At 37.8% G+C, this 144,179-nt stretch overlaps 1 protein-coding gene, 2 long non-coding RNA genes and 2 other non-coding genes across 5 annotated transcripts; 1 reads left to right on the top strand and 4 right to left on the bottom strand.

Annotated features, from left to right (window-relative positions):
- Positions 1 to 46,020: 46,020 nt before the first annotated feature.
- On the top strand, positions 46,021 to 46,128 carry LOC130950213 (small nucleolar RNA R71). Its single transcript, XR_009073541.1, has one exon. It is a non-coding gene; the product is annotated as a small nucleolar RNA R71 (small nucleolar RNA).
- Positions 46,129 to 76,679: 30,551 nt separating this feature from the next.
- Positions 76,680 to 78,262, bottom strand: LOC130970180 (uncharacterized). The gene is made up of 3 exons (XR_009082028.1): positions 78,026 to 78,262; positions 77,757 to 77,892; positions 76,680 to 77,175 (listed from the first exon to the last, which is right to left on the bottom strand). It is a non-coding gene; the product is annotated as an uncharacterized LOC130970180 (long non-coding RNA).
- Positions 78,263 to 78,662: 400 nt separating this feature from the next.
- LOC130933461 (uncharacterized) lies at positions 78,663 to 80,713 on the bottom strand. Its single transcript, XR_009067739.1, has 4 exons — positions 80,555 to 80,713; positions 80,322 to 80,356; positions 80,033 to 80,137; positions 78,663 to 78,717 (listed from the first exon to the last, which is right to left on the bottom strand). It is a non-coding gene; the product is annotated as an uncharacterized LOC130933461 (long non-coding RNA).
- A 4,012-nt stretch (positions 80,714 to 84,725) lies between these two features.
- LOC130956044 (small nucleolar RNA R71) lies at positions 84,726 to 84,833 on the bottom strand. The gene has a single exon (XR_009076980.1). It is a non-coding gene; the product is annotated as a small nucleolar RNA R71 (small nucleolar RNA).
- A 9,685-nt stretch (positions 84,834 to 94,518) lies between these two features.
- On the bottom strand, positions 94,519 to 129,303 carry LOC130981202 (uncharacterized). Its single transcript, XM_057904815.1, has 10 exons — positions 129,002 to 129,303; positions 128,825 to 128,876; positions 128,660 to 128,687; positions 127,930 to 128,017; positions 127,638 to 127,705; positions 127,373 to 127,442; positions 127,154 to 127,192; positions 95,669 to 95,800; positions 95,034 to 95,179; positions 94,519 to 94,758 (listed from the first exon to the last, which is right to left on the bottom strand). The coding sequence occupies exons 1-10, from the start codon at positions 129,291 to 129,293 to the stop codon at positions 94,519 to 94,521; spliced, it is 1,155 nt and encodes a 384-aa protein (XP_057760798.1). The 5' UTR covers positions 129,294 to 129,303.
- Positions 129,304 to 144,179: the final 14,876 nt, after the last annotated feature.

Genomic DNA, 144,179 nt, shown 5'->3' with positions numbered 1-144,179 from the left:
GGAAGTCAGGTACTGACCGACCTTCCCACACTTAAGGCTTCACACCGTCCTCGGTGCCATCTGTTAGGAACAGTGGTGGGCTGGTGGCAGTATCTCCACAGTCGGGGCCATCATGGCTCCCTGTGCTGGTGAAGGAAATGGAGTCCGGAGTGCCTGGATCGTCATCGGGTCTGTGATTGCCTGTGAGGAGCTCCTTGAGGTAGTTGAAACGTCGTTGGTTGCGGCGCTCTCGGAGCTTGGCTTTCTTTTCGTGTGCTTCCAACCGCTTCAGTATTTGATGCAGCAGCTGACTAGTAGATGAGGGAGGAGCTGCAGCATCCTCTGTGGACTGGCTGGTAGTGGCAAGTTGTGGCCTGAGATATCTCCCGTTAGGGACATACTGATCATCCCGGGGAAGAATGGCTTTGGTGTCTCCAGCTCTATAGGATACTCTGGCTGCTGAGATAAGATCAGAGACTAATGCGGGGAAAGGTAGGTTGCCTGCAATCTGCACATGTTCCATAGCATTCCGGATATGTCTTGGTAAATTAAGAGGCTGGTCTGTGAGGATGCACCATAGTAGAACGGCCATGTCTGCTGTAAAGGAGGACTCATGAGTACTCGGAAAGACGTAATGGGACATAATCTGTGCCCATACGTGAGCCTCTAAGGTGAGTGCAGAAGCCAAGATTCCCTTAGGACGGGAACGATGGTATCCGAAGATCCATTTACTGCCAGGTCGAGCAATAACTCTGAGAACAGCGTCCCAGTCAAAGGTGTATGCCTGGCGCTTGATTGCGGCTTTCTGAAAGGCGTCAAATCCTTCTGGAGCAGGTGGGAGATCTAAGGCTTGCTGTATGGCCTCTTTTGTAATGGGGACTTGCTTCTGGCGTAAATAGATGGACTGCTGAGTCGGCAGGTGGAAGTTGGAGTAGAACTCAACAACTCAAGAAAGATTAACCTGTCGTGGCTGTCTCTGTAAGAATCCCCAATGTCTTTGTGCAATTTGTGGCTCAACAAATTCAGTGATACGAGGCGGAAGGATAAGAAGGTGTTCATTGTTGTAATTTCGAGCTGCCAGAATAGGAAACATCTGCTCACAGTAGCGATTTGGGAATCGTGTAGTGTCCTTGGCTGGAAAGGCTCTCTCCTTTTCATCAACCTTGATAATCCTTTTAATTTTTTTTGTTGAGCGCTTGACTGCAGTTGAAGAAGGTCCTGCCACTAATGCTCTCTTCGTTCCTTTCCTTGCCGTGGGTTTAGGGGTAGCTTTCTCTTTGCCTTTCTTAGTGGCCATTCTGAAAAAGGGAAGAGAAAGTAAGTTAAATCCAAAGAAATAAAGCAAGGAAGGGGATAGAGTGAGTGAAAATCAGTGCACGGTAAAGATGAATGAAATAAACACATGGTCATGACAACATGTGAAAAGATCAAGAAAGGGAATAGAATAAGTGCACGATAGGGAAGTAGACGCAACAAAAGTATAGCTTCTAAACCAACAAAAGTCCTTTCATACAAACGTTTTGGTTGTCACAAGTAACAAACCCCAAAATAAATTGATAACCGAAGTATTTAAACCTCGGGTCGTCTTCTCAAGGAATTGCAGGGAGGTATGTTCTTATTATTGGTTATGAGTTTGTAAATTGGGGGTTTTAAGAATGAGGAACAATTATGATGAATGACAAGTAAAATAAATAATTGACTATAAAATAAACTCTTGGCAAGGTATGAGAATTGGAAGTCCTATCCTAGTTATCCTTATCAATTGTGATGAGAATTAGATTTTTCTCCCACTTTGTTAACCTCTAACTATGAAGGTAAGTCAAGTGAATGAATTAATTCGAATCCTCAAGTGTCAGTCTTTCCTTGGGAAAAGTTAGAGTTATTGGATCTCGAATCAATTCTTGAAGAATTTCAATTTTCAATCAACAATGAATTTGATAACTCAAGAGTCACCAATTAATCAACCAAAGCCAAAAGGTAGAAAAATCTAAATTATTAATGTCATAAATAAAAGAAATAAAGCATAGATCTGAAAATATCTCAAATTATATTTAAATAAGAAAATTAATCCAAACATGGAACATTGAAAATAAATAAATGCAAAGAATATTGAACCTGAGATGCAGAAGAAATATTCATAATCCTAACAAAAATCCTAATCCTAATCCTAAGAGAGAGGAGAGAACCTCTCTCTCTAAAAACTACATCTAATCCTAAAATTATGAATTATCAGAGCATCTTGAGTCTCTGCAAGTTCCCTGACTTTAATATGTGTTTCTGGGCCAAAAACTGGGTTGAAATGCGGCCCAGAATCTCTGCCAACGACTTTTGTAATTCTGCAGATCGCGCACATCACGCGATCGCGTCATCCATGCAGACGCATCATTTGCGTTTTTCCCAGCCACGCGTTCGCGTTGTCCACGCTTCCGTGTCACTTGTGCTTTTCCAATCCGCGCGGTCGCGTGAGCCATGCGGCCGTGTCACTTCGAATTACTTTCTTCCGCGCGGTCGCATCGCTGACGCGTACGCGTCACTTCTTGCTGGTCATCTCCTCAATTTCTTGTGTTCCTTCCATTTTTGCAAGCTTCCTTCCCAATCTCTCACTCATTCATGCCCTATAAAGCCTGAAACACTTAACACATAGATCAAGGCATCGAATGGTAATAAGAGAGGATTAAGATTAGCTAAATTAAGACCAAAGAAGCATGTTTTCAATCATGTAATAATTTTAGGAAGGAAATATAAATGCATGCTAATTATATGAATAAGTGGGTAAAGACCATGATAAAACCACACAATTAAACACATTGTAAACCATAAAATAGTGGTTTATCAACCTCCCCACACTTAAACATTAGCATGTCCTCATGCTAAACTCAAAGAAACCAAATAAATGAGTAGGGAAGGGCAAGACTCATGCAATGCAACCTATGAATGTGAATGCAACTACATGCTAAAATGATTCTACCTACTTGGTAAAAAAGTAAATAAATCTTTCAAGAATAAATATGAACTGGATTTCACTAATTCAAATCACAAAATACAATATAAATAACTTGCAAGAAGAAGATAGCTCATAAAAGCAGGGAACATAGAATTAAGCACTAAACCCTTACTAGTAGTGTATATCATTCTAACTCTCAAGTGTCTAGGGTCAATTCTCTCAATTCTCTACTAATCTTACTTTCTATAGCTTGCTCTTCATCTAACAATCAACAAAAATTTAATGCACCAATACACAAATCAAGAAGTCTTTTAAGGGTTGTAATGGGGTTAGGGTCAAGGTAGGATTGTATTTGGCCAAGTGGACTAAAATTTTGAATCCTTAATTAACATAAACTTTCCACCTAACTTAAGACAATCTATTTAATTAAAATACAAAATCTAACTTCCCATTAACTGTGCTTACTACATATTTATGCATTCTAAGTTTTGAGTACAGCTCATATGCATTGATTTCACTTATTTATTTTGGGGCATTTTGTCCCCTTTTATTAATTGCTCTTTTCTTTTTCTTTTTCACTTTTTTTTTCAATGCATATAATTAAAGTATTGAATGCAATAACATGTGCTCAACCATTATTTTGCACATTTCACTAAAGTATACAACACCCAATTATTCAAACCAAATATTTTCAAACCCAACTTCCCCACACTTAAATCATAAGCACTTTTACTAGTCTAAGCTAACCAAGGATTCAAATTAAGGACATTATTGTTTTCCGCTTAGAGTCAGTAATGAGCTAGAGTAAAGAACAAATGGGTATATTAGGCTCAAATTGGTTTGTAAAGGATAATGAAAGGGTAAGGCCATATGGGTATGTAAGCTTAGTGAAACAAAGGCCTCAATCATATCAGTGCATGCATACATCAAACAATGGAAATATAGAATTAAGCAAGACAAAGATCACAATTTTAGAGAGAAAAACACACCAAAATAAAATATTGGTTGATAAAATGCAACCAATCAAATAGGCTCAAAATCTCACTGGTTTTGTGTGTTCGAGCTCTAAACTATGTTCCAAAATAATATTTCTTCAAACAAGTTTTTCAAAAAGTTTTATTCAAATTAGTGAAATACTATAAAAATTTCTTGAAAAAGAAAATATTACTTTAACCAAGTGGTAAAATATGCACAAAAAACAAACATGCAATCAAACATGCAAATGCAACAATGAAAAACAAAAATTGGTGTTGAGAAAGGACTAACTAACCTGTGGAGATCGGTATCGACCTCTCCACACTTAAAGATTGCACCGTCCTCGGTGCATGCTGAGATGTACAGGTGGGCGTGTGTTGTGGTTCCTCAGCTGTTGCTCATTGTAGAAGCTTTCTCTTTACCCGTTTTGGTGGCCAGCCTGAAAAAGGGAGAAGAGAAATGGACATGAAGTCAAAGGGACAGAGCAAAGAGGAGGGCGGTATGAGTGATAATCATGCCAAGTAAAAAAAATAGTGAATGAAAGACATGGTCGCGAATCCATGTGATCAGTTCATCAATGAAAATATAGCAAGGCATGGGGAGTATTGGATGCAAGATGTTTATTAGCATGCCGACAAGGGCATGAGTAGCATAGATCAAGCATCAAAAGCTTTAATGTATTGTTAGTCATGAGAAACTAACAATAACGTTTGTATTAACAATTATATTTAATTAATAAAATAGTAAAGAAAATTTGTGAAAAGCAAGCATTGAATAGTAGAAGAGAATAATTTAAAATAATGCACAATGGCATACGGGCTTTTTTACAAACACTTGGCATGCATGGTGAATATGTTATTGAAAATATTAATTAGAACATGCAAGCAACCCTTTAAAAAGTAATATATAATTGTCAAATAATCCACAAAAATATAGAAAAAGACAATGACCCAAATAAAATTCCAACACCAATGACAATAATGCAATGAATGAAAGTATGCAATTAAGTAAAAGAAAATGAAAGATAAGAAGAATGAGAAGGGAAAGAAGGGAAGAAGAAGTAAGTAAGAAAGGAGGGAGGAAAAATTAGGATTGGGGAAGAAAAGATAAAATATTTTGGCATATTAGGTTAAGGTGTGCGACCCTGGCGACGCGGTCGCGTGGGTGACGCGGCCGCGTGGTGCGCAATAAGGTCAGGCGTCGCAGACGCGTGGGTCACGCGATCGCATCACTTGATTTGTGCTAGTGGCGCGAGTGCAGCCTTGCATTCGCACAACTCTCTGTTGGAATTGCATTTTGCCAAAAATCTGGGTGACGCGGTCGCGTGAGTGACGCGATCACGTGGATGGCCATTTTTGAAAGAGGACGCGGCCGCGTGGGGTACGCGTTCGCGTGGGAGGGCTTGGGCTTCTAGCACGAGTTCAGCCCAATTCCAGCACAACTTTCGGCCATGCACCTTTTTGACGTCGATTTTCATGGCACGCGGCCGCGTGGGTGACGCGGTCGCGTGGGAGGCCAAAGTTCCACATGACGCGGTCGCGTGAGCGATGCGGTCGCGTGGGGTCAAATTATGCTAATGGCGCACCTCCAGCCACGTTCTCGCGTGACTCTCTGTTCAATTCTTTTCTTCCCAACGCACTAGTGACGCGGACGTGTCAGCGACGCTGTCGTGTCTCGTGCGTGTTTTCGTTTTTTTTTATTATGCAATTATGCAGTATGCAATATGCAGTGTTAATGTAGATGCTATGAAAACTTCCCGGTTCAATGAAAATAAAATAAAATAAAATAAAAAATAAACAACACGAAATAAGATTGAAAAAGAACGATCATACCATGGTGGGTTGTCTCCCACCTAGCACTTTTAGTTAAAGTCCTTAAGTTGGACCTTTGGTGAGCTCCCTGTTATGGTGGTTTATGCTTGTACTGATCCAGGAATCCCCACCAGTGTTTGTACTTCCAGTAGCCTCCGGGGTCCCAAACTAAGCATGTAAAGCCCTTAAGAAGCTTCAAACAGATTCTTAGGCTCCCGGGGTGACAAATGTCAGAACAGATTCCAGGATCCCAAACCTTACTTTTACACCCGTTTTTGTCTCGATCTGCATTTTTCCAGCCAGGTGAAGGGTGATCTGAATTCTCACTGCATCGACTAAATAGCTTCCTACTTAAACTTAAAGCTTCCAACCATAATGAACCTTGCAGGACAATTCTTACCACTGACCATCTTCTTCTTACTTTTAGTGCCACAAAGAGCTCTAAGTTGACCATTCGTCTCCAGTAGCCCGTATTCAAGTGGAATTAGAAAGCTAAGGGATATGAATTTTACCCACTTGAATGTTGTGAAGGATGATGGCAACTTAGGGGGAGATGTTTTTAATGAACGTGCAAGCTCTACTCCCTTGTGCTCTCCTCTGACATCTTCCACCTCTTTGCAAGCTTCTTCAATTTCAACCTCTTCCTCTTGGTAGGTTTCTTCCAATTTAATCTCTTCTTTATTGCGCACCAAGGGCATGGGAGGTTGTGCCTTTTCTTCTTGAATCTCCATCTCTTGATTAACCTCTTCCAAGTCTTCTATTATGACATGCCTTGGAGGTTGTACACCCTCCTCAACATCAATTTCAAATATCTTGGAAGGAGGCTTTATGACTTGAATTTCCCATGGAGGTTCTGCATCTCCTAAGTCTTCAACCGCTTCTTTCTCTTCAACAAATATGGCTTCTTCCACTTGTTCCAGTACAAAGTCATGCTCCTTACTGTCCACTGGAGTTTCTAGTGTCTCCTTCATGCTACGTTCTTCATTAGATTCTCCACATGAAGCCATGGGGGTTCCTTGAGTGTCCGAACGTCTAGAAGGTAATTGATTTATTGCTTGCTCCAATTGATGAAGGGTTGCATGAAATTGATCTACTGTTTCCTTGAGACGATCCCTTGACTCTTGTTCCATTTCAATAGCATAACTGGGATCATCTTGCTCTTGGATTGATGGATGTGGGTGCTCTTCCATGGATGGTGGTGATGGGATGGGTGGTGATGGAATGGGTGGATCATTATATTGTTGAAAAGAAAGTGCACTAGAGCTTGAGGGTTGATTGTTGAAGGTATTCGGTTCGATTTGGGTGACCAGAGCTTGTATAGTAGAGTTTAAATCGGCAAATACTTTCTCCATGGAGGTTTGGGATGGATAGGAGGGTTCATTTTGATAATGATAAGGAGATGGTGTATATTGAGGTGGTGGTTCTATGTATGGTTCATTTGGCTCATAAGGTGGTTGGTATGGTAGATATGGATTAGGGTCATACGAAGGTGTTTGGTGGAAAGGAGCTTGTGAGTATGCTGGTTCAAAATTATATTGAGGAGGAGGGGGTTCATAGGCATATGGTAGGTCTTGTTGGTAGTCAAAAGAGTGCTCGCCATAGCCATTGCCTTGATATGCATCACAGAACGGTTGTTGATAGTCCATTGGAGGTGGTTGTTGCCATGAGGGTTGATCAAACCCTTGTGGCTCCTCCCATCTTTGATTGTTCCAACCATGGTGCATGTTGTCATTATAATCTCCTCTTCCTACAACATAATTATAACCAGACTCATAGCCAAAGGGGTGAGAGTTCATAGTAGTGAGAGATAATAAAAACAAAAACTAACAAAAAAGGAAATTATTTTTTTTTGAAAAATATTTACAATAACCAATAATAAGGCACACGTTTGCAATTCTCCGGCAATGGCGCCAAAAATTGATGCGGCGGAAATTGGTGAATTAAAAATTATTAAAATATATACGTTGCAAGTATAGTTCTTAACTCACCAGAAATCCACTTATCAATTTAGAAAGGTGTCACAGGAATTTAAAATTAAAATACTGGGAGTATGAATCCCAGGTCGTCTCCCAACGAGTTGCAGAAAAGTGTGCTATTTTATTAATCAGATGTTTTCAAAAAGGTTTGAGTTGAGTAAACAGGAAATAAAATTGGAGAATTTGAATAGTGTAAATAAAAGCCTTGACTGGGAGTTGATTAGTTGGAAGCCCCATTATTGTTGGATTACTCTCTAGATTAATTGATAATTAAAGGTTATCCTGTTTAGTTATCTCTTACAAGGTAAGGGAAAGTCAAACAAGTTGGAATGCTATGTCCGTTCACAAGTTGCAACCCACTTAATTAAAAGGGATTGGTGTTAGTGACTAGAGGGCAATCCAACAATAAACCTAATTACAATCTTTCTTTTAAGCCTTCCAACTCAAAGGTTCCTTTCAATCAACTCCCCATCAAGTTAGGGAACTACTCGCTCATTGCGAATGTAAAATTCATAACATATGAAAGGGAATTGAAGAAAGACATTGTAAATAAAGATCAAAATAATCAATTAAAAATAAAAGTAATTCTTGTATTAAATAATCCTAAAAATATTCCAATGGTAAAATTAACAAAGCAAGGGATATGGAAGAGTAAAGCCAAGTAAAGAAAACGAACTAGAATGACGAAGTCTTGATGAGGTAATAACTCTTCTCAGTATCCCAATGCAAAAAGTGGTAGAAAAATAAAATCCTAAGAACTATCAATGTCTCGAGAGAGAAAACCTAGAGGAGGAGTAAAAACTAGATCTAAAAACTAAAACTGTGTAGAATGAATTGTTGTTCTGGTTTCTGCATGTTCTCTGGCTCTAGTCTGCTGTTCTGGGCCAAAAACTGGGTCAAAATAAGGTCCAAAATGGCCCCCAGCGAATTCTGCAGATTATGCAGATCGCGCTCGTCACGCGATCGCGTCATCCATGCGGACGCGTCATTTGTGTTTTTCCCTGCCACGCGGTCGCATCATCCACGCTTCCGCGTCACTTGTGCTTTTCCAATCCGCGCGGTCGCGTGAGCCATGCGGCCGCGTCACTGTGAATTCCTTTCTTCCGCGCGGTCGTGTCGCTGACGCGTACGCGTCACTTCTCGTTGGTCATCTCCTCAATTTCTTGTGTTCCTTCCATTTTTGCAAGCTTCCTTCCCAATCTCTCTCTCATTCATGCCCTATAAAGCCTGAAACACTTAACACACAGATCAAGGCATCGAATGGTAATAAGAGAGGATTAAGATTAGCTAAATTAAGACCAAAGAAGCATGTTTTCAATCATGTAATAATTTTAGGAAGGAAATATAAATGCATGCTAATTATATGAATAAGTGGGTAAAGACCATGATAAAACCACACAATTAAACACATTATAAACCATAAAATAGTGGTTTATCAGCAGGTAGGGGCGGTTTTTGCCTTACCTGACCCTGCCCCGCCCTCCTTGTACCCCACTACTACCCGCCCTGCCCCTACCCGTGGGTAGTAGGCTACTCTACCCTAACCCGCCCCACAGGTACCCGCCCTGCCCCTACCCACCCCTATAAAAAGTAAATGACATTTTAAATTTTACACATTCATATATAAATTAAGATACAAACTTAAAATTCTTAACTAAATTAAAATACAAACATAAGATTCATACAATATCAAATAACTTAAAATTAAAAAAGAGTTCATACAATGTCAAATAACTAAATTAAAATACAAACATAAAGAAATTACATCATTAAAATATAAAAAAGTCTTCAATCCCTTATTCTTGATCACTTTCCACATCTTCATCATCATTAAAGGTTTGAAGATCAAGATTCAAACCTAAAAATCAAAAGAGATAGCAATTAATATATTAATTACTCTCAACTTCAATTTCATTATCGGTCGGAGCAACATTATTGCTTTGTGTATCTTCTCTAGCATTGCTAGCTATAAAATTACCTTAACAAACCTACATTGAAAACACAAAAGCATATAAACTAGAGATATATAAGTGTGGAGAATGAATCATAACAATAAAGTAACAAATTCTTGTCCACAATTCAATAAACCACAAAATTTAAATCACAACAAGAGGAAACAATTAAAAAAACACAAAACAAAATTTAAGAATTGGCAAACTGTCATATGTGTGGATTAAATTATCATAACTCATGACATGATAGGTTAATATGAACATTCTAGCGCTATATAGGTATCTAGTCATTAATCATGTTCATATCACTAAAACATTAAAAATCTGAATCCCTTTGAATAATTTCACTTACGGTTTTTCATTTATCAACCAAATAATTCATCACAAATATCCAAAAATAGTTACAGCTGCTGAATCTTTTTAGGTTCCAGAGCATGTAAAAGGTGCCAAAGAAAAACCTATAATTCCTTCATAGCAACTCTATAATGGAAACAAAGAATGCTATTCAGATTGGTGAGAACAGTATTAAATTGGTGAGAATGTTTAAGAATAGCATAAAACTACTAGGAAAATATAAAAGATATTTGAAGAAAACCAAAAGATATGAAATATATTATTATGTTCAATAATTTCATAAATAAATAACCTTCAGATTGGTACATGGATGCTCCTGAACAAAACTATTATTAATTCCAAACTTAGGAATACAATGATTGAATGAAACCATAAGCATCACCAACGCAATATTCATAAGCATTACCAAACTATTAATTGAATGTTGAAATTAGCTTAAAACGGGCTGGTTATGTTACTTATACAGACATGATGAAACTAATATGGCAATTATTATGATTATTGGCTCACCAAATGAGATATGAACAATCACAAAATCTGAACAATTTCAAATCGATCAAGCACTTACAAGAAAAAATAGAGAGAGCATAATGTGAGATAGAGAAAGGGGGAACTTACCAGTTACTAGAGGAGGAAGACGACGACAAAGAGGGCAGCGCAGTGATGATGAGTAGGTTCGGTAGCGTAAGACGGCAGCGCAGTGACACAGCGAGGGGTTCACTGTTCAGCAGAGGAAGACTCAGTGAGGGGCATGGCACTTCGTCAAGACAGCAGCGACTCGGCGAGGGGCTCGAAGGATGGTAGCGTCGCGACGGTGATAGGCTCGGCGGGAGAGGATGAGGGTTGCGGCTGAAAAGGAAGAGGAAGTGACCTTTTGTTCTCTCTTCTCTGTTAGGGTTGGGGCTCAAGTCTGAAGGAGTGAAGGTAAACTATGCGGCTGTGAGAAACCCCTAAATTTGTAAGTGTGTATATATACTATGCACTCCGGGGCGGGTAGGGGCGGATTTACCCTGACCTCGACCCTGCCCCGCCCCGCTCAGCCACCCGCCCCGGTCGGGTTTAAACACGCCCCGACCGGGTTGGGGCGGGTCGGGTACCCGCGAGTTCGGGTACTCTTGCCACCCGTAATAACAAGCAAAGAAGTGCCCTTAGAGTCGTAGACCATGATGGCAAATTAAAAACTAGGCAATGCTGAATTTTATGTTGGAATAAATTGATTTTATTAACCCAAATCATCCATTGAATCACCAAAAATATATCATAATGCGAAAGCGTACTTTTACTCATAAAAGTTAGAAATTGATGGAATGATTTGGATTTTGTGGTTCTTTCGATCTTTCTCAACCAAAGCCTTCTGTATTCCTAGGTGGCTAAACTGCAACTCTTTTTATGGGAAAAGAGCAACAAAGGCGGTTTTGGTATATTGGGGACTGAAACCCTAAAGGCCTATTTATATTTGAGTATGACACCCATTAAACCCTAAAGTTCAAATAAAATATTATCTAAAGTCCAAAAGATAATATATCTAAAATCCAAAAGATAATTATCTAAGGAACAAAAGATAATATCTGGTTTTATTTTCATTTAATTCCAAATCAAAAGTAATAATGGCTTATTCAATTTAGCATTTATAACAATAAATGAGATCACCATTATATAAGTCATTTAATTTGAAATAGCATAATTTATGATTATAATTAATATATGTATTGCCCACAAATATATTAGAAATTAAAATAATTTTCTAACAATCTCCCACTTGGGCTATACATATATTATTCCTTGACATAATCACATCTTATAAACTTTATGCGCATATCTGAATGCTATTTCTCTCATTACTTTAACAATCTGGTCCGTCTCATACATTAGATATGGAACTACCGCAGCTTTTATCACATTAATGTCATGACTAAACCACGACAATCACTATCCTAATATACTTAACGACATAGATCAAATTTGGATGAGTAATATGGAAATTACATGCCAAGTGATCTCATGCATGTCTATCTCCAGCTGGTCCAACTTTAAGACTTTATTGAGATCAAACAAAATATAAATATTGCAAAATGAACATTTCACATAACATGAAATAAACCATCAACTTAATTCTGAAGAAAAATAACTCAATATCTGTCATAGGACATCACTACAAGAAAAAGGGTCTCTCGGCACACTTTTTTCTTGCCACGCTTTAAAGTAGTCAATGGCCAAGCTTTTGCGAGGATGGCCATTGATTTGTGATTTAGAGGGAAATCGGTACGCTTTTACGAGGGTGGCCACTAATTTGAAATTTAGCCACGCTTTTTTTGCCATGCTTGAAAAGCGTAGCCATAGAGAGAAATTAGCACGCTTTTACGAGAGTAGCTACTAATTTAAATTTTGGCCAAACTTTTTTTTCCAGCACGCTTGAAAAACGTGGCCATAAAGGGATATCGGCACGCTTGAAAAGCGTGGCTAATTTTTTTTTTCAATGGTCACCTTTTTAAAGCGTGCCCATATTCTATGTTTATTTTGGCACCCTACAAAAGTGTGCTAGTAGAATTCCCTCCCTAAAATTTAATTTTCCACCCATTGTTTTCACACTTTACTTTTCTTTTCATTTTTTTTTCTAAGTTTTCAATTTTAAGTTTTTAACCCTAAAATGATAACAAAAGCATACACTAGGTTTTACATTGTTTCCAAATTCACTTTTTAACCCTAAAAAGTAAAGCTGCGCCGTCAACTTCATCTTCACTTTCAAATCCCTCGTAAAAACCTCCACCCGTTCATCTTCATCGCACCCAGCTCGCCTTCATCGTCATCTTCATCACTGCCAATGACCGTCGCACCCAGCTCGGCTTCATGTTCATCAACCCTCGCACCCAACCCTTGCACCATCAACGCAACCCTCGTTGGATTAGGAACCCTCAATCGTTGGCCCTCTATCTGTCGCACCATCAACGCATCGGCGTGGCCTCCTACTCCCTCAGCGGTCTCTCTCTCGCAAACCCTCGTTGGATTCGGAATCCTCAATTGTTGCCGTCTCTCCCTCAATCGGCACTGTAAACACTGGTAAGTATTTCCTCCCTCTGATTCTCTGTTTCTCTGTTCCTCTATTTCTTCTCTATTTTGGAAATTTAGGTAAATTAGTCTGTTTATTCAGGTGGTTATTTTGTTAGTGACATGATGAAACGTTCAGAATCAGCTTCCGCTTCCATTTCCAGGTTCTATTTTGATTGAATATCTGATTAGTGATTACTAATTCATCACCTTTTACTCATTTCGACGTTCTTCAAGTTCTACAGTTCTAGTTTTACATGGATATATGGTTCAATTTGGATCTGTTTAGCATAGCCGACTAACATGGCAAATGATTTCTTTAGAAGAGTTATGGTGGGATAACTTATCTTTACCCGTGTCTGATATAGTTTCGATCTATTATTTCTCGTAGATTAGGGTTTTCAGAAGTTTTTGTGGTGGATTCAGCACTACCAATACGGTGAATGGACCTAAACAGGAGCTCAATGTGGAGATGCAAGTTTTAATCAATGATGGATTGCAAAGCAGATAAAATTATATATGGTGAGTGCTATTCATCAATTATTTCCATTCATCTGAAGCTCACTTAAAGCATCTGTGCACCTTGTTAAGTTGATAGGGAATTTGGGAACGTGAATTAAATTATGTCATTCAATTGAGTTTTGATAGAATTATGAACAATGGCTTGTTGATTTTAGTGAAGCCATAAAAATTTGTTCATTGCAAATGAAGGAGAGTGCTTGACACACGCTTGAATGCTGATGACATGAAGCTTGTTGCCAATGCGTACAGGTTCCTCAAGGATCGGGGTTTCTTGCCCAATTTCTTTCATGTGAATGTTAGCTCTATTTTTTTTAAATTTCTTTTAGCTCTCTAATAAAACTGCATGAGTTAACTCAAGTAAATACTATATAGTTATTACTTGTAAATAATGTTATTTAGCATTAGCAATATAAATTACTCGATGAACCTGAACCTTGTTTCTATATCCACAACAAAGGTAAGTTGAAGAGACTCTCCATCTTATCTTATGAACAACTATGATAAAAGAAGTTGTTAACACTGTAAAGAGACTCTCCATCTTTTGGATTAATTTATTCATTCAAGGTTATTTTTTTTATTAAACAGTACATTAATTAATTGCTTTCAACAGGATTTGCCAATTGTAGTGATGTATTTCCTGTTTATATTGGAGATGATAGAACCGATGAAGATGCATTCAAGGTATCTGACCACCTCTCTTGATTTTTTACTCCATGCTATAATACTACATAGTTAATTACTTAATTATATTGGTTGCCCACAATGTGATGTTTTGGGACAATCTGAACTAAAATGAGAAAACAGAAATTGAGAGACAGAGGACAAGGTCTTGGAATTCTTGTCTCGAAATTTCTGGAAGACACTAATGCATCGTACTATTTAGAGAACCTAATGAGGCAATTATATAATTTTCTCCTTTTTGTGATAAACCCTGGTGTCTTAGCTAGCAAAGGGTCCTACATGTTTTCTTCTTGGACTAATTCAAACAACTTTGTCATTCAGAAACTCATCACATACAAACCAGTCATTCAGAAACTCATCATGTACAAAGCAGCGGCTGCAATAACAGCAGCAGCAACCACAGCTGTGGAAGGATCAAAACAAGAACAAAAGATGCTTTTCAACAACAGTCTCTAAAATAACATATCTTAATTTGTTTTTGGATTTTTTTATTTAGATTAGTTGAATTTTCCCGAGATTTTTGGGAACAAAGAGAGCTATTTGCGGATTGTGATATTGACAGATGGTGAATATAATAACCACTTCAGATGTTCTGTTAGATATGGAATCATGAAGTCCTAGATGAAGTTCTACACTCAGCTGAATAGTGTGATTTAGATGTTGTAAATTTTACTCTGCAAAGTGATGAACTTCGCAGTGAATTTGTTTTCTTTTCTTTTGATTTTTTCAATTTTCTTGTGCCCGTTTATTTTTTGTATTTTTATATAAAGTTTATTTTAATAACATGATTTAGTTTTTGCATAATGATTGGTAATTTAATGTTGATTATGCTGGCTTTCCCAATGTTGAAAGTGGTATGGAGTGGCCTAATGAAGGGTTTATGTAGTTATTGGCACGCTTTATAAGTGTAGTCATTTTCTTGTAGTTATTAATAGCCACGCTTACTAAGCGTAGCCATATATCATGCTATTGGCACGCTTAAAAAGTGTAGCTGTATATTTCTCTATCAGCACGCTTTTGAAGTGTACTGAAAACGAATTTTTTTAGTACACTTCAAAAGCGTGGCAATATGTGAACTTTTCGGTATGCTTTAGCTTTTAAAGCGTACTGATAGGTTAACACCTATGACCACGCTTTTAAGCGTGAGAAAAGTTGAAAGCGTGGTCAAAAATTGACACCTATCCGAGCAGTGTGCTCATGAAAGATTTTAGGGATTAATTCCTTGGTTAATGAGTCTGTTAGCATATACTCTGTTTTTATATGTCTTATGAAAATATGTTTTTCTTAAATTTTCTCCTTGACAACTAAGAACTTAATGTCTGTATGCTTCGATTTTGTCAAGCTCTTATTATTATTGGAGTATAATACTGCTGACTTATTATCATAAAATATCTTTAATGACCTTTTAATGTCATCTACTATACAAAGCTCAGTGATAAAGTTTCGTAACCACATGCCATGAAATTGGAATCAGAGTACCCAACGATCTCGAAATTTTCTGATCTCCGATAAGTAGGCATGTAATCCTTTGTTCTCGTTAGATAACGCATCACGCGTTTAACAGCTATCCAATGATCTATGCTCAGATTGCTCAAGTATCTACCCAATATTCCCACTATAAATGATATATCAGAATGTGTGTAGACTTGAGCATACATTAAATTTCCTAGTGCTGATACATAAGGTTTATCATGCATTGCTGTCCTCTCAATATCATTTTTAGGGCATTGCTTGAGACTGAACTTGTCTCTTTTTGTTACGGATGTGTCCATTGGTCTACAACTTTTCATGCCATATCTACTTAATCTTTTCGATATAGTTCTTTTGTGATAATCCAAGAATACATTGAGAACGATTTCTTAGTATCTCAATTCCTAATACAAAAGAGGCATCACCAAGATCTTTCATTTCGAATTTGTTCGATAAAAATTTCTTAGTTTCATACAACAAGCCTATATCGTTACTGGCAAGTAGAATGTCATCAACATATAAGATCAAAAAGATGTATTTACTCCCACTGAACTTGCGGTATACATACTCATCTATGATATTCACCTCAAAACTGTATGAGGTAATGACTTGATGAAACTTGTGATACCATTGACGGGAAGCTTGTTTGAGACCATAGATGGATTTTCTCTTTTCTCTTATGCATCTTCTTAATGGCACTTCTTGAGATTGTTGAGCTTGTTGTATGGGTTGGGGTTGAGAATGATTCTCATTATTTTTCGGTACTGTAGCAGTATCTTGAGCAACAACAATATTCTCATTATTTTCTTGTACTGTAACTGGATCTACAATAGAATTCTCATTGTGCTCTTGTACTATAACTGTATCTTGAACAATAATAGGCACAAAAACCTGATCATTGTCAGTTACAGAATCCTCATCAAAAGCAATATTCCGAATATTTCCTTTCCCCCCAAACTCAACATCCTCAAGAAATTTTGCATTTTCCGTTTCAAAAATAGACCTTGATGCAGGATTATAAAACTTGTACCCCCGTGAACGCTTAGCGTAACCAACAAAGTTGCAACTAATTGTCCTTGAGTCCAATTTTCTTTTATTCGGCCTATAAGGTCGCACCTCAGCTGGACATTCCCAAATATGCAAATGCTTTATACTGGGTCTTTTCCCAATCCAAATTTCATATGGGGTTTTGTTAATTGCTTTGCTTGGCACCCTATTAAGGATGTACACTGCGGTCTTTAAGGCTTCTCCCCAGAGTGATTCAGGCAAGGAAGAATGACTAATCATGCTTCTCACCATGTCTTTAAGAGTTCGGTTCCTTCGCTCTGCAATACCATTCATGCTAGGTTTGCCTGGCATTGTGTATTGCGGAACAATATCACACTCCTCTAGGAAAAGAGCAAAAGGTTCGGGACGTTGCTCACCTGAACCGTCATATCTTCCGTAGTATTCACCACCACGATCAGACCCAATAGCTTTAATTTTTTTTCAAGTTGAAGTTCAACTTCATCTTTAAAAGACTTGAAAACATCAAAGGTTTGGGACTTTTCATGAATTAAATATAGATACCTGTAACGAGAGTAATCATCTATGAACGTAATAAAGTACCGTTATCCATTCCAAGAGACCGTAGAAAATGGGACACATATATCAGTATGTATCAGTTCTAAGACATCTTTAACTCTATCGGCACCTAACTTCTTTTCGTTTGTCCTTTTCCCCTTTATGCACTCAATGTAGACTTCAAAGTCTGCCAAATTTAGGGGTCCAAGAATTCCATCTGACACGAGCCTCTGAATTCTCTGTTTAGAGATGTGACATAGGCGTTTGTGCCATAATGATGCCGAATTCTCATTTAGTTTTTGTTTTGTACTTGTTTGTAGTATTATTATAGGAATTTAGGTCAAGTTTATATAGATTATCCACCAAATGACCAGAGCAAATATTATTCGAATTATAAAAGAGACTGACTTTATTGTCTCCGAATGAACAAAAATAACTTAATTTGTACAAATGAGAAACAAAAATCAAATTTCGTCTAAATGACGGTACATAAAATGTCTCTAATAAATTCAAGTAAAATCCACTCGTGGAACATAATCTAAAGGTTCCTATAGCTTCGACTGCAACAATATTGCCGTCTGCCACATAGATGTATCTTTCAGCATCACTTGGCAGTCGGCTCCACAGGCAACGGCATAGTAACACTTAGATGAGTAGTAGTAGCAGAATCTACCCACCAAGTATTAACAGGTGCATAACTTAAACTAGTTTAAGAACAAATGAAAGTAAGAATTATATCCTTCTTTACACGCCAGGTGGCATATTTGGTACAATCCTTCATGTGTCCCACATTCTTACAGAAGAAACAGGTTGAAACTTGATCCTGTTTCTTAACATTTTTCTACTGAGAAGGCACATCCGTAGTAGTATCATGCTTTCTTTTATGCTGAGAAGATGATGTCATGTGAGCACTTTCAATCTTATCTTGCTGTAGCCTCTCTTCTTCTTGCACATAGTGAGATATAAGCTCATTTAAGAACCAAGTGTTCTTCAGAGTGTTATAACTCACTTTGAATTGCCCAAAGTGTGCAGGAAAGAAAATCAAATGAAATGCATGAGTAAATCTTCAGACAACTCTAACTTTAGTGCTTTCAATTTTAAAACAAGATGAGACATTTCCATAATATACCCCCTTATGTTTCCTTTACCTTTATACCTCATGGAGACAAGTTTGCTCAAAAGACTACTTGCCTCCGCCTTTTCATTCTTAGTAAAAATTTTTCAACATCCTTTAGAAACTGTTTGGCATCTTTATCCTCAGTAATTGAGCCTCGAAACGCCTCAGGAATTGAGTGTTTCATGATCATAATGCTCATTCGATTGGATCTCTCCCACTTCTCTATTTTAACCTCATTGAGGTTTTCTGGAGTGGAAGTGGGTTTCTCCTCTCGAAGAACTATATCTAGATCCATACAACCAAGGACAATCTCTACGGTATCCTTCCAAACTTTAAAGTTTGAACCATTCAGCATAGAAATACTGCTAATTTGTGCAGAAACATTGGTAGCTAAAGCCATAGTTTCTGAATTAGAACAAAAAGAATATACAGTAAACATTAGTTAAATAATGAGAAAAATCCATACTGAGATATCTAGAACAACATTAATTTTCAATCTTTGGATAGAAAAATTAACTGTAAGTGATACTCTCATTGCAGTAATCAAATATTCTCAAAATTCCTGTCACAGATTAAGCCTTTCTTTGGATCGACTTAATGCGCACATGAAAACTTAAACTTCGCAACCTACTTATTACCGCATATATTTTCTATTAATTGGCCAAACAATAACCTTCCTTTGAGCTGATTATTAATCGCATAATTAATAGAAAATAAACAAAAGTGTGCAATGCTTATTATTTGGCCAAACAATAAACTTTCTTTGGGCCAATTATTATCCGCATAAATGATAAGCATTATTTTATTCTTTATTTGTTACCCAAACATGTATTTACCATTAATATGTGTATGTAATTCGGTCAAATATAGACCTTTCTTTGAGAAGATCAATACTCGCATGAATTACATATCACTATATTCTTAATATTTTAAATAAATTAATTTTCACAAAAAGAGACTACTTTAGCAACATGATGTTTAATCAATTTATTTTAAAATCAAATCTTTATAAAATTAGTGGATACAATAATCCTTATATGCCAAAAAGATAATCCATTAATTTATATACTAAATTAATGGCACACACAATTAAATACCAATTATAATACGGTTACAAAAATATATGGAAATCACATGATAAAAAATATCTATTTGACCGTATATATATATATATATATATATATATATATATATATATATATAACTTTTCCCTGTATATAACATGTAATTATTTTTTAAAGGTTAATGTTGTCTATATATATATATATATATATATATATTATCCAACGAATAATAATATACATATGTGTAGCATGTAATATATATATCAGCTCGAACCAAAACGGCTTAGAGGGAATAATTTCATCAAGCGTGAAACAATATTAGGAGCGTGAAATAATTTCATCAACATATATATATATATATATATATATATATATATATATATATATATATATATATATATATATATTAATATAAAATTGAATATTTTTGATGATTGAATTATGAATGGCTCTGATACCACTTATTGAAAAAGATTAATTTTATTAATCCAAATTATTCAGATTGAATCACCAAAAATATATTATAATGCAGAAGCGTACCTTTACTCATAAAAGTCAGAAATTGATAGAAGGATTTGGATGTTCTTTCGATTTTTCTCGACCAAAATCTTCTGTATTTTTAAGTGGCTGAAATGCAATTCTTTTGATGGGTAAAGAGCAATAAAGGCGGCTTTGGTATATTGGGACCGAAATCCTGAAGGCCTATTTATATTTGAGCATGACATCCATTAAACCCTAAAGTCCAAATAAAATAGTATTTAAAGTCCAAAAGATAATATATCTAAAATCCAAAAGATAATTATCTAAGGAACAAAATATAATATCTGATTTTGTTCTCATTTAATTCCAAATCAAAAGTAATAATAACTTATTCAATTTAACATTTACAACAATAAATAAAATTACCATTATATGAGTTATTTAATTTAAAATAGCATAATTTGTGATTATAATTAATATATATATATTACTCACAAATAAATTAAAAATTAAAATAATTTTCTAACACTTTAACTTCCTTCTCATGCAACAACACTACTTACTTAGCTTGATGCTATATGTCTCCATTTCCAAAACTCTAATTATATATTCTAAGTAAAAAATTCAAGCACAACTTTAACAAACGTAGAAGAAATCTCAAACGCTCCACTCTCTATTCGCCAATAATAATACGAAATGAGCATACACCAAAACCAAGACCAATAATCACAAAATAATATTATTTTTATTGGCAAAAGAAGTTTTCTCTTTTAAAACAAATAATAATAAGAAAAAGTATTATACGAACAATGTTACATGACTATTAAAATTAATTTTTTTTGTTATCACTTAAACAGTAATTATTTACACACAAAAATATATAATTTATATCTATATTTATCAAAATTTATATATATATATAAATTAATATAATTTATATTCACATTTTTTAAGATTTACACACATAATTTTGGGCTAACATTTGATAGTAATAATTTGTATTTATATTTATATGTATTTACACACAAAAAATATATAATTTACATTTATATTTATCAAAGTTTATACATATAAATTAATACAATTTATACCTATATTTTTTAAAATATACAATTTAGTATTTGTGATGGTCAAATAATGGCTAAAATTATTAAAAACTGATGACCTCCTAAAATCTTTCATGTTATTTAGGATATCTACATCTAAAATGTCGTATTTGGATTATGCATGCTCATAAATACATCGTTAACTTTATAAATTAATATTTATTTATTTATTTGGATTAATAGTCAAATTCATTCTTAAAAGATTACTTATTCTTTAAATTAATATCTGAAAGATTAGATTAGTCGTATTAGTTATTGAAAGATAAAACGTAAGTCAAATTATTTCTTCCATTAGTCAGATGATGTCGTGTCACTTAAGTGTCATGTGACATGAAAACGTGGTAAATTAATGTCACGTGTCACGGGATGATTGGTTGACGTATCAAGTCAGTGATACGTGATATTTCACGTGTTATCTGATATATCATAAATTTATTTAGAGTCAAATTAGTCTCTAAAAATATACACGTAAGTCATTTTCATCCCTAAAATTTTAAAAATTAATCAATAGAAGAAGGGACAAAAATATACCTGAAAGTTCACACACTGTACATGACTACACTTGAATCATTTAATAAGTCACGTGTGCACAGTATTTATACACTTCGGCGGACACATTCATCCTTCCGGCCATCGGCGTGTGGCCTTGTTAGTTTGAGTGGACACGTGGGTGCCTTTACTCCTTGCTGGCAACATTAGTTTGAGTGAGGTGTCCCTTTAGTGCAAACTTAGAATAAACCATTTATTTTAATGATTATATTATAAAACAAAATTAATTAGAAACCCTCCATCTCTTTTATCTTCAGAAAGAAAATGCTCTGTGTTTAAAACTTAATGAATAAGTAAGAACATGGGTTCACTACAGAAAAAATTGAGCTCGTTATCCCTAAATTGTGGCAGTGTTGTTGGTGGAAGATCTTCGTTATTGAGGAAGAAGAAGAAGAAGAAGAAGAAGTAGGAGGAGGAGAAGGAGAAGAAGAAGAAATTTAACTACAACAACGGCAAGTGTTTACACGGGATTGAAGCTGTGGTACTGAAGTCTGGAACAGACTGGAATTCAGACAGATTTTGAAATTGCGTTGCTTTTTCTTACTGGCGTTAGGGTTCATCCATTTCTTTCCTTCTTCACCCCTTTCGATTGTTGTGTCAAATTTTCAGAGTGATGAACATCGATGTGAGTATTTTGTTTGGCTGGACAAAGTTAAAGAAAAAAAAACGTGGGAAAAGAAGATGTGCAACAATTACAGAAGACAGTTAATCAGATTAGTGGTGAAATAAAGTGTATTAAGAATACATTTATAGGCATTTGTTTGGGGTTGGAATTTTGTGCATTATGAATTTTTATGATATATGCTCAGAAGTGAGGATCATGTGTAACCATTTTGAAACTTGCATTGAATAAATGAAAAAAAAACACTATTTTCTTGTGAATTCTATATTGTAATTTGTGTAACATCAACTATTGACAACACAAACAAGTGTAAACCTGTGTAATGCAAATTAGGGATAAAACAAGCAATTGTCAACTTTCATACTGACTCTGATTCATAACCAATAATTCATTTTCATTGTAATTACCAATAGTACCCAAAAACTTCTTTAGATGCCTCTGCTTCATTGTAATAACAAAATAGTCATAGTAGTGACATTAATCATTGAGTTTTCAAACGAGACAGAAATACCTAATTGAGAGACAAAGTCATGCTGTGTTTTACATATCACATAGTACCAGACACCAAAAAAAGAAAAGTGTATCATGTTAAATAAAATAGCCTTATCCATAAAGTTGTTCAAATAGCCTAATAACCAAAAAACAAAACATGCACAACAGCCTTCATCTTGGGTGTAACACCCTACCACACGGAGTCTTATACTTAAGCCATAAAATAGAGGTGATGAGGTATTACGACCTCTAAAAGTAAAATAAAATCACACACACACACACACACACACACACACACACACACACACACACACACACACACACACACACATAGTTGAAAAGGAGGTTTATCTAGGAGCCTTGAAGAAAGTCATTGAACGAAATACAAGCAGAATAACGCAACACTCATGATCGAATAAAAGGAGAAAGGTAGATAAGATTGAGCGGAAAAGATAATGTATATATAAGATTAGAGTTCCAAATTACCATTAACAAGCTCTAGGCTTGGCCTGCGAAGCAAAGACCGACCATAGTATACATATACATATATATACACCTCAAAGTAACTCAAAACAGAAAACTGACAACCTGTTTTTCAGAGTCAACCTCTAGGAGGGACAAACATAAAATACAAGGTGGAGAAATCTATATACATAAATAGATATAAATAAAAGATAACCCTGACTCCCAAGAGTTCTTCACTTCCTCAGAGTCTCCAGAATACACAGTGTGGTGCTTCTCAGCCTGCATCTGAAAAATAACAACACATATGGGATGAGAACCGGAGATTTTTAGCATGGTAACGGTGCCCACATAACTAACATATAAGGTCCTGGGAAAGCCAGAGATGATCCTAGAACTTCAACACTCATATTATAATACTTAAAGATTATAAACAAGAACCATAATTAGGGTGATTCTCTAAGGTTCTGAAACTTAACCAAACTCGAACTAAAACCCTTAACTGCTTCCCTTCCTCCATAATCCTCCAAAATAACAGTAGAATCACACAGACAAACAAAGCAGACAAAGCAAACACAAAAAGGATATAGTTACAGTAAGAAAGTGATGAGCGGATATTTTATACGCTTTTTGGGGGTAATTTCATGTAGATTTTAGTATGCTTTAATTAGTTTTTAGTAGAATATTATTAGTTTTTAGGCAAAAATCATATTTCTGGACTTTACTATGAGTTTTTGTGTTTTTCTGTGATTTCAGGTATTTTCTGGCTGAAATTGAGGGAGATGAGCAAAAATCTGAGTTAGGCTGAAAAAGGACTGCTGATTCTGTTGGATCCTGACCTCTCTGCACTCAGAATGGATTTTTTGGAGCTACAGGAATCCAATTGACGCGCTCTTAATTGGGTTGGAAAGTAGACATCCAGGGCTTTCCAGCAATATATAATAGTCCATACTTTGCGCAAAGATAGATGACGTAAACTGGCGTTCAACGCATGTTTTATGTTGCAGTCTGGCGTTCAGCGCCAGAAACAGGTTACAAGTTGGAGTTCAACGCCCAAAACACGTTACAACTTGGCGTTCAACTCCAAAAACAGCCCAAGCACGTGAGAGGCTTAAGTCTCAGTCCCAGCACACACCAAGTGGGCCCCAGAAGTGGATTTCTGCACCAATTATCTTAGTTTACTCATATTCTGTAAACCTAGGTTACTAGCTTACTATTTAAACAACTTTTAGAGACTTATTTTGTACCTCATGACATTTTTCAGATCTGAATTACATACTCTTTGACGGCATGAGTCTCTAACTCCATTGTTGGGGGTGAGGAGCTCTGCAGTATCTCGATGAATTAATGCAATCACTTATATTTCTCCATTCACATATGCGTGTTCCTATCTAAGATGTTCATTCGCGCTTAATTATGGAGAAGGTGATGATCTGTGACACTCATCACCTTCCTCACTCCATGAACGTGTGTCTGACAACCACCTCCGTTCTACATCAGATTGAATGGGCATCTCTTAGATTTCTTAATCAGAATCTTCGTGGTATAAGCTAGATTGATGGCGGCATTCATGAGAATCTAAAAAGCCTAAACCTTGTCTGTGGTATTTCGAGTAGGATTCCGGGATTGAATGACTGTGACGAGCTTCAAACTTCTGAAGGCTGGGCGTTAGTGACAGACGCAAAAGAATCATTAGATTCTATTCCAATCTGATTGAGAACTGACAGATGATTAGCCGTGCTGTGACAGAGCATCTGGACCATTTTCGCTGAGAGGATGGGAATTAGCCATTGACAACGGTGACACCCTACATAGAGCTTGCCATGGAAGGAACTTTGCAATTATGTTATTGAGTTGAATATTACATTGCAGGGATTCAGAGGACAAAGCATCTCCAAAACCCCAACATATTCTCCATTACTGCATTACAAGTAATTAATTCACGCTCTTTTATTTTTCTAATAATTCAGACTGATAATTTTAATTGATATCCTGACTAAGAATAATAAAATAAACATAGCTTGCTTCAAACCAATAATCTCCGTGGGATCGACCCTTACTCACGTAAGGTATTACTTGGACGACCCAATGCACTTGCTGGTTAGTTGTGCGGATTGCAAAAGTGTGATTGAACAACTAAAGGTTTATTTTGTTGCTTAGATTAGGAATAATTTATTTTTGTTGTTATAGAGTCATTGAATTCTGAGTTCTTTATTCCCTTTTCAAAAATTTTTCAAAAATATTATTTTTCTTTATCAATTTCTAGCTTTTTTTCGTGAGTTTAGAGTCTTGTTCTAAGTTTGGTGTCAATTGCATGCTTTTCTTTGTCTCTTAATTTTTCGAATTGCATGTTCTTGTTCTTCCTTGATCTTCAAATTGTTCTTGTCAATTTTTCTTGTTTGATCTTTGGTTTGTTTTGTTTTGTGTATTTTTCGTGTTTTTCTTGTGCTTTTTCAAAATATTAATCTTAAAAAAAAATTTTATTTTTATCCATAAATATAATACATCTTTAAAAACACATAATTTTTATAGCTCAGTTGGCTAGAGCGTTGGCTTATGCTCTGGGCAATTGGGCATCTTCTTTTTTAAAAAACTTTTTCAAAAATAATTTTTCTTGATTGAATCTTGTGCCAAACTTTAAGTTTGGTGTTTTCTTGTTAATCTCTTCATAATTTTCGAAAATTTCATTGTGGTTTTCTAAAAATTTTAAGTTTGGTGTTCTTCCTATTGTTCTTGGTGTTCTTGTGAATCTTCAAAGTGTTCTTGAGTCTTCTTTGTGTTTTGATCTTAAAATTTTTAAGTTTGGTGTTCCTTGGTGTTTTCCCTCCAAAAATTTTCGAAAACAAGGAGTACTATATCTAAAAATTTTTAAGTCTTGTGTCTTTTATGTGTTTTTCTCTTTCATCATAAAATTCAAAATTCAAAAAAAATATCTTTTCTATCTATTCTTAAGCTACTTTTTCGAAATTTTTTTTTATAAAAATTCAGATTTCAATTTTATTTTTTTTCAAATCTTATCCTCCTAAGATTTTCAAAAAAAAAAATTTTTTTTTAATATATATATATTTTATTATCTTTTTCAAAAATATCCTAACCACTTTCTCTTTTTCCTCAAATTTTTCAAAAATCTTCACAAAACATTTTAAATTTCTTGTTTTTATTTTATTTATTTCGTTTTTATTTTATTTTATAAAATAAATTTTTATAAAATAAATAATATCAACATACATATCATCTCCCTTGTTCCATCATGGAATTAAGTGGGAAGGAACAGTCCAGAAGGACTCTGGGGTCATATGCTAACCCCACTACTGCTTCATATGGGAGTAGTATCTGTATACCCTCCATCGGAGTCAGTAACTTTGAGTTGAATCCTCAGCTCATTATCATGGTGCAGCAAAGTTGCCAGTATTTCGGTCTTCCACAAGAAGAACCTACAGAGTTTCTGGCATAATTTTTACAAATTGCTGACACAGTACATGATAAGGAAGTAGATCAGGATGTCTACAGATTATTACTGTTTCCATTTGCTGTAAAGGACCAAGCTAAGGGGTGGTTAAATAACCAACCTAAGAACAGCATAAAGACATGGAAACAGCTGTCAGAAAAATTTCTGAATCATTATTTTCCTCCAAAACGGATGACACAGCTAAGGCTAAGCATCCAAGGCTTCAAACAAGGAGATAATGAATCCCTTTATGATGCCTGGGAGAGATAAAGAGAGATGCTAAGAAAATGCCCCTCTGAAATATTTTCAGAGTGGGTGCAATTAGACATCTTCTATTATGGGCTTACAGAGAAAGCTCAGATTTCTCTAGACCACTCAGCTGGTGGATCTATTCACATGAGAAAAACAATTGAAGAAGCTCAAGAGCTTATTGATACAGTTGCCAGGAATCAGCACTTGTAGCTAAGCAGTGAACTTCCCAAGAAGGAAGAGGCTAAAACAGTAACTGCTGAACTCAGTCCTGCAGACCAAGCTGCTAAATTCAATCAGCAATTAGATTTTCTAACAAAATAGTTAGCCGAATTCAAGGAGATACTACAAGAAACAAGAATGGCTAATAAAAATATGGAAGTACAGTTGAAGCAAACAGAACAGCAGCTATCAAAACAAATAACAGAAGAATGCCAAGCAGTTCAATTAAGAAGTGGGAAAATATTAAATAACTCACTTCAAGGTAGCAGGAAGCCAAGAAACGAGCAAACCACCCAAAATCCATCTGAGGACAGTCAGAGCCCAGAGAAGAATAACTATGGCGCCCAAACGCCAGAAAATGGGTGGAAAGCTGGCGCTGAACGCCCAGACCATGCTCAGTTCTGGCGTTCAACGCCAGAAACAAGCAATGAATCGGCGTTGAATGCCCAAAGGAAGCACAGTTCTGGCGTTCAGATGCCAGAAACAGATAAGGAGCTGGCGTCTAACGCCACTCCTACTTCCACCCCTGGCATTCAAACGCCAGTGGGAGATCAGACACATACAAGTGCTGATAATAACCCCTCTAAAAAGGCTTCTCAACCCACATCTGTAGACAACAAACCTACAGCAACTAAGGTTGAGGAATATAAAGCCAAAATGCCTTATCCTCAGAAACTCCGCCAAGCGGAACAGGATAAGCAATTTACCCGCTTTGCAGACTATCTCAGGACTCTTGAAATAAAGATTCCGTTTGCAGAGGCACTTGAGCAAATACCCTCTTATGCCAAGTTCATGAAAGATATCTTAAGTCATAAGAAGGATTGGAGGGAAACTGAGAAAGTTTACCTCACTGAAGAATGCAGTGCAGTCATTCTGAAAAGCTTACCTGAGAAGGTTAAGGATCCGGGAAGCTTTATGATACCATGCACATTAGAAGGTACTTGTACCAAGCAAGCTCTATGTGATCTTGGGGCAAGTATTAATCTAATACCTGCAGCTACTATCAAAAAGCTTGGGTTGACTGATGAAGTTAAACCAACCCAGATATGTCTTCAACTTGCTGATGGCTCCATTAAATACCCATCAGGCGTGATTGAAGACATGATTGTCAAGGTTGGGCCATTTGCCTTTCCCACTGACTTTGTGGTGCTGGAAATGGAGGAGCACAAGAGTGCAACTCTCATTCTGGGAAGACCTTTCCTAGCAACTGGCCGAACCCTCATTGATGTTCAAAAAAGGGAAGTAACCCTGAGAGTCAATGAGGATGAGTTCAAGTTGAATATTGTCAAAGCCATGCAGCATCCAGACACCCAAAATGACTGCATGAGCGTTGATATTATTGACTCTCTGGTAAAAGAAGTCAATATGGCTGAGAGTCTCGAATCAGAGCTAGAGGATATCTTTAAAGATGTTCAGCCTGATCTGGAGGAACCAGAGAAAATAATAGAACCTCTGAAAATCCCTCAGGAAGAGGAGAAACCTCCCAAACCCGAGCTCAAACCATTACCACCATCCCTGAAATATGCATTTCTGGGAGAAGGTGATACCCTTCCTATAATCATAAGCTCTACCTTAGAGCCACAGGAAGAGGAAGCACTAATTCAAGTGCTAAGGACACACAAGACAGCTCTTGGGTGGTCCATCAGTGATCTCAAGGGCATTAGCCCAGCCAGATGCATGCACAAGATCTTACTGGAGGGTGACGCCAAGCCAGTGGTTCAACCACAAAGGCGGCTGAATCCAGCCATGAAGGAGGTGGTGCAGAAAGAGGTCACCAAGTTACTAGAGGCTGGGATTATTTATCCTATTTCTGATAGCCCCTGGGTAAGCCCTGTCCAAGTCGTCCCTAAGAAAGGTGGCATGACAGTAGTTCATAATGAAAAAAATGAACTGGTTCCTACAAGAACAGTTACAGGGTGGCGTATGTGTATTGATTATAGAAGGCTCAATACAGCTACCAGAAAGGATCATTTTCCTTTACCATTCATAGACCAGATGCTAGAAAGACTAGCAGGTCATGAATACTATGGATATTCAGGTTATAATCAAATTGCAGTAGATCCAAAAGATCAAGAGAAAACGGCATTCACATGTCCATCCGGAGTATTTGCATACAGAAGGATGCCATTTGGCTTGTGCAATGCACCTGCAACCTTTCAAAGGTGCATGCTCTCAATTTTCTCTGATATGGTGGAAAAATTTCTGGAAGTCTTCATGGATGACTTTTCAGTATTTGGAGACTCATTCAGCTCCTGTCTTGACCATCTAGCACTTGTTCTAAAGAGATGCCAAGAGACCAACCTAGTTTTAAACTGGGAAAAATGTCACTTTATGGTGACTGAAGGAATTGTCCTTGGGCACAAAATCTCGTACAAGGGAATAGAGGTGGATCAAACTAAGGTAGATGTAATTGAAAAATTACCACCACCAGCCAATGTTAAGGCAATCAGAAGCTTTCTGGGGCATGCTGGATTCTATAGGAGGTTTATAAAGGATTTTTCAAAAATTGCCAAACCTCTAAGTAATCTGCTAGCTGCTGACACACCATTTATCTTTGATAAGGAGTGTCTGCAGGCGTTTGAGACTCTGAAAGCTAAGCTGGTCACAGCACCAGTCATCTCTGCACCAGACTAGACATTACCATTTGAATTAATGTGTGATGCCAGTGACCATGCCATTGGTGCAGTATTGGGACAGAGACATGACAAACTTCTGCATGTCATTCACTATGCTAGTCGTGTTTTAAATGACGCACAGAAGAATTACACAACCACAGAAAAAGAGCTACTTGCAGTGGTTTATGCCATTGACAAGTTTAGATCCTATTTAGTAGGATCAAAAGTGATTGTGTATACTGATCATGCTGCTCTTAAATATCTACTCACAAAGCAGGATTCAAAACCCAGACTTATCAGATGGGTGTTGCTTCTGCAAGAGTTTGATATAGAAATAAGAGACAGAAAAGGGACAGAAAACCAAGTAGCAGATCACCTGTCCCGAATAGAACCAGTAGAAGGGGCGTCCCTCCCTCTTACTGAGGTCTCTGAAACCTTTCCGGATGAGCAACTCTTTGCCATCCAGGAAGTGCCATGGTTTGCAGACATTGCAAACTACAAGGCAGTAAGGTTCATACCCAAAGAGTATAGTAGGCAGCAATAAAAAAAATTGATCACAGATGCAAAGTACTATCTTTGGGATGAACCATATCTCTTCAAGAGATGTGCAGATGGAGTAATCCGTAGATGTGTGCTTAAAGAAGAAGCACAGAGGATCCTATGGCATTGCCATGGATCATAGTATGGAGGACATTTTGGAAGTGAGCGAACAGCCACAAGAGTCCTCCAATGTGGCTTCTACTGGCCTACTCTCTATAAAGATTCTCGAGTGTTTGTACTTAATTGTGACAGTTGCCAAAGATCTGGCAATCTGCCTCACAGTTATGCCATGCCTCAACAAGGGATCTTGGAGATTGAGTTGTTTGATGTATGGGGTATTGACTTTATGGGGCCTTTCCCACCATCATACTCAAACACTTACATTCTGGTGTCAGTGGATTATGTATCCAAATGGGTAGAAGCTATTGCTACACCTATTAATGACACTAAGACAGTGTTAAAATTCCTCCAGAAACACATCTTCAGCATATTTGGCACCCCTAGAGTACTAATCAGTGATGGGGGCACTCATTTCTGCAATAAACAGCTCTACTCTGCTTTGGTTTGTTATGGAGTTAGCCACAGGGTGGCCACTCTATATCACCCATAGACAAATGGGCAGGCTGAAGTCTCAAATAGAAAACTCAAAAGAATCCTGGAACGGACTGTAATTAACCGTAGAAGGGATTGGGCAAGAAGCTTGGATGATGCTCTGTGGGCATACAGAACAGCATTCAAGACCCCTATAGGGACCTCTCCATACCAGCTTGTGTATGGAAAGGCATGTCACTTGCCAGTGGAACTGGAACATAAAGCCTACTGGGCAACCAGATTCCTGAACCTTGATGCCAAGTTAGTTGGAGAAAAAAGATTGCTCCAGTTAAATGAGCTAGAGGAATTTAGACTCAATGCTTTCGAGAATGCAAAAATATACAAAGAGAAAGCAAAAAGATGGCATGATAAGAAATTGTCATCCAGAGTCTTTGAGCCAGGGCAGAAAGTTCTGCTATTTAATTCTAGGCTCAGATTATTCCCCGGGAAATTGAAGTCCCGGTGGAGAGTTCCATATGTGATCACAAGCGTGTCACCATATGGATACGTAGAGCTTCAGGATAATGATTCTAATAAAAAGTTCATTGTTAATGGATAGAGAGTCAAACATTATCTTGAAGGCAATTTTGAGCAAGAATGCTCAAAACTGAGGCTTGATTAAAAGCTCAGTAATAGTCCAGCTAATGACAATAAAGAAGCGCTTGCTGGGAGGCAACCCAGCTATTTACAAAGTTTATTTTTTTATTAATTGATTTTTACAGGTATATGTCAAGTATCTTCAAGGTAAAATAGCAAATTGCTTGAATTCACAAAGTTACAAGGGAATTTGGAAGCTCACTGGCGTGAAAAAGCCAGTAAGAAACATTTTGGGCGTTGAACGCCCAAAAGAAGCACCCACTGAGCGTTCAACGCCAGTAAGGGTAGCCATCTGGGCGTTAAACGCCAGAAAAGAGCATCTTCTGGGCGTTGAACGCCAGAAAGAAGAACCTTCTGGGCGTTTAACGCCAGATTGACAGTGTCCTGGGCGTTCAGAAAAACGCCCAGTGACAAAGGACTTCCTGGCGTTCAACGCCAGAAAGAAGCAACAGCTGGGCGTTGAACGCCCAGGAGAAGCAGCAATTGGGCGTTAAATGCCCAAAACATGCAGCGTTTGGGCGTTTAACGCCAGAATGGTGGGGAGGAGGTAAAATTCGTTTTTCTTCACAAATCTTCTAATTTTTATGTTTCCATTCATGATTTCTTGCATAAACATATTTCAAAATATCATCCTTCAATGCCAAAAGTTTTAATCCTAATTTCTAAAAATCCTAATTTCAAAAATCCCTTTTTCAAAAATACTAAATGTATCTTAATCTATAAAGGTAAATCTTTTTCCAATCCTAAACATATTTCTTGATTTTTTTTAAACTCATCATATCTTTTGAATTTCGAATTTGCCTCTCCTACTATTCCTCTCCTTTCCTTTATTTTGCTTGAGGACAAGTAAACCTCTAAGTTTGGTGTGATTCGCCATGATCACTGAGCTAAAACTCATTAAGATCATGGCACCTAAAGGAACAGGAAGAGCAAGGATGTGACTTGAAGGAACTAAAGCGTCAGAAATTATCTCTTGAAGGACCAAGCACCCCACAAACTAGAGGAACATCCACTTCCCAAAACAAAGGTCGTTGAGTTCTAATCTTTGCCTTAACTCTGTGATAACTGTTCTTATTAGGAATTTACCTTAGAAGTTATATATTAGTAGTAGTAATTAGTATCTCTACTTTGATTTTAATTCCAATTAAGTTATAATTTATTTTTCTCATCATCATCAAACATAAATAAAATAGTAGATTTTTAGAATAAAGAGGCAATATTTTTTTCGAGTTCTTAATAAGGAAAATTCTAATTATTTATATGTGGTGGCAATACTTTTTGTCTTCTGAATGAATGATTGAACAGTGCATATTTTTTGATCTTGTTGTTTATGAATGTTAAAATTGTTGGCTCTTGAAAGAATGATGAAAAAGAGAAATGTTATTGATGATCTGAAAAAAAAAATTGATTCTTGAAGCAAGAAAAAGCAGTGAAAAAGCAAAAGCCTGTGCGAAAAAAAAAAGAAAAAAAAGCAAGCAAAAAAAGCCAATAGCCCTTAAAACCAAAAGGCAGGGGTAAAAAGGATCCAAGGCTTTGAGCATCAATGGATAGGAGGGCCCAAGGAAATAAATCCAGGCCTAAGCGGCTAAATCAAGCTGTCCCTAACCATGTGCTTGTGGCATGTAGGTCCAAGTGAAGAACTTGAGACTGAGTGGTTAAAGTCATGATCCAAGGCAAAAGAGTGTGCTTAAGAGCTCTGGACACTTCCAATTGGGGACTTTAGCAAAGCTAAGTCACAATCTGAAAAGGTTCACCCATTTATGTGTCTGTGGCATTTATGTATCCGGTGGTAATACTGGAAAACAAAGTGCTTAGGGCCACAGCCAAGACTCATAAAGTAACTGTATTCAAGAATCAACATACTACACTAGGAGAATCAATAATACTATCTGAATTATGAGTTCCTATGGATACCAATCATTCTGAATTTCAAAGGATAAAGTGAGATGCCAAAACTGTTCAGAAACAAAAAGCTACTAGCCCCGCTCATCTAAATTAGAATCTGAGCTTCACTTAAAACTCGGAGATTTTATTGCTCCTTAAATTCTTTTTATCCTATTTTGTTCATCTAGTTGCTTGGGGACAAGCAACAGTTTAAGTTTGGTGTTGTGATGAACGGATATTTTATACGCTTTTTGGGGGTAATTTCATGTAGATTTTAGTATGTTTTAATTAGTTTTTAGTAGAATATTATTAGTTTTTAGGAAAAAATAATATTTCTGGACTTTACTATGAGTTTGTGTGTTTTTCTGTGATTTCAGGTATTTTTTGGCTGAAATTGAGGGAGCTGAGCAAAAATCTGAGTTAGGCTGAAAAAGGACTGCTGATGCTGTTGGATCCTGACCTCCCTTCACTCGGAATAGACTTTTTGGAGCTACAGGAGTCCAATTGACGCGTTCTCAATTGGGTTGGAAAGTAGACATCCAGGGCTTTCCAGCAATATATAATAGTTCATACTTTGCGCAAAGATAGACGATGTAAACTGGCGTTCAACGCTTGTTTCATGTTGCAGTCTGGCGTCCAGCGCCAGAAACAGGTTACAAGTTGGAGTTCAACGCCCAAAACACGTTACAACCTGGTGTTCAACTCCAGAAACAGCCCAAGCACGTGAGAGGCTTAAGTCTCAGCCCCAGCACACACCAAGTGGACCCCAGAAGTGGATTTCTGCACCAATTATCTTTGTTTACTCATATTCTGTAAACCTAGGTTACTAGCTTACTATTTAAACAACTTTTAGAGACTTATTTTGTACCTCGTGACATTTTTCAGATCTGAATTACATACTCTTTGATGGCATGAGTCTCTAAACTCCATTGTTGGGGGTGAGGAGCTCTGCAGCGTCTCGATGAATTAATGCAATCACTTATATTTCTCCATTCACATATGCTTGTTCCTATCTAAGATGTTCATTCGCGCTTAATTATGGAGAAGGTGATGATCCGTGACACTCATCACCTTCCTCACTCCATGAACGTGTGTCTGACAACCACCTCCATTCTACATCAGATTGAATGGGCATCTCTTAGATTCCTTAATCAGAATCTTCGTGGTATAAGCTAGATTGATGGCGGCATTCATGAGAATCTGAAAAGCCTAAACCTTGTCTGTGGTATTCCGAGTAGGATTCCGGGATTGAATGACTGTGACGAGCTTCAAACTCCTGAAGGCTGGGCGTTAGTGACAGACGCAAAAGAATCATTGGATTCTATTCCAACCTGATTGAGAACCGACAGATGATTAGCCGTGCTGTGACAGAGCATCTGGACCATTTTCACTGAGAGGATGGGAAGTAGCCATTGACAACGGTGACACCCTACATAGAGCTTGCCATGGAAGGAACTTTGCAATTATGTTATTGAGTTGAATATTACATTACAGGGATTCAGAGGACAAAGCATCTCCAAAACCCCAACATATTCTCCATTACTGCATTACAAGTAATTAATTCACGCTCTTTTATTTTTCTAATAATTCAAACTGATAATTTTAATTGATATCCTGACTAAGAATAATAAAATAAACATAGCTTGCTTCAAACCAATAATCTCCGTGGGATCGACCATTACTCACGTAAGGTATTACTTAGACGACCCAGTGCATTTGCTGGTTACTTGTGCGGATTGCAAAAGTGTGATTGCAATTCCGTGCACCAGAAAGTCATATAACAAGTAAGAATAGTAATTTCACAAAGGCAATCCCAAACAAATGCACATTCAAACAAAGCGAACATATCTATATGATGTATGACTGCCCAATAGATGATGATATCTGATGAGTCCATATTTGATGATCATTTTTTGCTTGAATTGGACAGATTTCATCACATAAACTCACACTTAATCACCAAAATAGCACACTTTTGTGATTTCTTCCTAAATTGGACCTAAATGTGAAAATATGTGTTTTTGTGCCTAAATTGATCATTTTAATTTCACTTTTATTCCATTCGATGCCGTGATATGTTCATTGAGTGATTTCAGGTCCTAGAGGCAAGAATGGCTAGACAAAAATGGAAGGAAGCATGCAAAAAGGAAGAACACATGAATAAAATAAAGAAAAAGCACACACTGAAGTGTGCGCACGCACAACCTCCTGTGCGTACGCATAAGTGCAGAAATCAGCAATTGTGCGTATGCACAAGTTCCAGCGCGTGACTTCATTAATGAAGCATGTGGCTCGCAAATTTTTGGCTCTCTTGGTCCAATTTTTGGAGTTGCTGAAGCCATTTGGAGTGCTATATCAAAGGGAAATGAACATATATCAAGGGGGCCTCATTACACACATTAGATAAATAATTAGGAGTAGGAGTAGTGTAGAGAGTGTTCTTTCAATTCTCTCTAAGGTTTTCATTTAAGTTTCATTGTAGAATTTTATAATTTTAGTTTTGATCTTGGATTTTGCTTGCTCTTTTGTAAGTGCTCTTTAATTTCTCTTTATTACATCATATTTACTCTTGCTTTCTTATAATAGAAGTTATTTTGTTAGTTTGCTCAATTTTGATTTCTTGAGTCTTTTGTTGATGATTTTGATATTTTATGATTTATATATGTTTGATTGAGTTTCTATTGTTAAATTTATGCATAGTTTGGTTATAGTTTTCATTTTCCTTTGCAATTTGCTATTTTTTGCTTTTATTCCCACCAAGTGTATGTAAAAATGCCACATGGAAATTTTGAGTAGATTTTCACACCTTGACTTGAAAAATGAGTTCCTAGGATACTAGAGTCATAATGTCCAACATTTAGTGGTAATTCTTGGGTTGTTTCCATTGACGCTAGCTTTTTACTAAGTTAATTAGTAAGTTAGCTAGGACTTATGGATTAAGGTCAATTATGCATTCTTGACTTACTCCTCGATATTAGGGGTTGACGAAGTGAGATTAACTCATCATAGTTGCCATAGATATGGTTATGACGATGATAAGATTCCTTAATTCTCATTCCCAAGTTAAGGCTATTTTATGCATTTATCGCATTTTTACTAGTTTTGACCTTATTTTCCTTTAAATTGCATTAATTTCCCTTTTGATCCATTACTAGTTCATTTATTCTTTAGTTCTTTTAATTTTCCATCTCATGCTTGAAAACCCCCGTTTCTTCACAACCAAGAGTGTGACATCTAATTTGCATAGTCCGAGGAAAGACGACCCGGGACTTCAAACTCCCGATTTATATTTGTTTTGGATTGTGACATCTTTATTTTAAACTTTGATCGAGAGTCGATTGTTGGTTCGAAACTATACTTGCAACGAAGAAATTCTTTTATTGAGAATTTCCGAACCAACTTTTAGTTCTCATCAAGTTTTTAGCGCCGTTGCCGGGAACTTGCAATTGGTGTCATTGATAATCCACTATTTTATGATTCATATTGTGTTTATTTGTGTGGTTTTATCAAGTCTTCACCCGCTTATTCATATGATTTGCATGTATTTATAATTCCTTCCTAAAAATATTCTATGATTGAAAACTTGCTTCCCAAAGAACTTTTAGTTGTATATTTTTATTTTCCTTCATACCATTCGATGCCGTGATCTGTGTGTTAAGTGTTTCAGGCTTCATAGGGCAAGGATGGCGTAAGGAATGAAGAGGAAGCATGCAAAAGTAGAAGGAACACAAGGAATTGAGGAGATGACTAGCGAGAAGTCACGCGGTCGCATGGTTCACGCGACCGCGCAAAATGGAAGAAATTACAGTGACGCGCTCGCGTGCCTGACGTGACCGCGCGGATTGGAAGCTGCATGAACGACGCGAATGCGTGGACGACGCGCACGCGTGGTACGAAAAACGCTGAGTGACGTGAACGCGTGGACGACGCGGCCGCGTGACGTGCGCAATCTGCAGAATTACAGAAGTCGCTGGCATAGATTCTGGGCCGCATTTCAACCCAGGTTTCGGCCCAGAAATACAGATTAGAGCCAGGGAACATGCAGAAACAAAGGCAACAATTCATTCCGTACAATTTCAAGTTTTTAGATCGGATACTACTCCTCCCCTAGGTTTCTCTTTTTGACATTCAAGAATTAGGATTTGAAGATTTTTGGCATTAGCTTTTGAGAAGAGTCTACCTCCGCAACTGGTCAATATAGTTTGTTATTTATTTTTCACTTACTCTTCCATATTCTTAATTTGCCCAGAGTTGATATTGGATTATTTCCAGAATTTAGTAATACAAAACTATCTTTACCTTTAATTAATCTCTTTCATTATTGTTTATTATGTCTCTTCTTATTTTCCCCATTAATTTTGTGAAGTCTACATTCATGATGACGGAGTAGTCCTCAACTTGATTGGGAGTTGATTAAAAGGAGAACCTTGAGTTGGAGTATTCAAGAGTTCAATGTAATTGGTTCATTGTTGGTTGGCTTGTTAGTCACTAACTCTAATCCTTCCCAAGGGAGAGGATTAGGACTTGTGAATAGAAGTTGACTTTTAATTTGACTTCATTCGTTGAGGGTTAACTAAATGAAAACAATGACTAATTACTAATTGATCTTGACAAAATTCCAACAAGGATAGAACTTCCGATTAATCTTCTCCCGGTCAAGATTTTATTTAAATCATATAAATTCTCTAATTTAATTTTCTGTGCATCAACTCAAACCCATTTGGAAAACCTCTGATTGATAAAATAGCACATCTTCCTGTAACTCGTTGGGAGACGACCTGAGACTCATACTCCCAGTATTTTATTTCTAAAATTTGTGACAACTTTTTTTAAATTGATAAGTGGATTTTTGCCGGTTAAGAACTGTACTTGCAACGCCATTTCTCTAATTAATTCTTAATCTGCCAACTTCCGCTCACATCAGTCATGTTTTTGGTTGTTGTAAATATATTAATATTGTAAATAGCTACTCTTTTTGGTTATTTGGTTGTTTTTATTAGTAATTAGTATTTTGTTTCTTTTGTTTATTGATGTCTTTTGTTTTAATTTTCTATTTTCTCTATGAGTTATCTCCCTCTTTGCTTGGAGATTGGTTGCGATTATATTGTAGGATATGACAACTCCATCTTTGGATTGCATTATAGAATGGAAGGACTAATTGCGGGAGGAACCGTATGCATATGAGTAACACTCATGGAAACCACCTTCCCTATGTTACAATGTGCCAAACCCTCCCCAATGTGCATACCAAACCCAAAGATATGAACGATACCCCTTACGCAACCCTCAACTACCAAACCTTCAAGCACCACACCATCCACCCCCATGGAATCCGAATGTTTATGCACCTTGCCACCAACCATATGAACTATCACCTCCTTACACACCACCTCAATACACTCACCCACATAAACCACCTTCCAACTATATACCCTTTTTCCCAACCAATGAACCTTCTTTTTTATCTAAATGTGAAGTTCTCCAACCTTTGCCCCAAGAACAACAAGAGTTTCAAGATTTTCTCCAAGAGCAAGAAGAATTCCGAAAGAAGCAAGGGCAATTCATGGCCACCTTAGCCAAAGCGGTGAACCACTTATCCCTACTACTCTCAAGCAATCAAAGCACTCCCCTTGAAGAATGTGGAGGATCAACTAAAGAGTGTAGTGAGGAGGAGAACATGAAGTCTCAAGTAGAAGAAGTGAGGCTTAAGCAAGAATCGCAATAAGAGGAAGAAGGTGAAACAATTGAGCTAGAAGAGGTAAAGAGAGAATTAAGGGAAATTGATCAAGAAGTGGATTCCATCTCTCATGATTTTTTGTCCACCTTGGTCAATCCCCTTGATGATCTTAATGAACCTCCCTTCATTGGATTTGAAAGGGGTGTTGATGTGGACTTCACCCAACCTCCAAAATACGATTTGAGTGATGATAAAGACGACTTAAAGGAGGTCGGCGAGGAAGAGTTAGAGAAGGGTGGTGAGGAAGAGGTAGACACCCAAGAAGTGGAAGCATTCATGCAAGAGTCTAGGAGAGCAATTCAATTCCAAGGGCAATTTGAGTGGGTAACAATTTTCTCAGTGAGTTTCATCGGCCCACACCAATATGCTATCTTAGAAACGGATCATCAACTTAAGGTACTTCTTGGAGTGTTAAATGGTGAAGGATTGGATGTCGGTTACCACAAGAATCTAAGGCTCATCAAAGAAGCCAATCCAAGATTTGGAGTTGAAGGATGGTGCAAAAGTCAAGTAGGAGGATTCCAAGATGTATTTGGGTGCTTCAAAGGAAATTTGGGGATTGCTCATCCAAGTACAAGAGCAAGAATCAACAAGAGAATAACTGGGAGACTAGAGTATGGGATCTGGTGCGCGAAATTGTGAACAATACTTTTTCACAACTCTCATAATCCCCGGTCATGAACTCCAAAATCTTGGTAGTTCAATCCCATGGCATTACACAACTTCGCACAACTAACTAGCAAGTGCACTGGGTCGTCCAAGTAATACCTTACGTGAGTAAGGGTCGATCCCACGGAGATTGTTAGTATTGAAGCAAGCTATGGTCATCTTGTAAATCTTAGTCAGGCAAACTCAGATGTATATGGTGATGAATGAAAATAACATAAAAGATAAAGATAGAGATACTTATGTAATCCATTGGTAGGAACTTCAGATAAGCGCATGAAGATGCCTTCCCTTCCGTCTCTCTGCTTTCCTACTGTCTTCATCCAATCCTTCTTCTTCCTTTCCATGGCAAGCTCGTGTAGGGTTTCACCGTTGTCAATGGCTACCTCCCATCCTCTCAGTGAAAGCGATTGCATATGCTCTGTCACAGCATAGCGGAATTCAGCTGTCGGTTCTCGGTCAGGCCGGAATAATATCCATTGATACTTTTGCGTCTGTCACTAACGCCCCGCCTGCTAGGAGTTTGAAGCACGTCACAGTCATTCAGTCATTGAATCCTACTCAGAATACCACAGACAAGGTTAGACCTTTCGGATTCTCTTGAATGCTGCCATCAGTTCTCGCCTATACCACGAAGACTCTGATCTCACGGAATGGTTGGCTCGTTTGTCAGGCGAGCACTCGGTTGTCAGGCGATCAACCATGCATCGTGCAATCAGGAATCCAAGAGATATTCACTGGAGCCTTGGTTACTTGTAGAACAAGAGTGGTTGTCAGTCATCTTGTTCATAAGTGAGAATGATGATGAGTGTTACGGATCATCACATTCATCAAGTTGAAGAACAAGTGATATCTTAGAACAAGAACAAGCGGAATTGAATGGAAGAACAATAGTAATTGCATTAATACTCGAGGTACAGCAGAGCTCCACACCTTAATCTATGGTGTGTAGAAACTCCACCGTTGAAAATACATAAGCATAAGGTCTAGGCATGGCCGAATGGCCAGCCTCCCAATGATCTAAGATAGCATAAAACGAAGATAGCTACCCAAAAGTCCTCTAATACAATAGTAAAAGGTCCTACTTATAGATAACTAGTAGCCTAAGGTTTACAGAAATGAGTAAATGACATAAAAATCCACTTCCGGGCCCACTTGGTGTGTGCTTGGGCTGAGCAATGAAGCAATTTCGTGTAGAGACTCTTCTTGGAGTTAAACGCCAGCTCTTATGCCAGTTTGGGCGTTTAACTCCCATTTGGGTGCCAGTTCCAGCGTTTAACGCTGGGATTTCTTGAGGTGACTTTGAACGCCGGTTTGGGCCATCAAATCTTGGGCAAAGTATGGACTATCATATATTGCTGGAAAGCCCAGGATGTCTACTTTCCAAAGCCGTTGAGAGCTCGCAAATTGGGCTTCTGTAGCTCCAGAAAATCCACTTCGAGTGCAGGGAGGTCAGAATCCAACAGCATCTGCAGTCCTTTTTAATCTCTGAATCAGATTTTTGCTCAGGTCCCTCAATTTCAGCCAGAAAATACCTGAAATCATAGAAAAACACACAAACTCATAGTAAAGTCCAGAAAAGTGAATTTTAACTAAAAACTAATAAAAATATACTAAAAACTCAACTAAAACTACCAAAAACATACTAAAAACAATGCCAAAAAGTGTATAAATTATCCGCTCATCACAACACCAAACTTAAATTGTTGCTTGTCCTCAAGCAACTGAAAATCAAATAAGATAAAAAGAAGAGAATATGCAATGAATTCCAAAAACATCTATGAAGATCAGTATTAATTAGATGAGCGGGGCTTTTAGCTTTTTGCCTCTGAACAGTTTTGGCATCTCACTCCATCCTTTGAAATTCAGAATGGTTGGCTTCTTTAGGAACTCAGAATCCAGATATTGTTATTGATTCTCCTAGTTAAGTATGATGATTCTTGAACACAGCTACTTTATGAGTCTTGGCCATGGCCCAAAGCACTCTGTCTTCCAGTATTACCACCGGATACATACATGCCACAGACACATAATTGGGTGAACCTTTTCAGATTGTGACTCAGCTTTGCTAAAGTCCCCAATTAGAGGTGTCCAGGGTTCTTAAGCACACACTTTTTGCCTTGGATCACAACTTTATTCTTTCTTTTTCTTTTTCTTTCTTTTTCTCTTCTCTTTTTTTTTTTTCGCTTGCTTTCTCTCTCTTTTTTTTTTGTATTCACTGCTTTTTCTTGCTTCAAGAATCATTTTTAATGATTTTTCAGATCCTCAGTAACATGTCTCCTTTTTCATCATTCTTTCAAGAGCCAACCTTCATGAACCACAAATTCAAGATACATATGCACTGTTTAAGCATACATTCAGAGAACAAGAGTATTGCCACCACATCAAAATAATTAAACTATTATAAAATTCAAAACTCATGCAATTCTTTCCTTTTTTCTCAATTAAGCACGTTTTTATTCAAGAAAGGTGATGGATTCATAGGACATTCATAACTTTAAGGCATAGACACTAAGACACTAATGATCATAAGACACAAACATGGACAAACATAAAGCATAATTTTCGAAAAAAACAGAAGAATAAAGAACAAGGAAATCAAAGAACGGGTCCACCTTAGTGATGGCGGCTCTTTCTTCCTCTTGAAGATCCTATGGAGTGCTTGAGCTCCTCAATGTCTCTTCCTTGTCTTTGTTGCTCCTCCCTCATGATTCTTTGGTCTTCTCTAATTTCATGGAGGATGATGGAGTGTTCTTGGTGCTCCACCCTTAGTTGTCCCATGTTGGAACTCAATTCTCCTAGGGAGGTGTTCAATTGCTCCCAATAGTTGTGTGGAGGAAAGTGCATCCCTTGAGGAATCTCAGGGATCTCATGATGAGTGGGATCTCTTGTGTGCTCCATCCTTTTCTTAGTGATGGGCTTGTCCTCATCCATGGGGGTGTCTCCTTCTATGTCAACTCCAACTGAATAACAGAGGTGACAAATGAGATGAGGAAAGGCTAGCCTTGCCAAGGTGGAAGACTTGTCCGCCACTTTATAGAGTTCTTGGGCTATAACCTCATGAACTTCCACTTCTTCTCCAATCATAATGCTATGAATCATGATGGCCCGGTCTAGAGTAACTTCGGACCGGTTGCTAGTGGGAATGATTGAGCGTTGGATGAACTCCAACCATCCTCTAGCCACGGGTTTGAGGTCATGCCTTCTCAATTGAACCGGCTTGCCTCTTGAATCTCTCTTCCATTGTGCGCCCTCTTCACATATGACTGTGAGGACTTGGTCCAACCTTTGATCAAAGTTGACCCTTCTTGTGTAAGGATGTTCATCTCCTTGCATCATAGGCAAGTTGAACGCTACCCTCACACTTTCCGGACTGAAATCCAAGTATTTCCCCCGAACCATAGTAAGATAATTCTTTGGATTCGGGTTCACACTTTGATCATGGTTCTTTGTGATCCATGCATTGGCATAGAACTCTTGAACCATCAAGATTCCGACTTGTTGAATGGGGTTGGTAAGTACTTCCCAACCTCTTCTTCGGATCTCATGGCGGATCTCCGGATATTCACCCTTTTTGAGTGAAAAGGGGACCTCGGGGATCACCTTCTTCAAGGCCGCAACTTCATAGAAGTGGTCTTGATGCACCCTTGAGATGAATCTATCCATCTCCCATGACTCGGAGGTGGAAGCTTTTGCCTTCCCTTTCCTCTTTCTAGAGGTTTCTCCGGCCTTGGATGCCATAAATGGTTATGGAAAAACAAAAAGCAATGCTTTTACCACACCAAACTTAAAAGGTTTGCTCGTCCTCGAGCAAAAGAAGAAAGAAGAGAGTAGAAGAAGAAGAAATGAGGGAGAAAGGGATGGCTTTGTATTCGGCCAAAGAAGGGGAGAAGTGGTGTTTAGGTTGTGTGAAAATAAAGGAGTGAAGGAGGGTTTATATAGGAGAGGGGGAGAGGGTTGTTCGGCCATTTGAGGGTGGGTTTGGGTGGGAAAGTGGTTTGAATTTGAATGGTGGGGTAAGTGGGGTTTTATGAAGGATGTGAGTGGTGAAGAGAAAGATGGGATTTGATAGGTGAAGGGTTTTTTGGGGAAGAGGTATTGAGGTGATTGGTGAATGGGGGAAGAAGAGAGAGAGTGGTGGTGGGGTAGGTGGGGGTCCTGTGGGGTCCACAGATCCTGTGGTGTCAAGGAAAAGTCATCCCTGCACCAAATGTTGCTCAAAATCACGTTTTGAGCCATTTCTGGCGTTAAACGCCGGGCTGGTGCCCATTCCTGGCGTTTAACGCCAGGTTCTTGCCCTTTTCTGGCGTTTAACGCCAGTCTGGTGCCCCTTTCTGGCGTTAAACGCCCAGAATGGTGCCAGACTGGGCGTTAAACGCCCAACAGCTAACCTCACTGGCGTTTAAACGCCAGCAACATCTTCCTCCAGGGTGTGCTGTTTTTCTTCCTGTTTTTCATTTTGTTTTTGCTTTTTTCATTGATTTTGTGACTTCTCATGATCATCAACCTACAAAAAAGATAAAATAACAAATGAGAATAGTTAATTATAAAACATTGGGTTGCCTCCCAACAAGCGCTTCTTTAATGTCATTAGCTTGACAGAGGACTCTCATGGAGCCTCACAGATTCTCAGAGCCATGTTGGAACCTCCCAACACCAAACTTAGAGTTTGAATGTGGGGGTTCAACACCAAACTTAGAGTTTGGTTGTGGCCTCCCAACACCAAACTTAGAGTTTGACTGTGGGGGCTCTGTTTGACTCTGATTTGAGAGAAGCTCTTCATGCTTCTTCTCCATGGTGACAGAGGGATATCCTTGAGCCTTAAACACCAAGGATTCTTCATTCACTTGAATGATCAGTTCACCTCTATCAACATCAATCACAGCCTTTGCTGTGGCTAGGAAGGGTCTGCCAAGGATGATGGATTCATCCATGCACTTCCCAGTTTCTAGGACTATGAAATCAGTAGGGATGTAATGGTCTTCAACATTTACCAAAACATTCTCTACAAGTCCATGAGCTTATTTTCTTGAGTTGTCTGCCATCTCTAATGAGATTCTTGCAGCTTGTACCTCAAAGATCCCTAGCTTCTCCATTACAGAGAGAGGCATGAGGTTCACACTTGACCCTAAGTCACACAGGGCCTTCTTGAAGGTCATGGTGCCTATGGTACAAGGTATTGAAAACTTCCCAGGATCTTGTCTCTTTTGAGGTAATTTCTGCCTAGACAAGTCATCCAGTTCTTTGGTGAGCAAAGGATGTTCATCTTCCCAAGTCTCATTTCCAAACAACTTGTCATTTAGCTTCATGATTGCTCCAAGGTATTTAGCAACTTGCTCCTCAGTGACATACTCATCCTCTTCAGAGGAAGAATACTCATCAGAGCTCATGAATGGCAGAAGTAATTCCAATGGAATCTCTATGGTCTCATTTTGAGCCTTAGATTCCCATGGTTCCTCATTGGGGAACTCAGAGGAGGTTGGTGCACGCCCATTGAGGTCTTCCTCAGTGGCGTCCACCTCCTCTCTTTCTTCTCCATATTCGGCCATGGTTATGGCCTTGCACTCTCCTTTTGGATTTCTTCTGTGTTGCTTGGGAGAGTACTAGGAGGGAGTTCAGTAATTTTCTTGCTCAGCTGACCCACTTGTCCTTCCAAATTTCTGATGGATGACCTTGTTTCATTCATGAAACTTTGAGTGGTTTTGATTAGATCAGAGACCATTGTTGCTAAGTCAGAGGTATTCTGCTTAGAACTCTCTGTCTGTTGCTGAGAAGATGATGGAAAAGGCTTGCCATTGCTAAACCTGTTTCTTCCACCATTATTGTTATTGAAACCTTGTTGAGGTCTCTCTTGATTCTTCCATGAGAAATTTGGATGATTTCTCCATGAAGAATTATAGGTGTTTCCATAGGGCTCTCCTAGGTAATTCACCTCTTCCATTGAAGGGTTCTCAGGATCATAGGCTTCTTCCTCAGATGAAGCATCCTTAGTACTGCCAGATGTATTTTGCATTCCAGACAGACTTTGAGAAATCAAATTGACTTGTTGAGTCAATATCTTGTTCTGAGCCAGAATGGCATTCAGAGCATCAATCTCAAGAACTCCTTTCTTCTGACTTGTCCCATTGTTCACAGGATTCCTTTCAGAAGTGTACATGAATTGGTTATTTGCAACCATTTCAATGAGTTCCTGAGCCTCTGTAGGCGTCTTCTTCAGATGAAGAGATCCTCCAGCAGAGCTATCCAAAGACATTTTGGATAGTTCAGAGAGACCATCATAGAAAATACCTATGATGCTCCATTCAGAAAGCATGTCTGAGGGACATTTTCTGATTAATTGTTTGTATCTTTCCCAAGCTTCATAGAGGGATTCGCCATCCTTCTGTCTGAAGGTTTGGACTTCCACTCTAAGCTTGCTCCATTTTTGAGGTGGGAAGAACTTTGCCAAAAAGGCATTGACTAGCTTTTCCCAAGAGTCCAGGCTATCTTTAGGTTGTGAATCCAACCATATTCTAGCTCTGTCTCTTACAGCAAAAGGGAATAGCAGTAGTCTGTAGACCTCAGGGTCAACCCCATTAGTCTTGACTGTGTCACAGATTTGCAAGAACTCAGCTAAAAACTGATGAGGATCTTCCATTGGAAGTCCATGGAACTTGCAATTCTGTTGCATTAGAGAAACTAGTTGAGGCTTAAGCTCAAAGTTGTTTGCTCCAATGGCAGGGATAAAGATGCTTCTCCCATAGAAGTCGGGAGTAGGTGCAGTAAAGTCACCCAGCACCTTCCTTGCATTGTTGGCATTGTTGTTGTTTTCGGCTGCCATGTGTTCTTCTTCTTTGAAGAATTCGGTCAGGTCCTCTAAAGAGAGTTGTGCTTTGGCTTCTCTTAGCTTTCTCTTCAAGGTCCTTTCAGGTTCAGGGTCAGCTTCAACAAGAATGCCTTTGTCTCTGCTCCTGCTCATATGAAAGAGAAGAGAACAAGAAGATGTGGAATCCTCTATGTCACAGTATAGAGATTCCTTGAGATGTCAGAGGAAAAGAAAAATAGAAGAAAGAAGGTAGAAGAATTCGAACTTGATGAGATAAAGTTCGAATTGTGCATTAAGAAGGAGTAGTACTCCATAAATAGAAGGATGTGAGGAGGAGGGAAGAGAAGTTTCGAAAATTAATTAGAAAGATGTCAAAAACATTTTAAAAATTGATTGATAATTTTCGAAAATTGAAAGTGGAGAAGAAATCAAGTGATTTTTGAAAAAGATTTTGAAATTAGAAGTTAAAAAGATTTGATTGAAAACTTATTTTGAAAAAGATGTGATTAAAGAGATATGATTGAAAAGATTTGATTTGAAAACAATTTTAAAAGATATGTTTTGAAAACAATTTTTTTTAAAAGATTTGATTTTGAAAATCAATGACTTGTCTAACAAGAAAAGATATGATTCAAACATTAAACCTTCCTCAACAGAAAAGGCAACATATTTGAGATGTTCAATCAAATCATTAATTGTTAGTAAGTATCTTTGAAAAAGGAAAGAAATTGACTTTGAAAACATTTGATTGAAAAGATATGATTTGAAAAAGATTTGATTTTGAAAAACTTTGAAAACTTGAAAAAAATTGATTTGAAAAACAAAATCTTCCCCCTTTGCCATTCTGGCGTTTAACGCCCAAAATGCACCCTTTTTGGGCGTTAAACGTCCAACCAGGTACCCTGGCTGGCGTTTAAACGCCAGTCTGTCCTTCTTCACTGGGCGTTTTGAACGCCCAGCTTTTTCTGTATAATTCCTCTGCAGCATGTTCTGAATCTTCAATTCTTTGTATTATTGACTTGAAAAGACACAAATTAAAAAATATTTTTGGATTTTTAATAATCAAAATGCAACAAGAATGAAATAACAATGCATGCAAGACACCAAACTTAGCAGTTTGTATACTACTGACACTATATGAGACACATAAACACTCAAGCCAAAAGAATTCAAAGATCAGAGTAAGAAATCATCAAGAATTACTTGAAGATCCTTGAGATATATGAATGAATGTATGCAATTGACACCAAACTTAAGATGAGACTAGTGTCTCAACAAGGAACATGACATATTTTTGGTTTTTTATGATCTTTTTGAATTTTTTTTTTGTGTTTTTCGAAAATTAAGTAGAAAAAGGTATCAAAATTCTTAATGAGAATTCCAGGAATCAGTGCAATGCTAGTCTAAGACTCCGGTCCAGGAATTAGACATGGCTTCATAGCCAGCCAAGCTTTCAAAGAAAGCTTCGGTCCAAAACACTAGACATGGCCAAAGGCCAGCCAAGCCTTAGCAGATCACTGCTCCAAAAGCAAGATTGATAAAAATCAACAAGCTCTTGTGATGATAAGTTGAAACCTCGGTCCAATGAAATTAGACATGGCTTCTCAGCCAGCCAGATTTCAACAAATCATCATGAAACTCTAGAATTCATCTTCAAGAATTTCGAAAAAAAAATACCTAATCTAAGCAACAAGATGTACCGTCAGTTGTCCAAACTGAACAATCCCTGGCATTGTTACCAAAAGCTTGCTCAAAACTTGAACAATCCCCGGCAACGGCGCCAAAAACTTGGTGCGCGAAATTGTGAACAATACTTTTTCACAACTCTCATAATCCCCGGTCATGAACTCCAAAATCTTGGTAGTTCAATCCCATGGCATTACACAACTTCGCACAACTAACCAGCAAGTGCACTGGGTCGTCCAAGTAATACCTTACGTGAGTAAGGGTCGATCCCACGGAGATTGTTAGTATTGAAGCAAGCTATGGTCATCTTGTAAATCTTAGTCAGGCAAACTCAGATGTATATGGTGATGAACGAAAATAACATAAAAGATAAAGATAGAGATACTTATGTAATCCATTGGTAGGAACTTCAGATAAGCGCATGAAGATGCCTTCCCTTCCGTCTCTCTGCTTTCCTACTGTCTTCATCCAATCCTTCTTCTTCCTTTCCATGGCAAGCCCGTGTAGGGTTTCACCGTTGTCAATGGCTACCTCCCATCCTCTCAGTGAAAGCGATTGCATATGCTCTGTCACAGCATAGCGGAATTCAGCTGTCGGTTCTCGGTCAGGCCGGAATAATATCCATTGATACTTTTGCGTCTGTCACTAACGCCCCGCCTGCTAGGAGTTTGAAGCACGTCACAGTCATTCAGTCATTGAATCCTACTCAGAATACCACAGACAAGGTTAGACCTTCCGGATTCTCTTGAATGCTGCCATCAGTTCTCGCCTATACCACGAAGACTCTGATCTCACGGAATGGTTGGCTCGTTTGTCAGGCGAGCACTCGGTTGTCAGGCGATCAACCATGCATCGTGCAATCAGGAATCCAAGAGATATTCACTGGAGCCTTGGTTACTTGTAGAACAAGAGTGGTTGTCAGTCATCTTGTTCATAAGTGAGAATGATGATGAGTGTTACGGATCATCACATTCATCAAGTTGAAGAACAAGTGATATCTTAGAACAAGAACAAGCGGAATTGAATGGAAGAACAATAGTAATTGCATTAATACTCGAGGTACAGCAGAGCTCCACACCTTAATCTATGGTGTGTAGAAACTCCACCGTTGAAAATACATAAGCATAAGGTCTAGGCATGGCCGAATGGCCAGCCTCCCAATGATCTAAGATAGCATAAAACGAAGATAGCTACCCAAAAGTCCTCTAATACAATAGTAAAAGGTCCTACTTATAGATAACTAGTAGCCTAAGGTTTACAGAAATGAGTAAATGACATAAAAATCCACTTCCGGGCCCACTTGGTGTGTGCTTGGGCTGAGCAATGAAGCAATTTCGTGTAGAGACTCTTCTTGGAGTTAAACGCCAGCTCTTATGCCAGTTTGGGCGTTTAACTCCCATTTGGGTGCCAGTTCCAGCGTTTAACGCTGGGATTTCTTGAGGTGACTTTGAACGCCGGTTTGGGCCATCAAATCTTGGGCAAAGTATGGACTATCATATATTGCTAGAAAGCCCAGGATGTCTAATTTCCAACGCCGTTGAGAGCGCGCCAATTGGGCTTCTGTAGCTCTAGAAAATCCACTTCGAGTGCAGGGAGGTCAGAATCCAACAGCATCTGCAGTCCTTTTTAGTCTCTGAATCAGATTTTTGCTCAGGTCCCTCAATTTCAGCCAGAAAATACCTGAAATCACAGAAAAACACACAAACTCATAGTAAAGTCCAGAAAAGTGAATTTTAACTAAAAACTAATAAAAATATACTAAAAACTCAACTAAAACTACCAAAAACATACTAAAAACAATGCCAAAAAGTGTATAAATTATCCGCTCATCAGGATCCCGGTATAAGTTCCAATGATCAACAATCTTGGGTCCCAATTGCTTGTTTAAGGTTGCTTGAGAGCTTGATGTACTTTGTTTGGGATCCCGGAAGATTTTGGAAGAGCAAACATAGGTGGAAACTCAAGGATGAGTGGAAACATAAGCCACCTTGACACAAGCTTCACTCAAAAAGTCCAACTTAAGGACTTCAAACCAAAGTGCTAGGTGGGAGACAACCCACCATGGTAATATCCTTCTAACCCTTACCCTCTTTTAGCTTTTGTTTCTTGAATAATTGCTTATCTTGTTTAAGCTTAGTTTAGTGGCATTTTGGTGTTGATTAGGCAGTCTTAGTGGAATAACATGTTTTTGGGGTTATAATATGTTTTGGAGTTGAAAAACCTTTGATTGATATCATGTTTGGTGCCTTAGAACTTTCAAAATTTTTGGAGAAACAGAGTATTGTGCGCACGCACACACTTGTGCATACACACACTTTCCCTAGTTTTTGACATCTTTGCGTACGCACCCACCTATGCGTATGCACACTTGTTTTCACACCCTCTGTTGAGAATGCCCGCACCTACTTGTGCGTTCGCACCCCAACCTTTTCCGTCGTTGTGCATACGCACTCCTGAGTGTGCGTATGCACACATGATCCTTTTGCTAAAAAAAAACTTTATGTGTGCGTATGCACACTCACTATCACCTTTCCTGTCAAGAGCGCTCGCACACTCTTGTGCATCTGCATCCCCTGTATTTTCACCTGTTGTGCATACGTACAGTCCTTTGTGCATATGCGCAGGCGTCGATCTGAGCAGAAATTTAAAATAAAACCCCTATCGCGCCTTACCCAACCACTTACCCCTTTCTTCCTTCTTCATCTCCCTGCACCAACCCAGCCCAACCTAGACCACTACCCACCCACCTCCCCCATCCATCACCGCCAGCAGCACCGCCGTAGCTGCCGCGCCACCCTACCCTTCTTCCTCTTTCTTCTTCTTCTTCTTCTTCTTCTTCTTCTTCTTCTTCTTCTTCTTCTTCTTTCTTCTTCTTCTTCTTCTTCTTCTTCTTCTTCTTCTTCTTCTTCTCTCCTCTTTCTCTTTCACCGGCGTGCTCCCCTGTTTTCCCGACACCTCCAGTTCTGTCTCGGCGAAGACCCACCGCCGTGACCTCGCAGTGGCTGTTACAAGTGCCACTGTTGCCACATCTTCTTCTCTTCCATTCTTCAATTTTTCATTTTTCATGTTTTACTCTTCCTTGTTTTGTTTATTTGCTTGCTTAATTTTCATTTTCTTCATTTAAACTTTGGTAATCTAGGTTAGGTTAGAGGACTTAATTGGTTATTATTGAATTGCAAGTGTTCAATTTCTGATTTATAGGTTGTTGATGCTTGAATTTTGGCTTGAAATTATTGAATTTGTGCTCTGCATACCATGTATTTGATATAATCCCTGAATGAACCTTTAGTTTAATGCATGTGTTGTAGCTACCATATGTGTTAGGCTATATCCTTGTTTGGCATTCGATTCAAGAATGGTGCACTTTTGTATGATGATGCTATTTTGGATTGAAATTTCAATAATGTACTTGTTTATAGCTTTGAGTTACGAGCACCAAATTGATATGAAAAATAACATTTGATTTCATATTTGGTAAAATTTTTAACAAGTACATATTGAATTTAGTGAATTAAATTAAATTACTTGTTTATCGTGATTTTCAAATCAATATAATCACATAACACAGTACTTGTTTCTTGTCAATGCTTTGCATTTGTTTGAGTTGACTTAACTTGATTCTTATCAAGCTTGTCACTTTTTGTAACAAGCACCCTATCCATGTGATCATTTCATTATTCTTGAGGATGAATAAGTAGTCTTCTTTTTATCATTGAATTGGTTATTGTTTGTTGTGCTATTTTATATTAATCTTGCGCTTTCACTTGCACAATTTCCATATTCAATATTTCCTATATTCAATTCACTCTTGTTGTAATTGCCTAAGCTTGCTTGTCTTTAATTGATGCTCATTCATTGCTTGCATCTTAGGCCGTTTGATTGGGGAACTCATGCTTACTTCTTGATTGTGGTGGATGCCGTTTTAACTGGCCGTTGTGTGTGTTTTAACGGTGCGCATAATTGGAATACGCACTCGGCTTGTTTTTATAATACCACACCACTATACAAACTTTCTCAATTAGATGCTTGTTTGTTCTCTTTTGGTTCCAAGTATACACTGTATTTGCTTCCTACTTTGCCTTTTTGTGCCACTTGCCTTATGATTCTTAATTATACTCTATTCATTCTTTTTTAGGATGAGCCGTAAAGTCAAGGAAACGGTAGGGGAAGAGGACGCCGAGTATAGAGATGATGATCCTGCATTAGACTTGGCAATTTTTCAGCCACCCGAGCCCCCACATCCGCCAGCTGAAGGTGGAGTACTTTAAAGCCATTCTCCCCGGATTGTGTCCATGCACGGAGGACCGTGCAACACTTAAGTGTGGGGGAGGATTTGCGATTTTTTGGGTGTAAATTTTCTTTTTCGAACACTTTGTACTTTATTTTTATTTTTTATTATGTTTCTTGTAGGTATTTGGAGTACTTTTGACTATTGCATTGCATTTTTTTCTAGTACATATATCATAGATTATTCATAGTTTATTTCTAGCTAGTGCATTTGGCATTTTTGCTTTTGCATGGTACATAGTTTATAGATAGAAGTTGTGATTGGATGTTGTGAATAGTATAGTACCTAGTTCAATTTTGTCCTAATTGTTCATGATGATTTTTGGATAGTGAAAATTAGGAAAAGAACTAGAAATTTTTTGAATTGCATCCATCACATTATATATACATATATAGGAAATAATTTTGGTGAAAAAAACAAAAATTTCTAAGAGATCTCTTTTAGGGCATACCATTGATTTGATTCGGAAAATTATTTTTAAGACTTGCTTGAATGATTCTTGTGGAACAAACATAGATAGAACAAACAACCTTGTGAGTTGTTGAGCTTATAATGTGTGGTTGCACATTTCAATCACAATTTTATTCTGTATGTTTTACTCCTTCTATGATTGTAATCTTTGGTTTATTTAATGCTATATGTCCATTATTCGATGTATATACATGCATTTATGTGATTGAGGCCATCACTTTATTTATAGCTCACTTGACCCAAAAAGTCTACCATTTCATTTATCTTTGTTTACCACTTTAGGCCTATTAATTCCCCTTTTGTTCTTGATTGAGCACATCACTAGCTATAAGCAGAAAAATAATAATGTCCCTAATTTGAATATTTGATTAGTTTAAGTTAGTGAGATTGTGTAATTTTAAGTGTGGGGGAAGTCGGGAAACATGGGTATATGGAAATGTGTGTTTTAATTATTTGTTGAATATGTTAAAAATTTGGGTACACACTCATGCAATATTATGTGAACCATATGAATTAATATTTTTAATATATTATGCTACAAAAAAAAGAAGGGGGAAACAAAATTATATGATAATTTCAATAATAATTAATGCATATGTAATTGAATTAGATTGGATACACGAGTGTGTATATGTAAAAGTGAGGTCATGGGTAGCTAAGTTTGATATTAGAAGTGTATATAGGTTGTATATGAGTTGGGTGAGAACTTAGGTTAATCAAAGATTCAAATATAAGCTCACTTAGCCATATATATATATATATATATATATATATATATATATATATATATGCATCCTTACCTTTATCCCTTAGCCCCATTATAATCTTGAAAAGTCCTCATGATATTTGCATATATACATTAAACATTTTGTTGATTGATTAGATGAAGAACAAACTTTGGAAAGCATAATTAAAGGAGAGTTGAGTGAATTGACCATAAACACTTGAGCGATTAGAGCGCATATACACATCTGGTGAGGGTTCAATTACTCAATTCTATGTCTCCACCTCTCTTATTATGTATTCTTGCAAGTTGCTTCATTTTTATGAGTTTAATCAATTCTTTAGATTGTGATTGCATTGAATTATTTCTTTGTTTAGCCCTATATGTCTATATGTTTTCCTGGAAATTTGTTTGTTTATTTTCTCTAATTCAATAGGAAACTATAGTATAGATAGAAATAGATAGCATTTAATATACTTTCATGCATATAAATAGTTGCATTCAATAAGTTTACCCTTTGATCATTCTCCTTGTTTGCGTTTAGTATGAGGACATGCTATTGTTTAAGTGTGGGAGGATTGATGAGTCCATATTTGATGATAATTTTTGGCTTGAATGGGATGGATTTCATCACATAAACTCACACTTAATAACCAAAATAGCATACTTTTGTGGTTTCTCCCTAAACTAGACCAAAATGTGAAAACAAGCATTTTTGTGCCTAAATTGATCATTTTAATTCCACTTTTATTCCATTCGATGTCGTGATATGTTCATTCAGTGATTTTAGGTCCTAGAGGCAAGAATGGCTAGGCAAAAGTGAAAGGAAGCATGAAAAAGGGAGAATGACGTTAAGATTTTTGCTAGTAAAGAATTTTATAAAAATAGTCACGTTGTAGATATAGATTCTAAACCAACAGAAATCCCTTCGTGCAAACGTTTTGGTTGTCCCAAGTAACAAACCCTTTTAAAATTGATAACCGAGTATTTAAACCTCGGGTCGTCTTCTCAAGAAACTGCAGGGAAGTGTGTTCTTATTATTGGTTATGGAGATTGTAAATTGGGGTTTGAGAATGAGGAATGAATATGGCAAATAATTTAAATGGCAATTAAAATAAAAAAATACTGTAAAGCAAACCCTTTGGCAAGGTATGAGAAATTGGAAGTCCAGACTTAGTTATTCTTGTCAATAATAATGAAAGTTGAATCTTAATTCCACTTAGTTAACCTTTGCTAAAGTAAAGGAAAGTCAAGGGACTAATTAATTTGACCTTCGAGTCCTATTTATTTCCTAAGAAAAAGTTGGGATTATTGAAGTTCAGTTCAATTAGCAAAGATAACAGTTATCAATTATGTTGAGCTAAGATAACTCCTAAGTTACTGATTTCTTAACCAAGACCAAAAGGAAAGCTGAATTGAAATCATAAATCTAAAAACATCTCAAAAATGTATAATCCTAACATGAAAAGTTCATAAGCCAATTGGGCAACATAAATCAAATATCAATAAAAGCATTAAAGTATCTAAAATAAGAGATAAATTTAAAGTAAAGGAAATATTGAACCTGATGAAGAGTCGAATTAAATCCTAATTTCTAAAAATCCCACCTAAATCCTAAGAGAGAGGAGAGAACCTCGCTCTCTAAAAACTACATCTAAACTATGAAAAGTGAATTATGAGAGCATGATCATGAATGGATGCATTTCCCCACTTTATAGCCTCTAATATGTATTCTTTGGGCCAAAAACTGGGTCAGAAACAGCCCAGAAGTCACTTCCAGCGCTTTCTGGCCCGTACAGGTCGCGGCCAAGTGACGCGGAGGCGTCATCTACGCGTCCGCGCGGATTGCAGTTCGCAGATGCAATACGGCCGTGTCATTCACGCGTTTGCGTCGCCTAACTTCGGGGCAGATATGGGAAATTATATATCAAATCGAATCCCCGGACGTTAGCTTTCCAACGCAACTGAAACCGTGTCGTTTGAACTTCTGTAGCTAAAGTTATAGCCGTTTGAGTGCGAAGAGGTCAGGTTGGACAGCTTAACAACTTCTTCAACTTCTTGTATTCCTTCCACTTTTGCATGCTTCCTTTCCATCCTCCAAGCCATTCCTACCCTATAATATCTGAAAAAACTTAACATACATATCAAGGCATCTAATGGTAATAAGAGAGGATTAATAATAAGCAAATATAAGATCAAAGAAGCATGTTTTTAATCATAGCACAAAATCAGGAAGGAAAATGTAAAACATGCGAATTATATGAATAAGTGAGTAAAGAGTTGATAAAAACCACTCAATTGAGCATAAGATAAACCATAAAATAGTGGTTTATCAACCTCCCTGATGAGCGGATAATTTATACGCTTTTTGGCATTGTTTTTAGATAGTTTTTAGTAAGTTTAAGCTACTTTTAGGGATGTTTTCCTTAGTTTTTATGTTAAATTCACATTTTTGGACTTTACTATGAGTTTGTGTGTTTTTCTGTGATTTCAGGTAAATTCTGACTGAAATTGAGGGATTTGAGCAAAACTCTGAAAAAGGCTGACAAAAGGACTGCTGATGCTGTTGGATTCTGACCTCCCTGCACTCGAAATGGATTTTCTGGAGCTACAGAACTTCAAATGGCGCGCTCTCAACGGCGTTGGAAAGTAGACATCCAGGGCTTTCCAGCAATATATAATAGTCCATACTTTATTCGAATAATGACGACGTAACTTGGCGTTGAACGCCAAGTTCATGCTGCTGTCTGGAGTTAAACGCCAGAAAAACGTCATGATCCGGAGTTGAACGCCCAAAACACGTCATAGCTCAGAGTTCAACTCCAAGAGAAGCCTCAGCTCGTGGATAGATCAAGCTCAGCCCAAGCACACACCAAGTGGGCCCCGGAAGTGGATTTATGCATCAATTACTTACTCATGTAAACCCTAGTAGCTAGTCTAGTATATATAGGACACTTATCTATTGTATTAGACATCTTTGGTCTCAGTTTTGTTTTATTCTTCATCTTAGGAGATCATTGATCACGTTTTAGGGGGCTGGCCATTCGGCCATGCCTGAACCCTTTGCTTATGTATTTTCAACGGTGGAGTTTCTGCACACCATAGATTAAGGGTGTGGAGCTCTGCTGTACCTCAAGTATTAATGAAATTCTATCTTCTTTTATTCAATTGCTATCTTAGTTTTATTCCAAGATATTCATTCGTACCCAAGAACATGATGAATGTGATGAGTTAGATAACCCTCATTATCATTCTCACTTATGAACACGCGTGATTGACAACCACTTCCGTTCTACATGCAACAAAGCTTGAATGCGTATCTCTTAGATTCCCCAACAGGATCTTCGTGGTATAAGCTAGATAGATGGAGGCATTTATGAGGATCCGAAAAGTCTCACCTTGTCTGTGGTATTCCGAGTAGGATCTTGGGAATCCGGAAAGTCTAACCTTGTCTGTGGTATTCCGAGTAGGATTCCGGTAATGGATGACTGTGACGTGCTTCAAACTTGCAAGTGCTGGGCGTTAGTGACAGATGCAAAAGAATCAAGGGATTCTATTCCAGTAGGCGCGGGAACCAACCAGTGATTAGCCGTACTGTGACAGAGTGCGTGAGCATTAGTTTTCACTGCGAGGATGGGATGTAGCCATCAACCATGGGTGATGCCTCCAGACTGATTAGCTATGCGAGTGACAGCCGCATAGGATATTTTCCCGAGAGGATTGAAAGTAGCCACCACTGATGGTGAACCCCTATACACAGCTTGCCATGGAAAGGAGTAAGAAGGATTGAGTAGAAGCAGTAGGAGAGTAGGCGTCCTTGAGCTCTACAGCATCTCCATCCGCTTATCTGAAATTTCCACCAATGAATCTGCATAAGTATTCTATCCCTTTTATTATGTATTTTCTTTTTATTTTATAATTTATTCCAATAATCACAATTACCCTTTAATCTCCCTAACTGAGATTTACAAGATGACCATAGCTTGCTTCATACCAACAATCTCTGTGGATTCGACCCTTACTCACGTAAGGTTATTACTTGGACGACCCAGTACACTTGCTGGTTAGTTGAATGGAGTTGTGAATTCAGCTGCTGCCCCTTAGAAGCCTTCATCTCAAAATAATTAGAACAGTGATCACAATTTCGTCCACCAAGTTTTTGGCGCCGTTGCCGGGGATTGTTCGAGTATGGACAACTGACGGTTCATCTTGTTGCTCAGATTAGGTAATTTTCTTTTCAAAAATCTTTTTCAAAATTTTTCTTTTTATTTTTCATTTTTCCTAACATTATTTTCGAAAAAAAAATTAATAAAAAAATCCAAAAAAAATTATAAAATCATAAAAATAAAAAATATTTTGTGTTCTTGTTTGAGTCCTGAGTCAATTTTTAAGTTTGGTGTCAATTGCATGCTTTAAAAATTTTTCTTGCATTTTTTCGAAAATTTCATGCTTCATAGTGTTCTTCATGATCTTCAAGTTGTTCTTGATAAGTCTTCTTGTTTGATCTTGATGATTTCTTGTTTTGTGTTGTTTGTTGTTTTTCATATGCATTTTTGGTTTGTTAGAGTCCATGCATTAAAGATTTCTAAGTTTGGTGTCTTGCATGTTTTCTTTGCATCAAAAATTTTTCAAAATTATGTTCTTGATGTTCATCATGATCTTCAAAGTGTTCTTGGTGTTCATCTTGACATTCATAGCATTCTTGCATGCATCTTGTGTCTTGATCCAAAATTTTCATGTTTTGGGTCATTTTTGTGTTTTTCTCTCTCATCATAAAAAAAAAAAATTCAAAAATCAAAAAATTATCTTTTCCTTTTTTATCTCCTAATTTTCGAAAATTTGAGTTGACTTAGTCAAAAATTTTCAAAATTAGTTGTTTCTTACAAGTCAAGTCAAAATTTCAAATTTTAAAAATCATATATTTTCCAATTTTTTTTCTATTTTTCGAAAATTTCAAAAATCTTTTTCAAAATATTTTCAAAATCTTTTTCTTATCTTTATATCAAATTTTTGAAAATTAGCTAACAATTAATGTGATTGGTTCAAAAATTTGAAGTTTGTTACTTTCTTGTTAAGAAAGGTTCAATCTTTAAGTTCTAGAATCTTATCTTGTAGTTTCTTGTTAGCTAAGTAGTTTTAAAAATTAAATCTTTTTCAAAATATCTTTTTCTTAAAACTTTTATTTTATTTTTATCTTATCTTTTTTCAAAAACTTTATCTTTTTCAAAATTTGATTTCAAAATATCTTATCTAACTTCTTATCCTCTTATCTTTTTAAATTTTGATCTCAAATCTTTTTCAATCAACTAACTAACTTTTTGTTTGTTTCTTATCTTTTCCAAAACCACCTAACTACTTTTCCCTCTCTAATTTTCGAAAATTCTCCTTCTCTTTTTCAAAAAAATTCTTTTTGTTTTAAATTTTAATTTTAGTTATATTTTGTCTTTGATTTTCGAAAATTACTAACCTCTTTTTCAAAAATTATTTTCGAATTCTTCTCCCTTTCTTCTCTTCTTCTATTTAATTAATTAATTACTAACACTTCTCTTCACCTCTCTTCATCTAAAAACTGAACCTCCTTCTTCATTCTTCTACCTCTTTCTTTTTCTACTAACATAAAGGGATCTCTATACTGTGACATAGAGGATTCCTCTTTCTTTTCTTGTTTTCTTCTCTTTCATATGAGCAGGAACAGGGATAAAGGCACTCTTGTTGAAATAGATCCAGAACCTGAAAGGACTCTGAAGAGAAAATTAAGAGAAGCTAAATTACAACAATCCAGAAGAGACCTTCTAGGAATTTTCGAACAAGAGAAAGAGATGGCAGCTGAAAATAATAATAATAATGCAAGAAGAATGCTTGGTGACTTCACTAAGCCAACGTCCAAGTTTGATGGAAGAAGCATCTCCATTCCTGCCATTGGAGCCAATAACTTTGAGCTTAAGCCTCAGCTAGTTGCTTTAATGCAACAAAACTGCAAGTTTTATGGACTTCCATCTGAAGATCCTTATCAGTTTTTAACTGAATTCTTGCAGATCTGTGAGACTGTAAAGACGAATGGAGTTGATCCTGAAGTCTACAGACTCATGCTTTTCCCTTTTGCTGTAAGAGACAGAGCTAGAATCTGGTTGGATTCACAACCTAAGGATAGCCTGGACTCCTGGGATAAGCTGGTCACTGCCTTCTTGGATAAATTCTTTCCTCCTCAAAAGCTGAGCAAGCTGAGAGTGGATGTTCAAACCTTCAAACAAAAAGATGGTGAATCCCTCTATGAAGCTTGGGAAAGATACAAGCAGCTGACCAAGAGATGTCCATCTGACATGTTCTCAGAATGGACCATATTAGATATATTCTATTATGGTCTCTCTGAATTTTCGAAAATGTCATTGGATCACTCTGCAGGTGGATCTATTCACCTGAAGAAAACGCCTGAAGAGGCCCAAGAGCTCATTGACATGGTTGCAAACAACCAGTTCATGTACACATCTGAGAGGAATTCCGTGAATAATGGGGTACCTCAGAAGAAAGGAGTTCTTGAAATTGATGCTCTGAATGCCATATTGGCTCAGAACAAAGTGTTGACTCAACAGGTCAACATGATCTCTAAAAATCTGAATGGATTGCAACATGCATCCAACAGTACTAGAGAGGCAGCTTCTGAAGAAGCTCATGATCCTGAGAACCCTGCCATAGCAGAGGTTAATTACATGGGTGAACCTTATGGAAACACCTATAACTCATCATGGAGAAATCATCCAAATTTCTCCTGGAAGGATCAACAAAAGCCTCAACAAGGCTTTAACAATGGTGGACGCAATAGGCTGAACAATAGTAAGCCATATCCATCATCTTCTCAGCAACAGACAGAGAATTCTGAACAAAACAATTCTAATTTAGCCAACATAGTCTCTGATCTGTCAAAGGCCACTTTTAGTTTCATGAATGAAACAAGATCCTCTATTAGAAATCTGGAGGCACAAGTGGGCCAGCTGAGTAAGAAAGTTATTGAAACTCCTCCCAGTATTCTCCCAAGCAATACAGAAGAAAATCCAAAAGGAGAGTGCAAGGCCATTGACATAGTCAATATGGCCGAATGCACAAAGGAGGAGGAGGACGAAAATCCTAGTGAGGAAGACCTACTGGGACGTTCCTCAAGCAAGAAGGAGTTTCCTATTAAGGAACCTGAGGAATCTGAGGCTCATCTAGAGACCATAGAGATTCCTTTAAATCTCCTTCTGCCATTCATGAGCTCTGAAGAATATTCATCCTCTGAAGAGAATGAAGATGTGACTGGAGAGCAAGTTGCTCAATACTTAGGAGCTATCATGAAACTGAATGCTAAGCTGTTTGGTAATGAGACTTGGGAAAGTGAATCTCTCTTGCTCATTAGTGAACTAGATACTTGGATTCAGAGAACTCTACCTCAAAAGAAGCAAGATCCTGGCAAGTTCTTAATACCTTGCACCATAGGCACCATGAGCTTTGAAAAAGCTCTATGTGATCTGGGGTCAGGGATAAATCTTATGCCACTCTCTGTAATGGAGAAGCTGGGAATCATTGAGGTACAACCTGCCTTGTTCTCATTACAATTGGCAGATAAGTCCATAAGACAAGCTTATGGAATAGTGGAGGACGTGCTAGTAAGGGTTGAAGGCCTTTACATCCCTACTGATTTCATAATCCTAGACACTAGGAAGGAAGATGATGAATGCATCATCCTAGGAAGACCTTTCCTAGCCACAGTAGGAGCTGTGATAGATGTCAACAGAGGTGAGTTAGTCCTTCAATTGAATGGGGACTACCTTGTGTTTCAGGCACATGGCCATCCCTCTGTGACAAAAGAGAGTAAGCATGAAGAGCTTCTCTCAGTTCAGAGTCAAGAAGAGCCCACACAGTCAAACTCTAAGTTTGGTGTTGTGAGGCCACAACCAAACTCTAAGTTTGGTGTTCAAACCCCATATCCAAACTCTAAGTTTGGTGTTGGGACTACACACTAAATTGACCTGATCACCATGTGGCTCCATGAGAGCCACTGTCAAGCTATTGACATTAAAGAAGCGCTTGTTGGGAGGCAACCCAATTTTATTTATCTAATTTTATTTTATTTTGTTTCTTATTTATTTTTGTGTTTTATTAGGTACATGATCATGAGGAGTCACGAAAAAAATCAAAAAAATTAAAAACAGAGCCAAAAACAGAAGAAAAAATTTTTTTCACCCTGGAGGCAGCGCAGATTGGCGTTCAACGCCAGTAAGGTGCATCTGGCCGGCGTTCAACGCCAGAACAGAGCACCATTCTGGCGCTGAACGCCCAAAACAAGCAACAACCTGGCGTTAAACGCCAGGATGGTGCACAGAGAGGACAAACTGGCGCTGAACGCTAGGAACAAGCATGAAACTGGCGTTCAACGCCAGAAACATGCATTACATGGGCGTTGAACGCCCAGAACATGCACCAATGGGCGTTTGAACGCCAGAATGATGCATGAAGGCAATTTACATGCCTATATGGTGAAAGAATGGTATTTGTTTTCACCTCAGGATCTATGGACCCCACAGGATCCTCACCTCAGGATCTGTGGACCCCACAGGATCCCCACCTAACATATTCCCACCTTACCTCCTAATCCTAGTTTTTGTGAATGTGATTACTCTTCCCCATGTCACACTTCCCAACATCTTCTTCATCAATCACCTCAATTCCTCTTCCCAATTACCCCATTCACCATTCACATCAACCCCCCTTCCCCATGAACCCCACATACCCTCATAAAATTCAAATTCAATTTCCCACCCATTCCCACCCAAAATGGCCGAACTCCCACCCTCCCTCTCCCTATAAATACACTTCAATTCTTCTTCATTTTCACACAACACAAACCTCTTCTTCTCCTATATAGCCGAACCTACTTCTCTCCCTCTCTACCATATTCTCTTCTTCTTCTTCTACTATTCTTTTCTTTCTTGCTCGAGGACGAGCAAATTTTAAGTTTGGTGTGGTAAAAGCATAAGCTTTTTTTTGTTTTTCCATTACCAATGGCACCTAAGGCCGGAGTTTCCTCAAGAAAAGGGAAAGGGAAAGCAAAAGCTTCCACCTCCGAGTCATGGGAGATGGAAAGATTCATCTCCAAGAGCCATCAAGACCACTTCTATGATGTTGTGGCAAAGAAGAAGGTGATCCCTGAGGTCCCTTTCAAGCTCAAAAAGAATGAGTATCCGGAAATCCGACATGAAATCCAAAGAAGAGGTTGGGAAGTCATAACCAACCCCATGCAACAAGTTGGAATATTGATGGTTCAAGAGTTCTATGCTAATGCATGGATCACTAGGAACCATGATCAAAGTATGAACCCGAATCCAAAGAACTATCTCACAATGGTTCGGGGGAAATACTTAGATTTCAGTCCGGAAAATGTGAGGTTGGCGTTTCACTTACCCATGATGCAAGGGGATGAACGCCCCTACACAAGAAGGGTCAACTTTAATCAAAGGTTGGACCAAGTCCTAATGGACATTTGTGTGGAAGGCGCCCAATGGAGAACAGACTCCAAAGGCAAGCCAGTCCAACTAAGAAGACTGGACCTCAAGCCTGTAGCTAGAGGATGGTTGGAGTTCATCCAAAGATCCATCATCCCTACAAGCAACCGATCTGAAGTTACTGTGGATCGGGCCATCATGATTCATAGCATCATGATTGGAGAGGAAGTAGAAGTTCATGAAGTCATCTCCAATGAACTCTACAAAATAGCTGACAAGCCTTCACACATGGCACAGCTAGCCTTCCCACACCTTATATGCCATCTATGTTACTCAGCTGGAGTTATCATAGATGGAGATGTCTCCATTGAAGAAGACAAGCCCATCACCAAGAAAAGGATGGAGCAAACAAGAGAAGTTCCTCACGGCCCTCAAGAAGAACATGAGGAAGTTCATCATCAACAAATGCCTCAAGGAATGCACTTTCCTCCCAACAACTATTGGGAGCAACTCAACACCTCCTTAGAAGATTTGAGCCATAATGTTGAACAACTAAGGGTGGAACATCATGAGCACTCCATCATTCTCCAAGAAATAAGAAAAGATCAAAGAGCAATGAGGGAGGAGCAACAAAGGCAAGGAAGGGACATAGAAGAATTGAAGAACACCATTGGACCTTCAAGAAGGCGCCACCCTCACTCAGGTGGATTCATTCCTTGTTCTTTATTTCTTTCTGCTTTTCGGTTTTTAATATTGTGTTTATCTATGTTTTGTGTCTTTATTTCATGATCATTAGTATGTAACCATGCCTTAAAACTATGAATAAATTCCATTAGTCCTTCACCTCTCTTAAAAGAAAAATGTTTTAATTCAAAAGAACAAGAAGTACATGAATTTCGAATTTATCCTTGAATTTAGTTTAATTATATTGATGTGGTGACAATACTTTTTGTTTTCTGAATGAATGATTGAACAGTGCATATGTCTTTTGATCTTGTTGTTTATGAGTGTTAAAATTGTTGGTTCTTGAAAGAATGATGAACAAAGAGAAATGTTATTGATGATCTGAAAAATCATGAAATTGATTCTTGAAGCAAGAAAAAGCAGTGAAAAAGAAGAAGCATTCGAAAAAAAAAGAAAAAAAAGAGTATATAGAAAAAGAAGGAGCAGTAGAAAAAGCCAATAGCCCTTAAAACCAAAAGGCAAGGGTAAAAAGGATCCAAGGCTTTGAGCATCAATGGATAGGAGGGCCTAAGGAAATTAAATCCAGGCCTAAGCGGCTAAAGCAAGCTGTCCCTAACCATGTGCTTGTGTCATGAAGGTCCAAGTGAAAAGCTTGAGACTGAGTGGTTAAAGTCGTGATCCAAAGCAAAAGAGTGTGCTTAAGAGCTCTGGACACCACTAACTGGGGACTCTAGCAAAGCTGAGTCACAATCTGAAAAGGTTCACCCAGTCATGTGTCTGTGGCATTTATGTATCCGGTGGTAATACTGGAAAACAAAATGCTTAGGGCCACGGCCAAGACTCATAAGTAGCTGTGTTCAAGAATCAACATGCTTAACTAGGAAAGTCAATAACACTATCCGAAATTCTAAGTTCCCCAGAGACGCCAATCATTCATAAACTTCAAAGGAAAAAGTGAGATGCCAAAACTGTTCAGAGGCAAAAAGCTACAAGTCCCGCTTATTTAATTATAATTAATATTCATTGATATTTCTGAATTTATAGTATATTCTCTTCTTTTTATCCTATTTGATTTTTAGTTGCTTGGGGACAAGCAACAATTTAAGTTTGGTGTTGTGATGAGCGGATAATTTATACGCTTTTTGGCATTGTTTTTAGATAGTTTTTAGTAAGTTTAAGCTACTTTAGGGATGTTTTCCTTAGTTTTTATGTTAAATTCACATTTCTGGACTTTACTATGAGTTTGTGTGTTTTTCTGTGATTTCAGGTAAATTCTGACTGAAATTGAGGGATTTGAGCAAAACTCTGAAAAAGGCTGACAAAAGGACTGCTGATGCTGTTGGATTCTGACCTCCCTGCACTCGAAATGGATTTTCTGGAGCTACAGAACTCCAAATGGCGCGCTCTCAACGGCGTTGGAAAGTAGACATCCAGGGCTTTCCAGCAATATATAATAGTCCATACTTTATTCGAATAATGACGACGTAACTTGGCGTTGAACGCCAAGTTCATGCTGCTGTCTGGAGTTAAACGCCAGAAAAACGTCATGATTCGGAGTTGAACGCCCAAAACACGTCATAGCTCAGAGTTCAACTCCAAGAGAAGCCTCAGCTCGTGGATAGATTAAGCTCAGCCCAAGCACACACCAAGTGGGCCCCGGAAGTGGATTTATGCATCAATTACTTACTCATGTAAACCCTAGTAGCTAGTCTAGTATATATAGGACACTTATCTATTGTATTAGACATCTTTGGTCTCATTTTTGTTTTATTCTTCATCTTAGGAGATCATTGATCACGTTTTAGGGGGCTGGCCATTCGGCCATGCCTGAACCCTTTGCTTATGTATTTTCAACGGTGGAGTTTCTGCACACCATAGATTAAGGGTGTGGAGCTCTGCTGTACCTCAAGTATTAATGAAATTCTATCTTCTTTTATTCAATTGCTATCTTAGTTTTATTCCAAGATATTCATTCGTACCCAAGAACATGATGAATGTGATGAGTTAGATAACCCTCATTATCATTCTCACTTATGAACGCGCGTGATTGACAACCACTTCCGTTCTACATGCAACAAAGCTTGAATGCGTATCTCTTAGATTCCCCAACAGGATCTTCGTGGTATAAGCTAGATAGATGGCGGCATTTATGAGGATCTGGAAAGTCTCACCTTGTCTGTGGTATTCCGAGTAGGATCCTGGGAATCCGGAAAGTCTAACCTTGTCTGTGGTATTCCGAGTAGGATTCCGGTAATGAATGACTGTGACGTGCTTCAAACTTGCAAGTGCTGGGCGTTAGTGACAGACGCAAAAGAATCAAGGGATTCTATTCCAGTAGGCGCGGGAACCAACCAGTGATTAGCCGTACTGTGACAGAGTGCGTGAGCATTAGTTTTCACTGCGAGGATGGGATGTAGCCATCAACCATGGGTGATGCCTCTAGACTGATTAGCTATGCGAGTGACAGCCGCATAGGATATTTTTCCGAGAGGATTGAAAGTAGCCACCGCTGATGGTGAACCCTATACACAGCTTGCCATGGAAAGGAGTAAGAAGGATTGAGTAGAAGCAGTAGGAGAGCAGGCGTCCTTGAGCTCTACAGCATCTCCATCCGCTTATCTGAAATTTCCACCAATGAATCTGCATAAGTATTCTATCCCTTTTATTATGTATTTTCTTTTTATTTTATAATTTATTCCAATAATCACAATTACCCTTTAATCTCCCTAACTGAGATTTACAAGATGACCATAGCTTGCTTCATACCAACAATCTCTGTGGATTCGACCCTTACTCACGTAAGGTTATTACTTGGACGACCCAGTACACTTGCTGGTTAGTTGAACGGAGTTGTGAATTCAGCTGCTGCCCCTTAGAAGCCTTCATCTCAAAATAATTAGAACAGTGATCACAATTTCGTCCACCACTCCCCATACTTAAACAATAGCATGTCCTCATGCTAAGCTCAAGAGAAACTATAAAGAGATGAAGAGGAATGATAGAATGTATGAGATACAACCTATGAATGCAACTAAATGCAAAATGTTTCTACCTACATGGTTAAAAATAAATAAGTTCTCCGAGACAAACATAAATCAGATTTCACTAATTCAAATTATACAGTGAAAACAAGTAAACTTGTAAGAAGATAGCTCATGAAAGCAGGGAACATAGAATCAAGCATTGAACCTTCACTGGTAGTGTATATCACTCTAATCTCTCTAGTGTATAGGGTAATCACTCTACTCTTCTCTAGTCATGCTCTCTAAAACTTTGTTCTTCATCTAATCAATCAACAAATATTTAGCATACCAATGCAAACATCATGAGGTCTTTTCAGGGTTGTAATGGGGCTGAGGTAAAGGTAAGGGTATATATATAAGGCTAAGTGAGCTAGTAAAGTGAATCCTTGAGTAGTTTAAGATCTCACCTAACATATACATATTCTATACAATTTTAGAATACTTTACCTAACTACCCAAATTTTTCCCACTCTTGTATTACAAGCTCATGTATCAAACTTATTTTTGAATTTTGTCCCATGTGCATTGATCCTTTTTATTTTGCATTTGGGGTAATATTATTTTTCTTCTCTTTTCTTTTTTTTCTCTTTTTTTTGTATCCCCTTATTTAATTACTTAATATTTTTTTTTTCAATGCACATGGTAATTTAATTATTTTGATTTCACATGAGCATGCTTTCCAAAACTTTTATTTTAAAATGTCTTTATTCTTTTTAACTTTCTACCTTTATTTTTATCATCCATGTTCCCATAAGGTTTCCCACACTTAAACAATACACAATTTCTATCTTAAGCTAACCAAGGATTCAACTTGGGATTTTTAATTTATTTTTCTACTTAAGGCTAGTAATGTGGTTATAAAACAAGAGGGGATTAAAAGCTCAAGGGGGCTAACAAGGGTGATGTAAAAGGTAGGCTAATTTGGAAATGGTAAGCTAGAATCAAACAATGGCCTCAATCATATGCAAGCATGTAAATATACTAAAAAATGGACAGATAGAATGGAATAAAGCAAAGATTTGTAATCATAAAGAAGAAAACACACAAGAATAAAATATTATGGTTAAATAATATAACCATACAATTAAGCTCAAATCTTACAGGTTGTGTGTTCTAGCTTTTACCTATGTTCCAAATAAAACTTCAAACAAATTTAACAAAAATTTTCAATTTAAATTAGTGAAATACTATAGAAATTTCTTGAAAAAGAAAATATTACTTCAACCAAGTAGTAACTAAATGCACAAAATCAAACAAACATGCAAATGCAACAATTAACAAATTAACATTGGTGTTGAGAAGGGATTAACTAACCTGCGGAGATCGGTATCGACCTCCCCACACTTAAAGATTGCACCATCCTCAGTGCATGCTGAGATGTGCAGGTGGATGGGGGTTGTGGTTCCTCAGCTAGTGCTCTCTTTGTTCCTTTCCTTGCCGGTGGTTTGGGAGTAGCTTTCTCTGTGCCCTTCTTGGTGGCCATCCTGAAAAGGGAAAAAGAAAGTAACAAGTAAAGCTAGGGGATCCAGTAAGGAAGAGAGCGGGAAATGTGGTAATCAATGCACAGTAAAGAAGAATGATATTAACACATGGTCATGATTACATGTGAAAAGTCATCAATGGAAATATAGTAAGTGCATGTGATGACAGTTAAATGCAAGATGTTTATTGGCATGCTGGCAAAGGCATGAGTAGCATAGATCAAGCATTCAATGTCCAAGTTGGATTACCAAGTCTTCCAAACTAATAATATGTTTGTAAAAACAATTATATTTAAATAATAAAATAGAGAAGGTGTTATGTGAAAAGCAGGCATTTAGAGTAGTAGATTTAAAAGAAATCTAAAAATAGTGCAAAATGCCATATGGGCATTTTCACAAACACATAGCATGCATGTTAAATAAGGTATGGAAAATATTAATTAGAACATGCAAGCACCCTTATAATAATATATAATTGTTTAAACAAATCCCAAATAATCCATAAGCAAAATATGGGAAATAATGACCCAAATAAATTTCCAACACCAATTAAAAGAAAAAAGAAGAAAAAGAAAGGAAGGAAGAAAGAAATAAGAAGGGAAAGAAAAGATTTAGATTTGGGGGAGAAAAGAGAAGATATCTTGGCTGATCTGGATAAGCTGTGCGGCACAGGTGACGCGAACGCGTGAGTGACGCGTTCGCGCGGTTGGCCCTATTGTCAAGTGACGCGGCCGCGTGGGGCACGCGGTCGCGTGAGTGAATTCGTGCTACAGGCGCGAGGGCAGCCGCGCGCTCGCGCAACTTTCTGTTCAAAATCTTATTTTGCCAAAAATCTGGGTGACGTGGTCGCGTGGGTGACACGATCGCGTGGATGGCCATTTTTGAAAGACGACGCGGCTGCGTGGGGCACGCGTTCGCGTAGGAAGGCTTGGGCTTCTAGCATGTGTCCAGCCCAATTCCAGCACAACTTTCGGCCATGCACCTTTTTGACGTCGATTTTCATGGCACGCGGCCGCGTGGGTGACGCGGTCGCGTGGGAGGCCAAAGTTCAACATGACGCTGTCGCGTGGGGTCAAAGTATGCAAAAGGCGCGCCTCCAGCCACGCTTTCGCGTGACTCTCTGTTCAATTATTTTCTCCCCAACGCACTAGTGACGCGGACGCGTCAGCGATGCTACCGCGTCGTGTGCGATTTTTTTATATGCAGATGCAAATGCAGTGCTGATATGGATGTTATGAATAATTCCAGGTTCAATAAAAATTTAAAAACAGACTAAAATTAAAACTAAAAAGAGAACGATCATACCATGGTGGGTTGTCTCCCACTTAGCACTTTTAGTTAAAGTCCTTAAGTTGGGCATTTGATTAGCTCCTTGTTATGGTGGCTTATGCTTGTACTGATCCAGGAATCCCCACCAATGTTTGTACGTCCAATATCCTCCGGGATCCCAAACTTTGCTTGTGCACCCGTCTTCTTGTTGATCATCATGATTCCATCCGGGTAGCAAATAATCTGAATCCTCAGGGGAGCTATCAAATAACTTTCTAGAATCCTCAGGGGAGCTACCCAATAACTTCCTAGACCCATTCAACTGAGCTCTACACCAACCTTTACGTTTAAACTTTGAGCACATAACCATGTTGAACCTTGCAGGACAATACTTACCACTAACCATCTTCCTCTTACTCTTGATGCCACAGAGAGCTCTAAGTTGACTATCCGTCTCCAGTAGCCCATATTCAAGTGGGAAAGTAAAGGACAAGGATAGGAATTTTACCCACTTGAACGTTGTGTTGGACGGTAATGGTCTTGGGAGAGATATTTCTAATGAATTTGCAAGCTCCACTCCCTTGTGCTCTTCTCTGACAACTTCCACCTCTTTGTAAGCTTCTTCAATCTCAACCTCTTCCTCTTGGTAGCTTTCTGCCAGTTCAATCTCTTCTTCATTGCTCACCAAGGGCATGGGAGGTTATGCCTCTTCGTCTTGAATCTCCATCTCTTGATTAACCACTTCCAAGTCTTCTGTCATGACATGCCTTGGAGGTTGTACACCTTCCTCAACAATAAATTCAAATTCCTTAGAAGAGGGTTCTGTGACTTGAGGTTCCCGTGGAGGTTCTGCATCTCCTAAATCTTCAACCACTTCTTCCTCTGCAACTATTATGGCTTTCTCCACTTGTTCCAGTATAAAGTCTTGCTCCTTATTGTCCACTGGAGTCTCTAGTGTCTCCCTCATGCTACGTTCTTCATTGGATTCTCCATATGGGGCCATGGAAGTCTGTTGGATGTCTAAACGTCTGGAAGATAATTGATTTATTTCTTGCTCCAGTTGATGAAGGGTTGCATGAAATTGATCTGCTGTTTCCTTGAAATGGTCCCTTGACTCTTGTTCCTCCTTGACGATTACCTTTCCATGACAACTCCCTTCATTTACTCATTCACCTTCAAGGGTCTCTTCTACCTTCACCTTTAGTGCCTCCTCTAGCTCCTTATGAAGTATGGATTCGCGAAGACGATCCTCTCTCTCTCTTGTTCCATATCAATAGCATAATTGGGATCATCTTGCTCTTGGATTGATGGATGTGGGTGCTCTTGCATGGATGGTGGTGATGGGATGGGTGGATTATTATGCGGTTGAGATAGAAGTGCATTGGAGCTTGAGGGTTGAATATTGAAGGTATTCAGTGGTCCGATTTGGGTGGCGAGGGCTTGTATAGTAGAGTTTAGATCAGCAAATGTTTTCTCCAAGGAGGTTTGGGGTGGATAGAAAAGGTTCATTTGTTGGGAGAAAAGGGTTCATGGTAGGAAGGTGGTTCATCTTGATAAGGATATGGAGATGGTGAATATTGAGGTGGTGGTTCTAAGTATGGCTCGTAATGTTGTTGGTGTGGTGGATAAGGATTAGGGTCATATGGAGGTGTTTGGTAGAAAGAGGCTTGTGAGTATGGTGGTCCAAAGTCATGTTGAGGATATCTATCATTTTGGTATGCATTGCAGAATGGTCTTCGTCCATGATATCTTGGAGGGTGTTGTTGCCTAAAGGGTTGATCAGATCCTTTTGGCTCCGTCTATCTGTGATTGTTTTGATCTTGATGCATATTCCTGTTATAGCTTCCTCTTCCTGCAACATAGTTGTAACCAGACTCATAGCCAAAGGGGTGAGAGTTCATAGTAGTAGGAAAAAATAAAAACAAAAATTAATAAAAAGAAAATATTTTGAAAAAATATGATTTTTGAAAAAGATAAGAAAATATTTTTGAAAAAGATATGATTTTTGAAAAAGATAAGATAAGATTTTGAAAAAGATATGATTTTTTTTTTGAAAAATATTTACAATAACCAATAATAAGGCACACGTTTGCAATTCCCCGGCAACGGCGCCATTTTGACGTTAAGATTTTTGCTAGTAAAGAATTTTATAAAAATAGTCGCGTTGTAGATATAGATTCTAAACCAACAGAAATCCCTTCATGCAAACGTTTTAGTTGTCACAAGTAACAAACCCTTTTAAAATTGATAACCGAGTATTTAAACCTCGGGTCATCTTCTCAAGGAACTGCAGGGAAGTGTGTTCTTATTATTGGTTATGGAGATTGTAAATTGGGGTTTGAGAATGAGGAATGAATATGGCAAATAATTTAAATGGCAATTAAAATAAATAAATACTGTAAAGCAAACCCTTTGGCAAGGTATGAGAAATTGAAAGTCCAGACTTAGTTATTCTTGTCAATAATAATGAAAGTTGAATCTTAATTCCACTTAGTTAACCTTTGCTAAAGCAAAGGAAAGTCAAGGGACTAATTAATTTGACCTTCGAATCCTATTTATTTCCTAAGAAAAGGATGGGATTATTGAAGTTCAGTTCAATTAGCAAAGATAACAGTTATCAATTATGTTGAGCTAAGATAACTTATGAGTTACTGATTTCTTAACCAAGACCAAAAGGAAAGCTGAATTGAAATCATAAATCTAAAAACATCTCAATAATGTATAATCCTAACACGAAAAGTTCATAAGCCAATTGGGCAACATAAATCAAATACCAATAAAAGCATTAAAGTATCTAAAATAAGAGATAAATATAAAGTAAAGGAAATATTGAACCTGATGAAGAGTCGAATTAAATCCTAATTTCTAAAAATTCCACCTAAATCCTAAGAGAGAGGAGAGAACCTCTCTCTCTCTAAAAACTACATCTAAACTATGAAAAGTGAATTATGAGAGCATGATCATGAATGGATGCATTCCCCCACTTTATAGCCTCTAATTTGGGCTGAAAACTGGGTCAAAAACAGCCCAGAAGTCACTTCCAGCACTTTCTGGTCCGTACAGGTCGCGGCCAAGTGACGCGGAGGCGTCATCCACAAGTCCGCGCGGATTGCAGTTTGCAGATGCGACGCGGGCACGTCATTCACGCGTTCGCGTCGTCTAACTTCGGGGCAGCTATGGCAAATTATATATCAAATCGAAGCCCCGGAAGTTAGCTTTCCAACGCAACTAAAACCGCGTCGTTTGAACCTCTATAGCTAAAGTTATAGCTGTTTGAGTGCGAAGAGGTCAGGCTGGACAGTTTAACAACTTCTTCAACTTCTTGTATTCCTTCCACTTTTGCATGCTTCCTTTCCATCCTCCAAGCCATTCCTACCCTATAATATCTGAAAACACTTAACACACATATCAAGGCATCTAATGGTAATAAGAGAGGATTAATAATAAGCAAATATAAGATCAAAGAAGCATGTTTTCAATCATAGCACAAAATCAGGAAGGAAAATGTAAAACATGCGAATTGTATGAATAAGTGAGTAAAGAGTTGATAAAAACCACTTAATTGAGCATAAGATAAACCATAAAATAGTAGTTTATCAGAGAACACATGAATAAAATAAAGGAGAAGCACACAGTGAAGTGCGCGTACGCATAACCTCTTGTGCGTATGCACAAGTCCCAGCGCGTGACTTCATTAATGAAACACGTGGCTTGAATTTGGGGCTCTCTTGGCCCAATTTTTGGAGTTGCTGAAGCCATTTGGAGTGCTATATCAAAGGGAAATGAACATATATGAAGGGTGGCTCATTACACACATTAGATAAATAATTAGGAGTAGGAGTAGTGTAGAGAGTGTTCTTTCAATTCTCTTTTAGGTTTTCATTTAAGTTTCATTGTAGAATTTTATAATTTTAGTTTTGATCTTGGATTTTTCTTGCTCTTTTGTAAGTACTCTTTAATTTCTTTTCTTGCTTTCTTATAATAGAAGTTATTTTGTTAGTTTGTTCAATTTTGATTTCTTGAGTCTTTTGTTGATGATTTTGATATTTTATGGTTTATATATGCTTGATTGAGTTTCTATTATTGAATTCATGCATAGTTTGGTTATAATTTTCATTTTTCTTTCCAATTTTCTATGTTTTGCTTTTATGTCCACCAAGTATTTGTACAAATGCCAATTGGAAATTTTGAGTAGATTTTCACACCTTGACTTGGAAAATGAGTTCCTAGGATACTAGAGTCATAATGTCCAACATTTAGTGGTAATTCTTGGGTTGTTAGTTGATTTTTGTTTCCATTGACGCTATCTTTTTACCAAGTTAATTAATAAGTTAGCTAGGACTTATGGATTAAGGTCAATTATGCTTGCTTGACTTACTCCTCGATGTTAGGGGTTGACGAAGTGAGATTAACTCATCATACTTGCCATAGATGTGGTTAGGGGTGGCAAATAGGCCTAAACCCGCCGGGTCGGCCTGCGTAACCCGCCAAAGCGGGTCGGGCTGGAAAATTAGGACGGCCAAAGAGCAAAAGTCTGCCTAACCCGCACCGCTTAAACTGCGGGCTCTGGCGGGATTTGACAGGGTGGGGCAGGCTTATCCGCCGGGCTTAGTTTTTTTTTGCAAGGAGGTATTTTTGTATTTTTTTTACCAAAATCCAACTTTCTCCAACCCAACTTACAAGAGTATGAAGATGAGAATTAAGTGTTTTGGATTATGTTTATGTTATTTTGGAGACAATATTTATAATTATGTTTTGGATTATGTTTATTTTGTTTTGGAGACAATATTTATAATTATGTTTTGGATGAAAACTTGGTTTATAATTATGTTTATTAGATATTTATAATTACAAAGACCTTAATATTTGTGAATATAAAAAATATAATTTTTTATGCCTTTAGAAATTATAAATTTATTAATATAGTTGTGAAATTATATATATTATTTAGTAGTTAATAGTAAAAAAAAACAAAGAGGAGGTTTGGCAGGCTTAGCCCGCTAGCCCGCCAGCCCACAGCTAGGAGGGGCAGGGAGGGCCAGCCCACCAAAGGGCGGGCTTCTAGCGGGGTGAGGCAGGGCAGGGCGGACTTTCCCGCTTGCCACCCCTAGATGTGGTTATGACGATGATATGATTCCTTAATTTTCATTCCCAAGTCAAGGCTATTTTATGCATTTATCGCATTTTCACTAGTTTTGACCTTATTTTTCTATAAGTTGCATTAATTTTCCTTTTGATCCATTACTAGTTCATTTAATTCTTTAATTCTTTTAATTTTCCATCTCATGCTTGAAAATCCCCTTTTCTTCACAACCAAGGTGTGACATCTAATTTGCATAGTCTGAGGAAAGACGACCCAGGACTTCAAACTCCCGGTTTATATTTGTTTTGGATTGTGACATCTTTATTTTAAACTTTGATTGAGAGTCAATTGTTGGTTCAGAACTATACTTAAAACAAAGAAATTATTTTATTGAGAATTTCCGAGCCGACTTTTGGTTCTCGTCAATTTCATCTGGCGGTTATATAGCCAACCCGACATATCCTGGTAGCTAACCGTGGATGGAAACACCCATCGCAAAGCAAGTGGGTCTGAGCTACAACCCCCTTGCTACTACCCGTTTAACCCAGAGCGAGTGGGAGAACCACCACTACCGCTACTACTCAGGTGAGTGTTTAAAAGCTCAACCTAGAGCAAGTGGAATAATCCACTACTGCTGCTACTATCCAGGCGTCAGCATCACTGACCTGGAGCAAGCGGGACAAACCACAATCCTTGCTACTGCTCAGGTATTACAAACATACATTCATTCAGTCTAAATTAATCATCATTATTATTGATGAGCGGATAATTTGTACCCTTTTTGGCATTATTTTTAGTATGTTTCTGGTAGGATTTAGTTAGTTTTTAATATATTTTTATTATTTTTTAGCTAAAATTCACTTTTCTGGACTTTACTATGAGTTTGTGTATTTTTCTGTGATTTCAGGTATTTTCTGGCTGAAATTGAGGGACCTGAGCAAAAATTTGATTCAGAGACTGAAAAGGACTGCAGATGCTGTTGGATTCTGACCTCCCTGCACTCGAAGTGGATTTTCTGGAGCTACAGAAACCCAATTGGCGCGCTCTCAACGGCGTTGGAAAGTAGACATCCTGGGCTTTCCAGCAATATATGATAGTTCATACTTTGCCCAAGATTTGATGGCCCAAACCGGCGTTCAAAGTCACCTTCAGAATTCCCAGCGTTAAACGCCGGAACTGGCACCAAAGTGGGAGTTAAACGCCCAAACTGGCATAAAAGCTGGCGTTTAACTCCAAGAGAAGTCTCTACACGAAAATTCTTCAATGCTCAGCCCAAGCACACACCAAGTGGGCCCGGAAGTGGATTTTTATGTCTTTTACTCATATTTGTAATTCTTAAGCTACTAGTTCCCTATAAATAGGACCTTTTATCACTACAAAAAAAAAGGCCTATGGTCACGGTAAAAAACCGTGACCATAGCTAGTGAAAAGGGTGACCATAGATCTAATGTCACGGTTTTGGACCTATGGTCACGGTTTTTTACCGTGGCCTATTCTGCCGTGGCCATAGGTCTATGGTCACGGTTTTTTTACCTATGGTCACGGTTTCTATGGTCACAGTTATAATTTTCAAATTCCGACACTTTAGGCCACGGTTTTTAACCGTGACCATAGGGAAATCTATGGTCACGCATAAAAACCGTGACCATAGCCTCTATGGTCACGGCCAAAACCGTGACCATAGATAAGGCTATGGTCACGGTTTTGGCCGTGACCATAGAGCCTATGGTCACCCCTACGCAAAACCGTGACCATAGCCATATCTATGGTCACGGTTTTGGCCGTGACCATAGCCTCTATGGTCACCCCTACGCAAAACCGTGACCATAGCCATATCTATGGTCACGGTTTTGGCCGTGACCATAGGCTCTATGGTCACCCTTTGTTAAAACCGTGACCATAGCCTTATCTATAGTCACGGTTTTGGCCGTGAGCATAGCCTCTATGGTCACCCTTACGCAAAACCGTGACCATAGCCTTATCTATGGTCACGGTTTTGGCCGTGACCATAGCCTCTATGGTCACCCTTACTGAAAACCGTGACCATAGCCTGTATGGCCACCCGTCTTCAAAACCGTGACCATAGAGCCTATGGTCACGGTTTTGGCCGTGACCATAGGTTATCTATGGTCACCCTATTTTAAAACGGTGACCATAGCCTGTTTTGTTTTATGAGCTTTAATTTTTTTTAAAGCATAATCACATCTCAAATTAATGATAATCACAAAATAAATCTAAGAACAAGAAATGTAAATCATAAAACTTTCATTATAAACTAGATATGTTTAGTTTTTAGTCTAAATAACATAAATCAAAATAGAGTATAATGTATCCAATTACATGTAATACCGAGTAAAGTCTCTTTTCAAAAAGTACGAAACACATAAGAAAAATTACATTTAGATAACTAAAGTGTGAGACCCATCCCATGTGATATTTGTATAGAACATATTTTCTTCACATCATGTCTTCCTGCTAGCAAAAGAAATAAACATGTTAAAACAGAGAAAATTTGCTTATGATAATGCAATACATATGTAGCAAACTTTAATAAGTCAGTTAACTTAAAAATTTCAACTACTAAACAGCAAGGAGTATTTGCTAGGGTTTTGATGAGCCACATAACAAGAAAATCTTAGCCAAAACTTATACATACATGTCCCTCTTTATGTAAACAACAAAGTCTAATTGATATAAACCTACCTATAACACAAGCGACAAACCTAAATAATAATTGTTGAAAAAAAATTCTAAATTATATGCGGTACCAAACTTGTTAGCCTTCAACTTGTTAAACAAAAAATGCTTATTTGCTTTACTGTAGCGCATCATTCAACGGTTAAATATTGCATGCACTTAGCCCATCTTAAGAATTTTTTCTTGTGAGTGGTGAGGGATCAATAAAGAGGAACTAAATTAATAAAGATGAGCACAAGATATAAAAAGTAAAACAACTAAAGTTTAGAACCAAAAATATAATGGTTTAGCCAATCAGCACAGTAAGTACCAAAACCATACTATTAATTTAACTACTTATTTTGAACAGCACTTACTTCGAAATCCTTTGATACATGGTTCGATCCAAGTGAAGGAGGAATGCTTCGCCGCGCATCATTTGAAGTTGTTATACACAGTGTCACAGCAACTAGTCAACTCCCTTTGTCTTTTACCAGTCCAAAAAAAATTATTCTGTATAACAAAACAAAACAAAAAATTCAAGAGAAGCTAAAGAGCATTCAACAACTCTGTGATCCATCAAGGTTAAATGCATCACCTAAAATAAACAAAATAAAGTCAAAACTGCTTTATCAAGCTCCATTACCAGTGCAGCTAAAAATTTAACGCTTGTTGTCAACTTGGTCTTCACCTTTCTCTTCTCCACTTGAAATCCATCTCCACCCTTATTACAAAGTGTAGAACTATTTTCCTGAAAGAAATTTAAGAGCTAGTGATATTTGAAGAGGAAGTAATGAATAAGAATTTAAATATGAATTTTGTCCTATATATGCTTGTCATATGATTCAAATTAGGAAGTCAGGCTATAAGTCTCTCTTTATGATTAACGGTTTTCTTTTTTTAATTCTGGAATCAATTTATTAATTGGAACATTTATTTTATTATAATAATTAATTATCATGGTGTTTAAAAGATAATCTTTAACTTACTAAAAAAATAAAAAAATTAATATTTACTTTTTAAAATACGAATATACATAATTTAAAAGAAATTAAAATTTATTATAAAACATAAATTAGACAAAAATTAAATACTAATTCATAAATATTATAAAATTTGCCTTGATTATGTCAATAACAGATATTTATCGTCTTATTTATTATTTTAGTGATGATTTTAATATTTATACGAAATTAATTTCTAGTGATGAAAAAATATGTGAGGGAGAGGGAGAGAGGAAAGGGTTGAACATGCTTTTTTGTGCTATAAAGATCCAAAGCTGGGGCCTGATGGGTAAAGAGGGAACAAGCGACGTGGATGCCACTTGAAAATGTTATCCTATATTAAAAATGTTATCAGCAACTTTACTTCATATTTTTCAGTAGAAAATAATAATTAGATATTTATAAACTGTAAATGCTTCTCAATAACAATCATGCAACTTGAACCAATAGAAAGCAAATGCAATGCAGAGGGCTTAGAAAACAAGTGATTCGATTTTAATATGCTTCACAAAACCTGTACCAATTTCTGTTACAGCAGAATATTAGACAATGCTAACTTTCTACTCATAATACTTGTAGACAATGCTATTTTTCAAAGGGGAAATTGAGAAATATTATGAAAATAATGTCATTTGCGTAACTAAGGTAAAAAACTAAAAATATAGTAATAACCAAAAACAGAACATTTCATTGAACCAGGTCCAATTTTCCAAATTCCAACAAAGTTTCTTAGGAGCATAACAAATTCCAGCATTGTGAAGAAACCATGTGAAGGGTCATGCAATTCACACACAGCACAGTTGGAAGAACAAGATTCAAGATGCAAGAATTCAGCGTAAAAGCTAAAGAACACACAGCACCAGACAAATCTGAAAAGCATGATACTACTCAATTTCCAAACATATTATAGAGTTCAAAACATCAAGAAGAACAAGATTCAAGATGCAAGAATTCAGCGTAAAAGCTAAAGAACACACAGCACCAGACAAATCTGAAAAGCATGATACTACTCAATTTCCAAACATATTATAGAGTTCAAAACATCAAGAAGAACAAGATTCAAGATGCAAGAATTCAACGTGAAAAGCTAAAGAACACACAGCACCAGACAAATCTGAAAAGCATGATACTACTCAATTTCCAAACATATTATAGAGTTCAAAACATCAAGAGACTATAAAAACCTGAAGAAGTGAGATTCTTACTATTTATGCAGCAGCAGCAGCTAACTAGCTTTCTAAAACAGTGATCATTCACAAAAGGTAGAAACTTTGAACTAAATGGAGCATACCCAGATGAAGAATCAGGAGAAGGATTAATGAGAAGTCAATAAAGAGTGGAAACAACACGTATGCATTCAACCCTTTTTGAAGAACACGCAAAGGGGAATGATGAAGAAGATGAATTGAGCAATAATGAAGGTATGTAGTTGAGAATTGAATCATTCATGAAGATAAACACGAATATGAACATGACATTGATGAATAGAATGCGGGATTCAAGGACCGCCAAGGAAGTAGAGTTATGGAACACATTCCAAGGACTCCAAAGTCAAACAGGTTCATGCAGCCATGGCAGTTAAGGACCACCCGTAATCTCACCTATCCATAACAAGTTAACAACACACAACTACATAAATTAACACCAACCTAGTTAAGCAATAAAGCTACTGGGTCCATCAAAAACAACAATGACAACACGAACAGTTCTCGCAGTTACAGCAGCAGCCATAATCTTTAAAGGAAACCGGAAATCTACAAAAAATTATAATTGTGTTACCTAATTGAAAAAGAGCACAGGTATTAAATTGAAAAAAGAGCACAGCCCAAAACTCACAGTGTCAAAAATAAGAGCACAAACAATTGAAAAAACTTACCTAATTGCAAAAACTAAGCTACTTAAATTGAAAAGAAAAGAAAAGCAAGAAAAGAAACTCACTTGGAATGAGTAACTGGGTTCAGCATTGAGGGCTCCTGGAAAAACAGAAAAGGACAAAAGAAACCACGCATGAAACCACGCATGAAATCGTGAAATCGTGAAAAAAACAATGAACCTTAAAAAACAAAAGAAATCGTGAAACCACGCATGAATTTGAACAAAAGAAAACCACACAGGTATTATCAATATAAAAAAATACTGAAACAATTGAAAACCCATGAAAAGAGCTTAACCTTTTTTTGTAGGTATCTGAACGCAATAGAGGTGAGGGATGCGACAGTGAGGGGTTGACAGAGTGAGAGGTTGAGAGAGTGAGAGGCACAGATGAGTGAGGGTTTGGGAGAGTGGGGGTTGAGAGAGTGACAGATCACAGACTGCGGCTGCGATTACGGTGGAGAGGGAGAGATGATGAAGAGTGAAAGGAAGGGGTTACGTCGGATAGTGAGGGTTCAGAGCTGAGAGGGAGAGAGAGCCGAGAGTGGAACTTACAAGAGGGAAAGGAGAATTTTGGGAGCGGGAATGGGGATTTGGGGGGGGGGGGCGACGTCGTTCTGGGCTTCTGGGGAAAGGAATTAAAAAAAATTACAAAAAAATTGATTTTCGAAAAGGGGGGAGGGGAAAACGACGCCGTTTTGGACAGGGTATTCTATGGTCACCCTTTTTCAAAAAACCGTGACCATAGACCCTTTTTGGTCACTGTAAAAAACCGTGACCATAGACCCTTTTAGGCCACCCTCAAAACCGTGACCATAGACCCTTTTAGGCCACCCCCAAAACCGTGACCATAGACCCCTTTAGGTCACCCCCAAAACCGTGACCATAGACCCTTTTTGGTCACCCTTTTTTGAAAAACCGTGACCATAGCCCCTTTTTGGTCACTGTAAAAAACCGTGACCATAGACCCCTTTAGGTCACCCCCAAAACCGTGACCATAGACCCTTTTAGGCCACCCCCCAAAACCGTGACCATAGACCCCTTTAGGTCACCCCCCAAAACCGTGACCATAGACCCTTTTTGGTCACCCTTTTTTGAAAAACCATGACCATAGCCCCTTTTTGGTCACTGTAAAAAACCGTGACCATAGACCCCTTTAGGTCACCCCCAAAACCGTGACCATAGACCGTTTTAGGCCACCCCCCAAAACCGTGACCATAGACCCTTTTAGGCCACCTCCAAAACCGTGACCATAGACCCTTTTAGGTCACCCTTTTTTGAAAAACCGTGACCATAGACCCTTTTTGGTCACTGTAAAAAACCGTGACCATAGACCCCTTTAGGTCACCCCTCAAAACCGTGACCATAGACCCTTTTAGGCCACCCTTTTTTAAAAAACCGTGACCATAGGTACTCTATGGTCACCCTTTCCAAAAAAACCGTGACCATAGCTTTTTTTTTTGGTCACCCTAAAAAACCGTGACCATAGAGGGTCTATGGTCACGGTTTTTTACCGTGACCAAAAAAACCGTGGCCATAGACCCAAAATGTTGTAGTGTTACTATTGTATTTTTCATCTTTTGATCACTTTAGATCTTAGATCAGATCTTGGTTCTTCTGGTTCCCTCTCTGGGGCCGAAACCAATGATCACACTATCACTTATGTATTTTCAACGGTGGAGTTTCTACACACCATAGATTAAGGTGTGGAGCTCTGCTGTACCTCGAGTATTAATGCAATTACTATTGTTCTTCTATTCAATTCAGCTTGTTCTTGTTCCAAGATATCACTTGTTCTTCAACTTGATGAATGTGATGATCTGTGACACTCATCATCATTCTCACCTATGAACGTGTGACTGACAACCACCTCCGTTCTACCTTAGATTGAGTGAATATCTCTTGGATTCCGGATACACGATGCATGGTTGATCGCCTGACAACCGAGCGCTCGCCTGACAAACGAGCCAGCCATTCCGTGAGATCAGAGTCTTCGTGGTATAGGCAAGAACTGATGGCGGCATTCAAGAGAATCCGGAAGGTCTAACCTTGTCTGTGGTATTCTGAGTAGGATTCAATGATTGGATGACTGTGACGTGCTTCAAACTCCCGAGGGCGGGGCGTTAGTGACAGACGCAAAAGAATCAATGGATTCTATTCCGGCCTGATCGAGAACCGACAGATGATTAGCCATGCTGTGACAGAGCATAGGAACGTTTTCACTGAGAGGATGGGAGGTAGCCACTGACAACGGTGAAACCCTTGCATAAGCTTGCCATGGAAAGGAGTAAGAAGGATTGGATGAAGACAGTAGGAAAGCAGAGAGACGGAAGGGACAATGCATCTCCATTCGCTTATCTGAAGTTCTTACCAATGAATTGCATAAGTATCTCTATCTTTATCTTTATGTTTTATTCATCATCTATACCCATTTGAGTCTGCCTGACTAAGATTTACAAGGTGACCATAGCTTGCTTCATACCAACAATCTCTGTGGGATCGACCCTTACTCGCGTAAGGTTTATTACTTGGACGACCCAGTACACTTGCTGGTTAGTTGTGCGAAGTTGTAGTGATCACAATTTCGTCCACCAAGTTTTTGGCGCCGTTGCCGGGGATTGTTTCGAGTATGGACAACTGACGGTTCATCTTGTTGCTTAGATTAGGTATTTTTCAGAGTTCTTAAGAATGAATTCTAGTGTTTCAAGGTGATGTTCTTATCATCACCAAAGCTGATTGATTCTCATCAATTTAGCTCTTGAATGCAGTGTCCTGCTGAAGCTTGGCTATTCATGTCTAATTCCTTTAGACTGAAGCTTTAGACTAACATTGCATAATTCCTGGAATTCTCATTAAGAATTTTGATACCTTTAGTTTCTTCTTACACTTAATTTTCGAAAAAAGCACAAAAAAATTATAAAAATCATAAAAACCAAAAAAATATTTTATGTTTCTTGTTTGAGTCTAGTGTCTTATTTTAAGTTTGGTGTCTTGCATGCATTGTTTATTTGATCTTGGGTCTATTTTCAAGTCAATAATACAGAGAACTGAAGATTCAGTACATGCAGCAGAGGAATTATACAGAAAAAGCTGGGCGTTCAAAACGCCCAGTGAAGAAGGACAGACTGGCGTTTAAACGCTAGCCAGGGTGCCTGGCTGGGCGTTTAACGCCCAAAAAGGTAGCATTTTGGGCGTTAAACGCCAGAATGGATACCATTCTAGGCGTTTAACGCCAGGATGGCACAAGAGGGAAGATTTTGTTTTTAATGCAATTTTTTTCAAGTTTTCAAAGTTTTTCAAAATCAAATCTTTTTCAAATCATATCTTTTCAATCAAACCTTTTTCAAAATCAATTTCCTTCCTTTTTCAAAGATACTTGCTATCAATTAATGATTTGATTCAACATTTCAAGTATGTTGCCTTTTCTGTTGAGAAAGGTTCAATGTTTGAATCATATCTTTTCTTGTTAGCCAAGTCATTATTTTAAAAAAATCAAATCTTTTTAAAATTATTTTCAAATCATATTTTTTCAATCATATCTTTTTAAAAGCATAACTTTTCAATCAAATCTTTCTAATCACATTTTTTTTAAAATAGTTTTCAATCACATCTATTTAAATTCTAATTTCAAAATCTTTTTCAAAAATTACTTGATTTCTTTCCCACTCTTAGTTTTCAAAAATCAATTAAAGTTTTTCAAAATGTTTTCAAAATTTTTCACTTAATTTTCGAAAATTTCTTCCCCTCTTCTCACATCCTTCTATTTATGGAGTACCACTCCTCCTCAATGCACAATTCGAACTCTATCTCACTAAGTTCGAATTCTTCTACCTCTTCCTTCTATTTTTCTTTTTCTCTGACACCTCAAGGAATCTCTATACTGTGACATAGAGGATTCCATATTTTTTTTGTTCTCTTCTCTTTCATATGAGCAGGAACAAAGACAAAGGCATTCTTGTTGAAGCTGACCCTGAACCTGAAAGGACCTTGAAGCGAAAGCTAAGAGAAGCTAAGGCACAACTCTCTGTAGAGGACTTAACAGAAATCTTCAAAGAAGAAAAAACCATGGCAGCCGAAAACAACAACAATGCCAACAATGCAAGGAAGGTGCTGGGTGACTTTACTGCACCTACTCCCGACTTCTATGGGAGAAGCATCTCTATCCCTGCCATTGGAGCAAACAATTTTGAGCTTAAGCCTCAATTAGTTTCTCTAATGCAACAGAATTGCAAGTTCCATGGACTTCCATTGGAAGATCCTCATCAGTTCTTAGCTGAATTCTTGCAAATTTGTGACACTGTCAAGACTAATGGGGTTAACCCTGAGGTCTACAGACTTATGCTATTCCCTTTTGCTGTAAGAGACAGAGCTAGGATATGGTTGGACTCACAACCTAAAGAAAGCCTGAACTCTTGGGAAAAGCTAGTCAATGCCTTCTTGGCAAAGTTCTTTCCACCTCAAAAATTGAGTAAGCTTAGAGTGGAAGTCCAAACCTTCAGACAGAAGGATGGAGAATCCCTCTATGAAGCTTGGGAAAGATACAAACAATTGATCAGAAAATGTCCTTCTGACATGCTTTCTGAATGGAGCATCATAGGTATTTTCTATGATGGTCTCTCTGAACTATCCAAGATGTCTTTGGATAGCTCTGCTGGAGGATCTCTTCATCTGAAGAAGACGCCTACAGAAGCTCAAGAACTAATTAAAATGGTTGCAAATAACCAATTCATGTACACTTCAGAAAGGAATCCTGTGAACAATGGGACAAATCAGAAGAAAGGAGTTCTTGAGATTGATACTCTGAATGCCATTCTGGCTCAGAACAAGATATTGACTCAGCAAGTCAATTTGATTTCTCAAAGTCTGTCTGGAATGCAAAATGCACCAAACAGTACTAAGGACGCTTCATCTGAAGAAGAAGCTTATGATCCTGAGAACCCTTCAATGGAAGAGGTGAATTACCTAGGAGAACCCTATGGAAACACCTATAATTCTTCATGGAAAAATCATCCAAATTTCTCATGGAAGGATCAACAGAGACCTCAACAAGGTTTCAACAACAATAATGGTGGAAGAAACAGGTTTGGCAATGGCAAGCCTTTTCCATCATCTTCTCAGCAACAGACAGAGAATTCTAAGCAGAACCCCTCTGACTTAGCAACCATGGTCTCTGATCTAATCAAAACCACTCAAAGTTTCATGACTGAAACAAGGTCCTCCATTAAGAATTTGGAGGCACAAGTGGGACAGCTGAGCAAGAAAGACACTGAACTCCCTCCTAGTACTCTCCCAAGCAATACAGAAGGAAATCCAAAAGGAGAGTGCAAGGCCATCAACATGGCCGAATTTGGAGAAGAAGGAGAGGACGTGAACGCCACTGAGGAAGACCTCAATGGGCGTGCACTAGCCTCCACTGAGTTCCCTAATGAGGAACCATGGGAATCTGAGGCTCAAAATGAGACCATAGAGATTCCACTGAACTTACTTCTGCCATTCATGAGCTCTGATGAGTATTCTTCCTCTGAAGAGGATGAGTATGTCACTGAATAGTAAGTTGCTAAATACCTTGGAGCAATCATGAAGCTAAATGACAAGTTATTTGGAAATGAGACTTGGGAGGATGAACCCCCTTTGCTCACCAAAGAATTGGATGACTTGTCTAGGCAGAAATTACCTCAAAAGAGGCAGGACCCTGGGAAGTTCTCCATACCTTGTACCATAGGCACCATAACCTTCAAGAAGGCTCTGTGTGACTTAGGGTCAAGTGTAAACCTCATGCCTCTCTCTGTAATGGAGAAGCTAGGGATCTTTGAGGTGCAAGCTGCAAGAATCTCACTAGAGATGGCAGACAATTCAAGAAAACAAGCTTATAGACTTGTAGAGGATGTTTTGGTGAAGATTGAAGACCATTACATCCCTGCTGATCTCATAGTCCTAGAGACTGGGAAGTGCATGGATGAATCCATCATCCTTGGCAGACCCTTCCTAGCCACAGCTAAGGCTGTGATTGATGTTGATGGAGGTGAATTGATCATTCAAGTGAATGAAGAATCCTTTGTGTTTAGGGCTCAAGGATATCCCTCTGTCACCATGGAGAGGAAGCATGAAAAGCTTCTCTCAAATCAGAGTCAAACAGAGCCCCCACAGTCAAACTCTAAGTTTGGTGTTGGGAGGCAACAACCAAACTCTAAGTTTGGTGTTGAACCCCCACATTCAAACTCTAAGTTTGGTGTTGGGAGGTTCCAACATTGCTCTGAGAAAATGTGAGGCTCCATGAGAGCCCTCTGTCAAGCTACTGACATTAAAGAAAGCGCTTGTTGGGAGGCAACCCAATGTTATATTTTATCTATTTTCCTTTGTTATTTTATGTTTTCTGTAGGTTGATGATCATGAGAAGTCACAAAATCAATTGAAAAAGCAAAAACAGAATGAAAAATAGGAAGAAAAATAGCACACCCTGGAGGAAGAACCTACTGGCGTTTAAACGCCAGTAAGGCTAGCAGATGGGCGTTTAACGCCCAGTCTGGCACCATTCTGGGCGTTTAACGCCAGAAAGGGGCACCAGACTGGCGTTAAACGCCAGGAAAGGGCAAGAACCTGGCGTTAAACGCCAGAAATGGGCACCAGCCCGGCGTTTAACGCCAGAATTGGCTAAAAATGCAATTGTGCATGCCATTTGGTGCAGGGATGACTTTTCCTTGACACCTCAGGATCTGTGGACCCCACAGGATCCCCACCTACCCCACCACCCTCTCTCTTCTTCTTCACCCATTCACCAATCACCTCAATACCTCTTCCCCAAAAACCCTTCACCTATCAAATCCCATCTTCTCTTCACCACTCACATCCATCCTTCATAAAACCCCACCTACCTCACCCTTCAATTTCAAACCACTTTCCCTCCCAAACCCACCCGTAATGGCCGAACCCTACCCCTCACCTCTCTCCTATATAAACCCTTCTTCACCCCTTAATTTTCACACAACCTAAACACCACCTCTCCACCTCTTTGGCCGAACACAAAGCCATTCCCTTCTTCCTCATTTCTTCTTCTTCTCCTCTATTCTCTCTTCTTTTGCTCGAGGACGAGCAAACCTTTTAAGTTTGGTGTGGTAAAAGCATTGCTTTTTGTTTTTCCATAACCATTTATGGCATCCAAGGCCGGAGAAACCTCTAGAAAGAGGAAAGGGAAGGCAAAAGCTTCCATCTCTGAGTCATGGGAGATGGAGAGATTCATCTCAAGTGTGCATCAAGACCACTTCTATGAAGTTGTGGCCTTGAAGAAGGTGACCCCTGAGGTCCCTCTCAAACTCAAAAAGGGTCAACTTTGATCAAAGGTTGGACCAAGTCCTCACAGACATTTGTGAAGAGGACGCTCAATGGAAGAGAGATTCAAGAGGAAAGCCGGTTCAACTAAGAAAGCATGACCTCAAGCCCATCACTAAGAAAAGGATGGAGTAAACAAGAGACCCCACTCATCATGAAATCCCTGAGATGCCTCAAGGGATGCACTTTCCTCCACAAAACTATTGGGAGCAAATTAACACCTCCCTAGGAGAATTGAGTTCCAACATGGGACAACTAAGGGTGGAGCACCAAGAACATTCCATCCTCCTCCATGAAATTAGAGAAGAGAATCATGAGAGAGGAGCAACAAAGACAAGGAAGAGACATTGAGGAGCTCAAGCACTCCATAAGACCTTCAAGAGGAAGAACAAGCCGCCATCACTAAGGTGGACCCGTTCTTTAATCTCCTTGTTCTTTATTTTCCTGTTTTTCGAAATTTTCATGCTTATGTTTGTCTATGTTTGTGTCTTATGATCATTAGTGTCTATGCCTTAAAGTTATGAATGTCTTATGAATCCATCACCTTTCTTGAATAAAAAAATTGTTCTTAATTGAAAAGGAGAAGAATTGCATGAATTTTGAATTTTATAACAGATTAATTATTTTGATGTGGTGGCAACACTTTTGTTTTCTGAATGTATGCTTAAACAGTGCATATGTCTTTTGAATTTGTGGTTCATGAATGTTAAAATTGTTGGCTCTTGAAAGAATGATGAAAAAGGAGACATGTTACTGAGGATCTGAAAAATCATAAAAATGATTCTTGAAGCAAGAAAAAGCAGTGAATACAAAAAAAAAACGAAAAAAGGGGGAGAAAAAGAAAAAGAAAGAAATAAAGTTGTGATCCAAGGCAAAAAGAGTGTGCTTAAGAACCCTAGACACCTCTAATTGGGGACTCTAGCAAAGCTGAGTCACAATCTGAAAAGGTTCACCCAATCATGTGTCTGTGGCATGTATGTATCCGGTGGTAATACTGGAAGACAGAGTGCTTTGGGCCACGGCCAAGACTCATAAAGTAGCTGTGTTCAAGAATCATCATACTCAACTAGGAGAATCAATAACACTATCTGGATTCTGAGTTCCTAAAGAAGCCAATCATTCTGAACTTCAAAGGATAAAGTGAGATGCCAAAACTATTCAGAGGCAAAAAGCTAAAAGCCCCGCTCATCTAATTAATACTGATCTTCATAGATGTTTTTGGAATTCATTGCATATTCTCTTCTTTTTATCTTATTTGATTTTTAGTTGCTTGGGGACAAGCAACAATTTAAGTTTGGTGTTGTGATGAGCGGATAATTTGTACCCTTTTTGGCATTGTTTTTAGTATGTTTCTGGTAGGATTTAGTTAGTTTTTAATATATTTTTATTAGTTTTTAGCTAAAATTCACTTTTCTGGACTTTACTATGAGTTTGTGTGTTTTTCTGTGATTTCAGGTATTTTCTGGCTGAAATTGAGGGACCTGAGCAAAAATCTGATTCAGAGACTGAAAAGGACTGCAGATGCTTTTGGATTCTGACCTCTCTGCACTCGAAGTGGATTTTCTGGAGCTACAGAAGCCCAATTGGCGCGCTCTCAACGGCGTTGGAAAGTAGACATCCTGGGCTTTCCATCAATATATGATAGTCCATACTTTGCCCAAGTTTTGATGGCCCAAACCGGCGTTCAAAGTCACCTTCAGAATTCCCAGCGTTAAACGCCGGAACTGGCACCAAAGTGGGAGTTAAACGCCCAAACTGGCATAAAAGCTGGCGTTTAACTCCAAGAAAAGTCTCTACACGAAAATGCTTCAATGCTCAGCCCAAGAACACACCAAGTGGGCCCGGAAGTGGATTTTTATGTCTTTTACACATCTTTGTAATTCTTAAGCTACTAGTTCCCTATAAATAGGACCTTTTACTATTGTATTTTTCATCTTTTGATCACTTTAGATCTTAGATCAGATCTTGGTTCTTCTGGTTCCCTCTCTGGGGCCGAAACCAATGATCACACTATCACTTATGTATTTTCAACGGTGGAGTTTCTACACACCATAGATTAAGGTGTGGAGCTCTGCTGTACCTCGAGTATTAATGCAATTACTATTGTTCTTCTATTCAATTCAGCTTGTTCTTGTTCCAAGATATCACTTGTTCTTCAACTTGATGAATGTGATGATCCGTGACACTCATCATCATTCTCACCTATGAACGTGTGACTGACAACCACCTCCGTTCTACCTTAGATTGAGTGAATATCTCTTGGATTCCTGATACACGATGCATGGTTGATCGCCTGACAACCGAGCGCTCGCCTGACAAACGAGCCAGCCATTCCGTGAGATCAGAGTCTTCGTGGTATAGGCAAGAACTGATGGCGGCATTCAAGAGAATCCGGAAGGTCTAACCTTGTCTGTGGTATTCTGAGTAGGATTCAATGATTGGATGACTGTGACGTGCTTCAAACTCCTGAGGGCGGGGCGTTAGTGACAGACGCAAAAGAATCAATGGATTCTATTCCGGCCTGATCGAGAACCGACAGATGATTAGCCATGCTGTGACAGAGCATAGGAACGTTTTCACTGAGAGGATGGGAGGTAGCCACTGACAACGGTGAAACCCTTGCATAAGCTTGCCATGGAAAGAAGTAAGAAGGATTGGATGAAAACAGTAGGAAAGCAGAGAGACGGAAGGGACAATGCATCTCCATTCGCTTATCTGAAGTTCTTACCAATGAATTGTATAAGTATCTCTATCTTTATCTTTATGTTTTATTCATCATCTATACCCATTTGAGTCTGCCTGACTAAGATTTACAAGGTGACCATAGCTTGCTTCATACCAACAATCTCTGTGGGATCGACCCTTACTCGCGTAAGGTTTATTACTTGGACGACCCAGTACACTTGCTGGTTAGTTATGCGAAGTTGTAGTGATCACAATTTCGTCCACCAATTATCACATCTCACGCATTGACCCGGAGCAAGCAGGATGAACCACAATACTTGCTACTACCCAGGTATCTCAATCAAAAGCTCATTATTATGTCAATCCTTTCATATTCATTCAAAATTCTATAATTAAACTTAGTTTTTATAATTTATCTTTCTCATCTCATTCCCGGAGCAAGTGGACCACACCACTACCTACTACCTGGGGGTCATATATCGCATTCCCTCACAAACCATCCTTTTCACACTTTCTCAATCACAATTTATTAATTCAAACCTTTCTTCTCTGTTAACTCTTTCTCTAAGCTTACCCTCTCCCTATGATTAGAACTGTGTTTCAGGGTTTTAGAGAGAAAAAATAGAGGTTTAGAGGTTCAAAATTATGTTTAAAACATAAAATTCAATTTGCTGAAAAACAGGGCCCCGCGTATGCGAACCTTGCCCCGCGTATGCGGAAGTGTAAATTTTTCCAACTCGCGTATGCGACATACTCCCGCGTACGCGAGCACGTCTGGCCAAACTAAACGGCCGCGTCACGTGTAACCTCACGTACGCGAGCCTCCCAAAAAAGCCAAAAGCTGTTAGTAATTGGCTTTCTCACACCAAACTTCCGACGCGCATAACGTTTTCGTTTAAAATCATTTTTCATCTGTTCTTCAAACGGCGTAAATTTCACGGATCCAATTTTCATATAAAATAAGTTTGAGAGAAATCAAGAGTCCAGAATCCAAGTTATGGCTCACCAAATTTCGGTCAAAAATTAACTTTTCACAAAATTCTCAAAGATTTCTAAACTGCAACTTTCAAAACATTTCAAATTCCAGCCCCTTTTAAAACTTACCAATTCTTACCATAATGGCTCCAAACTAACCTCAATTATATCACAACATTTATCAACATGCCAATTCACCATCTCCCTCAAGTTTTCAATCGAACAATTCAAGTTGAAAAACAACATTAATATATACATCATCATCAACTATCCCCATCATACACATTATCAACCATCATAATTATTAAACATCACAACCATAAAGGTATCAGTCACAATCTCAAAGTTACTAACCCTCATACATATCATTCATTTTCAATCATCAACAACATTAACATTTCAATCCTATCTTACGGTTAACTAGCCTAAGTTTTCACGATACATTATATTTTAGTTACGAGAAACCAAAACCATACCTTAGCCGATTCCTCCCTGATACTCGGAACACCACAAATTATCGTTGTTTTGTAAATACCCAAAGCTCCAAACCTCTTTCAAACAGAAATTCAGTAACAATTGTTCGACCTCAAGCTTTTAACACCGTCAATTAACCACCAATTCCATGAATTTTCCTCCATAACATATAATTTAATCTAATATCACATATATGTCAGTAAATCAACACCCCAATTTCTATATAAATAATTTCACAAGGGTTAGAAATTTTTCACTTTATCAACAGAAGCTAGGGGCAGAACCCAGTAATTTCACAAAGGTAATTTGCTCCTAAACACCAAAATTCAACAAATTTTAAACACCAAAGCTCAACAAATTTCAAAAGTGAGATGAGAAAATATGGGTGAGAAAACTCAAGTTTCTTACTAAATTTTAAGTGGGTTTTGTAGATGATTCCGAGACTAAGGCGTGGCCACTGATAGCTCGTCAATCGAAATTCCGGATCGAAAGTTATGGACGATTGAAATTCGGAGACGTTAGGTTTTCTTTCCCCCATTTTCTCTCTTCTCCATTCAGCAACGTGAATTTCCATTTCATTGAGGGAGAAGTGGCTGAAGCCACTTATAAGGAAGTGAACAGGTTGGGCCTTTGGCTCGTTATGGGCCCGGTTCACTTAGTTCGGCCTGTTCGGCCCAATCTTGGATTAAATTCTTTAAAAATAGTGTCAAAATTCTTATTTTAATTAAATCTACCTCATTAAACTATAAAATTCTATTTTCTAATTTTTTATTAATAATTAATTTATTTGTCAATTATTCACTAATTTCTCAAATTTTACACTGGGTCCTTGTCTCTGTTGCAGAACCTTGCATGGCCCCACCTCCACTTGGGCCACCTTGGTCAGTTGGTGCATCTGGGCCATTGGTTCTCCCAGGAACTCCTCTTGGAACTAGTTTTGATGGTTTTGGGCCAGACTTTGGTTGTTGTCTTAGACTTGGGGTTGGCATGAACTGTTGAAACCTCCCCCTCAAAGCTAGGCATGCAGCATTCATTGTTTCAGTTGAGACCATAGGGTTAGATTTGGTTCTTGGAGTTTTAGCTACATGATTAGGGTTCTGTTGTTGGGGTGCATTAGTTAGAGGGTTTTCTTGTGGTAGTGGTGGTTATGTAGGTTGCTATTGGTTTTGGTTTTTAGTTGCAGTAGCAGCATCCCTTGTTTCCATAGCTACTACTTCATCAGCCATATCATCAAGCTTTTTTTGACAACTTCTACTGCTGTGTCCACTCTACAAAATATAAACATGTGTTGGCGTAAATATAACATTATAAGTGAGTTCAATATCAATACATAAAATAACATATTCATACCTTAGCACAGTACTTGCAAATAATTGTTCCATATCTCCTTTTAAGCTTGTGTGGGTTGGGGTTCGTTCTTGTTTCATTTCTTTCCTTTCTTCTCTTTTTTGTTGGTCTTCCAATAAGTGTTTTATAATAAGGTGGTAATGGGGGATATCCTTCAGCCTTATCCCAAAATTCTTTACTTGGTACAGGGTTGATGTTATGTTGATATGTTGTGTTATATGCAACCATTCCCAGCTAATTATGAATCTCCTCTTCTGGCTTACGACCTCTCAGAGCAAGTGCTGCACAAGCATGCCTGCAAGACAAGTCTGTGAGTGATGAATCCATATTTTATGGTATTTATTTGTCCTATTATGGGAAGATGACCCGGGAGTCTAAATACTCTCGGTTTATATTTGGTTTGAATTGTAATAACATTTGATTGATGATCAATTGTTGGGTTGGACTATACTTGCAATGTCAATCCTATTTTTTATTGTGAAAATCCAAACCTATGTTTTTGGTCTCTTATCAGTGAGCTGCCAAAATCTACAGGTGCACTTCTGATTTTTCAAGTCTACAGTTACCTTAGTAGGATGCTTTTCTATCTCATATATTTCCCGATTGTCATCACCTGCCCATGTGGGAGTCCTTTTGTTACTTTCTTATTTTTCTCTCTCAAGCCTACTAAGTTGTCTTGGTGCCACCAAACCAACATAGCCACTAAGAGACTTCTTGTTTCTTGCTATAACCCTCATGATATGTACTCTAATCTCCTCTAATATTGTGATGATTGGCTTGCCTCTGTACTTTAGAATCTTTCCGTTGAATGTCTCACAGTTATTGTTAGTCACACTGTCCACCTTCGGCCACTCATTAAAATGTGCCTTTGTCCAAGTCTTTGGGTCAAGTCTATCTAAGTATTCCCAGGCAGCATTGTTGACTTCCTTTAACCTCATCATTGTAGCCTCAAACTCGTGAACAGTGGTAGCTCTACAATATTCCCAGACTGCTCCTTTCAACTGCTTATCCTTCCAATTTTTAGTGAAGTTATCCCAAATGTGCATTGCACAATAGCAGTTAACTATTGTGCAATGCACATTTGGGGTAACAACAACAGTTAACAAGTTCAGTTTGCCAAATGAACCAAGAAATCATGCATAATCAAGGAATTAATTGAGTCATTCTTTCTGTTGGTCACTTATGAAGTTCCAACCATGCACCCTATAGTTTCCCAAATCATGATGCAGGAGTTCTAGAAATCATCTCCAGTTATCTCATCTCTAAGTCAACAATTGCATACGTAATGGGGAAGATCTGATTGTTAGTATCTTGCCCCACTGTTGTAAGTAACTGGCCACTGTAATACCCTTTTAGGAATGTGCCATCCAGTCTAATAAATGGTCTGAAACCTTGTATGAATCATTGTTTCCAAGCATAAAAACATATATAAAGTCTGTTGAAAATCGAGAGGAAATCAGGCATTAGAGGTTGTGTCCATGTTAATAGTTGCTCCTGGGTTAGTTGTCAACAGGGCAAGGATGTAATTCCTCAACTCAGCATACTGCTCCCTCTCTGAGCCCTCAATATTCTCCCTTGCCTTCTTCATTGCTCTTTGTATCTTCTTGTACTTAATGGTGATATTAAACTCTCTCCTAAACCATGCCTCAGCTTCAGCAGTTTTAAAGTCTCTTTGGTCCCTTAACTTCTCCTCCAACTGTTCAATAACGCACTTTCTATTAGCTGATTTATTGGTGTGACATCTTGCACAAATATGTTGGTTGATAAACGTCTTTACTTTAAAGTTCTTTGGTTCATTAGACCTTGAACAATAGATAGTCCAAGGACAGTTGGCATCATAACAATAGCCTTACACTTCATAGGCTCCACTCGACTAAACAAGATACTCCTTCCAATTTGTATATTGATCTTTCTAACTGATCTTTTGAATTGGTCCATAGTTTGAAATTCCATCCCAAGCTCTAAATGTACCGATCCAAAAGTAGCATTCGGGTTTTCTTGAGGCCAAACAGTGCGTTCTGCCTCATAGTCACTATCACTGTCTGATGAATAAGGGTTGTGCAGTTCCTCAGACTCATATTGATGGTAATCTGGGTCTGAGTCATCATCATAACTCTCTGAAGACTCACTTTTTATACGAGGGACAAATATTTTTGGAGCTTCACTTTTGCCTCCTTGTACAAAAGGCTGTCCACTAGGAGCTGGCCTCTTGTAAGAAGCTCTTTTGTTCTTTTACTTTCTTCTTGATTCCTGGGTAAGGACCTCATTTTGTTTAAGGTTGGATTGTGGTTGAGTGCCACCCTTAGACTGTGTTGGTGGTTCAGTTTGTGTGGGTTGGGCTTGGACCACAGGTGGTGGATTAGTTTGTGTATGTTGGGCTTGGGCCACAGGTGCTGGATTAACTTGTTTGGGTTGGACTTGGAATATAGGTGAGATTGGTTTGGGCTGGAATTAGACTCTAGTGGCTCTATCAGATTGTGTGGTTTTTGGTTGTCTTTCCCTTTGGTTGGTTCTTCTAGTTGAAGTTAAGGATGTTTGGAATGAATTCTGGCCTACATCATTTGTTAGTTTTCTTGGTCTCAGAATCCTGGTTAGTTTAAGAGTACTTTGTGCCCTCTTCTTCATCCTCCCACTAGGTGATTTGTTTTCAGTATTTGCATTCATATTGGATGGTTCTGTTTCGGATGTAGGCACCTCTTCTGCATCTACATCAACCACTTCAACCTCAGTTGGAATATCTACAGTATGCTCCCAATACACATGTACCACCTTATCATCATTTCTAATTGCATCCTCATTGGTGCACGAAATTGTGTATGCCAATATTAATGGACTATTTCTCACAGCTTCGCACAACTAACCAGCAAGTGCACTGGGTCGTCCAAGTAATACCTTACGTGAGTAAGGATCGAACCCCACGGAGATTTTGGTTTGAAGCAAGCTATGGTTATCTTATTATTCTTAGTCAGAATTCCAACAACAGTGTTTTTCAAGTTCAATTGTAAAAAGTGAAAGGGCATAAAATAAATACTTATTGTGCAATAATGGAGAATATGTTGGAGTTTTGCAGATGCTGTGTCCTTTGAATTCCTGCAACATAATGCTTTTTCACTTTCATAAATGCAAGGCTCCTTCCATGGCAAGCTGTATGTAGGGTGTCACCATTGTCAATGGCTACTTTCCATCCTCTCAGTGAAAATAGTCCAAATGCTCTGTCACAGCACGGCTAATCATCTGTTGGTTCTCGATCATGTCGGAATAAGATCCATTGATCCTTTTGCATCTGTCACTACGCCCAACACTCGCGAGTTTGAAGTTCGTCACAGTCATCCAATCCCAGAATCCTACTCGGAATACCATAGACAAGGTTTAGACTTTCCGGATCCTCATGAATGCTGCCAACAATTTTAGCTTATACCACGAAGATTCTGATTACGGAATCTAAAAGATACTCATTCAATCTAATGTAGAACGGAGGTGGTTGTCAGGCACACGTTCATGGATTGAGGAAGGTGATGAGTGTCATGGATCATCACCTTCTTCATAGTGAAGCGCGAATGAACATCTTAGATAGGAACAAGCATGTTTGAATGGAAAGCAGAAATAATTGCACTAATTCATCGAGACGCTGCAGAGCTCCTCACCCCCAACAATGGAGTTTAGAGACTCATACCGTCAAAGAGTATAAAATTCAGATTGAAAAATGTTATGAGATGCAAAATAAATCTCTAAAAGTTGTTTAAATACTAAACTAGAAACCTAGGTTTACAAAAAATGAGTAACTAGGATGGATAGAGCAGAAATCCACTTATGGGGCCCACTTGGTGTGTCCTGGGGCTGAGACTTAAGCTTCTCACGTGCCTGGACTATTTCTGGAGTTGAACTCCAGGTTGTAACCTGTTTCTGGTGTTGAACTCCAACTTGCAACCTGTTTCTAGTGTTGAACGCCAAACTACAACATGGAACTGGCGTTGAACGCCAGTTTATGTCATCTATCTTCACGCAAAGTATGGACTATTATATATTGCTGGAAAGTCCTGGATGTCTACTTTCCAAACAAATTAAGAGCGTGCCAGTTGGACTCTTGTAGCTCCAAAAAATTCATTCCGAGTGCAGGGAGGTCAGAATCTAACAACATCAGCAGTCCTTTTTCAGCCTAAATCAGATTTTTGCTCAGCTCCCTCAATTTCAGCCAGAAAATACCTGAAATTACAGAAAAATACACAAACTCATAGTAAAATCTAGAAATATGAATTTTGCCTAAAAACTAATAAAATTATACTAAAAACTAACTAAAACATACTAAAATCTACAAGAAATTACCCCCAAAAAGCGTATAAAATATTCGCCCATCACAACACTGGTGCACGAAATTGTGATCATCAACGGCGCCATCATCATGGTACGCTCAATTGCAATCTCAACTCTTTATCACAACTTCGCACAAGTAACCAGCAAGTGCACTGGGTCGTCCAAGTAATAAACCTTACGCGAGTAAGGGTCGATCCCACGGAGATTATTGGTATGAAGCAAGCTATGGTCATCTTGTAAATCTCAGTCAGGCGGATTCAAATGGTTATGGAGGATTAATGATTAAAAGATAAATAAAACATAAAATAAAGATAGAGATACTTATGTAATTCATTGGTGAGAATTTCAGATAAGCGTATGGAAATGCTTTGTCCCTTCCGTCTCTCTGCTTTCCTACTGTCTTCATCCAAACCTTCTTACTCCTTTCCATGGCAAGCTGTATGTTGGGCATCAACATTGTCAATGGCTACAGTCGCGTTCTCTCAGTGAAAATGTTCAACGCGCTCTGTCACAGCACGGCTATTCATCTGTCGGTTCTCGATCATGTCGGAATAGAATCCAGTGATTCTTTTGCGTCTGTCACTAACGCCCCATAATCGCGAGTTTGAAGCTCGTCACAGTCATTCAATCCCTGAATCCTACTCAGAATACCACAGACAAGGTTTAGACCTTGCGGATTCTCAAGAATGGCCGCCAATGGATTCTAGCTTATACCACGAAGATTCTGATTAAGGAATCCCAGAGATATCCACTTAATCTAAGGTAGAACGGAGGTGGTTGTCAGGCACACATTCATAGGTGAGAATGATGATGAGTGTCACGAATCATCGCATTCATCAAGTTGAGGAACAAGTGATATTTTAGAACAAGAATAAGCTGAATTGAATAGAAGAACAATAGTAATTGCATTAATACTCGAGGTACAGCAGAGCTCCACACCTTAATCTATGGTGTGTAGAAACTCCACCGTTGAAAATATATAAGTGATAATGGTGATCATTGGCTTCGGCCCCAGAGAGGGAACCAGAAGAACTAAGATGAAAATACAATAGCAAAAGGTCTTATTTATAGAGAACTAGTAGTTTAGGGTTTACAGAAATGAGTAAATGACATAAAAATCCACTTCCGGGCCCACTTGGTGTGTGCTTGGGCTGAGCATCGAAGCTTCCATGTGTAGAGACTTTTCTTGGAGTTAAACGCCAGCTTTTGTGCTAGTTTGGGCGTTTAACTCCCACTTCTGTGCCAGTTCCGGGGTTTAACGCCGGGCAGTCTTGAGCTTATTTGGAACGCCGGTTTGGGCCATCAAATCTCGAGCAAAGTATGAACTATCATATATTGCTGGAAAGTTCAGGATGTCTACTTTCCAACGCAATTGAGAGCGCGCTAATTGGGAATCTGTAGCTCCAGAAAATCCACTTCGAGTGCAGGGAGGTCAGAATCCAACAGCATCTGCAGTCCTTTTTCAGCCTCTGAATCAGATCTTTGCTCAGGTCCCTCAATTTCAGCCAGAAAATACCTGAAATCACAGAAAAACACACAAACTCATATAAAGTCCAAAAAAGTGAATTTTAAATAAAAACTAATAAAAATATAATAAAAACTAACTAAAACATATTAAAAACATACTAAAAACAATGCCAAAAAGCGTATAAATTATCCGCTCATCACAACACCAAACTTAAATTGTTGCTTGTCCCCAAGCAACTGAAAATCAAATAGGATAAAAAGAAGAGAATGTACAATGAATTCCAAAAACATCTATGAAGATCAGTATTAATTAGGTGAGTGGGGCTTTTAGCTTTTTGCCTCTGAACAGTTTTGGCATCTCACTTTATCCTTTGAAGTTCAGAATGATTGGCTTCTATAGGAACTCAGAATCCGGATCGTGTTATTGATTCTCCTAGTTAAGTATGATGATTCTTGAAAACAGCTACTTTATGAGTCTTGGCCGTGGCCCAAAGCATTCTGTTTTCCAGTATTACCACCGGATACATACATGCCACAGACACATAACTGGGTGAACCTTTTCAGATTGTGACTCAGCTTTGCTAGAGTCCCCAATTAGAGGTGTCCAGGGTTCTTAAGCACACTCTTTTTGCTTTGGATCACGACTTTAACCGCTCAGTCTCAAGTTTTCACTTGACACCTTCACGCCACAAGCACATGGTTAGGGACAGCTTGGTTTAGCCGCTTAGGCCAGGATTTTATTCCTGTGGGCCCTCCTATCCACTGATGCTCAAAGCCTTGGATCCTTTTTATTTTTACCCTTGTCTTTTGGTTTAAAGGGCTATTGGCTTCTTCTGCTTGCTTTTTCTTTTTCTCTCTTTTTTTTTCTGTTTTTTTTTTAATTCACTGCTTTTTCTTGTTTCAAGAATCATTTTTATGATTTTTCAGATCCCCAGTAACATTTCTCCTTTTCCATCATTCTTTCAAGAGCCAACAATTTTAACATTCATGAACAACAAATTCAAAAGATATATGCATTGTTCAAGCATACATTCAGAGATCAAAAGTATTGCCACCACATCAAATAATTAATCTGTTATAAAATTCAAAATTCATGCAATTCTTCTCTTTTTCAATTTAAGAACATTTTTCATTTAAGAAAGGTGATGGATTCATAGGACATTCATAACTTTAAGGTATAGACACTAAGACACTAATGATCATGTAATAAGACACAAATATAGATAAACATAAGCATAAAAATTCGAAAAAATAGAAAAATAAAGAACAAGGAGATTAAAGAACGGGTCCACCTTAGTGATGGCGGCTTGTTCTTCTTCTTGAAGATCTTATGGAGTGCTTGAGCTCCTCAATGTCTCTTCCTTGCCTTTGTTGCTCCTCTCTCATGATTCTTTGATCTTCTCTAATTTCATGGAGGAGGATGGAATGTTCTTGGTACTCCACCCTTAGTTGTCCCATGTTGGAACTCAATTCTCCTAGGGAAGTGTTGATTTGCTCCCAATAGTTTTGTGGAGGAAAGTGCATCCCTTGAGGCATCTCAGAGATTTCATGATGAGTGGGATCTCTTGTTTGCTCCATCCTTTTCTTAGTGATGGGCTTGTCTTCATCAATGAGGATGTCTCCCTCTATGTTAATTCCGACTGAATTACAGAGGTGACAAATGAGATGAGGGAAGGCTAACCTTGCCAAGGTAGAGGACTTGTCCGCCACCTTATAAAGTTCTTGGGATATAACCTCATGAACTTCTACTTCCTCTCCAATCATGATGCTATGAATCATGATAGCCCGGTCTATAGTAACTTCGGACCGGTTGCTAGTGGGAATGATTGAGCGTTGGATAAACTCCAACCACCCCCTAGCCACGGGCTTGAGGTCATGCCTTCTCAGTTGAACCGGCTTCCCTCTTGAATCTCTCTTCAATTGAGCGCCCTCTTCACAAATGTTTGTGAGGACTTGGTCCAACCTTTGATCAAAGTTGACCCTTCTAGTGTAGGGGTGTTCATCTCCTTGCATCATGGGCAAGTTGAATGCCAACCTTACATTTTCCGGACTAAAATCTAAGCATTTCCCCCGAACCATTCTAAGCCAATTCTTTGGGTCCGGGTTCACACTTTGATCATGGTTTTTGGTGATCCATGCATTAGCATAGAACTCTTGAACCATTAGGATTCCGTCTTGTTGAATAGGGTTGGTAAGAACTTCCCAACCTCTTCTTCGGATCTCATGTCGGATCTCCGGATATTCACTCTTTTTGAGTTTGAAAGGGACCTCGGGGATCACCTTCTTCATGGCCACAACTTTATAGAAGTGGTCTTGATGCACCCTTGAGATGAATCTCTCCATCTCCCATGACTCGGAAGTGGAAGCTTTTGCCTTCCCTTTCCTCTTTCTAGAGGTTTCTCCGGCCTTAGATGCCATAAATGGTTATGGAAAAACAAAAAGCAACGATTTTACCACACCAAACTTAGAAGGTTTGCTCATCCTCGAGCAAAAGAAGAAAGAAGAGAGTAGAAGAAGAAAAAATAGAGGAGATAGAGGGGGGCTTTGTGTATCGGCCAAGGGGGAGAAGTAGTGTTTAGGTATGGTTCGGCCATTATGGGTGGGTTTGGGAGGGAAAGTGGTTTGAATTTGAATGGTGAGGTAGGTGGGGTTTTATGAAGGATGGATGTGAGTGGTGAAGAGAATGGTGGGATTTGATAGGTGAGGGTTTTTTTGGGGAAGAGGTATTGAGGTGATTGGTGAATGGGTGAAGAAGAGAGAGATTGGTGGGGTAGGTGGGGATCCTGTGGGGTCCACAGATCCTGAGGTGTCAAGGATAACTCATCCCTGCACTATGTGGCGTGCAAAAATGCCACTTCTGCCAATCCTGGCGTTAAACGCCGGGCTGCTGCCCTTTTCTGGCGTTTAACGCCAGCTTCTTGCCCATTCCTGGCGTTAAACGCCGGTCTGGTGCCCCTTTCTGGCGTTAAACGCCCAGAATGGCGCCAGACTGGGCGTTAAACGCCCATTTTGCTGTCTTCACTGGCGTTTAAACGCCAGCAAGTTTTCCTCCAGGGTGTGCTGTTTTTCTTTCTATTTTTCATTCTGTTTTTGCTTTTTCAATTGATTTTGTGACTTCCCATGATCATCAACCTATAGAAAACATAAAATAACAAAGGAAAATAGATAAATATAATATTGGGTTGCCTCCAACAAGCGCTTCTTTAATGTCAGTAGCTTGACAGTGGGCCCCCATGGAGCCTCACAGATGTTCAGAGCAATGTTGGATCCTCTTAACACCAAACTTAGAGTTTGAATGTGAGGGTTCAACACCAAACTTAGAATTTGGTTGTGGCCTCCCAACACCAAACTTAAAGTTTGACTGTGGGGGCTCTGTTTGACTCTGTTTTGAGAGAAGCTCTTCATGCTTCCTCTCCATGGTTACAGAGGGATATCCTTGAGTCTTAAACACAAGGGATTCTTTATTCACTTGAATGATCAATTCTCCTCTGTCAACATCAATCACAGCCTTTGCTGTGGCTAGGAAGGGTCTGCCAAGGATGATGGATTCATCCATGCACTTCCCAGTCTCTAGGACTATGAAATCAGCAGGGATGTAATGGTCTTCAATCTTTACCAGAACATCCTCTACAAGTCCATAAGCTTGTTTCTTTGAATTGTCTGCCATCTCTAGTGAGATTTTTGTAGCTTGTACCTCAAAGATCCCTAGCTTCTTCATTACAGAGAGATGCATGAGGTTTATGCTTGACCCTAGGTCACACAGAGCCTTCTTGAAGGTCATGGTGCCTATGGTACAATGTATTGAGAACTTCCCAGGATCCTGTCTCTTTTGAGGTAATCTCTGCATAGTCAAGTCATCCAGTTCTTTGATGAGCAAAGGGGGTTCATCTTCCCAAGTCTCACTACCAAATAACTTGTCATTTAGCTTTATGATTGCTCCAAGATACTTAGCAACTTGCTCTTCAGTGACATCTTCATCCTCTTCAGAGGAAGAATACTCATCAGAGCTCATGAATGGCAAAAGTAAATCCAATGGAATCTCTATGGTCTCAGTGTGAGCCTCAGATTCCCATGGTTCCTCATTAGAGAACTTATTGGAGGCTAGTGAACGTCCATTGAGGACTTCCTCAGTGGCGATCACTGCCTCTTCCTCCTCTCCAAGTTTGGCCATGTTGATGGCCTTACACTCTCCTTTTGGATTCTCTTCTGTATTGCTTGGAAGAGTACTAGGAGGGAGTTCAGTAACTTTCTTACTCAGCTGACCCACTTGTGCCTCCAAGTTTCTAATGGAGGACCTTGTTTCAGTCATGAAACTTTGAGTGGTTTTGATTAGATCAGAGACCATGGTTGCTAAGTCAGAGTGGCTCTGCTTAAAATTCTCTGTCTGTTGCTGAGAAGATGATGGAAAAGGCTTGCCATTGCTAAACCTGTTTCTTCCACCATTATTGTTGTTGAAACCTTGTTGAGGTCTCTGTTGATCCTTCCATGAGAGATTTGGATGATTTCTCCATGAAGGATTATAGGTGTTTCCATAAGGTTCTCCCATGTAATTCACTTCTTCCATTGATGGGTTCTCAGGATCATAAGCTTCTTCTTCAGATGAAGCGTCCTTAGTACTGCCTGGTGCAGCTTGCATTCCAGACAGACTTTGAGAAATCATATTGACTTGCTGAGTCAATATTTTGTTCTGAGCCAATATGGCATTCAGAGTATCAATCTCAAGAACTCCTTTCTTCTTATTCGTCCTATTGTTCACAGGATTCCTTTCAGAAGTGTACATGAATTGGTTATTTGCAACCATTTTAATGAGTTCTTGAGCTTCAGCCAGCGTCTTCTTCAGATGAAGAGATCCTCCAGCAGAGCTGTCCAATGACATCTTGGACAGTTCAGACAGACCATCATAGAAGATACCTATGATGCTCCATTCAGAAAGCATGTCAGAGGGACACTTTCTGATCAATTGTTTGTATCTTTCCCAAGCTTCATAGAGGGATTCACCTTCCTTCTTCCTGAAGGTTTGGACTTCCACTCTAAGCTTACTCAATTTTTGAGGTGGAAAGAATTTTGCCAAGAAAGCATTGAATAGCTTTTCCCAAGAGTTCAGGCTTTCCTTAGGTTGTGAATCCAACCATATCCTAGCTCTGTCTCTTACAGCAAAAGGGAATAGCATAAGTCTGTAGACCTCAGGGTCAACCCCATTGGTCTTGACAGTGTCACAGATTTGCAAGAATTCAGCTAAAAACTGATGAGGATCTTCCAATGGAAGTCCATGAAACTTGCAGTTCTGTTGCATTAGAGAAACTAATTGAGGCTTAAGCTCAAAGTTGTTTGCTCCAATGGCAGGGATAGAGATGCTTCTCCCATAGAAGTCGGGAGTAGGTGCAGTAAAGTCACCTAGCACCTTCCTTGCATTGTTGGCATTGTTGTTGTTTTCGGCTGCCATATCTTCTTCTAGTTTGAAGATTTCTGTTAGGTCCTCTACAGAGAGTAGTGCTTTAGCTTCTCTTAGCTTTTGCTTCAAGGTCCTTTCAGGTTCAGGGTCAGCCTCAACAAGAATGCTTTTGTCTTTACTCCTGCTCATATGAAAGAGAAGAGAACAAGAAAATATAGAATCCTCTATGTCACAGTATAGAGATTCCTTGAGATGTCAGAGGAAAAGATGAATAGAAGGAGGAGGTAGAAGAAGAAGAATTCGAACTTATCAAGAGAGATAGAGTTCAAATTGTTGATAGTGGAGGAGTGTTAGTCCTTAAATAGAAGGATGTGAGAAGAGGGGAAGAATTTTCGAAAATAAATTAAAAGATTTTTGAAGAAATTTTGAAAAATTGAAGAATGATTTTCGAAAATTAAAGTTGGGAAAGAAATAAAGCGATTTTTGAAAAAGATTTTGAAATTAGAAATCAAAAGGATATGATTGAAAACTATTTTGAAAAAGATGTGATTAAGAAGATATGATTGAAAAGTTATGGTTTTAAAGAAATATGATTGAAAAGATATGATTGAAAAACAATTGTAAAAAGATTTGATTTTTAAAATTAATGACTTGACTAACAAGAAATTTAAAAGATATGATTCAAACATTAAATCTTTCTCAACAGAAAAGGCAACATACTTGAAATGTTTGAATCAAATCATTAATTGTTAGCAAGTATTTTTGAAAATGGAAAGAAATTGATTTTGAAAATATATGATTGAAAAGATATGATTTGAAAAAGATTTGATTTTGAAAAATTATGGGGATTTGAAAAAAATCTGAATTTAAAAACAAAATCTTCCCTCTTGTGCCATCCTGGCGTTAAACGCCCAGAATGGTATCCATTCTGGCGTTTAACACCCAAAACTCTACCCTTTTGGGCGTTAAACGCCCAGCCAGGCACCTTGGTTGGCGTTTAAACGCCAGTTTTCCTTCCTCACTGGGCGTTTTGAACGCCCAGCTTTTTTTGTGTAATTCCTCTGCTCTATGTTCTGAATCTTCAATTCTCTGTATTATTGACTTGAAAAGACACAGTTTAAAATTTTTTTTAACTTTTAATGATGAGGAATAATCAAAATGCCACTAAGGTCAAATAAACAATGCATGCAAGACACCAAACTTAGAAGTTTGTATACTATTGGCACTAACAAATTGAGAATGCATATGAGAAACAACAAAACACACAAAACAAGAGAATTTAAAGATCAGAGTAAGGAAATCATCAAGAACATCTTGAAGATCAATGAAGAACATAATGCATGTAATTTTTGAAAATTAGAAGAATAAAGACATGCAATTGACACCAAACTTAAAATTAGACACTAGACTCAAGCAAGAAACATAAAACATTTTTGATTTTATGATTTTATAAATTTTTTGTGCTTTTTTGAAAATAAGAAGTAAAAAGCTTAAACATAAAATCACCTAATCTGAGCAACAAGATGAACCGTTAGTTGTCTAAAATCGAACAATTCCCGACAACGGCGCCAAAAACTTGGTGGACGAAATTGTGATCATCAGTGGCGCCATCAACATGGTACGCTCAATTGCAATCTCAACTCTTTATCACAACTTCGCACAACTAACCAGCAAGTGCACTGGGTCGTCCAAGTAAAAAACCTTACGCGAGTAAGGGTCGATCCCACGGAGATTGTTGGTATGAAGCAAGCTATGGTCATCTTGTAAATCTCAGTCAGGCGGATTCAAATGGTTATGGAGGATTAATGATTAAAAGATAAATAAAACATAAAATAAAGATAGAGATACTTATGTAATTCATTGGGGAGAATTTCAGATAAGCGTATGGAGATACTTTGTCCCCGTCTCTCTGCTTTCCTACTGTCTTCATCCAATCCTTCTTACTCCTTTCCATGGCAAGCTGTATGTTGGGCATCACCGTTGTCAATGGCTACAGTCCCATCCTCTCAGTGAAAATGTTCAACGCGCTCTGTCATAGCACGGCTATTCATCTGTCGGTTCTCGATCATGTCGGAATAGAATCCAGTGATTCTTTTGCGTTTGTCACTAATGCCCCACAATCGCGAGTTTGAAGCTCGTCACAGTCATTCAATCCCTGAATCCTACTCAAAATACCACAGACAAGGTTTAGACCTTCTGGATTCTCAAGAATGGTCGCCAATGGATTCTAGCTTATACCACGAAGATTCTGATTAAGGAATCCAAGAGATATCCACTTAATCTAAGGTAGAACGGAGGTGGTTGTTAGGCACACGTTCATAGATGAGAATGATGATGAGTGTCATGGATCATCACATTCATCAAGTTGAGGAACAAGTGATATCTTAGAACAAGAATAAGCTGAATTGAATAGAAGAACAATAGTAATTGCATTAATACTCGAGGTCAGCAGAGCTCCACACCTTAATCTATGGTGTGTAGAAACTCCACCGTTGAAAATACATAAGTGATAATGGTGATCATTTGCTTCGGCCCCAGAGAGGGAACCAGAAGAACCAAGATGAAAATACAATAGCAAAAGGTCTTATTTATAGAGAACTAGTAGCTTAGGGTTTACAGAAATGAGTAAATGACATAAAAATCCACTTCCGGGCCCACTTGGTGTGTGCTTGGGCTGAGCATCGAAGCTTCCATGTGTAGAGACTTTTCTTGGAGTTAAACGCCAGCTTTTGTGTCAGTTTGGGCGTTTAACTCCCACTTCTGTGCCAGTTCCGGTGTTTAACATCGGATAGTCATGAGCTGATTTGGAACGCCGGTTTGGGCCATCAAATCTCAGGCAAAGTATGAACTATCATATATTTCTGGAAAGCCCAAGATGTCTACTTTCCAACGCAATTGAGAGCGCGCCAATTGGACCTCTTTAGCTCCAGAAAATCTACTTCGAGTGCAGGGAGGTCAGAATCCAACAGCATCTGCAGTCCTTTTTCAGCCTCTGAATCAGATCTTTGCTCATGTCTCTCAATTTCAGCCAGAAAATTCCTGAAATCACAGAAAAATACACAAACTCATAGTAAAGTCCAGAAAAGTGAATTTTAAATAAAAACTAATAAAAATATAATAAAAACTAACTAAAACATACTAAAAATAATGCCAAAAAGCGTATAAATTATCCGCTCATCAAACACCAAACTTAAACTGTTGCTTGTCTTCAAGCAACTAGATAAATAAAATAGGATAAAAAAAGAAATTAAGAAGCAATAATATCTCAGAGTTTCAAGCGAAGCTCAGATTCTAATCAGATGAGTGGGACTAGTAGCTTTTTGCCTCTGAATAGTTTTGGCATCTCACTTTATCCTTTGAAATCCAGAATGATTGGCATCTATAGGAACTTAGAATTCAGATAGTATTATTGATTCTCCTAGTTTAGTATGGTGATTCTTGAACACATTTACTTTATAAGTCTTGGCCGTGGCCCTAAGCACTTTGTTTTCCAGTATTACCACCGGATACATAAATGCCACAGACACAAAACTGGGTGAACCTTTTCAGATTGTGACTTAGCTTTGCTAGAGTCCCCAATTAGAGGTGTCCAGAGTTCTTAAGCACACTCCTTTGCTTTGGATCATGACTTTAAGCACTCAGTCTCAAGCTTTTCACTTGGACCTGCATGCCACAAGCACATGGTTAGGGACAGTTTGATTTAGCCGCTTAGGCCTAGATTTATTTTCTTGGGCCCTCCTATCCATTGATGCTCAAAACCTTGGATCCTTTTCACCCTTGTCTTTTGGTTTTAAGGGTTGTAGGCTTTTTCTTTTTCTTTATCCAATGATTCCTCTTTTTTTTGTTCACTGCTTTTTCTTGCTTCAAGAATCAATTTTATGATTTTTCAGATCATCAATAATATTTCTCTTGTTCATCATTCTTTCAAGAGCCAATACTTTTAACATTCATGAATTTCAATATCAAAAAATATGCACTGTTCAGGCATTCATTCAGAAAACAAAAAGTATTGCCACCACATATAAATAATTTGAATTTTCCTTATTAAGAACTCGAAATTAAATTGCCTCTTTATTCTAAAAATCTACTATTTTATTCATGTTTGATGATGATGAGAAAGATAAATTATAGCTTAATTGAAAATAAAATCAAAATAGATATACTAATTACTACTACTCCTATATAACTTCTAAAGTAAATCTATAAGACAACTATCACAAAGTAAAGCTAAGATTAGGACTCAACAACCTTTATTTTGGGAAGTGGATGTTCCTCTAGTCTGTGGGGTGCTTGATCCTTCAAGAGATAATTTCTGACGCTTCAGTTCCTTCAAGTCACGCCTTTGCTCTTCTTGTTCCCCAAGCAGTTTGCAAAGCATGCTATTTTGATTATTCTGTTCTTCCTTTATTTGGTCCATAGCTTCTTGCAACTTGGTAACCGATGCTTCAAGATGCTCCCAGTATTCAAATTGAGGAAATTCCGGGAAAAATTCCTGTGCTCTCCTCTTGATGGGGTTATCCTGCACTTGTTATTTTTCCATTGATGTTTTGGTGATTGGTCGCTCAACTGAGATATACTTAGTTATTCCCATCTTTACTCCAGCATCTTTACATAGCATAGATATTAAGCTAGGATAAGCCAATTTGGCATCTTTGGAGTTCTTGTTTGCAATTATGTAAAGTTCACACGAAATCAATTGATGAACTTCCACTTCTCTTCCTATCATAATGCAGTGGATCATCACTGCTCTTTTAACGGTGACCTCAGAGCGGTTGCTAGTGGGCAGTATAGAACGCCCAATGAAGTCCAGCCAGCCTCTGGCGACTGGTTTGAGATCTTCTCTCTTGAGTTGATTTGGGACGCCCTTGGTACTGGTGGTTCACCTGGCTCCAGGGAGGCATATGTCCTCTAGAATCTTGTCCAGACCTTTATTTGTTCTCATCATTCTCCTATTAAAGGAGTCTGGGTCATCTTTCAGCTGAGGTAGCTTAAAGATCTCCCTGATTTTATCAGGGTAGATGTGAACAATCTTTCCTCTGACCAAGGTCCGATAGTTATAGAGAGCAGTTCTAGATATTCTCTGCCTGTTTGTTTGCCACAGATTAGCGTAGAATTCGTGAACCATGTTTCTTCCCACCTTTGTCTCAGGATTAGCTAGGATTTCCCAGCTCCTGTTTCGAATTTGCTCTTGGATCTCTGGATATTCATCTTCTTTCAGATCGAATTTGACTTCCAGGATCACTGACCTTAGACCCATTATTTTGTAGTAATGGTCTGAATGTTCTTTGGTTAAGAACTTCCCTTGATTCCAAAGTGGTTTTGGAATACTCTCTTTCTTGCCTCTTGGAGTGAGTTGTTTTCCTTTAGGAGCCATGATCTTAGTGGGTATGGTTTAGTGATCACGGATAAACATACCAAACTTAGAGGTTTGCTTGTCCTCAAGCAAAAGAAAAGAAAGGAGAGGGATAGAAGGAGAGCTTGTTTTCGAATTGTTGAGGAGAGGGGAGAGGTCGAGAGTGGATTTAAAGGGAGGGGGTGGATTTTCGAAAATTTTGCAGAAAAATAGGATAGAAGATATGATTTGTAAAAGATAAATATGATAGGAAAAAGATATAATTGAAAATTGAAAAAATATAGAAGATATTTGAAAAAGATAAATCTGAATTTTTTTTAAAAAAAATTTGGGATTAAAGATAATTGATTTTTTTGAAAAAGATTTGAAAAGAAGTTGGATGGGATTTGAAAAAGGATTTGTGTTTGTGAATTAAGATACATTTGATATTTTTGAAAAAGGGATTTTAGAAATTAGGATTAAAATTTTTGGAATTGAAGGATGAGAGTTTGTAACATGTTTATGCAAGAAATCATGAATTGGAACATAAAAATTTGAAAAAATGTGAATTGAAAACGAATTTACTTCCTCCCCACAATCCTGGCGTTAAACGCCAAACGCTGCATGTTTTGGGCGTTTAACGCCCATTTGCAGCTTCTCCTGGGTGTTTAACGCCCAGCTGTTGCTTCTAGCTGGCGTTGAACGCCATGAACTCCTTTGTCACTGGGCGTTTTTCTGAATACCCAGGACGCTATAAATCTGGCGTTAAATGCCCAGAAAGTGCTTCTTTCTGGCGTTCAACACCCAGAAGATGCTTCTTTCTGGCGTTTAACGCCCAGATGGCTATCCTTACTAGCGTTGAACGCCCAGTAGATGCTTCTTTTGGGCATTCAATGCCCAAAACAGCTCTTACTGGCTTTTTCGCACCAGTGAGCTTTTTTTTTGCTCTTTTATCCTGCAAATCCTTCTGTAATTTTTGTGAACTCGAGCAATTGCTATTTTACCTTGAAGATAATTGACATAAACCTATAAAAATCAATTAATTAACAAATAAGCTTTGTAAATGGCTGGGTTACCTCCCAGCAAGCGCTTCTTTATTGTCTTTAGCTGGACTAATACTGAGCTTTAATCAAGTCTCAGTTTTGAGCATTCTTGCTCAAAATTGCTTTCAAGATAATGTTTAACTCTCTGTCCATTAACAATGAACTTTTTGTTAGAATCATTATCCTGAAGCTCCACGTATCCATATGGTGATACACTTGTAATCACATATGGACCTCTCCACCGGGACTTCAATTTTCCGGGGAATAATCTGAGCCTAGAATTAAACAGCAGAACTTTCTGTCCTGGCTCAAAGACTCTGGATAACAGTTTCTTATCATGCCATCTTTTTGCCTTTTCTTTGTAAATTTTTGCATTTTCGAAAGTATTGAGTCTGAATTCCTCTAGCTCATTTAACTGGAGCAATCATTTTTCTCTAACTAACTTGGCATCAAGGTTTAGGAATCTGGTTGCCCAATAGGCCTTATGTTCCAGTTCCACTGGCAAGTGACAGGCTTTTCCATACACCAGCTGGTATGGAGAAGTTCCTATAGGTGTCTTGAATGCTGTTCTGTATGCCCATAGAGCATCATCCAAGCTCCTTGCCCAATCCCTTCTACGGTTAATCACAGTCCGTTCCAGGATTCTTTTAAGTTCTTTATTAGAGACTTCAGCTTCCCCATTTATCTGTGGATGATATGGAGTAGCTACCCTGTGGCTAACTCCATATCGAACCAACGCAGAGTAAAGCTGTTTATTGTAGAAATGAGTGCCCCATCACTGATTAGTACTCTAAGGATACCAAATCTACTGAAGATGTGTTTCTGAAGGAATTTCAGCACTGTCTTAGTATCATTAGTGGGTGTTGCAATAGCTTCCACCCATTTGGATACATAATCCACTGCCACAAGAATATAAGTGTTTGAGTATGATGGTGGGAAAGGTCCCATGAAGTCAATACCCCATACATCAAACAACTCAATCTCTAAGATCCCTTGTTGAGGCATGGCATAACTGTGAGGTAGATTGCCAGATCTTTGGCAACTGTCACAATTAAGTACAAACACTCGGGAGTCTTTATAGAGAGTAGGCCAGTAGAAGCCACATTGGAGTACTCTTGTAGCTGTTTGCTCACTTCCAAAATGTCCTCCATACTTTGATCCATGGCAGTGCCAGAGGATCTTCTATGCTTCTTCTTTAGGCACACATCTACGGATTACTCCGTCTGCATATCTCTTGAAGAGATATGTTTCATCCCAAAGATAGTACTTTGCATCCGTGATCAATTTCTTTGTTTGCTGCCTACTGTACTCTTTGGGTATGAATCTCACTGCCTTGTAGTTTGTAATATCTGTAAACCATGGCACTTCCTGGATGGCAAAGAGGTGCTCATCCGGAAAGTTTTTAGAGATTTCAGTAAGAGGGAGGGACGCCCCTTCTACTGGTTCTATTCGAGACAGATGATTTGCTACTTGGTTCTCTGTCCCTTTTCTGTCTCTTATTTTTATATCAAACTCCTGCAAAAGCAACACCCATCTGATGAGTCTGGGTTTTGAATCCTGCTTTGTGAGTAGATATTTAAGAGCAGCATGGTCAGTATACACAATCACTTTTGATCCTACTAAATAAGATCTGAACTTGTCAATGGCGTAAACTACTGCAAGTAACTCTTTTTCTGTGGTTGTGTAGTTCTTATGTGTGTCATTTAAAACACGGATGGCATAGTAAATGACGTGCAAAAGCTTGTCATGCCTTTGTCCCAACATTGCACCAATGGCATGGTCACTGGCATCACACATTAGTTCAAATGGTAATGTCCAGTCTGGTGCAGAGATGACTGGTGCTGTGACCAGCTTAGCTTTTAGAGTCTCAAACGCCTGTAGACACTCTTTATCAAAGATAAATGGCGTGTCAGCAACTAGCAGATTACTCAGAGGTTTGGCGATTTTTGAAAAATCTTTTATAAACCTCCTATAGAATCATGCATGCCCCAAAAAGCTTCTGATTGCCTTAACATTGGCAGGTGGTGGTAAATTTTCAATTACCTCCACCATAGCTTGATCCACCTCTATTTCCTTGTTCAAAATTTTGTTCCCAAGGAAAATTCCTTCAATCACCATAAAGTGACATTTCTCCCAGTTTAAAACCAGATTAGTCTCTTGGCATCTCTTTAGAACAAGTGCTAGATGGTCAAGACAGGAGCTGAATGAGTCTCCAAACACTGAAAAGTCATCCATGAAGACTTCCAGAAATTTTTCTACCATATCAGAGAAAATAGAGAGCATGCATCTTTGAAAGGTTGCAGGTGCATTGCACAGACCAAATGGCATCCTTCTGTTTGCAAATACTCCAGATGGGCATGTGAATGCTGTTTTCTCTTGATCCTGGGGATCTACTACAATTTGATTATAACCTGAATATCCATCCAGGAAGCAGTAGTATTCATGACCTGCTAGTCTTTCTAGCATCTGGTCTATGAATGGTAAAGGAAAATGATCCTTTCTGGTAGCTGTATTGAGCCTTCTATAATCAATACACATACGCCACCCTGTAACTGTTCTTGTAGGAAGCAGTTCATTTTTTTCATTATGAACCACTGTCATGCCACCCTTCTTAGGGACGACTTGGACAGGGCTTACCCAGGGGCTATCAGAAATAGGATAAATAATTCCAGCCTCTAGTAATTTAGTGACCTCCTTCTGCACCACCTCCTTCATGGCTGGATTCAGCCGCCTCTGTGGTTGAACCACTGGCTTAGCATCATCCTCCAATAGGATCTTGTGCATGCATCTGGCTCGGCTAATACCCTTAAGATCACTGATGGACCACCTAAGAGCTGTCTTGTGTGTCCTTAGCACTTGAATTAGTGCTTCCTCTTCCTGTGGCTCTAAGATAGAGCTTATGATTACAGGAAAAGTGTCACCTTCTCCCAGAAATGCGTATTTCAGGGATGGTGGTAATGGTTTGAGCTCGGGTTTAGGAGGTTTCTCCTCTTCCTGAGGGATTTTCAGAGGTTCTATTATTCTCTCTGGTTCCTCCAGATCAGGCTGAGTATCTTTAAAGATATCCTCTAGCTCTAATTCGAGACTCTCAGTCATATTGACCTCTTTTACCAGAGAGTCAATAATATCAATGCTCATGCAGTCATTTGGGGTGTCTGGATGCTGCATAGCTTTGACAACATTTAACTTAAACTCGTCCTCATTGACTCTCAGGGTTACTTCCCCTTTTTGGACGTCAATGAGGGTTCGTCCAGTTGCTAGGAAAGGTCTTTCTAGAATGAGAGTTGCACTCTTGTGCTCCTCCATTTCTAGCACCACAAAGTCAATGGGAAAGGCAAATGGCCCAACCTTGACAATCATGTCTTCAATCACGCCTGATAGGTGTTTAATGGAACCATCAGCAAGTTGGAGACATATCCGGGTTGGTTTGACTTCATCAGTCAATCCAAGCTTTTTGATACTAGATGCAGGTATTAGGTTGATACTTGCCCCAAGATCACATAGAGCTTGCTTGGTACAAGTACCTTCTAATGTGCATGGTATCATAAAGCTTCCGGGATCTTTAAGCTTCTCAGGTAAGCTTTTCAGAATGACTGCACTGCATTCTTTAGTGAGGTAAACTTTCTCAGTTTCCCTCCAATCCTTCTTATGACTTAAGATCTCTTTCATAAACTTAGCATAAGAGGGTATTTGCTCAAGTGCCTCTTGGTGCACGAAATTCTAATCTCAATATCAAAATCAAGATTTCTTATGATCTCGTACCACTAACCAGCAAGTGCACTGGGTCGTCCAAGTAATACCTTACGTGAGTAAGGGTCGATCCCACGGAGATTATTGGTTTGAAGCAAGCTATGTTTATTTTATTATTCTTAGTCAGGATTTCAATTAAAATTATCAGTTTGAATTATTAGAGAAATAAAAGAGCGTGAAATAATTACTTGTAGTGCAGTAATGGAGAATATGTTGGGGTTTTGGAGATGCTTTGTCCTCTGAATTCCTGCAATGTAATATTCAACTCAATAACATAATTACAAAGTTCCTTCCATGGCAAGCTCTATGTAGGGTATCACCGTTGTCAATGGCTACTTCACATCCTCTCAGTGAAAATGGTCCAAATGCTCTGTCACAGCACGGCTAATCATCTGTCGGTTCTAAATCAGGTTGGAGTAGAATCCATTGATTCTTTTGCGTCTGTCACCAACGCCCAGCCTTCAGGAGTTTGAAGTGCGTCACAGTCATTCAATCCCGGAATCCTACTCGGAATACCACAGACAAGTTTTAGGCTTTTCAGATTCTCATGAATGCCGCCATCAATCTAGCTTATACCACGAAGATTCTGATTAAGGAATCTAAGAGATGCTCATTCAATTTGATGTAGAACGGAGGTGGTTGTCAGACACACGTTCATGGAATGAGGAAGGTGATGAGTGTCACGGATCATCACCTTCTCCCTAATTAAGCGCGAATAAACATCTTAGATAGGAACACGCATATGTGAATGGAAAAATATAAGTGATTGCATTAATTCATCGAGACGCTACAGAGCTCCTCACCCCTAACAATGGAGTTTAGAGACTCATGCCATCAAAGAGTATGTAATTTAGATCTAAAAATGTCATGAGATACAAAATAAATCTCTAAAAGTTGTTTAAATACTAAGCTAGTAACCTAGGTTTACAGAATATGAGTAAACTAAGATAATTGGTGCAGAAATCTACTTCTGGGGCCCACTTGGTGTGTGCTGGGGCTGAGACTTAAGCCCCTCACGTGCTTGGGCTGTTTCTGGAGTTGAACGCCAGGTTGTAACGTGTTTTGGGCGTTGAACTCCAACTTGTAACCTGTTTCTGCCGCTGGACGCCAGACTGCAACATAAAACTGGCGTTGAATGCTAGTTTACGTTGTCTATCTTCGCGCAAAATATGAACTATTATATATTGCTGGAAAGCCCTGGATGTCTACTTTCCAACCCAATTGAGAGCGCGTCAATTCAATTGGACTCCTATAGCTCCAAAAAATCCATTCCGAGTGCAGAGAGGTCAGGATCCAACAAGATCAGCAGTCCTTTTTCAGCCTAACTTAGATTTTTGCTCAGCTCCCTCAATTTCAGCCAGAAAATACCTGAAATCATAGAAAAACACACAAACTCATAGTAAAGTCCAGAAATATGATTTTTTCCTAAAAACTAATAATATTCTACTAAAAACTAATTAAAACATACTAAAATCTACATGAAATTACCCCCAAAAAGCGTATAAAATATGCGCTCATCACCTCTGCAAATGGAATTTTTATTTCAAGAGTCCTGAGGTAGTCTGCAAAGCGGGCAAATTGCTTATCCTGTTCCACTTGGCAGAGTTTCTGAGGATAAAGCATTTTGGCTTTGTATTCCTCAACCTTAGTTGCTGTAGGTTTATTGCCTACATATGTGGGTTGAGAAGCCTTTTTAGAGAGGTTGCTATCAGCACTTGTATGTGTCTGATCTCCCACTGGCGTTTGAATGCCAGGGGTGGAAGCTGGAGTGGCGTTAGACGCCAACTCCTTATCTGTTTATGGCGTCTGAACGCCAGAATTGTGCTTCCTTTGGGCGTTCAACGCCAATTCCTTGCCTGTTTTTGGCGTTGAACGCCAGGACTGAGCATGGGTTGGGCGTTCAACGCTAGCTTTTCACCTCTTTTCTGGCGTTTGAGCACCAGAATTATTCCTCTCTAGGCTCTGACTGTCCTCAGAGGGATTTTGGGTAGCAGTATGTTCATTTTTTGGCTTCCTGCTGCCTTGAAGTGGGGTATTTAATATTTTTTCACTTCTTAATTGAACTGCTTGGCATTCTTCTGTTATTTGTTTTGATAACTGCTGTTCTGTTTGCTTCAACTGCACTTCCATATTCATATTAGCCATTCTTGTTTCTTGTAATATTTCCTTGAATTTGGCTAGCTGTTTTGTTATAAAGTCTAATTGCTGATTGAATTCAGTAGCTTGTTCTGCAGGACTGAGTTCAGTAGTTACTCTTTTAGCCTCTTCGTTGATGGAAGGTTCACTGCTTAGGTACAGATGTTGATTTCTGGCAACTGTATTAATAAGCTCTTGAGCTTCTTCTATGGTCTTTCTCATGTGTATAGATCCACCAGCTGAGTGGTCTAGAGAAGTCTGAGCTCTCTCTGTAAGCCCATAATAGAAGATGTCTAGCTGCACCCACTCTGAAAACATTTCAGAGGGGCATTTTCTTAGCATCTCTCTGTATCTCTCCCAGGCATCATAAAGGGATTCATTATCTCCTTGTTTGAAGCCTTGGATGCTCAGCCTTAGCTGTGTCATACGTTTTGGAGGAAAATAGTGATTCAGAAATTTTTCTGACAACTGTTTCCATGTCTTTATGCTGTTCTTAGGTTGGTTATTTAACCACCTCTTAGCCTGGTCTTTTACAGTAAATGGAAACAGTAACAATCTGTAGACATCCTGATCTACTTCCTTATCATGTACTGTGTCAGCAATTTGTAAAAACTATGCCAGAAACTCTGTAGGTTCTTCCTGTGGAAGACCGAAATACTGGCAACTTTGCTGCACCATGATAATGAGCTGAGGGTTTAACTCAAAACTACTAACTCCAATGGAGGGTATACATATACTGCTCCCATATGAAGCAGTAGTGGGGTTACCATATGACCCCAGAGTCCTTCTGAACTGTTCATTTCCACTTAGGTCCATGATGAAAAAAGGGAGATGATGTGGATTTATTTTATTTATTTATTATATATAAAAATTTCGAGATAATAATAATAAAATAAAATAAAATAAAGACGACAATAAAATTAAGAATAAATAAAAATAAAAATAAAAAAAGAATTTAAAAATATTTTATGAAGATTTTCGAAAAAGTGAGGAGAGAGAAAGTGGTTAGGATATTTTTTAAAAAGATATAATTTAAAAAAAATTTGACCAAGTCAACCCAAGTAATCCGAAAATTATGAGAAATTAAAGGAGAAGGTATTTTTTTTGAATTTTGAATTTTATGATGAAAGAGAAAAACACACAAAAGACACAAGACTTAAAAATTTTTAGATCTAATGCTCCTTGTTTTCGAAAATTTTAGAGGGAAAACACCAAGGAACACCAAACTTAAAAATTTTAAGATCAAAGCACAAGAAAGACTCAAGAACACCTTGAAGAATCACAAGAACAAAAAGAACAAAAGAAAGAACACCAAACTTAAAGTTTTTAGAAAACCAAAATAAATTTTTGAAAATTAAAGAAAATTAACAAGAAAACACCAAACTTAAAGTTTGGCACAAGATTGAATCAAAGAAAAATTATTTTTGAAAAAGATTTTAAAAAGAAGATGCCCAATTACCAAGAACATAAACCAACGCTCTAGCCAATTGAGCTATAAATGTAACGTGTTTTAAATAGGTATTTTTAATAAATAAAAATAATTTTTTTTTAAAACTAATATTTTGAACTTGCACAAGGAAAACACGAAAAATCACAAAATAGGAAAAACCAAAGATCAAACAAGAAAATTTGACAAGAAAAATTTGAAGATCAAGGAACAATAAAGAACATGCAATTCGAAAATTGAAAGACAAAGAAGAGCATACAATTGACACCAAACTTAAAACATGACACTAAATTCATAGAAAAACTAAAAATTAATAAAGAAAACTAATATTTTTGAAAAATTTTTTTTAGAAGGGATAATAAAAGATGCAATTCTAGTAAAAAAGATAAATTTTTCCTAATCTAAGCAACAAGATTTACCATCAGTTGTTCAAACTCAAACAATCCCCGGCAACAGCGCCAAAAACTTGGTGCACGAAATTGTGTATGCCAATATTAATGGACTATTTCTCACAGCTTCGCACAACTAACTAGCAAGTGCACTGGGTCGTCCAAGTAATACCTTACGTGAGTAAGGGTCGAATCCCACGGAGATTGTTGGTTTGAAGCAAGCTATGGTTATCTTATTATTCTTAGTCAGGATTCCAACAACAGTGTTTTTCAAGTTCAATTGTAAAAAGTGAAAGGGCATAAAATAAATACTTATTGTGCAATAATGGAGAATATGTTGGAGTTTTGGAAATGCTTTGTCCTCTAAATTCCTGCAACATAATGCTTTCTCACTTTCATAAATGCAAGGCTCCTTCCATGGCAAGCTGTATGTAGGGTGTCACCGTTGTCAATGGCTACTTCCCATCCTCTCAGTGAAAATGGTCCAAATGCTCTGTCACAGCACGGCTAATCATCTGTTGGTTCTCGATCATGTCGGAATAAGATCCATTGATCCTTTTGCGTCTGTCACTATGCCTAACACTCGCGAGTTTGAAGTTCGTCACAGTCATCCAATCCCAGAATCCTACTCGGAATACCACAGACAAGGTTTAGACTTTCCAGATCCTCATGAATGCCGCCAACAATTCTAGCTTATACCACGAAGATTCTGATTAAGGAATCTAAGAGATACTCATTCAATCTAATGTAGAACAGAGGTGGTTGTTAGGCACATGTTCATGGATTGAGGAAGGTGATGAGTGTCACGGATCATCACCTTCTTCATAGTGAAGCGCGAATGAACATCTTAGATAGGAACAAGCATGTTTGAATGGAAAGCAGAAATAATTGCATTAATTCATCGAGATGCTACAGAGCTCCTCACCCCCAACAAGAGAGTTTAGAGACTCATGCCGTCAAAGAGTATAAAATTCAGATTGAAAAATGTTATGAGATGCAAAATAAATCTCTAAAAGTTGTTTAAATACTAAACTAGAAACCTAGGTTTACAGAAAATGAGTAACTAGGATGGATAAAGCAGAAATCCACTTCTGGGGCCCACTTGGTGTGTGCTGGGGCTGAGACTTAAGCTTCTCACGTGCCTGGGCTGTTTCTGGAGTTGAACGCCAAGTTGTAACCTGTTTCTGGCGTTGAACTCCAACTTGCAACCTGTTTCTGGCGCTGAACACCAAACTGCAACATGAAACTGGCGTTGAACGCCAGTTTAAGTCGTCTATCTTCGCGCAAAGTATGGACTATTATATATTGCTGGAAAGCCCTGGATGTCTACTTTCCAACCCAATTAAGAGAGAGCCAATTAGACTTCTGTAGCTCCAAAAAATCCATTCTGAGTGCAGGGAGGTCAGAATCCAACAGCATTAGCAGTCCTTTTCTAGCCTAAATCAGATTTTTGCTCAGCTCCCTCAATTTCAGCCAGAAAATACCTGAAATTACAGAAAAACACAGAAACTCATAGTAAAGTCCAGAAATATGAATTTTGCCTAAAAACTAATAAAATTATACTAAAAACTAACTAAAACATACTAAAATCTACATAAAATTACCCCCAAAAAGCGTATAAAATATCTGCTCATCACTCATACATGTTCACCACATCCCTATCAAGCCTAAGTAGCTTAAGAGCAACACCACACCAGGAATCAGGCTTTTCCCAGTAAAAATCCTTTCAATGAATGTATCCCAAATCCTTGAATAACCCCTCCATGAAAAAAAGGTTCAGTGTATCCACATTGACTCTCGGTATTAAGGACATTTGACCACCACTGTATACTATAACCCCTTTTGAATTTCTCTCCAACCTCCCCCTATTGTGATACACGAGCGTGATGTGACTTGATATCTACGGAGAAAACAAAACTCTCATAATCACTACTAAACCCAGAAAACCCTCATTTTTTAGGACAATCATTAACTAGTAACTAAACAAAAATCTAATAGCATGTTCGATCATAATCGGTATAGTCAGAAAAAGAAAAATTAGTACCTTTTGATCGTCGCTGACTCCAGGACGTGATCGTCACTGTGGTGGTATGGGTTGCCTTTTTCGAGTAAACTTGCAAAGTACTCCTCCAACAATCAAGTGAGCGAGGACTTCAGAGCAATGGCATTGCCTCTCTGCTAGGGCTCTCTAACTCTCTCAACGTGTAAACTCTCTTACATTGAACAACAAACGACCTTGACGCTTCATAATTCAATTAATGGAGGGTTTCCAATTAATTTTGTTTTATAATTTAATCATTAAAATAAATAGTTTATTCTGAGTTGACACTAAGGAGACACCTCACTCAAACTAACGTTTCCAGTAAGGAGTAAAGATATCCACATATCCACTCAAACTAACGAGGCCACATGCCGATGGCCAGAAGGGTGAATGTGTCCACCGGAGTGTATAAATCAAGGGAGAGAATGGTTTGGATTTTTAAAAATTCAAACTGGATCCATTTCAAAACTAGTTTTGTGGTTCATGAAATCAAACCGAAACTGGATTGAAGAGAAAAACCAGTTTTAAACCGGTTTTAAACTGGTTCTAAACGTGTTTTAAACCGGTTTTAGAATTTAAATTTAGTTTTACTTACAAACTGGTTTTAAATCCGGTTTTTTAATATCCAAATCTAAAATCTATTTTTTTTTAATTCCAGTTTTAAAACTAGATTTTTTAACCAAAAATTTAATTTTAAAACCAAAAATTTAATTTTAAAACCAATTTTTGAAAATCCAGTTTCCAAACCAAATTTTTTAACAAAAAATCCAATTTTAAAACCAGTTTTTAGAAATTCAATTTTCAAACCATAATTTTTTTAAAAGTAAAATTAATAGTAAAGTCATTTTAAAGTGTATAGGTTCATTACAACTAGAATTTGGTTCTTTATAAATCTAATGACAATAACTAATCTATATAATATTTAATCATTCTCAAAATATCAATAGCATACCACCAAAAAATCTCTCTAAAACAACAAACACAAAATATCAAAATATGCCAAGTTGCCAACAAAATCATCAAACAACCACAACCTTTGAGGAAAATATATCTGCAAATAACAAAATATACCTTTGTTATTTTAAAGAGTAAATACCCTTTCTGGCCCCCGTCTTTTTTGAAAATTGACAAGTCGCCTCCTAACCTTTAAAAAATGACAAATTGGCTCCTGTTTATTTCTTCTGGCCCCTGTCTATTTCTTCCGTTAGATACACTGATCCTTCTGTGGCCAATAGATAGGGGTCGATATGTCTAACAGAAAAAATAGACAAGGGCCGATTTGTCTAATAGAAGGGTCGATGTGTCTAACGGAAGAAATAGACAGGGGTCAATTTGTCATTTTTTAAACATTAGGGGACGACTTGTCAATTTTCAAAATGGATAGGGGTCGAAAAGGATATTTACTCCATTTTAAAACAAATCTTTGAATGAAAGTATTAAACCAAATGAAAATACTAAGCATACCTAGTCATCATCAAGATTATAAATTGATGCCACCATAGAACAAGCACCATCATTAGAGGAAAATATATTTGCCAAGGGAATCAAATTAATTATCAAGTCTATATTCAACAACTTTTAATTGGTAACTAAAACCGAAATTCCTCTAGAAAAAGCACGAGTAGAGGCAAATGGTGCTAACACTGTGACCCAGTGGCAAGAAGCACGAGCAGAGGCGAATGGAAAGCTCACACCTGTGACGCAAGTCGGCGAGACGGAGACGGTAAAATCAAAGGATGATGACGGAGAACGAGAAAGGAGAAGACCGAAGGCAAAAGAAGAAGACGATACGGTTGAAGGAGAAGCGCCGAAGGAGAAAATGACACAGTTGATTTGTGCGTAACTGCGTATGTAGTGTGAACTAGTTCACCGAATTAGGGTTTTTCCAAATTTGGATCCTAATTCGGATTTGAATCCATATCTGGATTTAAATTGGTTAAATGGTTTGGATTAAAAAACCAAACCATAAAATTGATGCAATGTGGTTTGGATTTTTTTTATTTAAAATTGGTTTTCTTAAAATGGTTTGGTTTGGATTGGGTTTAAAATCCAAGATTTGGATTTTTTTGCCCAGCCCTATTATAAATACCATGCACGCGTGACTCATTAAATGAATCAAGTGTAGTCGTGTCCAGCGTGTAAACTTTCAGGTGTATTTTTGTCCCTTCTTCCTTAATTAATTTAGTCCTTATATAAATCTCTTTTATTTTTTCTTTATCATATTAAATTTCTAATATTTCTTAATCCAACTAATTTTAATCTGATTTTTTATACCTTAATAAACAAAATTTTTTCAGATAAAATAATAAAATTAATCAAATTATTACAAAATTATTTTTTTATTTGTATTTTTAGATTTTACATTTTTTAAATTCTAGTTCTTTTGTAGTAATTTTTTTTATATAAATAGTTTTATCAAACTATTTTTAATTATATACTAAAAGTTTTAATCTTTTAAATCTCAGTAAATATATATAGTAATTATTTTAAAATTTTAATCTTTTGGATCTCACCTAAAATTTAATCCAATCTATTACTATTCGTCCATTTTTATCTTTCTATATTTGTTTTAGTCCAAAATTCTTTTTAATAAATTAATTTTTTTTTAATGACAATTGAAAAGATATAGAGAAATGGAAATAACTAATTAGTAATAATATTAAAAAAAAAGCTACATTAAGATATTAAGATTTAACAAGTGATCTCACAAATTGATTTTTCAATTATTGAGTTCTATCACATAAGTTAAACAATAACAAAAATTATAAATTTTAAAAAAAATAAAAAATTTAAATTTTAAAATAACTAATTATTAAGTTTTATCATATAAGTTAAACAATAACAAAAATTATAAATTTTAAAAATTAAAATATTTAAATTTTAAAATAACTAATATATTTATTTAGTAAGATTAAAAAAAATTTTACGTATATAATTAATAATAGTTTGATAAAATTATCTAAACAAAAATTTTTACTAAAAAATAAAATTTAAAAATATAAAATTTTAAAATACAAATGACAAAATAATTTTGTAATAAGTTAATTATTTTTATTATTTTATGTAAAGAGAATTTTGTTTATTAAGAGATAAAATATAATATTAAAATTATTAGTATTAAAAATATTTAAAATTAATTTTATGCAGAAAAAATAAAAGCAATTTATATAAGAACTAATTTGATCAATTTTTAAAATTTTAGGGATAAAAATGACTTACATGTATTTTTAGAGACTTATTTGACTCTAAATAAATTTATGATGTATCAGATAATACGTGACATGTGGCATTAACCTACTACGTTGTCATGTTATGTGGCACTTAACATTGACACATCATCATCTAACTAACGCATGGACTAATTTGACTTACGTTTTATCTTTTAGGGACTAATATGATTAATTTAATCTTTCAGGGATCAATTCAAAAAATGAATAATCTTTCAAGAACAAATTTAACTATTAACTCTTATTTATTTATATAAATTCAAAGTAATTACTAGTAATATTTGAACTCTTTTTTTATCATTTATTTTGTTTATTAAAAAAAGAGTATTTATCCATTATAGTCCCAAAAAAAATTCAGACTAAATATTTTAGTTTTTAACTAAAATTAATTAGTTTCGTAAATCATATTGATCCCTGGTTCATTTTGTTCTATCAACTCCTAATAGAGCTATTCTATGTGTCACGTTAAATTGCCACATCAAATATTAAGTATCATGTATACGATGAAGACAAATTACATTCATTATCAAACAAATTAATCCCTAAAATTATTCATTATAAAAAAAATTAAGCTATTATTGTCATATTGGACTTTTTCATTGCCAATATATCTCTCCTTTACTAGCTTAAAAGTTCTATAAATTATTTTGTCATAGCATATCACATTTAATTCAATCTTTGTGTAATCAAATAATGCCACTCCATGTGTCAAGTGAGGCTAAGTAAGGAACCTCTTTTTCAATTTGGTTGTCACTCAACTTTAATCAATTAGACTAGATCCAAACTCCCTTTACACAAATGTGATTTGGATTATAAATTTTGATTTGAAAATAATCTCTTGCACTATTTCGAACACAATGAATGAGCCATGGATATTCATTTTGTAGATTTTTTATATTATTAATTGTTACAAAAGTTTGAGATTGAAGTCTTTCACTTCTAATCCTAACATCCTTCATATTACTTATAGTCAACTATTGTGAGTTTTTTTGTGTTTCAGTCTCAATTATCACTTTCTATACCCCAGTTTTAATGGCTGCTTTTTGTGTTTTTTCATTCATTTTTAGTGGAACTCTATTAGCATTATGTTATCCAGCTCTTCCAACATTAGTCTCACTCCCTCTTAACCTTGTGCTTCGACTTAATCATTTCTATGTGATTAATTGCCTATGTTGTGGTAGATAGTAAAACTAAGAAAAGGTAAAAGTGATTTCTATAGCTATTGCAAGATGATTTGGGTTATTGTGTTATTGAAAGGTGAAATTTTATCTCTAATTAGTAAAAAATAGACTTTTTAACTTGAAACTTTTTTGGTTGTAATAGTCTAATTTTTTTGATAATAAATATTTTTGAAAACTGATTAAATTAATTGTAATTTGTTTAAGGATCAATTTGTCTACTTTGTACATATAGCACTTAATGCCTGATATGGCAACTTAACGGGATACGTGGGATAACTCCGTTAGGAGTTAACAAAACAAAATGAAAAAACTAATACAATTTACGAAGTTAAATATTAGAGACTAACAAACTAATTAATTTTAATTAAGACTAAAGTTTTTATTTATAATTTTTTGGAGACCAAAATAGATAAATACTCATAAAAAAATGATTTTTTCATCTTTTAAATTCACAGTAAGCAGTTCTTTTAATTTTATATGCATTAATAATACATTAAAATTAAAATTTCTCATTTTTATTCTCTTGACAAATATTTTTAAAATTTTTTTAGTTAATTTCTGATAACTAATACTTTTCGCAAGTATTTCTTAAATAATAGGTACATTTGTTTATTTATCTAGTCCGCCCGAAACCCGGCCTCTTTGAGTCGTCTTCCAGTTTGAAGTTATTTTTTATAATAAAAATATATATTTTAGAGTGAAATTAATAATGATATATAATATTTTTATATTTCAATTAATACTTTTTATATTATATGACATTATTTCTGTTTTAAAATAATCTATTTTGATATAAATATAATATAATATTTGTTAAATTTATTTTTTAAAAAATAAAATTTTATTATTTTAATATATAAAATTTATAAATTAACATATACTAATTTTACATTTCGATTTATTTTAAATTATTTTCGAATCGAAGTAAAATAAAGCTAACGATTTTTTAGAATTGGCTCAAAATCTAATTAGACCCCATCCCATCTTTGCCGGACCCATGAACAACCCTAGTACGCTTAAGGTAGAGTAACTTTGTCTTCGATTAACGTAATCTATAGTAATATTGTTGTGTAGTGGATGGCGAGTGATGACCAAGTTGTGGGTTTTACCCACTTTACTTAAGCTTCGTTTCTTGCTTAGGTGTGTTTGGGAAACTCGTTGGAAGGGAAGAAGCACGTTTAAATTTCTTGAAAGTTTCAACTTTTGGTTTGGCAACTTTTTTTCTCATGAACGCAGAAGTGATTCTGCTGCCAAAACCAGCGTTTACAAGAAGCAACTATTTTTAGCTTCTGCGTTTTCTTAACGGGCTTTTAGCCATAGATACTAACCTTTTATTTACTTTTTACCAACTTTATCCTTTGTATATGTTATTGTATTATTTATAAAATTCTTATTATTTCTATTTATATGAGCTCTAATTTTCTATTATTTATTATTTTTATTTTTTTAACTATTTGTTTGACATTATACACTTTTATAATCGTGATTTTTATGTATTATGTTTGTTATTATCTCTTTATAATATGATTTATTAATTCTATTAGATAAAGTAAATTAAATAAAAAAATTAACTGTAAATAATAATAATAGTAAAAAATTATAACATACTAAAAAAAGAGTACTAAAAATACTAAAAATATATTATATAAAAAAATCATTAAGAACTTTTAGATTTGTTTCAATCACTTAATTTTTTTTATTATTTTCAGTACTATCTTTTATAATTGTAATTCTCCTATACTATATTTTAGTGTATTTTTTTATAATATAGATTATGATTCCATTAAAAAAGATAAATTAAATAAAAAATTAATCATATATAATAATAAAATCATAAACGTTGGATTTCAAATTAATATTAAGAATAAGATTATTAATTTGATCTGCAAGTTGATGCATTTTACTTATCACTACTATGTACTATCTTAACAAATGGAAATCTATTTATTATCATTAGCAATTGTCTTCATTACACAAGTAATACCTACATATGCATTTTCTCAGGGCTAATTACCTACATATGAATACCAAATGGCAGATGACCAAATGCTGATATTAATAAACGATGATCATATTCACTGCAATAAATTAATAATCACAGTAAGGAAAGATTCACGAACAATTATAATTATAGAAATAGACAATTGAAAAGAATTGATAATAAATTATAAAATTATTAATTTTAAAATTAAAAAAGATAAAATTAAAGTTTCAAACTCAATAAATTAAGAAAAAAATTGAAAATAGATATTAATATAACATCAAATTATTAATAATAAAATTATAAAGATAAAATAAATAATAAATAATAAAATAATAATTTGTAAAATATAATAAATTTTAGAATTAAAACCATCAAAATCAAAATCGGTTACCTGCACCGCCTGTTGGAACATCTAAGGTAACCGGAATCACTGCACAGGTAACAAATTCTGTTGGTATTTATTTAACTCTAAATTGACACCACTAAATCAAGTTAAAAAATCTTTAACGTTGTATTTTAGTTTATTTTCTCCTCTTTTCGGTATAAAAACTTCATACAATCGTGATTCAAACATATAAATTAAAAAAAGCTACTAGGTTCATAATCTTACAAAATATTTTGCCATCACCAATCTCTCCTGTCCTTGCCGCCTCAATAATTTTTGCTATAACATCTTCAACCTATGAACATGCATCATATACAGAAATCAGAGATGTGCAGAAATGAACATTCTTTTTTCTGTCCAAGATTATTGATGTGATAAAAAAATCAAATAATTGACATTTGAGAACTATTTCTCCCTTTTCTTTCCTACAAAATTCCATTAACAAGAAAAGTATATAATAGATTACAATGCCCGCCAAACGTCTAGATACCTGATGCTTCCTCACCACTATTTCCATCTTGACTTTGGGAATAAAAATGTCTTCAGAAAATTCAGAGCCTGCAACAAACAAGTTTCCATTAAATGATAGGTGACTTGTATGTAAACATGTATAGTACATTGACCACAATTACAAACATAGAACACAATTGAAGTATATTGGTCACACATGCTTAAATGATCACACACAAACATTTTAGTTTAGTAAAATAATATATATTTAGAAAGCATAAAATCAGCTATTTCAACTTGCAACGTTAATGAACAGTCAGCTGCAAACTTACCTCCTTGCCTTTCTTTTGAACCACCCTGAGAACCAAAGCCCCTAACATCAGACACAGTGACTTCACGAATTCCCATTTTCAACAATGCCTTTCACATTAAGAAGAAAAACACGAACCAGCCATATCACAACTCAATAAGCTTGGTAAATCTAACAGTAAAATGCAACTGAAATTAAATGCATACAAGCAATATTTAATTAAACCAATAGTTCGAGAAAGTAGTTGCTCTTTTTTACCTATAGTCACTAAAGCATAACCAAGTTGACTCCGTTCTATACATATGAAAACATGGTAAATTGCTGAAGAAAATTGGAGCAGAGAGCTAACTCAGAAAATTTCAAGAGGATTCTTGAGTGTGAAAGTGAATTTGCAAGTGGATATTATGCACATCAGTATGCGCTTTATATACAGGCTGCATGACAAATAAGTTAAGCTCAAATTTAAATGTGCATGAAATCTGGAAGTAGGTTTATTCTGACTAACTATCAGATATCAATAGGCAGGTACTAAGAAATTATAGCAGTATTTTTAGTTCTTTAGATCCAAAACATTTAACAATAATAAATACCGTATACAATGTTTTTTAAGCTCAACATTAAAATGCATCGGTAACAAAGTGAAGAGTTGTGGTGATAATGCATATCTATATGTAATGCAGCGGAAATAACAAGATCCACCTCGCATTGCAGAGAAATAAATGGCGATGATGAAAAAGGGGAAGATGTCTCACCGAAGAAACCTTAGTGATCCGCCATGGCCTGTTGCATAGGACAATTGACAGCTTAAAAAACGCAGCTAAGACATAAACACGTAGCTATAATACAAAATACGCATGCTGAACGACTACACCGTAAATCTCTTCCATGAACATGAATGAGAGAGAGAAGGTTATAACCTAAGAATGGCTTCCACTCTGTAGAAATCAGAATCTGGAACATACTCAGGCACTGCCACAGAAAGAAATAGAGAATAAGCAACAAACAGATTTAGCAATAGAACAACAGTTTCATTCTTAGAATTTGTGAATATAAATTATAGATTATTTTTTTTTCCATTCTACATGGATTTGTACCTGAGGGAGTCTGAGCCCTGATTATGGGAAGAATCCCGGCGGCATTTCCAGCCTTGCGTGCAAGAACCACGTTCCGATGAGACTCTCGGAAGCGCGTAGGGATAGCACCGTAACCTGCAAAACGCAATTGAGCTTCTCTCAGCTGAAAACTCGGAGCCCCAAATAAGTGCGTTCTCCTGATCGCGGCCATCGCTGCTTCTTCTTCTTCTTCTCTCCCTCTCTCTCTCACAGTCTCACTCTCACTCTCACTCTCGCTAAAACGCGAGCGGTTAAAATGAACATTTATAATCATGGAGAGGATAGTGAGTAGGAAGTTCTAGAAGGTAACTGAGGTGGCTGGCAGTACGGTTGTCAGGAGTTCCCGCCAGAATTCTGTTATAGAGTATGGTGAGGTGCTGAATGAGTGAGTGCTGTGTGAGTGCTGAGTGCTCTGTAAATGTGCGAGGGACGGATCGAACCCGCCAACCCAAGCCAAAAATGATTTTATTTTATTTTTTATTAACTAAGAAAATTATTAATACTACAAAAATTAATAATTGCATAATTTTTAAACATATTTTATTATTTTTATTTTTTTAGTTATTAATTTTATTTATTTTATTTTATATCATATGTTCTAAAATATTTCTAAAAATAAAAGATGATTTTATTGATAGATATTATTTTAAATAATTTAATTAAAATTAAAAATTAAAAAAATAATAAAAAAGTATATTATAATTTGATTATTTTTTATTAATATTTAATTTTTAAATTTTTTTTATTAATTTTAGTTAATTTTATTAATTTTTTTAAATTGTTAAGCGAATTAATCCACCAGCCCGTCAACTCGCCTTTTTTGATTGCGAGTTGGGGGCTAAATTTTCTTGTTTTTCCATTGCTAAATCTTTTAGTAAACTGTAATAAAAACGTCCCTCCAATTTAGGTCTTTCTCCTCCCTAAATTGTTGTTTGAGGTTAGTTTCAATCTAATTTTCTCACTTTAGTCGGAAAAAAAAAATAGAGAATATCTTCTATTTTCACTAGCTTCACTATAACATTTTAATTATCCTAAGCCTTATCTCGCATCGTAAAGCAAAGGTTAATCAGAGGTTACGACAGTTCTAAGCTCATATATATAATATATAGAAAAAATTGATATAGTTTAGAAGCCCGATGAAGGATATAGCACAAAAACAGAGTTTGAAAAGCGCAAAACGTACACACGAAGCTACTAACTTAACGCACAAGAAAAAGATATAATATAGCAAAAGATAAGAGTATAATAGTATAAAGATTTAGCCACGGCTTGCGGAGTTTAAGTCGGCTAGTTATATATAGACAGTACAAAAATCCGAAGTTAAAACAGCTTATACAAGTTTTTCTCTCAAAATATGCCTCTAGGCAAAAATAAATACAAAAGATGAGAGACATATACAAAATAATCAAAAGACATCCAAAACAGAATGAAGATCCTCCGCTCTGTCACCACCAAAGCAACTCACCGAGTTGGATTGCGACTTGCATCTAAAAAGCAACAACAGAATATGGTATGAGAACCGGAGGTTCTCAGTATGGTAATAGTGCCCAGTGATGTAAGATATAAGACCCCGGGACGTCAGAAAAAATCCTAGAACTTCATATCCATCACAAGATTCAAGCTTAAAGCATAACTAAAACAGTAAAACATATCTTAAACCATAACATAATAAACTGGGTACTCTATCTTAGGGGATTTTCTACTCTAACAGTTCTCCGTTGTTACACAGCCTTCACCAACCTATCCTCCATGCGATCCCATCGCCACGGCCTTCCGAACCTCCTCAATCCCAGTAGAAAGCACAATTAGTTACAATGCAAGTAAAACATAAGTATAGGCATATATAGCAAGTAATTCAAGTATACAATTAGACATGTTATACAATTAGGCAAGCAATTACAAATCGGCAAAGCAAACAAACAGATAGAAGATGCATATGATGAATGCTTGTCCTATTGGCTGTGATATCACATTGTCGGTTCAACTGCCAACTCGACATATCTCCATGGAGATGTCGCCCTTCGGAATCATGATTGGGAACCCCCCAAGTTATGGTGCTTGGAACACCGTCCAGGATTTTGTTCCTGCACACTCTAGTGATCCGAAGGGATGCGAGCGGGATACTCTTGCCATGGACCTCACATGTTAACGCAAGTGGGACGAATCACCGCCCTTATGCCGCCGCCGCTACCTTGACAGGAGGGATCCAACCGCCGTCCCTACCGGGCGCATAATATCTCAAAAATCTCATTATAAAACAATAACCCAGTGGTTTTCAGAAAACATTTTTCAGTATAGCATGGATCCATCATTTTATTCCGAGTCCTCGACTCATCTCAACCACTGTCAATTCAACATTTCCATTTCAAACTCATTAGTTCATCAATTTCTCAATTCATATATCTTTCTCCCTTCCCATTCCACCATACCCATCTTCAGTACACCAGAAACCTAGCCTCTGTTCTCTAACTTTTCAAAGAAATACCAAGTAAAATTCCTAGGACCTTTCCCATGCTTTTATACCCAAAAATAAGCCAAAGAATCTTAAAAAGGTGTCACAGAAGTTTACAAGCTTGTTGGGAACGTGAAATAGATCAAAACAGAATTTTAGTTGAAAAATAGGGCATGTGCGTATGCACAGGGGTGTGCGTGTGCACGCCCAAGGAGAATTTAAAAAATGTGCGTACGCATAGAGGTGTGCATACGCACAAGTACCAAATTTTACAATTTGTTCGCTCGCACAAGGTGTGCTAGCGCCCTCAACAGAATGCCCTTGCCAACGTGTGCGTGCGCACAGGTCTGTGCGTGTGCACAGGTTGTAAAACTCTATTGGTTATGTGTGCCCACAGGGTGTGCTAACGCTCCCATCAATAGCCATGTCTCCGTGTGTGCGTGCGCACAAGGCTGTGCGTGTGCACACAAACCAGAAATCACAAAATTCTGCAACATTGCAAAATTTCAGATTTTGACACCAAACTTTGCATAATCATATCTTTTCTACCGAATTCGGATTTTCACAAAATTTAAACCATTTTAAAGCTTGTTCAATTCCTTTTCATTTGATATAAAATACATTGAATTTCAAGCATGGTAGTTAAAGATATGATTTATTGAAGTTCATCAAAATTTCAACTTTACCAAAAGTTCACAACTATCAATTTTTCCAATTCCACAACCAAAATCAATCCAAAACTACACCAAACTCCAATCTACATCATAACTCACCCTTTGTATCACATTCCACCATCCATATCAAATTTTCTGTCACATTTCATTATTCTCTATATAACATTATAATCAATCCTCCACCAACACAATTCATCAACCATAAATCAATCAACACCAAACCTCATACTCAATCTCATTTCATCTCAATCTAAATATTTCACAACATCTTTATCATTTCAACATCATAATTCATCAACATACTCAAAAATCATCAATTCATCATGAATCATCATAAATCATCATTCAACCACTCAACAACCAGTTCAATTCACCCTATCATATGGGTCACTAGTCTAAGTGTCCAGAAATATTATATACTACATAGAGAAAACTGAAATCATACCTTGGCCGATTTTCAATATGTACCAAAACCCAATTGAGCACAAGTAAGCTTTCAATCACTGATGAGCGGATAATTTGTACGCTTTTTGGCATTGTTTTTAGTATGTTTTTAGTATATTTGGTTGAGTTTTTAGTATATTTTTATTAGTTTTTAGTTAAAATTCACTTTTCTGGACTTTACTATGAGTTTGTGTGTTTTTCTGTGATTTCAGGTATTTTCTGGCTGAAATTGAGGGATCTGAGCAAAAATCTGATTCAGAGACTGAAAAGGACTGCAGATGCTGTTGGATTCTAACCTCCCTACACTCGAAGTGGATTTTCTGGAGCTACAGAAGCCCAATTGGCGCGCTCTCAACGGCGTTGGAAAGTAGACATCCTGGGCTTTCCAGCAATATATGATAGTCCATACTTTGCTCAAGATTTGATGGCCCAAACCGGCGTTCAACGTCACCCTCAGAATTTCCAACGTTAAACGCCGGAACTGGCACCAAAATGGGAGTTAAACGCCCAAACTGGCACAAAAGCTGGCGTTTAATTCCAAGAAGAGTCTCTACACAAAAAATGCTTCAATGCTCAGCCCAAGCACACACGAAGTGGGCCCGGAAGTGGATTTTTATGTCATTTACTCATTCTTAGGCTACTAGTTCTCTATAAGTAGGACCTTTTACTATTGTATTTTAGATCTTTCAATCTTAGAATCTTTTGATCTTTACATCTTTTGATCATGTTTTTATGATTGAACCCTCTTTGGGAGGCTGGCCTCACAGCCATGCCTAGACCTTGTTCTTATGTATTTTCAACGGTCGAGTTTCTACACACCATAGATTAAGGTATGGAGCTCTGCTGTACCTCGAGTATTAATGCAATTACTATTGTTCTTCCATTCAATTCCGCTTGTTCTTGTTTCAAGATATCACTTGTTCTTCAACTTGATGAATGTGATGATCCGTGACACTCATCATCATTCTCACCTATGAACGTGTGACTGACAACCACCTCCGTTCTACCTTAGATTGGGTGAATATCTCTTGGATTCCTGATACACGATGCATGGTTGATCGCCTGACAACCGAGCGCTCGCCTGACAACCGAGCCAGCCATTCCGTGAGATCAGAGTCTTTGTGGTATAGGCAAGAACTGATGGCGGCATTCAAGAGAATCCGGAAGGTCTAACCTTGTCTGTGGTATTCTGAGTAGGATTCAATGATTGAATGACTGTGACGTGCTTCAAACTCCTGAGGGCGGGGCGTTAGTGACAGATGCAAAAGAATCACTGGATTCTATTCCGGCCTGATTGAGAACCGACAGATGGATAGTCGTGCCGTGACAGGGTGCGTTGAACATTTCCACTGAGAGGATGGGAGGTAGCCACTGAGAACGGTGAAACCCTTGCATAAGCTTGCCATGGAAAGGAGTAAGAAGGATTGGATGAAGACAGTAGGAAAGCAGAGAACGGAAGAGACCAAGCATCTTCATACGCTTATCTGAAATTCCTACCAATGAATTACATAAGTATCTCTATCTTTATCTTTATGTTTTATTCATCATCTATACCCATTTGAGTCTGCCAGACTAAGATTTACAAGGTGACCATAGCTTGCTTCATACCAACAATCTCCGTGGGATCGACCCTTACTCGCGTAAGGTTTATTACTTGGACGACCCAGTGCACTTGCTGGTTAGTTGTGCGAAGTTGTAGTGATCACAATTTCGTGCACCAAGTTTTTGGCGCCGTTGCCGGGGATTGTTTCGTGTATGGACAACTGACGGTTCATCTTGTTGCTTAGATTAGTTATTTTTCAGAATTCTTAAGAATAAGTTCTAGAGTTTCATGATGATCTGTTGAAATCTGGCTGGCTGAGAAGCCATGTCTAATCTTATTGGACCGAGGTTTCAACTGATCATCACAAGAGCTTGTTGATCTCTATCAATCTTGCTATTGGAGCAATGATCTGCTAAGGCTTGGCTGGCCATTGGCCATGTCTAGTGTTTTGGACCGAAGCTTTCTTTGAAAGCTTGGCTGGCTGTGAGGCCATGTCTAATTCCTGGACCGGAGTCTTAGACTAGCATTTCAATGATTCCTGGAATCCAAATTAAGAATTCTAAAACCTTTATTTTCTATTTCCATATAATTTTCGAAAAATCCAAAAAAAAATTTCAAAATCATAAAAACCAAAAATATTTTATGTTTCTTGTTTGAGTCTAGTGTCTAATTTTAAGTTTGGTGTCTTGCATGCATTGTTTATTTGATCTTGGTTCTATTTTCAAGTCAATAGTACAGGGAACTGAAGATTCAGAACATGCAGCAGAGGAATTACACAGAAAAAGCTGGGCGTTCAAAACGCCCAGTGAAGAAGGACAGACTGGCGTTTAAACCCCAGCCAGGGTGCCTGGTTGGGCGTTTAACGCCCAAAAAGGTAGTGCATTGGGCGTTAAACGCCAGAATGTGCACCATTCTGGGCGTTTAACGCTAGGATGGCACAAGAGGGAAGATTCTGTTTTTAATTCAGATTTTTTTCAAGTTTTCAAAGTTTTTCAAAATCAAATCTTTTTCAAAATCAATTTCTTTCCTTTTTCAAAGATACTTGCTAACAATCAATGATTTGATTGAACAATTCAAAGTATGTTGCCTTTTCTGTTGAGAAAGGTTTAATGTTTGAATCATATCTTTTCTTGTTAGGCAAGTCATTAATTTTTAAAATCAAATCTTTTTAAATTGTTTTCAAATCATATCTTTTCAATCATATCTTTTTAAAAAGCATAATTTTTCAAACATATCTTTTTAATCACATCTTTTTCAAAAATAGTTTTCAATCATATTTTTTTTCAAAATCTTTTTCAAAAATCACTTGATTTCTTTCCCACTTTTAGTTTTCGAAAATTATCAATCAATTTTTCAAAATGTTTTTAAAATCTTTTTAATTTAATTTTCGAAAAATCTCTTCCCCTCTTCTCACATCCTTTTATTTATGGAGTACCACTCCTCCTCAATGCACAATTCGAACTCTATCTCACTAAGTTCGAATTCTCTACTTCTTCCTTCTATTTTTCTTCTTCTCTGACGCCTCAAGGAATCTCTATACTGTGACATAGAGGATTCCACATTTTCTTGTTCTCTTCTCTTTCATATGAGCAGGAACAAGGACAAAGGCATTCTTGTTGAAGCTGACCCTGAACCTGAAAGGACCTTGAAGCGAAAGCTAAGAGAAGGTAAGGCACAACTCTCTATAGAGGACCTGACAGAAATCTTCAAAGAAGAAGAACCCATGGCAGCCGAAAACAACAACAATGCAAACAATGCAAGGAAGGTGCTAGGTGACTTTACTGCACCTACTCCCGACTTCTATGGGAGAAGCATCTCTATCCCTGCCATTGAGCAAACAACTTTGAGCTTAAGCCTCAATTAGTTTCTCTAATGCAACAGAATTGCAAGTTCCATGGACTTCCATTGGAAGATCCTCATCAGTTCTTAGCTGAATTCTTGCAAATCTGTGACACTGTCAAGACTAATGGGGTTGACCCTGAGGTCTACAGACTTATGCTATTCCCTTTTGCTGTAAGAGACAGAGCTAGGACATGGTTAGACTCACAACCTAAAGAAAGCCTGAACTCTTGGGAAAAGCTAGTCAATGCCTTCTTGGCAAAGTTCTTTCCACCTCAAAAATTGAGTAAGCTTAGAGTGGAAGTCCAAACCTTCAGACAGAAGGATGGAGAATCCCTCTATGAAGCTTGGAAAGATACAAACAATTGATCAGAAAATGTCCTTCTGACATGCTTTCTGAATGGAGCATCATAGGTATTTTCTATGATGGTCTCTCTAAACTATCCAAGATGTCTTTGGATAGCTCTGCTGGAGGATCTCTTCATCTGAAGAAGACGCCTACAGAAGCTCAAGAACTAATTGAAATGGTTGCAAATAACCAATTCATGTACACTTCCGAAAGGAATCTTGTGAACAATGGGACAAATCAGAAGAAAGGAGTTCTTGAGATTGATACTCTGAATGCCATTCTGGCTCAGAACAAGATATTGACTCAACAAGTCAATTTGATTTCTCAAAGTCTGTCTGGAATGCAAAATGCACCAAGCAGTACTAAGGATGCTTCATCTGAAGAAGAAGCTTATGATCCTGAGAACCCTTCAATGGAAGAGGTGAATTACATGGGAGAACCCTATGGAAACACCTATAATTCTTCATGGAGAAATCATCCAAATTTCTCATGGAAGGATCAACAGAGACCTCAACAAGGTTTCAACAATAATAATGGTGGAAGAAACAGGTTTAGCAATAGCAAGCCTTTTCCATCATCTTCTCAGCAATAGACAGAGAATTCTAAGCAGAACCACTCTGACTTAGGAACTATGGTCTCTGATCTAATCAAAACCACTCAAAGTTTCATGACTGAAACAAGGTCCTCCATTAGGAATTTGGAGGCACAAGTGGGATAGCTGAGCAAGAAAATTACTGAACTCCCTCCTAGTACTCTCCCAAGCAATACAGAAGAAAATCCAAAAGGAGAGTGCAAGGCCATCAACATGGCCGAATTTGGAGAGGAAAGAGAGGCAGTGAACGCCACTGAGGAAGACCTCAATGGACGTCCACTGGCCTCCATTGAGTTCCCCAATGAGGAACCATGGGAATCTGAGGCTCAAAATGAGACCATAGAGATTCCATTGGACTTGCTTCTGCCTTTCATGAGCTCTAATGAGTATTCCTCCTCTGAAGAGGATGACTATGTCACTGAAGAGCAAGTTGCTAAATACCTTGGAGCAATCATGAAGCTAAATGACAAATTATTTGAAAATGAGACTTGGGAGGATGAACCCCCTTTGCTCACCAAAGAATTGGATGACTTGTCTAGGCAGAAATTACCTCAAAAGAGGCAGGACCCTGGAAAGTTCTCCATACCTTGTACCATAGGCACCATGACCTTCAAGAAGGCTCTGTGTGACTTAGGGTCAAGTGTAAACCTCATGCCTCTCTCTGTAATGGAGAAGCTAGGGATCTTTGAGGTGCAAGCTGCAAGAATCTCACTAGAGATGGCAGACAATTCAAGAAAACAAGCTTATGGACTTGTAGAGGATGTTTTGGTGAAGATTGAAGACCATTACATCCCTGCTGATTTCATAGTCCTAGAGACTGGGACGTGCATGGATGAATCTATCATCCTTGGCAGACCCTTCCTAGCCACAGCAAAGGCTGTGATTGATGTTGATAGAGGTGAACTGATCATTCAAGTGAATGAAGAATCCTTTGTGTTTAAGGCTCAAGGATATCCCTCTGTCACCATGGAGAGGAAGCATGAAGAGCTTCTCTCAAATCAGAGCCAAACAGAGCCCCCACAGTCAAACTCTAAGTTTGGTGTTGGGAGGCCACAACCAAACTCTAAGTTTGGTGTTGAACCCCCACATTCAAACTCTAAGTTTGGTGTTGGGAGGTTCCAACATTGCTCTGAGAAAATATGAGGCTCCATGAGAGCCCTCTGTCAAGCTACTGACATTAAAGAAGCGCTTGTTGGGAGGCAACCCAATGTCATATTTTATCTATTTTCCTTTGTTATTTTATGTTTTCTATAGGTTGATGATCATGAGAAGTCACAAAATCAATTGAAAAAGCAAAAATAGAATGAAAAACAGGAAGAAAAATAGCACACCCTGGAGGAAGAACCTACTGGCGTTTAAACGCCAGTAAGGCTAGCAGATGGGCGTTTAACGCCCAGTCTGGCACCATTCTGGGCGTTTAACGCCAGAAAGGGGTACCAGACTGGCGTTAAACGCCAGGAAAGGGCAAGAACCTGGCGTTAAATGCCAGAAATAGGCACCAGCCCGGCGTTTAACGCCAGAATTGGCTCAAAACATATTTTTGCATGCCATTTGGTGCAAGGATGACTTTTCCTTGACACCTCAGGATCTGTGGACCCCACAGGATCCCCACCAACCCCACCACCCCCTTTCTTCTTCACCAATCACCTTAATACCTCTCCCCCAAAAACCCTCACCTATCAAATCCCATCTTCTCTTCACCACTCACATCCATCCTTCATAAAACCCCACCTACCTTACCATTCAAATTCAAACCACTTTCCCTCCCAAACCCACCCATAATGGCCGAACCCTACCCCTCTCTTCACCCCTATATAAACCCATCTTCACTCCTTCATTTTCACACACACTAAACACTACTTCTTCCCCTTTTGGCCGAACCACAAAGCCATCTCCCTCTCCCCTATTTCTTCTTCTTCTACTCACTTCTTTCTTCTTTTGCTCGAGGACGAGCAAACCTTTTAAGTTTGGTGTGGTAAAAGCATTGCTTTTTGTTTTTCCATAACCATTTATGGCATCAAGACCACTTCTATGAAGTTGTGACCATGAAGAAGGTGATCCATGAGGTCCCTTTCAAACTCAAAAAGGGTCAACTTTGATCAAAGGTTGGACCAAGTCCTCACAGACATTTGTGAAGAGGGCGCTCAATGGAAGAGAGATTCAAGAGGAAAGCCGGTTCAACTGAGAAGGCATGACCTCAAGCCCATCACTAAGAAAAGGATGGAGCAAACAAGAGACCCCTCTCATCATGAGATCCCTGAGATGCCTCAAGGGATGCACTTTCCTCCACAAGACTATTGGGAGCAACTAAACACCTCCCTAGGAGAACTGAGTTCCAACATGGGACAACTAAGGGTGGAGCACCAAGAACATTCCATCCTCCTCCATGAAATTAGAGAAGATCAAAGAATCATGAGAGAGGAGCAACAAAGACAAGGAAGAGACATTGAGGAGCTCAAGCACTCCATAAGACCTTCAAAAGGAAGAACAAGCCGCCATCACTGAGGTGGACCCGTTCTTTAATCTCCTTGTTCTTTATTTTCTTGTTTTTTGAATTTTTATGCTTATGTTTGTCCATGTTTGTGTCTTATGATCATTAGTGTCTTAGTGTCTATGCCTTAAAGTTATGAATGTCCTATGAATCCATCACCTTTCTTAAATGAAAACTATTTTTAATCACAAAAGAACAAGAAGTACAGGATTTCGAATTCATCTTTAAAACTAGCTTAATTAGTTTGATGTGGTGGCAATACTTTTTGTTTTCTGAATGTATGCTTGAACAGTGCATATGTCTTTTGAATTTGTGGTTCATGAATGTTGGCTCTTGAAAGAATGATGAAAAAGGAGACATGTTACTGAGGATCTGAAAAATCATAAAAATGATTCTTGAAGCAAGAAAAAGCAGTGAATACAAAAAAAAAGAAGGAGAAAAACGAAAAAGAAAAAAAAGGGGAGAAAGAAAAAGAAAAGAAAAAGAAAGAAATAAAGTTGTGATCCAAGGCAAAAAGAGTGTGCTTAAGAACCCTGGACACCTCTAATTGGGGACTTTAGCAAAGCTGAGTCACAATCTGAAAAGGTTCACCCAATTATGTGTCTGTGGCATGTATGTATCCGGTGGTAATACTGGAAGACAGAGTGCTTTGGGCCACGGCCAAGATTCAATAAGTAGCTGTGTTCAAGAATCATCATACTTAACTAGGAGAATCAATAACACTATCTGGATTCTGAGTTCCTAAAGAAGCCAATCATTCTGAATTTCAAAGGATAAAGTGAGATGCCAAAACTGTTCAGAGGCAAAAAGCTACTAGTCCCGCTCATCTAATTTGGAGCTAAGTTTCATTGATAGTTTGGAGTCTATAGTATATTCTCTTCTTTTTATCTTATTTGATTTTCAGTTGCTTGAGGACAAGCAACAATTTAAGTTTGGTGTTGTGATGAGCGGATAATTTGTACGCTTTTTGGCATTGTTTTTAGTATGTTTTTAGTATATTTGGTTGAGTTTTTAGTATATTTTTATTAGTTTTTAGTTAAAATTCACTTTTTTGGACTTTACTATGAGTTTGTGTGTTTTTCTGTGATTTCAGGTATTTTCTGGCTGAAATTGAGGGACCTGAGCAAAAATCTGATTCAGAGACTGAAAAGGACTGCAGATGCTGTTGGATTCTGACCTCCCTGCACTCGAAGTGAATTTTCCGGAGCTACAGAAGCCCAATTAACGCGCCCTCAACGGCGTTGGAAAGTAGACATCCTGGGCTTTCCAGCAATATATGATAGTCCATACTTTGCCCAAGATTTGATGGCCCAAACCGGCGTTCAAAGTCACCCTCAGAATTTCCAGCGTTAAACGCCGGAACTGGCACCAAAATGGGAGTTAAACGCCCAAACTGGCACAAAAGCTGGCGTTTAACTCCAAGAAGAGTCTCTACACGAAAAATGCTTCAATGCTCAGCCCAAGCAAACACCAAGTGGGCCCGGAAGTGGATTTTTATGTCATTTACTCATTCTTAGGCTACTAGTTCTCTATAAGTAGGTCCTTTTACTATTGTATTTTAGATCTTTCAATCTTAGAATCTTTTGATCTTTACATCTTTTGATCATGTTTTTATGATTGAACCCTCTTTGGGAGGCTGGCCTCACGGCCATGCCTAGACCTTGTTCTTATGTATTTTCAACGGTCGAGTTTCTACACACCATAGATTAAGGTGTGGAGCTCTGCTGTACCTCGAGTATTAATGCAATTACTATTGTTCTTCCATTCAATTCCGCTTGTTCTTGTTCCAAGATATCACTTGTTCTTCAACTTGATGAATGTGATGATCCGTGACACTCATCATCATTCTCACCTATGAACGTGTGACTGACAACCACCTCCGTTCTACCTTAGATTGGGTGAATATCTCTTGGTTTCCTGATACACGATGCATGGTTGATCGCCTGACAACCGAGCGCTCGCCTGACAACCGAGCCAGCCATTCCGTGAGATCAGAGTCTTCGTGGTATAGGCAAGAACTGATGGCGGCATTCAAGAGAATCCGGAAGGTCTAACCTTGTCTGTGGTATTCTGAGTAGGATTTAATGATTGAATGACTGTGACGTGCTTCAAACTCATGAGGGCGGGGCGTTAGTGACAGACGCAAAAGAATCACTAGATTCTATTCCGGCCTGATTGAGAACCGACAGATGGATAGCCGTGCCGTGACAGGGTGCGTTGAACATTTCCACTGAGAGGATGGGAGGTAGCCACTGACAACGGTGAAACCCTTGCATAAGCTTGCCATGGAAAGGAGTAAGAAGGATTGGATGGAGACAGTAGGAAAGCAGAGAGACGGAAGGGACCAAGCATCTTTATACGCTTATCTGAAATTCCTACCAATGAATTACATAAGTATCTCTATCTTTATCTTTATGTTATATTCATCATCTATACCCATTTGAGTCTGCCTGACTAAGATTTACAAGGTGACCATAGCTTGCTTCATACCAACAATCTCCGTGGGATCGACCCTTACTCGCGTAAGGTTTATTACTTGGACGACCCAGTGCACTTGCTGGTTAGTTGTGCGAAGTTGTAGTGATCACAATTTCGTGCACCAATCACCAACCAACCACAAATCTCACCTTCAAAGCTCTAAATCAACTCTAACAAGTGCAAGAACTTAACTAAAACCATATAAATTACCATAAATCAACACCTAGGGTTTCTAAATACACAAATTCACAAGGTCAAGAGTTTCCTTACCTTTTTCGATGGTGTTTGGGATACAAATCACCAATAGCCCAACCTTAGTGACCACCTAATCAATCAAAACACAAAAATTCACTCAAAACCAAAACCTAATATTTTCGAATTTCTTAAGACAGAATCTGGGCAGGATTTTTCGAGATTCATACCTCTTTAGCTAGATGAAACTAACGGGCTCGAAGAGAACTTCGCATAGCAATTAACGGCACGCGAATCGGAGCACCGTAGCTCAAGATTTGATGGATTGAAGTGAGAAGTGAATATTCTTTTCCCTTCTTCTTTCTCTCTACTCATGCAGCTGGTGTGTTTGTGTAATGGAGGGTTATGAGGCTGAATGGCCTCACTTATGAACCTATATATATGTTGGGCTTGGGCCCAACTTGGAATCGGTCCAACCCGTTAGCGTTTTTAGTTTGTTTGGCCCAAAGTTGAGCCAAACCTTTAAAATTAATGCCTGATTTTTCATTTCTAATATTTTTCTAAGGATTTTGACTGTTTTAAAATTTTTTCGCACAGTACCGGACAGACTTAAACCGGTTCGACCGGTCTGGCTGTCGATTCGCAATTTTTCTCGGTTTTTCACAGAAAATACATTTTCTTACTCAGAAAAATCTACTGAGTCCAAAAATCATATCTAAATCCTCAAATTCTCATTTTAAATTTTCAGAACCTAATTTGGGCAATATTAATTATTTAATTAAACAGTTAATTAGTCATGGTTCTTACATTCTTCCCACCAAATAAGAAATTTTGCCCTCAAAATTTAGTGATTACCTGAGAATAGCTTGGGGTAATCCTTTCGCATCTCGAACTCCAATTCCCAAGTATGCTTCTCTACTCCAGCTCGCTTCCAAGCAAGTTTAACCAATGAAACTTCCTTTTGGTGTAACTTCTTCATACTGATGTCATCAATTCGTACCGGCGTTACTTGAAAAGTCAAGTTCTCCCTTAGCTCGACCGACTCAGGCTCTAATACATGAGCCACATCCGACGTATACTTACGGAGTTGCGACACGTGGAATACGTCATGCAAATTAGATAAGTGAGGCGGCAAAGCTACTTGATATGCCACCGGCCCGAATCGCCTCAGAATCTCAAACGGTTCTATATACCTCGGATTCAACTTCTTTGTTTTGATTGCTCTTCCGATTCCAGTTGTTGGTGTTACCCTCAGAAATACATGCTCTCCCACTTCAAATTCTAATGGTTTCCTTCTCTGATCCGCATAACTTTTCTGTCAACTCTGTGCAGTTAGAATCCTTTTTCGAATCTTCTTAATCTTCTCAGTAGTCTCTGCTACCAAATCAGGACCCAAAACACTTGCTTCACCAGTCTCATACCAACAAAGTGGAGATTGACATTTTCGTCCATACAAGGCCTCATACGGAGCCATCCCAATGCTCACATGAAAGCTATTGTTGTACGCAAACTCTACCAATGGCATGTAACGGTCCCAACTTTCAGGTTGATCCAAAACACATGCTCTTAGCATATCTTCCAACGTTTAAATAGTCCTTTCCGACTGTCCATCCGTTTACGGATGATATACGGTACTGAGACACAGCTTCATACCAAAAGCCCTCTGGAAAGCTCCCCAAAATCTTGATGTGAATCGGGGGATCACGGTCTGACACTATGCTCGATGGCACACCTTGCAACCTCACAATCTGCTTTATGTATAATGTCGCTAACTCTTCCATAGAATAGTTTGCTCGGATAGGCAGAAAATGAGCGAATTTGGTTAAGCGATCCACGATCACCCAAACCGTATCAAATCCCGACCTAGTCCTCGGTAAACCAGTCACAAAGTCCATCGCAATTCCTTCCTACTTCCACTGAGGAATCTCAAGTGGCTGAAACATTCCCGATGGTTTCTGATACTCTATCTTCACCTTCTGACACGTCAGGCACTTGGATACCACTGTAGCTACATCACCTTTCATCCCAGGCCACCAGAACATCTTCTTTAAGTCATAATACATCTTCGTACTTCCGGGATGAATAGAAAACCCACTGTTATGAGCT

The sequence above is a fragment of the Arachis stenosperma genome, chromosome 1 (assembly GCF_014773155.1).
Source record: "Arachis stenosperma cultivar V10309 chromosome 1, arast.V10309.gnm1.PFL2, whole genome shotgun sequence".
Lineage (NCBI taxonomy): Eukaryota > Viridiplantae > Streptophyta > Magnoliopsida > Fabales > Fabaceae > Arachis > Arachis stenosperma.
The sequence above is the reverse complement of the archived record's forward strand: the minus strand, read 5'-3'. Positions and strand labels throughout refer to the sequence as shown.

Excerpts from the sequence above, each read along its gene's own strand:
- LOC130981202 (XM_057904815.1), bottom strand. The coding sequence starts at position 129,293 with ATGATTATAAATGTTCATTTTAACCGCTCGCGTTTTAGCGAGAGTGAG. Across the intron at positions 95,801-127,153 it reads TGTTCCAACAGGCGGTGCAG|ATATTCCAACTGAGGTTGAA; the intron begins GTAACCGATTTT and ends AGCATACTGTAG. Across the intron at positions 94,759-95,033 it reads CGAATGCTACTTTTGGATCG|TTGGAGGAGAAGTTAAGGGA; the intron begins GTACATTTAGAG and ends GTTATTGAACAG.